Below are 144,179 nucleotides of genomic sequence, written 5' to 3'. Positions count from 1 at the left end.
ATTAAAACCAAGATGGGCAGATTGGTGCGCAGTCTGTGTTACCTCTGCTTGTTTAACACGGGGACATATCACCCTTGAGACTCGTCTACTTTGATAAGGCAACTCTACGTGCAGCACACCAGATTCGTCTAATTTTAGGTGCTCCCATAATTTAACTAGCTTTTCTGCCTGCCATCCCAGGAACCGGCCTGAAGGGGGTTTCTGTTCCCGGACCCCATGATACACATCGCCAATGTGCTCATCCAACTCCTGAGCCTTGGCCAAATCCATTTGCTGTCCCGCTAGATGAGTAGATACTGCATCAATGCGTACTGGCTGCATTTGGGATGCTTCGAGAACAAGGTAGCGTTGGCATTGCTTGCAATCTTGGCAGATCTGCCGACTTAGTCCGTCTGCATTATTATGTTTCAGCCCCTTGCGGTGCTTCAAGGTAAATTCGAATTCCGAGAGTACCTCGAACCATCGGGCTAGCTGACCTGTCGGCGTTGAAGCTCGCAGTAACCATGGCAAGCTGGCATGGTCAGTGCGTATCTCAAATCTCCGTCCATATAGTTGCGGACGGAAATGTTTTAGGGCCTTCACAATAGCCAGTAGCTCCAGCCGTGTCACACAATAGTTCGCTTCTTCCGGTGAGTGCATCTTAGAATAGTATGCAATTACTCTCTCTTGACCACCTTGTTCTTGTGCCAGGACCGCTCCAGAAGCCACTTGGCTTGCGTCCGTATCTAGAATGAATGGTTTCGAGTAGTCCGGATAGGCCAGCACCGGTGCAGTTGTCAGATGATTCTTGAGAGTCTGAAAGGCATGCTGACACTCGTTGTCCCAGCAAAATTCTGCTCGGGTAGAACACAACTGGCTGAGTGGTCGAGATAACTCTGCATAATTTGCAATGAACCTGCGGTAATACCCACAAGTGCCCAGAAAGGCCCTGACATCAGACTTATGCTTGGGCAAGGGCCATTCGCTAACAGCTTCAATTTTGGTCGCATCGGTTTCCACCCCATCAGCGCTCACCACATGCCCCAGGTAATGTACCCTCTCCCCGAAAAGCGTGCATTTAGATGGCTTCAGCTTTAATCCGGCAGCCTGGAGTCTGTGAAAGACCTCTTCTAAGCGTTCTAGGTGAGTGTCAAAATCGGCAGAGAACACAATTATGTCATCTAGGTAAATCAACAGTGTGCGCCAATGCAAGCCCCGTAGAACTGTTTCCATTAATCGTTCGAATGTAGATGGTGCTGAGGTAAGGCCAAAAGGAAGAACTTGCCACTCCCAAAGACCGGATCTAGTAGTAAAAGCGGCAGCTTCCTTGGCAGAACTTCCTAGCTCCACTTGCCAATAGCCACTGGCAAGATCTAGAGTACTGAACCACTTGCTACTACCCAAGGCATCCAAGCTATCATCAATTCTAGGGAGAGGGCATGCATCCTTGGTGGTGAGTTCGTTCAGCTTACGGTAGTCCACACAGAAGCGCCAGCTGCCGTCTTTCTTTTTCACCAACACAACTGGGGAGCTCCAAGCGCCATGGCCCTCCTTGACTAGGCCATGTTCCTTGAGCTCTTGCACTTGCTTTTCTATTTCTGCCTCTTGAACCGGGCCATGCCGATAAGGCCTTTGTTTGATGGGTCGTGCATCTCTAACCAAAGGAATGGTATGCTGGACAACAGCTGTCCTTCCAAGATCATACTTGCCTGTACTAAAAATTGACTGATTTTTCTGCAATAACCCCATTGCCCTTTTTACTTGGTTATCGTCCAACCTATGGCACCATTGTTGAAAAGCATTCTCAAGGTCTTCCGGAAGCGCTCCATTGGTCGGCCCCATGCTTGGGTTATCTTCCACCGCCCCAACTATGGGACAGCTTGCGATGACCTGTCCCGATTTCAGCTCAATTTCCGCATCTGAATAGTTCATTATGCGTATACAGACATCTTGATTTTTCGGTTGATGTATGGATGAGGCCACTACTAGCCCTGGCAGCCCACCAGTGTGCTCTATACACGCTGCCCCATGCCTCCAAACGCGATTCAACCTAGCTTGAACGAGCTTCTCACTACGGGGTGGAATGGATGTAGTGTATTTGGCCTGGACCTTGACCTGCAAGGGCTCTCCGTTGGCAGCGCAGCAATCGATCTTCTGTCCTTGGCAGACCAGCTGATTGTTCTTGAAATCAATCTGGCAGTTAAAGTTCTTGAAGAAGTCAAAACCCAGCAGGATATGGTTATCTATTTCGGCAATGATGAAGTTCGTTACAAATACTTCATTGCCCAACTTCAATGTGACTTTTGTTGTCCCTTCCAATGGAATTCGTTGGCCATCTGCAAGCACACCCTGGCCTTCAACAGGTAGGGGGTGGGTGAAGGAAGACGGGGGTAGCTGTTGTAGGACTCTTTTAGGAATTATGAATCGGGAACAACCACTATCGAGAAGAAGTGTAAATTTTGTCTTTCCTACCTGAGCCCGAACATAATACGATGTGGCCTCGGAAGGTTGACAGAAACTAACTAGTGTGTCACCCCTTAGGTTTGGTTCAGCTTGTCCGGGGCCTATGACTGCTGAACTGATTCGTTTCCCGCCTTCTTTTGTCTGCAGTCATGAGAAATATGTCCTAAACCCTGGCAATTGTAGCAGCGTATGTCCTTGGTGGTTCGAGGCCTCCGGTTAGTCGCCAGTCCATTTAACAGCTTTCGCTGGGAGGTTGCCAACTGTCTTTGTGATTCCACCAATTTCTGGGTTAGTTCCATTTGCATGGAAGCAAATTTATCCAGCATTTCCTTTTGAGAGTTGCGAAACTCTTCAGCCTGCAGCTCTATTTGCTTCTTTAGGTCTTGGACGTCCTCTGTCTCTAACCGGTGGATCCCTACATCGGCAGTTGTCATTGAGCGATATTTATGGATGATATCGACTGCCTCTGCGAGAGAACTTGGTGGTGACAACCGTAATGTCCATGCCAATTGTGGCATTGTTGACACTGCACACAGAACTTCCTGTTTCGCTTGTTGATCCTGTTGATCAGTCGTTAAATTTGGGTACGCCTTTTTCACCAATGTCATTACTTTTTCCCCAAATTTATGAACGCTTTCTTTAGGTTTTAATTTCAACCCCCGCAAAAGAGTATTTGCCATATCTGTAGTGAGTCCATACTGCGATTGTAGCTTATCGTACACTTCCTCGCATGAGTCGCCATTAGTTCCCATTGTAGCAGGGCCCTTTAGGGATAGCCGAAGACGTAGCTTCTTCTCAGCATCACTCCATCTATTATGTTTAGCAATGGCTTCATAGCTAGTGATGAATGTGTCTACATCTTCTGTTCCATCAAATGTGGGTGCGGGGATTGGATGATGTGGTGGGACAGCTGCCTTCATGTGTGGCCGCCCTATTTCTTCCTCATCACCACTGTAATGGTCATGACACCCCCGTTCCATTTCTAGCCTCTTTTTCTCTAACCTTTCCTTTTCTAACCTCTGTCGTCGAGTGCGTGTAGGCATTCTGGGTTCGTCTAGATTGCTCTAGCAGAAATATCCCACTGCTGCCACCAGTGAAGTAAATTCTACTCGACAAGGATAGACAACTCCCAACTCAAGAGCGAGTTCACACAACTTGATTCAATAAACAGACTTGTGGGTGAGCCGATAAACAGACTCGCGGGTGAGCCGATAAACAGATTCGCTGGTGAACCGATAAACAGACTCGCGGGTGAGCCTATTGCATCATACATATGCATGTGTTACTACATAACCGCCAATTCCAAGATCACGGTCTAATGGAATTTATCTAGTTTAATATCTGGTGCATTTAGGATTGCTGGTTACATAGACTTGCTGTGGTTGGATGTGAGTAGCTCTATGGATGTTACTGGTAGCATTATTCTATGATTCGTTGAGCCAAAGAAAGATGTCGTCTTCTAGATAGGTAATATTGAAACTAGAAAAGTTTTGCTAGAAATACTGCTTTTATGTGACAATTTTTTGGTTAAAGATACACTAGATGTGATACTGAGAGGAGGTTGATACTTGTAAGTTGTGCTAGATTCATGATCACAATCTTCAACAATAAAGCTGGTATGTACTTAGTAATTCTATTGTTTTAGCTTACACAAAGCTTTGGTATTTTTGTAGAAGGCTCTCAAAATTACAAACAAACTTGATAATCTAGCCACTGTAATGAGATTGTATAGTCGAAGGGCGTTTGGGAAGGATGCTCATCAGTGGACAAAATGTGTAGTTAAATATCTTACAGACATAGTAGCACATTATAGTAAGATATCACCATTGTGGTTTCACTCTTGTGGAGTGTTACTATCAGGAAGTGTCGTTACACTGAAGTGTCACTATTATGGAGTGTTGCTATTGTAAAGTGTCACTATTACGAAGTGCTACTATTGCGAAGTGTCACTACTATGAATTGTTACTTTTATGGAGTGTCACACTTAAGAAGTGTTACTACTGCGAAATGTCACATTTATGGAGTGTTACTATTTTAAAGCATTTCTATTGCAAAATGTCACTATTGCAAAGTGTGACTACTGTTAAGTGTCACTTTTATGGAACTTCACTATTGCGAGGTATCACTGCTGCTGAGTGTCACAATTACGAAGTGTCACTATTTCATTGTGTCACTTTTTTAAAGTGTCACTATTGGGAAGTGTCACTCTTGTGGAAGATGAAGTTTTAGCTTTTAACAGAAAGCATATGTAGCATAAAGTAGTAGTTGTATGATTGTACTGTGTTTAATCGCAGCTGAATAATTGCAGTGAAAGTTAGATTAAATATTGACTTCATTAGCTGGATATTATAGAGCAACAATCAGTACCAGATGTGACTGGCTTTATGTTATTAAGTGAAAATTCTATATGTAAGCAATTAACACTTTTGCAATTAACACAATTCTTTTTCGATTTTTGCTACTTGAAAATTCTGTTGACTAGTTGAGTGTTTCCTACAGGTGCTTGAACAGAGCCCGACCACTACCCAGGCAGCCATACCTGTTATACTTCATTGTGTTTTACACTATGTAGACATCAGTGCCTTGCCAACACGCAGCATTTCTTCAGATCTCATTGCTACAGTATCTAAGTTTGTTGAGGCAGGAGATTGATTTAATAGATATGTCGTACGAGTTGACTATGTATTCCCCGGGTTTATATTTAATAGGTATTTTACAGAATAACAAGCAAATCATGATAAAGCTTCAACAGTTATTTTTAAGTCCTATGTTGATTGCCTCGAGCGATTGCATGCTTGCACATTTTTATAGCGTAAAAACCTAGAAATACTGACACATTTCGAGATAATTTAATTTTGGCAAAAATTATTTTTTAGTTTATAAATTGCTTTGAGGTAATTTTCTAGCATAAATTTCAAACTGTTTGTTGTTGACAGAATTACAACTTTTTAACACATGTATTTTTTATTTTCTGTTGTTAATATTGCTTTCATGCAGTTACAGAGATATTTTTGAACTACACTGTGTAAGGCTGCTCATATAATATATAAATCAAAGTGTTTGTATCTGTTGTTCGTGCGTCCAGCTCTAGCCATAAAGTTTTAGGAATGAGAAATCCAGTTCGCACTCAATTTGAACTCAAAAATTTCAGGTTTCCAGACAGGCTTGCTAAACCAATAGAATACGTGTCTAACTGGCCATAGCAATGATTAATTGTGAACATACTTATTACACTTGCCAATCTTTAATGTTTATTGGTTAGACTACTTGTGCTTCAGCTAGCACGTTTAAACATCATGATGCAATCTTTGTTTCTAACGCTGGCTCAAGTTATAATAATGGCTCATTACTAAGAGCTTAAGGTACTCCTGTTCATCGAGTAAAGAAGTTTAGCCAATCAGAAAGTGCAAAAAACCTTTTTATCACCCGTGCAACGTCAGGCATTCAACTAGTGATATAATAATGCTAATATGATAAGTTGTATCTCAGACTTTTTAACTGATTATTCTGAATATTATTAATAGAAACGTAATCATCATAGATTCTTCTGTAGCGGAAATTTATCAGCTTTTGACTTGGCTGCTCATTTTAGCTCTTTAATTACTGAATGGTGTAAAATTGACACTGATTGGTGGTCCTTTTGTTTAGGTCTCTTCTGATTGGTTGCTGCAATTAGTTGTATGTCTTGAAAGTCCATTGGTTGAATGATACAACGTAGAGTGAAAATATAAAAAGATACCCTTCCGTAGATGTTCAAATAAAAAAGTATGCCTTTTGTAATGAATTCAAAACCAGGCTAGGTTGCATATTGTAAACTTGTAAGCTGGATACATACTGAGTTATCTAGTATGTCAGCAATGCAATGGAATGTGACCTGCAAGGACCACACTGGAGTGAAGCACATAACATCTTTAAACTGGCTGTGAAAACCCCATCAAGTTTGATACCTGTCAGTGGGCATAGTAGTCAGGGATGCAAGCTGTGCAAGGGTTATTTTCTCTACACACTCATACTTCCTTTGCAGAAGCTGAAGTACACATTAGGAAGGATTTACCTGGTGAGCTAGTTGCATATGATTGCATTGTAACCATAGCAGATAGACTATTACATGTCACTCATGATTGCATTGTAACCATAGCACAGAGACTAGTACATGTCTCTCATGCTTGCATTGTAACCATAGCAGAAAGACTAGTACATTTCGCTCATGCTTGCATTGTAACCATAGCAGAGAAACCGGTACGTGTCAGTCATGCTTGCATTGTAACCATAGCAGAGAAACCGGTACAAATCACTCATGCTTGCATTATAACCATAGCTGAGAGACTAGTACATGTCACTCATGCTTGCATTGTAACTATAGCAGAGAGACTATTACATGTCACTCATGATTGCATTGTAATCATAGTAAAGAGACTAGTACATGTCACTCTTGATTGCATTGCAACCATTACAGAGCGACTAGTACATGTCACTCATGATTGCATTGTAACCATAGCACAGAGACTAGTACATGTCACTCATGATTGCGTTGTAACCATAGCGCAGAGCCTAGTACATGTCTCTCATGCTTGCATTGTAACATAGCAGAGACTACAACATGTCATTCATGCACACTTGAGCATGTACACTCTTTTAAGTGCTGATTTTACTAAAGACATTGGGCTTATTTTGAACAACACACCAAATTGGCGACAGGGCAAACAAAGGCCTCTGGTGCTTCAAGTCACTGTTTAATTTAAAGCATGTGGCGCTGCACTGTCGAAACAATATGACCAAGTGTAGACAACTACTAAAGGTAAGCTGGAGGTGGCTAATTTTAGCAAAGTATTAAAACCAAATTAGAGAGCAGCTCTTGCCTGCTGGTTCAGAACACCTGACCTCCGAACAACAAGTTGGGGTTTCGATTCCTAAAAGGCTACTAGTGGTGACAGGATCAACATCCAACCTTAAATTGCTTTCTGCAACTGGGCATATCTACAGTCTTTGAGGTTTCCTTGCCACTGAATTCAGACATGTCCAGTCAAGCTCACGGAACCATTGTTTCTGCAATGCTGACCCTTAAGAACACTCGCAGCCTCTGCTTGCAGTGAGCTAGGCAGACATACTGTATCTTCAAGGGATTCTTCACACAAAAGCATGTTGTACATTACCACCTTTGGGTTGTAGGGTAAGATAACTATAAAGTTTCAACTTTATTTCCCTACTCTTCAGGATTTTGCTATTATTATACCTCACTTTTTAGGTCGAACTCTGGATTTCACATTTGATGTTTCTTCGACTCCTGTGATTAGTGAACAGTTTCTTGTGTCAGCTAATGAAAAGCATGCTGCCGTGCCCAATCATGTTCCTGGAGATAACAAGTGCAGTGCTGCCCTCAGTAGTCCTAGTTTGTCGAGTGCAAGTAAATGGATGAAAGCCTAGTTGCAAGTCATTTACTATACTAGAGCAACTGAGAAACCATGATATGGACAGCGGGTACAAATATTTCACTTACCACTAAAAAAACATCTTGCTGCTGGCCAGCAGATGAAATAGTTTTGCCACATACAGTCTAAGTGAGTGTTTCTTTTTTCGTCTCCTCACACTTTCCTGTTTTCTGTCTATCACATCTTTGATAGTCTGCATGAGCTCACCACAGAGTTCACTGCAAAGTGCCACTCGAACATGAAAGCACTGACAGCCAAAGATAAGTGTCCTCGACATGCCAGGACAGAAAGACATTCATAGCAAATGTCAATCGAACAAATGTCATTAAAAGAAAAGTTTGTTTCAACTTTACGAAAATCAAACTTATACTTAAGTTTAACAACAAGGTTGAGTCACTCTCAATAAACACTGTCAGTCATGTCAAGCCAAGTCATGTCATCAACAACTATGTTACGGATAGCAAAAACAATCATCTGTCTAAGGCTTCCAGGACCAAGGCAGATCAACTGTCAATCCCATACTACTCACCATCGTATATACAAAAATTGGATGTCCAAAGAGAAAGATTTAACAGCTACTCAAACTATTCGTAATGTTATACATATAACTTTGCAAAACTGTCCTTTAAACAACTGGGTATTTCAATACTTCACTGATATAAAAATATTGCAAAAAAATTTGCAAATTTGCAAAATAGTTTACTGAAGAGCTACTAGCTAATGATTAAGATTAGCTCTCGAATCATCGTTACGATAATCCAAGATTTCCTCCTCGCAATACTTGCACAACACTCACTATAAGTCTCATTGTCAAACTAAACACAAAATAGTAAAATCTTCGATGAATATAAGAGCCAGAAATAGTTGATTGTTACCATCATTCCTCATAAAATAGACCAAAAAGGTGTATTTTTTGTTTTTAAAAAGCATGACATTTGAAAAACAACGCATTCAGGAATAAGAAATTGCATATAAAAAATCTATAAAGAAGCTATAAAGCTATATTGCTTTGCTCTCTATATCTTTTTACAAATTCTTCTCCAGATACTTAATTTACTGTCACTAAATTATAAGCAAGATGTAGGCATTCATAATTAATATAAACATAATATATTTTAATATAATATAATTTAAGATAATGTAATATCACAAGTAATACGGAAATGTACAATAATGTAATATAATTTAATGTAGGAAATTGGAGAACAAAATGAGGTGTACCGTAGTCGAGGTGAAAAGACTTTTGCCTCTCCTGCCTAAATGGTGTGAGATAGAGTTGTCTTACCTTACATCTTGGCTGGCGAGCAGCGCTGTACCCGAAGGTGCTAAGCAACATCCAAACACAATGTAGTTGTGCCGGAGATTTATGTATACATCCCGCTCGTTAGTGATTTTCTTGCTGCCAAGATGGAAGTGATGTAGACTACACTTTATACTGGCAATATATATTACTGTATATATTGGTATATTATCTGGACAAAGATGAAAGAGATATAGACTACTGTATATCCTGGCATATTAGCTGAACAAACATGAAAGTGATATAGAGTACAGTTTATACTGGCGTAATAGCTGAACAAAGATGAAGGTGATATGGAGTACAGTTTATACTAGCGTATTAGATGGAACTAAACCTAAAATAAAACAGTTTTCAAACACTTATACAAATATAAATCTAATCTAATACAAACAGAATGATATGCCTTCACTTCTCATATCACATAATGTCACCAATAATACCACTCAGCCATAAAACCTGAGACTGCATTAAATAAAGGTGATTTGGACAAGCTAGAACTTTATTTAACACGGCCTTAATTGTCTCTTAAATAATGTCGTAAGACATATTCACTTGTAATGAATCACACTCTGCCCGGACTGCCATTGGGCCGTTTCAACTGTCTCTGATAAATCAGTCATTCGCATGACTGCTGTTATGTTCAGCTTCTCTGTGTTAGACCAATTTAGATAAACTTAAACATGCTTTGACGATGAAACTTCAACTAACCATATCATTGCTCGATTGTTATTAGCCCAAGCAACATGTCATAGTACGGGTAGGCTAGTTTTGGCGCGACCACTGTGGCACTGATGCTTCGGCGCCGATATTTCGGCTCTATTTTTATTTTTGGCCTCATACCGCTTAACGCAGAAACAAAAGAATCATTTTAGAATAGTAAACTGAAAAATAAATATTACGTTTATTATAAATACAGTAATTCATTGTAGCCCAATATTTAAAATCCGATTGTCAATGAATTTCCGCAGTTATGTTCCAAGCCTAGCAAATAATCCAAAGTCTCTCCTTCTGCGAACTGCCTAGCAATATTTAAAATATCTTGTTGACAAAATTATGACAAAATTTTGATTAATCGCTTTTGCTCAACATGTTTTTTTCCATATTTGCCAATGGGTAAAAAAATCAGCAAACAAATTTTAAACTAACGAATTTTAAAAGTGATTTTTGCAAGTCAGTAATTAGGTTGGCCAGTAATAGCAATTTGTGGTGTCAAAAGGTCGGGTGCCAAAACGCGTTTGAGAGAATAGTTTGCAGCTAAATTGATGGCACTTCACCGATATAATCAGTCAGGGTATTTGGATGTTTCACTTTACATACTTTTCCAAAAAACTTCTCACTTTGGGCAAGCTTTTGAAAGACGAACTTATCCAAAATCTTAGTAAATTTTTACAGAAAGTATCAATATTGTTCTATCAGTTGTGATCCTTTTTGATGTTTGAGTTGATTTGACTGTCAGGATGTTTCAAGATTAAAATCGATAAAACTTGATCGATTTTAAAACACTCAAAAAAAGTATGAGCCAAAATGACGTCATTAGCTGCACTGCTGCCTGTCTCTCCCATTATTGATATTGACTATTGTGTTCAAGTTGCAGCGTCTCTATTTATCTTTGCCAAAGTGCAACTATAGACATCATGATCACACTTTCAATTGAATCTGAGCATTTTGATTAAGTTTAGTCGATTTTAATCTTGCAACATCCTGGCACACAGATTGCCTCAAACATCAAAAACAATTACGAATGATGGAAAAATACTGACACTTTCTGATAATATCTACTAATACTTTGTGTAAGCTTATCTTTAAGGGACAACTTATGCAGGTATTGATGTATATGCAATTATATTATATTAATTATACAATATATCTAATATCGATGTATATACAATTATATCGCATACATGTTACTGGAATGTAAAAAATATTAGATGTCTAACCAGCCAGCAGTCAGTCAGTATGACAACATCTAGACAGTTAACATCACGATAAAAAAGAAACAGTAAACAACTGACTTGGGGTCAATAAGTGGGAAGAGCGCAGAGAGTCTGGAGAACACAATTGGCCAAGCATTGCTAGCCGCTATGGGAAACTTCGCCTTCACGAAGTCATAGCTCAATATTCCTGTAAAAAGGAAATAACATATAAGAAAATAGCATACGAGTCTAGTTGACACAAGGAGATGTCAGTAAGTGACATGAAACCTGAATCTAGAGAACACATGAAAGTGTCGTCAGTAAGTGACTTGACACCTGAATCTAGTTGACACAAGGTGTCAGTAAATGATATAGCACCTAAATCTAGACTTCCGTAACGGGTTGGCCAACCTCATAATTCTAAAGATTGTTTAGTTTTGAAATATGATGAAAAGGTGAATCTGAGGCATTTTCTGATAAAATACACTATTTTCAACAATGAAACCCCGAAATATTAATGCATTCACTTGTGAAACAACATTAAATATATAATAAAAGTAAACCGCCTATATCAACGTAAATATAAAATTTCTCCTAAACTCTGGTGATAAATATTTTATAATGATATTAACAGGTTTGTAGCTAGTAATATAAGCGGATACCGCTGTCGTTATGTTACAAGTGACAATTAGAAAAGATTTGACACCAAATCAACAACTAATAAACAGTAATCACAATCATACTAGGCTTTGGATCAAGTATCACACTTGATATAACTTAACCTTTATTTGTTGAGAGTACACACTTACCCAATTCTGTGAAACTAACATAAATAAAATATGTTTTTTTCAAAATCTATGAGTGACAAAGATAAAATGAGCTCCTCAGAACTTTTGTAAATTCGAAAAAACCTGATGGACTATTTTTCGAAACCCAGAAAATTTACAGCAAAACTTTTCTAAAATTTAAGATATATACAGTGAGCATTCTACAGCTGTAAAAACTTTGGAGCCGTGCCAAAAACTAATGCAATCCAAGTAGGAAGTTATGCTCAAAGTTTTGCCAATTTTTGTATGAAAGTTTTTATTCCAAATTGCTAATCCTGGCACAGATTACTAGCTTTGAGGTCCTCTAAACAACCAACATTTACTTTCAATATTTGATGGTAACTCTAAAGTACATCCACAGTAGTACCATCTACTTTATGGTGGTGTAATACAAAAAGTGGATGACAATTACGACACCGAGTTTCCACCATTGTCGTCGCAGAACAAAACCCTTAAAACGGAAATGATAGCCCTAAAAAGGGCTGAGGTGGTTGGTGAGACTACTGGCACTCAAAAATCGATTTTGACTGGTAGCCCGAGAGGGTCACTGTCGTCCCCGATAGGATCTACCGATGGGCGAATGGTCTTGGACCCGACTTCATGCTTGTAAAAGCGAATGAGCTGTCAATCAGTGTGTACCCGTAATTGTAGACGTCAGAATGCGCAAGAGTTGATGACGTCTTTTCTAAGCCTATAATCCGGCAGCTTCAAATTGCTAACTCAACGGATCTATATTACGTTCATCGCAATTCAGACAAAATTGAATAGTCATTTATAAGGCGCACGCTTAACACTTGTTCAATGTAGAGTGTATGTATGTGTGATACTAGCAATTTTTTTATGTTAACCATTTATTACCATATTGTTCTAAGATTTGCATGTTACTATACAGACACAAAAAAAAATTATTAATACTCGTATTGCGTGATTAGTTAGTGACAAATGTTATCGTTTTTGTATTCGAAATATGTTATTGTGGAATTGGTTGACCTGATTACTGTGCAGCCAATCAATTTGTGGATTTTTCTTGGGATTGCTATATAACCTGCCAGTTTGATCATTGTTGTTGTGTTAACTGCTTGGTACTGAGAGATATAACACCAATAGAGATACTGCGTTCTTTACAAACAAGCTCTGCTTGAGTTGAAAAGCAAATAGGTATAACATTCTTGTCACTGTTTCTGACTTTAGTATTGTGATATTAGCCAGCGTATCATAGCTGCATTCACTATAAGTGCTATTGACCGAACATCAAGAATTATTGCGCTTGGCTTGCTAGGGTGTAATAGTTGAGAAAAGTCACCATCGAGTCTGTTTATCGGCTCACCATCGAGTCTGTTTATCGGCTCACCATCGAGTCTGTTTATCGGCTCACCATCGAGTCTGTTTATCGGCTCACCATCGAGTCTGTTTATCGGCTCACCATCGAGTCTGTTTATCGGCTCACCATCGAGTCTGTTTATCGGCTCACCATCGAGTCTGTTTATCGGCTCACCATCGAGTCTGTTTATCGGCTCACCATCGAGTCTGTTTATCGGCTCACCATCGAGTCTGTTTATCGGCTCACCATCGAGTCTGTTTATCGGCTCACCATCGAGTCTGTTTATCGGCTCACCATCGAGTCTGTTTATCGGCTCACCATCGAGTCTGTTTATCGGCTCACCCGCGAGTCTGTTTATCGGCTCACCATCGAGTCTGTTTATCGGCTCACCCGCGAGTCTGTTTATCGGCTCACCCGCGAGTCTGTTTATCGGCTCACCTGCGAGTCTGTTTATCGGCTCACTCGCGAGTCTGTTTATCGGCTCACCCACAAGTCTGTTTATTGAATCAAGTTGTGTGAACTCGCTCTTGAGTTGGGAGTTGTCTATCCTTGTCAAGTAGAATTTACTTCACTGGTGGCAGCAGTGGGATATTTCTGCTAGAGCAATCTAGACAAACCCAGAATGCCTACACGCACTCGACGACAGAGGTTAGAAAAGGAAAGGTTAGAGAAAGAGAGGCTAGAAATGGAACGGGGGTGTCATGACCATTACAGTGGTGATGAGGAAGAAATAGGGCGGCCACACATGAAGGCAGCTGTCCCACCACATCATCCAATCCCCGCACCCACATTTGATGGAACAGAAGATGTAGATACATTCATCACTAGCTATGAAGCCATTGCTAAACATAATAGATGGAGTGATGCTGAGAAGAAGCTACGTCTTCGACTATCCCTAAAGGGCCCTGCTACAATGGGAACTAATGGCGACTCATGTGAGGAAGTGTACGATAAGCTACAATCGCAGTATGGACTCACTACAGATATGGCAAATACTCTTTTGCGGGGGTTGAAGTTAAAACCTAAAGAAAGCGTTCATAAATTTGGGGAAAAAGTAATGACATTGGTGAAAAAGGCGTACCCAAATTTAACGACTGATCAACAGGATCAACAAGCGAAACAGTAAGTTCTGTGTGCAGTGTCAACAATGCCACAATTGGCATGGACATTACGGTTGTCACCACCAAGTTCTCTCGCAGAGGCAGTCGATATCATCCATAAATATCGCTCAATGACAACTGCCGATGTAGGGATCCACCGGTTAGAGACAGAGGACGTCCAAGACCTGAAGAAGCAAATAGAGCTGCAGGCTGAAGAGTTTCGCAACTCTCAAAAGGAAATGCTGGATAAATTTGCTTCCATGCAAATGGAACTAACCCAGAAATTGGTGGAATCACAAAGACAGTTGGCAACCTCCTAGCGTGAGCTGTTAAATGGACTGGCGGCTAACCGGAGGCCTCGAACCACCAAGGACATACGCTGCTACAATTGCCAGGGTTTAGGACATATTTCTCGTGACTGCAGACAAAAGAAGGCGGGAAACGAATCAGTTCAGCAGTCATAGGCCCCGGACAAGCTGAACCAAACCTAAGGGGTGACACACTAGTTAGTTTCTGTCAACCTTCCGAGGCCACATCGTATTATGTTCGGGCTCAGGTAGGAAAGACAAAATTTACGCTTCTTCTCGATAGTGGTTGTTCCCGATTCATAATTCCTAAAAGAGTCCTACAACAGCTACCCCCGTCTTCCTTCACCCACCCCCTACCTGTTGAAGGCCAGGGTGTGCTTGCAGATGGCCAACGAATTCCATTGGAAGGGACAACAAAAGTCACATTGAAGTTGGGCAATGAAGTATTTGTAACGAACTTCATCATTGCCGAAATAGATAACCATATCCTGCTGGGTTTTGACTTCTTCAAGAACTTTAACTGCCAGATTGATTTCAAGAACAATCAGCTGGTCTGCCAAGGACAGAAGATCGATTGCTGCGCTGCCAACGGAGAGCCCTTGCAGGTCAAGGTCCAGGCCAAATACACTACATCCATTCCACCCCGTAGTGAGAAGCTCGTTCAAGCTAGGTTGAATCGCGTTTGGAGGCATGGGGCAGCGTGTATAGAGCACACTGGTGGGCTGCCAGGGCTAGTAGTGGCCTCATCCATACATCAACCGAAAACTCAAGATGTCTGTATACGCATAATGAACTATTCAGATGCGGAAATTGAGCTGAAGTCGGGACAGGTCATCGCAAGCGGTTCCATAGTTGGGGCGGTGGAAGATAACCCAAACGTGGGGCCGACCAACGGAACGCTTCCGGAAGACCTTGAGAATGCTTTTCAACAATGGTGCCATAGGTTGGACGATAACCAAGTAAAAAGGGCAATGGGGTTATTGCAGAAAAATCAGTCAATTTTCAGTACAGGCAAGTACGATCTTGGAAGGACAGCTGTTGTCCAGCATACCATTCCTTTGGTTAGAGATGCACGACCCATCAAACAAAGGCCTTATCGGCATGGCCCGGTTCAAGAGGCAGAAATCGAAAAGCAAGTGCAAGAGCTCAAGGAACATGGCCTAGTCAAGGAGGGCCATGGCGCTTGGAGTTCCCCAGTTGTGTTGGTGAAAAAGAAAGACGGCAGCTGGCGCTTCTGTGTGGACTACCGTAAGCTGAACGAACTCACCACCAAGGATGCATGCCCTCTCCCTAGAATTGATGATAGCTTGGATGCCTTGGGTAGTAGCAAGTGGTTCAGTACTCTAGATCTTGCCAGTGGCTATTGGCAAGTGGAGCTAGGAAGTTCTGCCAAGGAAGCTGCCGCTTTTACTACTAGATCCGGTCTTTGGGAGTGGCAAGTTCTTCCTTTTGGCCTTACCTCAGCACCATCTACATTCGAACGATTAATGGAAACAGTTCTACGGGGCTTGCATTGGCGCACACTGTTGATCTACCTAGATGACATAATTGTGTTCTCTGCCGATTTTGACACTCACCTAGAACGCTTAGAAGAGGTCTTTCACAGACTCCAGGCTGCCGGATTAAAGCTGAAGCCATCTAAATGCACGCTTTTCGGGGAGAGGGTACATTACCTGGGGCATGTGGTGAGCGCTGATGGGGTGGAAACCGATGCGACCAAAATTGAAGCTGTTAGCGAATGGCCCTTGCCCAAGCATAAGTCTGATGTCAGGGCCTTTCTGGGCACTTGTGGGTATTACCGCAGGTTCATTGCAAATTATGCAGAGTTATCTCGACCACTCAGCCAGTTGTGTTCTACCCGAGCAGAATTTTGCTGGGACAACGAGTGTCAGCATGCCTTTCAGACTCTCAAGAATCATCTGACAACTGCGCCGGTGCTGGCCTATCCGGACTACTCGAAACCATTCATTCTAGATACGGACGCAAGCCAAGTGGCTTCTGGAGTGGTCCTGGCACAAGAACAAGGTGGTCAAGAGAGAGTAATTGCATACTATTCTAAGATGCACTCACCGGAAGAAGCGAACTATTGTGTGACGCGGCTGGAGCTACTGGCTATTGTGAAGGCCCTAAAACATTTCCGTCCGCAACTATATGGACGGAGATTTGAGATACGCACTGACCATGCCAGCTTGCCATGGTTACTGCGAGCTTCAACGCCGACAGGTCAGCTAGCCCGATGGTTCGAGGTACTCTCGGAATTCGAATTTACCTTGAAGCACCGCAAGGGGCTGAAACATAATAATGCAGACGGACTAAGTCGGCAGATCTGCCAAGATTGCAAGCAATGCCAACGCTACCTTGTTCCCGAAGCATCCCAAATGCAGCCAGTACGCATTGATGCAGTATCCACTCATCTAGCGGGACAGCAAACTGATTTGGCCAAGGCTCAGGAGTTGGATGAGCACATTGGCGATGTGTATCATGGGGTCCGGGAACAGAAACCCCCTTCAGGCCGGTACCTGGGATGGCAGGCAGAAAAGCTAGTTAAATTATGGGAGCACCTAAAATTAGACGAATCTGGTGTGCTGCACGTAGAGTTGCCTTATCAAAGTAGACGAGTCTCAAGGGTGATATGTCCCCGTGTTAAACAAGCAGAGGTAACACAGACTGCGCACCAATCTGCCCATCTTGGTTTTAATAAGACCCTGGCCATAATCCGCCAAAATTGGTTTTGGCCTGGCATGACGAGTTATGTCAGGAAGTGGGTGAATGGATGTGTTGCTTGTCAGAAAGCAAAACCAGCACACCACCGACACTCTGATCTCCAAAACAAGCTGGGGGCCGGAAGACTATGGCAGGTTATTGCGGTAGATTTATGTGGGCCCCTGCCAGAGACTGCCGACGGTAACACCCAGATTTTAGTCCTCGCAGATCATTTCACCAGATGGTACGACGCCATTCCAATCCGTGATGGGCAGGCCTCAACAGTAGCTAAGGTTCTAGATGAGCGAGTGTTTAGCTACTTTGGGATCCCTGAAACAATACACACGGACCAAGGAGCACAGTTTGAGTCAGCTCTATTTAGGGCCTGCTGTGAGTTATGGAACTGCAAGAAAACCCGTTGCGCTCCCTATCATCCCCAGGGAAATTTGATAGTGGAAAGATTGAACCGGACACTGGGAAATTCCTTGAGGGCTATGCTGGCCGAGTCAGAACACCAGGAATGGGATCGCCTAGTGCCCCAAATCATGCGGATCATACGGGCTACGCCACATCGAAGCACTGGAGAGACGCCCAACTCATTGATGCTAGGGCGAAATGTCCGACTGCCGCATGACCTCCTGGTCAACTACCCAACCGGGTTGGATTTTACAGAGGACGAGTATGCTGCACAACTACAAAAAGACATGCAGACCGCATACATAAAACTACGACAGCATCAAAAATGCAAACCTCGGACGGATGACAATGAAGAAGAGCCAAAATTTGTCAAAGGTGATCAAATCTGGCTCAAATCATACTTTAAGACAAAAGGTAGAGGAACAAAACTTCAACCCAAGTATGTTGGGCCTTACCGCATTACAAAATCTCTGCTCTATCAAACGTACAAAATGGAGCGAAACGGAAAATTGTCTGTACAGCACGAAGGCCGGATTAAATTGTACCAGGAAGCTGGTACAAGCGCTCCTCCGGGAGAGAAAGCTCGGGCTCGCAGACCAAGCTTTGTGGGAAGTGCAGAAGAGGTAGCAACTAGTTTTTAGCCCGAACCCCCTGCCGCGGAAACGTCAGTGAAGCCAACCAACCCTGACGTAAAGCAGCGACCTTCTAGGGTAAGAAAGAAGCCAATGCATCTACAAAATTATTGGCTCAACAAAATGCAAACAGACAATGATAAGCTATCAGCCATTCTGGGACAGAATTCTGCCTTAGGAGGGGACAGTGTAATAAAAAAAGTGGATGACAATTACGACACCGAGTTTCCACCATTGTCGTCGCAGAACAAAACCCTTAAAACGGAAATGATAGCCCTAAAGAGGGCTGAGGTGGTTGGTGAGACTACTGGCACTCAAAAATCGATTTTGACTGGTAGCCCGAGAGGGTCACTGTCGTCCCCGATAGGATCTACCGATGGGCGAATGGTCTTGGACCCGACTTCATGCTTGTAAAAGCGAATGAGCTGTCAATCAGTGTGTACCCGTAATTGTAGACGTCAGAATGCGCAAGAGTTGATGACGTCTTTTCTAAGCCTATAATCCGGCAGCTTCAAATTGCTAACTCAACGGATCTATATTACGTTCATCGCAATTCAGACAAAATTGAATAGTCATTTATAAGACGCACGCTTAACACTTGTTCAATGTAGAGTGTATGTATGTGTGATACTAGCAATTTTTTTTATGTTAACCATTTATTACCATATTGTTCTAAGATTTGCATGTTACTATACAGACACAAAAAAAAATTATTAATACTCGTATTGCGTGATTAGTTAGTGACAAATGTTATCGTTTTTGTATTCGAAATATGTTATTGTGGAATTGGTTGACCTGATTACTGTGCAGCCAATCAATTTGTGGATTTTTCTTGGGATTGCTATATAACCTGCCAGTTTGATCATTGTTGTTGTGTTACTGCTTGGTACTGAGAGATATAACACCAATAAAGATACTGCGTTCTTTACAAACAAGCTCTGCTTGAGTTGAAAAGCAAATAGGTATAACATTCTTGTCACTGTTTCTGACTTTAGTATTGTGATATTAGCCAGCGTATCATAGCTGCATTCACTATAAGTGCTATTGACCGAACATCAAGAATTATTGCGCTTGGCTTGCTAGGGTGTAATAGTTGAGAAAAGTCACCATCGAGTCTGTTTATCGGCTCACCATCGAGTCTGTTTATCGGCTCACCATCGAGTCTGTTTATCGGCTCACCATCGAGTCTGTTTATCGGCTCACCATCGAGTCTGTTTATCGGCTCACCATCGAGTCTGTTTATCGGCTCACCATCGAGTCTGTTTATCGGCTCACCATCGAGTCTGTTTATCGGCTCACCATCGATTCTGTTTATCGGCTCACCATCGAGTCTGTTTATCGGCTCACCATCGAGTCTGTTTATCGGCTCACCATCGAGTCTGTTTATCGGCTCACCATCGAGTCTGTTTATCGGCTCACCATCGAGTCTGTTTATCGGCTCACCATCGAGTCTGTTTATCGGCTCACCATCGAGTCTGTTTATCGGCTCACCATTGAGTCTGTTTATCGGCTCACCATCGAGTCTGTTTATCGGCTCACCATCGAGTCTGTTTATCGGCTCACCATCGAGTCTGTTTATCGGCTCACCCGCGAGTCTGTTTATCGGCTCACCCGCGAGTCTGTTTATCGGCTCACCCGCGAGTCTGTTTATCGGCTCACCCGCGAGTCTGTTTATCGGCTCACCCACAAGTCTGTTTATTGAATCAAGTTGTGTGAACTCGCTCTTGAGTTGGGAGTTGTCTATCCTTGTTGAGTAGAATTTACTTCAGTGGTTTAACCAATTCTATGTGGATGTGTAATTCGCAGCACTAAAAAAAATTGTAGGAAAAATTTGGGTTGGGTCTGATGATAACATAACTGCATATGCTGTTACAGCCTTCATTAGACTTGTATGGCTCTCTCTCTTCAAGACAGTACAACTTGGACGTCTATGGCCTAATAGCTTTTCAATGTTCTACACTGTCTTACCTACACGTATGCAATAAAATTTGTAAATTGAAATGATTTTGAGTTGTCACGTTGGAAACTTGCTAAAAAGATTTTGACAAAATTTAAACAATTGTAGTTGGCAAACGAAAAAACACGCATTTTTATTGAATACAAGCTGTTAAATTAATTTTATAATCTACCAGTTTTAAAAGGATGTAGGAAGTTTTCCATTGATAAACTCGTGGTAAAAATACAACTGCATTTTTTTAATTAATTGTATGTTACAAAATTTTTATTATGAAACTTTGTTATAAAATGAATTCCCACCTTTGTTGACTTGCTCCACAAACAGTGTGTTACATTCAGTAAAACAACAGGGCTGTTGTACAAAAATCTACAACTATATATGCCAACATGTAAGCGATTAAGTGAAAAGCAAGTTTGAAGAGGCATTTGTAATGTGGGTAATGCAAACTTCTAATGACACAGACATACCTGCCAACTCTCACGCGTTGGGCGTGAGACTAGCGCAATCGCCCCGAAGGAAAAATGAAAATGCGTGAAAAATGCGTGATATTTTTGCCCCAACTTCCACAATTTTATATATACTATCATTGATACACCAATTGCCCCAAAACCAAATCTCATGCATTGCCCCAGTCTTGGGTTGGCAGGTTTGAATACAGATAACTTCTAAAATTTTGATCAATAAACGAACTGATAAAGATAGAGAGAAGTCCATCTTTATCCGTTCGTTAATGATATGCATTGTCTTAACCATATAAAAGAAACATATTAACCCTGTCCCATATTAACTGTGCGAGTCTAAGTCTGTCTTAGCGTAAGTCTAATTTTAAAAGAATTCGGCCACTATCTTGCAGGTTTGTGCTAGATGCACACCATTAAATATCATGAATGAATATCAGCTTGTTTTCTTTATCAACTTTTTAACGCCGTGCAAACAAATCTAATTAGAATCAATGCTGTCTGGATACCGTCATCAGATTGTCTGCTTTGAAATTTGATTAATTTTTTTATACTTCCATGTGTAATAAGCAGTTTGCAGACACTAATCTTTGCAGTCAGACCCCAGCACTTTATAATATTTAGATATTCTATTTTTTAGAATGTACAGCCTATTTAAATATGTAGTACTTTGCTGTGAGCATTTAGCTAAAATATGGCTGTTCAAGCTGCAAACAGCTTCAGCGAGTTGGTTGAAAAATATCAAAATTGAATTAACGTTTGAACTAGACCATTGAAGTTCACTCAACTTCACTTTTTTATTACTTTACCACAGTGCCAGGCATACTTTGGAGTTGAAACACTTGCTGCTTTTTAGGACAGATATTTTCAATCATTGTGTAATAAATTAACCCTCAGTGAAAGGATGCTATCAGCGCTTCTACCGCATAATTAACCTTTCTGGAGATGGCCTTTTCATGGCATTTTTTCAGTGAAACATCCAGGCGTTAGTTTAATCTCACAGCAGTTAAACTTAATCTCACCCCTAAATTACACAAGATTTAAATCTTGTGAAACTTATGGGTGAGAGATTAAGTCAAACTGATGTGAGATTAAACTAGCTCCAGGGTGATTCACTGAAAAAATCTGTCTGTAACTCGTGATGTCTTTCCGTTTTAGAAAACCGAATATGACAGCACAATTGACCTTATTCGTTTGGTCATATCCGTTTTCAAAAACTGGATATGACCTCACGAATAAGGTCAATTGTGACGCCCTATCCGGCTTTTGAAAATGGAAATGACGTCACGAATAGGTGTAACTGTGACGTCATATCTGGTGTGCTAAAATGGATATTACGTCACAAATAGGTGTAACTGTGGCATCATTTCCATTTTAGAAAACCGGATATGACATCACGATTGACTTTATTCGTTGCAAAAACTTTTACAGAGTTGTTTCTCCTCCATAAATACTAGCTGTCATCTTTTCAAGAAGGGGTTTCTCAAAAAAAGACAATTTTTAGGGAAACCTGTTCTGGCTTTTCATTGAAAAATTATTGTATTATTACTGTTAATAACTGTTGATGCGGATCATTCATAAATCATATCTTACATATCAAGATCTTTGTGCTTTTGCTGGTACCATATAGACATTCATTGACTACATACGTTTGTATTTTATATGCTATCTTTATTTTGAAGTTCAAAAGGCTTCACTAAATAGACCCACCAGTATTTGATATAGAGTACTCTGTCACACCAAAGTTACTTCTAAATATCTTATTTGAAAAAACCTTCTCAGCATAAAGTTACAAATGAAAGTTGAAAGACACCTAAAAATGTATAACAACTCACGCGAACACTTTGGACATTATTGAGCTTTTACATCGTTCGTGGTAAATAAGGAAACTATGTCGGGGTGGTGATGTAAGTGACAAAAAATAGAAAAAGTTAGATAGCATATCGTGTAAAGCTATTCACATATCATTCCAGCATATCATTATTTTCCTTTATATTAAGCTGACCCATTTATATTTCAATAATAATACCTATATTATGCATGAAAAAAAAGATGCCAATTAGAATTTCACTAATAGCTTAAAAGTTCGTGACAATTATTACAATTTCATAATCATATAAATTCAGTTATAAATACACAGAATATTCACACAAAATCTAATATAGAATAAGAACATTACGCTTTGCTCTAAAATTCAAACAAAATCTCAAAGAACATGAGCTAAACACATCACCGGTGATATGAATGGTAAGCCAAGATTGGTAGTTTATATCAGCAGAATGTTTCTCACCAATTGTATACATAATAGTCTTCAATTGTGACAAAGTCTGAGAATTCAACTTATAATCTGTCGGCAACCATGGTTCTGATCATCGCCCTTTTGACTAGGCATCCATTTACCGCCTGATGGAGTGTACTGGTCAGTGCTCGGATCGAAAATGTTTATAACAGATTCTACGGAATGTGGAAGTCATTCTTTTCTGGACACAGCCTTGAGCCATTTATTAAGACAAGACTTGTTTGTGAGAGAAAATCTAAAACAAATTCAGGTATTAGGAAACAATATTTGCACATTGAGCTCGACTTAGGAATGGCAAGAGCCCTTATCCACACGATTTTATCCAACAGTCATTACCAGAAATTTATAATCATATAATAGCATATCTACACCCATGAAATGTCTATTGAGTTTCCGAGCACACACCTATAAAATAGTCAAGCTGCAAGTAATTCAGGTTCATTGTTATTACAGCCAAAAAACTGCACATCATTTTATTATATATTAAAGAGCAGTTCTAGCAAAATAAATTTCTTGCATCTTTTGATTGGTCAGTTACTTTTCTATTAACATACAATCGCTCAAGTGTACTGACAGTTCAGTAGAAACCGCATGAAAGCACTGCCCTTCTTCAGATGACTGGTTGGATATCTCGAAAATAAGAGATACAAGCATGAGACGGCTCAGACGGTTTTCGATGTGGCGGCTAAATCACAAAAAGGCCGTTTACAAGAACAGAATCACTCGGTCTTTCTCGTTATATCCGTTGGAAGTTATAAAAAGGTCAGCTAAAAATTATAGCGAATGCGAATTGTAAAGCGCCAACTCGGAAGAATTAAAAACTACGACGAACACAACATTAGAATTGAGTTTAGTGTAAGACTAAAATGTATTTTAAAGTGTGTGCTTAGTGAGCTAAATTAATTTTAGCTAAATTTAATGTTAGCATCACAAAAGTGCCGAGCGTACCAAGCGTGTCGCTATCTAGCTTCTCTCACAGCTCGTGCAGCGCTGTACACAATAATGTTAAACTTTACGCCCGATCATGGCTAGTAGATAAGTATTTGTTACTTTGTGAGCCAAGGTGGTGAATTATTATTATTAAAAACCTGTTTTTCCATCGTAAATCCTGTTGTTATGTTGTTTTAAAAGGGTTTTGAATAGATTAACATACATGTATTTAAGTATTTCATACAGGAAAAATTCAATTTCATTTTAATGTTTTTTTTCATTTCCATAACATTTCCATAACTAATTTCCATATTATTTCCATAAAATCTCCCTATTTCATTTTCATATTATTTCCATTTCCATAACTCATTTCCATATAATTTCCATAACTCATTTCAATATTAGTTCCATTCCATTTCAATAATTCATTTCCATAATTCATTTCCATATTATTTTCATTTTTATAACATTTCCATAATTCATTTCCGTATTATTTCTATTTCCATTTTTCGCTTACATATTATTTCTATTTCCATAACATTTCTATATTTCTAAAAAAATTTCCATATCTATCTTCATAAAATTATGAAAAATATTTATTTTTATGGAAATGGATATGGAAAAGGAAAAATTTCATAATATGTTTACAAGTTACACAAACATACCTTTATGAACCTTTCACTGGCCATCATGTTCGTCACCAACACATCAACTTGTTAGTTAGAGAGGTTAGAGAAGTTCTCAAGTCTAACCAAATGTTCTTACTCTTGCCCAAAAGTACCCATTCTAATAGCATGTTTCTGTAAGTGTAAAAACCACAAATTAGTTTACATTAAATCCTTACTGTTAAAGTGTTACAGTGATGTTATAAAACTAGTACAGATCATATTCTATTCCAACCATTTTAAAATATAAATGCATAGCGCAGACTAGAACTGATATCAAGAAATCATCTTGTCAGTTAGTTTGTGATATATTAAGAGTTTTGACAGTGCATATTTTATGAGATAATTATAAGTTGCATGATATATACTTAGAGGTTGAGTGCATGGCTTTCACTTTATAAAAAAATCTGACCACAGTTTTAAATGTAAAATGGTACAAACGCATTCTCAGACTTGATAGGAAGTACACTTGATTGTTTCAGTCACACAACTGTGTATGAAATATGTAAGGTTACTGTGTATAAGTAAACATACTGCTTGAACAACTGCTTGAACTTCTCGAGGAATAACAGATTCCATGAGCAGTTGAGACACAGAATTCATTCTTATAGAACAATCTGCAGCACATGTCTCACTCTTCGAGTACTTCTGTAAAAATAAGTTTATATAAATATTGAATATTCAGTGCAAATCGATTAGACCAAATTATAGACTATGAAACCTTATCAAGTTTAAACAGCATGATTATGTCTTAAGGTTGTTGCAAGTTTTGTTTTTAAAACTTTTATCCATCATTTTAAAGATAATTCGTTTCTACATTTAAAAACTTAAACGGTATCTATTTTGTTTGATTGCCTCGAGAGAATATCCTGAGTTTATTGTTGAATGAGTTATTTAACTTTTTTTGCGAAACCTGAAGTTATAGCTTAACAAATTGCACAGCGCAAATAGAGTTTCAGCTGCAACTTGACAAGAAACTTGTGACTGACAGTAAACCCGCTTCAATACTTAAAACTTAGAAAAAAGTCATCAAATATGTGTGGTTAAAAGGTTGTTGGTTTTTGAAAAGTAGGCAACCAGTTTTCTGCATGAGATTAAGTGTTGAAAAGATGAATAAGCATTACTATCATAATCATGGTACTTACTAGAGCTGAGCTACAAGCCGCTCCTCTTAAACTCTGATCACCAAGACTATGAGATTTTCTAGAGACCTGCAAGAAAATGTATGATGTGACTACTATGCTAGACTTATGGATGTTTATAAAATGAACATTTATAGAAACCAGTTGGGATCAAGATGACTATTGAACACTAGCCTGGCTAGTAACAAACTGATAGGCAGACAAATAAACATATTGTCTAAACATTAGCCGCAGATTCAGCCGGCAGTCGAGGCAGTCTTTCAGCACAGCGATCTTATGGCTTGCTTCTTGACTAGTTTGCCAGACACCAGCTCATCCATCTTGATCATCATGTGATTATTTACATAAAGTTTCAGTTCTTTTTGATAGCGAGGCTCAAATGCGGCCTCATCCAATATTCTGTCACAACAGAAATTGATATGGTTGTAAACTTTGAGATTAAACCAAGTGTTTCTGCATCAAAAAAGTTTCTTTAAATGAAAGTACCAAACATTCAAAGACAGATAAAGCTCATTTCACACCAATAGCTTATAAAGTGTGCGTAAGGGCAGTAAATTTAGTTTGTTTGGTATTGCTCAAAAATCAAAATTTTTTTTATGATTCAAACACTGGGCAGTAACCACTCAAAGTCACAAGCATGGATAATCAGCCGCACAAACGGAGCAATACTATGTCATCCTTGAAAATATTTTGCTGTGATCGAGCTGGCAAATCCAGTTACTAAGATGTATCGTGCTTAACAGCTACTTAGTAGTGACAATTAAAAAGTCAATGTTACTTGTAAACAAAACATGACAAAGTAATTTCTGAAAAGTGCAAGGAAAAAAGAGATAAAATTCGGCAAAATTAACGATATACATGTATGCTGCCAAACATTTAAGATTACAAGGATAAGAAGAAATACATAACAGAACCTACCAATGACATGGTTAAACTGGTCTTTATGAACAAAAGAATGTGGTATGATAAAAGTTTGTTAGTTAAAAAAAACCAATTGAATAGACTGGGTGCAATAGAGAATTTTTTTATTCATGAAACAGTTGCTCTGCTCAACAATGGCGCTATTCAAAACTGAAGACTGGCTTTACTTCCTTTGAAATAATCGTTCCAAACAATCGTTTTTCTACTAATCAAAGGGGATGCGTTTCAAATTATACATTAAATAGAGAAGACAATTCTTACTAAAATGCTGTGTTGTTGACTGAGGAAACAACTCTCTAAAAACTTCAAATATTTGCAACAAAGCTTTACATAGATAGGGGTAGACCTACTATATTCTCAGTCTCTGAAAGTTTTCTGCAAACTGCAGCAACTAAAATAAAAAATCTTTTCGGCATAAAGGGGCGTTGTAGTTCGGCCCTAGCTTGTACATAAGTTGTAAACATTTTTGGCTAACGTTTTAAATAATGAAACCTTTAGTGATTGGTTTGGCATAGGCTGATAAACTGTGTACCACAATTTCGTACCTGTAATTCGGCCTATGCCTCAAACGGTCTACGCTTATTACGGAAACCTTCGAATAATTTCGATTAAAAGTAAACAATGCCATAGACTGGTGAAATGAGCACGGGTTTCTTGTGAAATGCGCATTGATAAATAGTTCTACTATCTGTCACACGGCTTTATTGGCGTATCGTAGGCTAGTCTTAACTTTTATTAAATCAAGCTTTTTAAGCGTTTTGTGGCAATTTTCGTCCGAATTAATCTGTCTATTTGTGTATAATCTGATCAGATGGGTAAGTTTTAAGATAATGCCGACGGTTTACAAAGACTTGGTAACATATTTAAATAGGTTTAAATGTGTTTTGTATCGTTATTATACTTTAACGACTTTACAAAACGATGGTTAAATTTATTGATGAGATTTCAAAACAAGAGTTCGTCTCATTGTTGATGAATAATTTTTGTAAGTCGTGTGCACATGCATTTATCATAAAAACTCCCACACTTCGCGTCCAATTGATTGGTCGTGGGATAACATAAATAATATACAAATACTAGTAATTACCACTTATTTATTATTTTGAAGAACAAATTACACACATGTTAAAATAACGGAAATTTTATTAGATTTATTGAAATTCATGTATTTTTGGTGTACAAAAATAAACTTTTAAAACATAAAAGATAAAAATTCAACATAAGAAACAATATTATAATTACCTTGCCAGTTCAAAATTATAGATTATATGCCATTGTTCATAGAAACTCTAAAATGCCGTTATTGTCTTCTCACTAAAATAGTCAAGATTCTCTCTTCTCGTTCAATATCTTTTTTTTTAAGCTTAGCCTTAGATTATCTTCTAATAATGAATTGTGGCCTTAGATTCTCTTCAAATAATGAATCTTAGCCTTATATTCTCCTCTAATAATGATTCGTGGCCTTAGATTCTTCTATAATAATGAATCTTAGCCTTAGATTAACCTTTGGTGACCGTCACGTCAAAAAATTTCATGGAATTATGGTTGGTCACGAATTCTTATTAAAGTATGTCGTATCATAATATTTAATTAAAATATGGTTTTTCGTCAAACCTTATAAGAATCGGTCACATCAAATAATTTTATGAAATTTAGGTGTCACAATTTTCTTTTAAAATAAATTACATCGTCATATTTCACGATTATATGCTGCGCTGTCAAATCTTATGGTAATATGTTATGTTAAAAGTTTCCATGAAGATTTGGGTGGTCATGAACTCTTATTAAATTATTTCAAGTTAGGATACTTTTTCATAAAATGCTTTCATCCGTCCACCAGAACAGACTCACACACAGCTAGAGTTCTATTGACAGGTGTTTTTCATACTGTAAAACAACTCCAACTATCAGATCTACTAAATTTTTTTAACCTGATCAAACTATTCATACACATGTGGTTAGCAGTCATCCATGTCAATGATGAGGGTGAGAACATTGAAAATCTGTAGTGTGTTTTACAGCTATTCTCCAAAGTGTCAGTCTCAAACCACTCTGATTAGAGTTGTTGCCCTATTTGTATACAGAGAACTAATAATGAAATTGAAAAGGTTAGGCAAACTAAAAATCGTAAAACTGACAGTATTAAAAAATTTTCATTGTTGTCGAATCTTATGGTAATCTGTCACTTGAGAAAGATTTCTTTACTCGATGAACAGGAGTACCTTAAGCTCTTAGTAATGAGCCATTATTATAACTTGAGCCAGCGTTAGAAACAAAGATTGCATCATGATGTTTAAACGTGCTAGCTGAAGCACAAGTAGTCTAACCAATAAACATTAAAAATTGGCAAGTGTAATAAGTATGTTCACAATTAATCATCGCTATGGCCAGTTAGACACGTATTCTGTTGGTTTAGCAAGCCTGTCTGGAAACCTGAAATTTCTGAGTTCAAATCGAGTGCGAACTGGATTTCTCATTCCTAAAGCTTTATGGCTAGAGCTGGACGCACGAACGACAGATACAAACACTTAGATTTATATATTATATGAGCAGCTTTACACAGTGTAGTTAAAAAATATCTCTTTAACTGCATGAAAGCAATATTAACAACAGAAAATAAAAATACATGTGTTAAAAAGTTGTAATTCTGTCAACAACAAACAGTTTGAAATTTATGCTAGAAAATTACCTCAAAGCAATTTATAAACTAAAAACTGTTTGCCAAAAGTAAATTATCTCGAAATGTGTCAGTGTTTCTAGGTTTTTACGCTATAAAAATGTGCAAGCATGCAATCGCTCGAGGCAATCAACATAGGACTTAAAAATAACTGTTGAAGCTTTATCATGATTTGCTTGTTATTCTGTAAAATACCTATTAAATATAAACCCGGGGAATACATAGTCAACTCGTACGACATATCTATTAAATCAATCTCCTGCCTCAACAAACTTAGATACTGTAGCAATGAGATCTGAAGAAATGCTGCGTGTTGGCAAGGCACTGATGTCTACATAGTGTAAAACACAATGAAGTATAACAGGTATGGCTGCCTGGGTAGTGGTCGGGCTCTGTTCAAGCACCTGTAGGAAACACTCAACTAGTCAACAGAATTTTCAAGTAGCAAAAATCGAAAAAGAATTGTGTTAATTGCAAAAGTGTTAATTGCTTACATATAGAATTTTCACTTAATAACATAAAGCCAGTCACATCTGGTACTGATTGTTGCTCTATAATATCCAGCTAATGAAGTCAATATTTAATCTAACTTTCACTGCAATTATTCAGCTGCGATTAAACACGGTACAATCATACAACTACTACTTTATGCTACATATGCTTTCTGTTAAAAGCTAAAACTTCATCTTCCACAAGAGTGACACTTTAAAATAGTGACACAATGAAATAGTGACACTTCGTAATTGTGACACTTCGCAGTAGTGATACCTCGCAATAGTGAAATTTCGTAAAATTGACACTTAATAGTAGTCACATTTTGCAATAGTGACATTTTGCAATAGAAACGCTTTAAAATAGTGACACTCCATAAATGTGACATTTCGCAGTAGTAACACTTCTCAAGTGTGACACTCCATAAAAGTAACATTTCGCAGTAGTAACACTTCTCAAGTGTGACACTCCATAAAAGTAACAATTCACAGTAGTGACACTTCGCAATAGTAGCACTTCGTAATAGTGACACTTCAGTGTAACGACACTTCCTGATAGCAACACTCCACAACAGTGAAGCCACAATGGTAATATCTTACAATAATGTGCTACTATGTCTGTAAGATATTTAACTACACATTTCGTCCACTGATGAGCATCCTTCCCAAACGCCCTTCGACTATACAATCTCATTACAGTGGCTAGACTATCAAGTTTGTTTGTAATTTTGAGAGCCATCTACAAAAATACCAAAGCTTTGTGTAAGCTAAAACAATAGAATTACTAAGTACATACCAGCTTTATTGTTGAAGATTGTGATCATGAATCTAGCACAACTTACAAGTATCAACCTCCTCTCAGTATCGCATCTACTGTAGTGTCTCTTTAGCCAAACAATTGTCACATAAAAGCAGTATTTCCGGCAAAAAAATTTTAGTTTCAATATTACCTATCTAGAAAACGACATCTTTCTGTGGCTCAACGAATCATAGAATAATTCTACCAGTAACATCCATAGAGCTACTCACGTCCAACCACAGCAGGTCTATGTAACCAGAAATCCTAAATGCACCAGATATTAAACTAAATAAATTCTATTAGACCGTGATCTTGAAATTGGCGGTTATGTAGTTAAACACATGCATATGTATGATGCAATACAGACTATGTCAAGGAGCTGCAATACTATTGTGTTGTGAATTTGATGCTGGATTATTGGCTATAAAAACACCAGTAAAGTATTTTTCTGTGATCCTTCAAGAACTCAAATGTTAAAAGTGCTATCAATAGCGTGAAGGAGCCCTATGCTTGTATCTATATACCTATGTTTACAGCGAGTGCAGCTATTGCAGGCAGACAATGATAAATCATTGAAAGAAAGATTTAAAAAAAAGTAGAGCGACAAATTTGAAATTTTGGATGGCGAGTTAGACAAAACTTTTAAAAAAAGATTTTGATGAGACAAAGCCTCATTAAAAGATGGTAACAAACTTAATAAAAATTAGCAAAATCAGTTTAATTATATAATTTGGGTTTTATAAATCAAAAAAATTAAGCAGTTAAGCAAGAGTATAAGCAAAGAAAAAAGATAGAACACAATTTTTTAAATTGCAATTTTGGCTTTCAAAGATAGTAGATAGTTTTGATAGTCCTCATAAAATAAATGGATGTTGAAACTCTCTACGCGTAGACATCCAGCTTGAGGTCTTCATTTCATACTTCATCCATAAATACTATTGACAAAATCACCTGTGCAATGTTGTCAGCGGTCTCCAAACCAGTGTCAGTTGGCACTTCTTAATTCTGCACCATATATGGCAACAAGCACAGGACATTCACCGGGAAACCTTGAAACAAACCAACAGAGTATATTATAAGTACAGAAAACATGAAAGATAACATAATAATACAGTGAGCTGCTGCTTTAAAAAATATAGAATAGAATGTGAACTTTTATTTATAATAATCAACTGCAAAAATAATAAAAAATCAACTGAGAATTTTCAATGGCAGCAGTTGAATTTGTCATGCAAGTTTATGGTAATATTTCTTGTTATAAGCATTTACACAATAGCCCACAATGAGGTTAACTAGAGCCAAACACTTTTGCAGCCAAATGAAGTGCTCTAATCATGAGATAGTTTTAGAAAACACCATAAAGTAGAAATCATCTATAAAATAATTTTGTCGCAATGATCACTCTAGATATATTGAAAACAATCTTCAAACAGAAGATATCCATCAAACATCAGATACCTGTTAGCATTTTGCTTAGGATTGATTTCTAAGAATTTTTTAGCGAAGACAACTCCTTCCTCAGCTGTCAGCGTTAGCTCCAGTTTGAGAGATGTAGCAACGAATGCTTCGGTTTCATCTGACTGCGTGTTTGCCGTCTGAACAGAGCGTGCACTTTTTACCTGGGGAATCATCCTGCAAAGTTCAATGGATATTAGTACTGTGAGATACCTAGCTAAAAGTGGTACCATAAATAGAGTTGAACATGCCAGTCGAATAAGGTGAGCATGTGAGATGCCAGTCGAATTAGGTGAGCATATGAGATGCTAGCCGAATAAGGTGAGCATGCGAGATGGCTACATTTAATTGAAGGGTTTTCAATGTATTTCTCAATTTACTAAATTAGGAGTCTTTTCAAAAGTACAAGGGAAATAAAAAAATAACATAGCACACCAACTCAGTGTATTCACACTCAAAACACATTTGACAAATAGAAATAAAATAAATGTCAAAGATAGTTCTGCCTGTGTATTTCACGTTATAGACACTCTCGGAGAGACACACCTGCTCTACAGATAAAATCACACAAAATAAGCCTTCAATGTAACACACCCTTAGGACACTTTTAGTAAATATACATTTGTAGCTTCATAGAAGAATAATAACCAACCTCATCACTTCTTTTATCGATGTACTTTTAGATTTGCATTGTTATTCTACACCAAAAATATCAAGAAATGTGCAGTCTATAATCAAGTTAATAAACTTTTTATTTTAAGCCGCATTTTGTAAGTTGGCATTACATCAATAACTGCCTTCACCTTTATCATTGACAATAGTTGAGAATATCAAACAATCATTGTCTACACTCCATTATCACTCTATGGACACTCTATGGACTCAATCTATGGACACTTAAAAACTTGTAAATCATAGGTCTGGTATGAAGGGCATACACAGCACAGGCTAATGAACCATTTACTATTTGTATGTTCACTCCCTATAACCTTACAAGCAAACGTGATCAATAAACTGAGATAGAAGAAGCCCTTATCACACCAATCATTATATTTTGTGGCTTGGTTTATAGATGCAATCTACAATTTATGACTAGACTTTGGTGGATTAATGCTATTCATTGGGTGATAGATTGATGGCATGATTTGGCTAGTGTTTTAATTACAAATTTTATTTTCTACTGCAATTACAATCAACAAGAGATTAGTTAAGAAATACTTTACAAATATAGAAATAGATAACCCAGCATAGTGGAAAGCAAAAATTCATCACTTCCCTAAAACTTCTGGTATTAGTGAAAGAAACTAAAAATAAAATAAATTTGCTGGATTGAAGGTTCTTAGACGCGCTTTCAAATTCCTCAGGATGCCCTTAGGATGTGGATAGTTATTTGCAGCTTAAAAGTTGACTTGCAACAAAATTCACATTACAGGTACAGTATTTGGTATCAAAATATTCACCATGTTTTATTCTGTTGTGTTGTAGTTGCCAAATACGTGGAAAGATGATCACAAGAATTTAAAAGCTCAAAAATGAAAAGCCGCCATAGATTGGAATCTGTTTATTTCGATTTATATGTGAAAATAAATGTAGTTTTGTCAAATTCTCCTCAAAAGCTTCATTGTTACCAGCAGTGCAGTCAAGCATGAGGTACAATACAATGACGTTACATCATGCTAATGAAGTCTGACAAGGCAACGGGTAGGAATAGCTATTATTGGCCAATCTAAGTTTATATATCTATGGATTCATGCTATCAGCTTAATATTTAAAAAAATCATATATATGTAAAAGAAGATTGCTACATAAAAAAAGAAAATATTATTTATATTAAAAAAATGTCTCTATATGTTGCAAAAACTAAGTTGAAATCAATGAAGTTACCCTTTTAATAGATAAAACATGGTTAACCCACCAAAGTGAGTAACAAATAGACTAAAATTATGTCAGCAAGGAATAGAGGCGACAAATAGTAGTCATAGTTTACTTTAAAAGAGGAAGAAATCGTATGTGACATTCTAAATAGAGTAGAAAATTTTAACTCAATGAAAAGGCAACTCCAAAGAAGTTTTTCAAGACCGACCCGCAATATGATACGCACTGACACAGCAATGTCTCAAATAACATATTTGAATTTATATTTAACCAACATCTCATGACAGTAATAATGTGAAACAAAAAATTATTAATATTGAATGTTATATATTGATATTGTTACTCGTTATTTTTAATACTCTAGACGCTCCTATAACATGAGTTCCAGATAACATAAATAATTTATGCGAAGTTTTCACTTCGTACGACGTAAAAAATTCTGTATAATGTAAAGTGTCAAATCAGGCGAGTTTTCAAATTCGATTCGAATGGTAACCTCTGTTGCCGCATTTGCGAGAGAGAAAACCGACATGCGTATAGCGTTATACCTATTATATAACTTCCATGACATTTTAGTTCATCGTGATAAATCGTCAGATGTGTCGACAGAGAATAGAGTAGCCGCGCAATTGTTTATAAATACTTGAAGGCTATTGATTTGTGCAGGTGTTATAGCGTCGGTCTACCAATCTGAATGTCACGAGTTAGAGTATTGTTGAAAGTTATCTTATATCTTAACCTTGACCCTTGGAGACAGATAAATTAAGAACAAGTAGTATCGCTCTTTTTATAGTAAAACATTTTTTGTTTTGTATTATAGAGACGTATAAAATATTCGCTATTAATTTTACTCTGTGGTATAGACTTTTTTTATAGTAGAAAGATCCTTTTGTTTAGCCTTATTGTAGACATACAACATATTTTTTATTAGCTTTACTCTGCATTATAGACTTGGCTGTTTAGAAAAAATAAGCAAATTGTTGTAAATGAACGTCGAAGATGTGCACTCCATCAGTTTACTGTAAATTTACCACATGGTCTAGAAAACCAGTGAATTTGATCAGAAAAAGGAGACAAGTTGTCGATGCAAACCAATAATACTGCAGTTACAGTACAGCCTACAAACTAACAGAGTTCGGTAAAGTACCTACACATGTATGTACGTACGTACATATGTACGGTACATTCCTAAAAAAAAGTTAGAACAACTTTTTCCTTCTTGCATGGCCAAATGTGTGAGTTTGGAAAGATCTTGGAATGGATTAAGCAAATTACACGTGTTTTACTGTTCATATAGCATAAAATTCTTATAACGTAAATGTTCCTGGAACAGATTATTTATGTTATAGGAGCGTCTACTATATTGATTTAATATTGCAATACGGATGCTGCCAGCCTTCAGGCTAAGTGTTACCTATCAGCTAAGGAGTTACTCAGCAATGTCACTGCTGTGAGAGAAAGCAAAAATGTAAACAACTGAAGCAAAGCGACCTTGAGGTATCTAAGACATCTTTTGAAAAAATCATAGGAGATGCTACCATTAAGGTAGACTCGGCGACAATAAGTTTATTAAAAATTTACATTTTCTATAACATTTTCAACATGCAACCACCCGCTTGCCAACTAAATACTGTGGCATGAATCTAAGGCTAGCACAGAATAGACACTTTATCATCATTATTATTGTTATAAGCAAATGTGCATTGAAAATTACCTTTTACTAAAAATTATTTGTCTTTATAGTATGCCAATTAGTTTCAGATTTATGTAGCCATTCAAACAGGTCGTAGGAAATGCTTTTACGTTATATTTGAACTCCTCTCTGTAGCCTTCAAGCCTTCCTTACAAGCGGCAATGCAAATACGCAAGCTTTTAGGAGATTTAAACCCGAAAGCTTGCAGGATAGTTGCTGCTGCAGCTTGGAGGTGCTTGCAGACCCACAATACTTGTCAGGATGGTAATCCAATCACAATGGTTTATCCATAGAATGTAAACCAGACACACAAGGAAAGACAACTCACCGATGGACTCTTAATAACGTATACACCATGTCCAAGAGTGGCTGGTAGGTTGACTAGGCGATCTCTAACTCTAGCCTGAGAGTGATGGGGTCTGCGCCAATTCCCACAGCTGTCTAAAAAATGTGACACACCATGAAGAACACAGGTAGCTGGAGTGGCAAAAAACTTTTAAAATATTTATCACAATGAAAATAATCGAACAAACCAAAAAAGCTCTTTACTGATAACATTATTTTTTACTGTGAACATTTTTGAGCTAAAAATGTACTTTTGCTTTCATTTACTGAAACACATCATTCAGGTTGTTTATAATTAAAACAGAAAGGACAATTCCAAGTATTTTTCTTTATTACCATTGGTCATTTTTAATGGGGTCTACTGCTCTCTCCATTACACACAAGTCTTGGTAATTGACTAACAAAAAGTACTTGATGTCTATTTGATTGGTTGAAATGAGCAGTCTTCATTGGACAGAGTAGAATTTCCATTGTAATTTCTTCAATCTGAAATCCAATTCATTTGAGATTTGTTAATAGGACTGACAAATTTGTAGTTAATAAAAGGTGACTTTTGAATCGATGTTAAATTGTCAGAAATGATAAAGTGCAGTATGGATGTCAAAGCCTTTATTTTTGTGTTACAATAACAATTGTTTTAAATTTGTTAACTTTTAGACAATCACAAAATTATGTACATGCATTTAATGAGATAACTAAAATGTTGGCTGATATGGGGCTCTATTCCATGACATTAAGCCTTTGAGACTTTTAATCAACTAAGCTAATTGGCCACTTTCCATAGCCAGAGCATAATTACCCCAACAAATGGAAAAGGGCCAATTATAGCTTAGATTAAAAAAGCAATCTATTGGGCATTGTCTCTACCAGAAATATCCGCACTTTCTAATTATTTTAGTGTTAAATGCAATATTTGTACCAGCTGTCCATATCATTGTTTTTCAGTTGCTCTAGTATAGTAAATGACTTGCAACTAGGCTTTCATCCATTTAACTGCACTCGACAAACTAAGACTACTGAGGGCAGCACTGCGCTTGTTATCTCCAGGAACATGTTTGGGCACGGCAGCATGCTTTTCATTAGCTGACACAAGACACTGTTCACCAATCACAGGAGTCGAAGAAACATCAAATGTGAAACCCAGAGTACGACCTAAAAGAGTGAAGTATAATAATAGCAAATTCCTGAAGAGTAGGGAAATAAAGTTGAAACTTTAGAGTTATCTTATCCTACAACCCAAGGTGGTAATGTAAAACATGCTTTTGTGTGAGGAGTCTCTTGAAGATAGAGTATGTCTGCCTAGCTCACTGCAAGCGGAGGCTGCGAGTGTTCTTAAGAGTTAGCATTGCAGAAACAATGGCTCCGTGAGCTTGACTGGACATGTCTGAATTCAGTGGCAAGGAAACCTCAACGACTGTAGATATGCCCGGTTGCAGAGAGCAATTTAAGGTTGGATGTTGATCCTGTCACCACTAGTAGCCTTTTAGGAATTGAAACCCCAACTTGTTGTTCGCAGGTCAGGTGTTCTAAACCAGCAGGCAAGAGCTGCTCTCTAATTTGGTTTTAATACTTTGCTAAAATTAGCCACCTCCAGCTTACCTTTAGTAGTTGTCTACACTTGGTCATATTGTTTCGAAAGAGCAATGCCACATGCTCAAAATTAAACAGCGATTTGAAGCACGAGAGGCCTTTGTTTGCCCTTTCACCTATTTGGTGTGTTATTCAAAATAAGCCCAATGTCTTTAGTAAAATCAGCACTTAAAAGCGTGTACATGCTCAAGTGTGCATGAATGACATGTTCTAGTCTCTGCTATGTCACAATGCATGCATGAGAGACATGTACTAGGCTCTGCGCTATAGTTAAAATGCAATCATGAGTGACATGTACTAGTCTCTGTGCTATGGTTACAATGCAATCATGAGTGACATGTACTAGTCGCTCTGCTATGGTTACAATGCAATCAAGAGTGAAATGTACTAGTCTCTCTGCTATGATTACAATGCAATCATGAGTGACATGTAATAGTCTCTCTGCTATGGTTACAATGCAAGCATGAGAGACATGTACTAGTCTCTCTGCTATGGTTACAATGCAAGCATGAGAGACATGTACTAGTCTCTGTGCTATGGTTACAATGCAATCATGAGTGACATGTACTAGCCTCTCTGCTATGGTTACAATGCAATCAAGAGTGACATGTACTAGTCTATCTGCTATGGTTGCAATGCAATCATGAGTGACATGTACTAGTCTATCTGCTATGGTTACAATGCAATCATATGCAACTAGCTCACCAGGTAAATCCTTCTTAATGTGTACTTTCGGCTTCTGCAAAGGAAGTATGAGTGTGTAGAGAAGATAACCCTTGCACAGCTTGCATCCCTGACTACTATGCCCACTGACAGGTATCAAACTTGATGAGGTTTTCACAGCCAGTTTAAAGATCTTCTGTGCTTCACTCCAGTGTGGTCCCTACAGGTCACATTCCATTGCATTGCTGACATATTAGATAACTCAGTATGCATCCAGCTTACAAGTTTACAATATGCAACCTGATCGGTTGAGATTATCAGGTCACCTATGCCATACTAGCAGTAAAGCAACACTAAGCTATGGTTGAGCAATTGATTTTGAATTCATTACAAAAGGCATACTTTTTTATTTGAACATCTACGGAAGGGTATCTTTTCATATTTTCACTCTACGTTGTATCATTCAACCAATGGATTTTCAAGACATACACCTAATTGCAGCAACCAATCAGAAAAGACTTAAACAAAAGGACCACCAATCAGTGTCAATTTTACATAGTTCAGTGACTAAAGAGCTAAAATGAGCAGCCAAGTCAAAAGCAGGTAAATTTCCGCTACAGAAGAATCTATGATGATTACGTTTCTATTAATAATATTCAGAATATTCAGTTAAAAAGTCTGAGATACAACTTATCATATTAGCATTATTATATCACTAGTTGAATGCCTGACGTTGCACGGGTGATAAAAAGGTTTTTGCACTTTCTGATTGGCTAAATTTCTTTACTCGATGAATTGGAGTACCTTAAGTACTCCTTATAAGTACAGAAAATATGAAAGATAACATAATAATACACTGAACTGCTGCTTTAAAATATCTAAAATAGAATGTGAACTTTTAATTATAATAATCAACTGCAAAAATAAAAAAAAATCAACTGAAAATTTTCAATGGCAGCAGCTGAATTTTTCATGCAAGTTTATGGTAATATTTCTTGTTATAAGCATTTACACAATAGCCCACAATGAGGTTAACTAGAGCCAAACACTTTTGCAGCCCAATGAAGTGCTTTAATTATGAGATAGTTTTAAAAAACACCATAAACTAGAAAGGATCTACAAAATAATTTTGTCGCAATGATCACTCTAGATATATTGAAAACAATCTTCAAACAGAAGATATCCATCAAACATCAGATACCTGTTAGCATTTTGCTTAGGATTGATTTCTGAGAGTTTTTAGCGAAGACAACTCCTTCCTCACCTGTCAGCGTTAGCCCCTGTTTGAGAGATGTAGCAACGGATGCTTCGGTTTCATCTGACTGCGTATTTGCTGTCTAAACAGAGCGTGCACTTTTTACCTGGCGAATCATCCTGCAAAGCTCAATGGATATTAATACTGTAAGATACCTAGCTAAAAGTGGTACCATAAATAGAGTTGAACATGCCAGTCGAATAAGGTGAGCATGTGAGATGCCAGTCGAATAAGGTGAGCATGTGAGATGCCAGTCGAATAAGGTGAGCAAGCGAGGTGGCTACATTTAATTGAAGGGTTTTTAATGTATTTCTCAAATTACTAAATTAAGAGTACTTTCAAAAGTACAAGGGAAATAAAAAAATAACATAGCACACCAACTCAGTGTATTCACACTCAAAACACATTCGACAAAAAGAAATAAAATAAATGTCAAAGATAGTTCTGCTTGTGTATTTCACGTTATAGACACTCTCGGAGAGACACACCTGCTCTACAGATAAAATCACACAAAATAAGCCTTCAATGTAACACACCCTTAGGACACTTTTAGTAAATATACATTTGTAGCTTCATATAAGAATAATAACCAACCTCATCACTTCTTATATAGATGTACTTTTAGATTTGCATTGTTATTCTACACCAAAAATATCAAGAAATGTGCAGTCTATAATCAAGTTAATAAACTTTTTATTTTAAGCCGCATTTTGTAAGTTGGCATTACATCAATAACTGCCTTCACCTTTATCATTGACAATAGTTGAGAATATCAAACAATCATTGTCTACACTACATTATCACTCTATGGACACACTATGGACTCAATCTATGGACACTTAAAAACTTGTAAATCATAGGTCTGGTATGAAGGGCATACACAGCACAGGCTAATGAACCATTTACTATTTGTATGTTCACTCCCTATAACCTTACAGGCTATTTGACTTTACTTAAAGTAGGGGGCATTGGGGCACGACTCGACAGTGAACGGTAGTATCCGCACTCTGCAGTTCGACCATCAGCTCATAGACCAACTGACGTGATTGCTTCCTAGCGAGGTAGAAAATAACTCGTTATGTCTGAAAAGTAACCATGGAGTCCAGTTTTACTAGACACAAAACACTAGAAAGGTTTTGGAATGATCTTCTCTTTATTAGAATTTCCAAAATGGAATATGACCTCAATATACGTAGTTATTGCTGACTTGCAGATTGACAACAAATTACAGACTTTGTGGAAAGAAGCGAATTTGAGTAATCTGCTGTCACATGTCTTCATTACAGTAGAACTGGTTTAATGGCTAGCATAACATTGTTATAAATATATTATATATACATATAAATAATAATATAAATATATAATACAATACGAATATATTATAAATTTATTGGCAATAATTTCATTTCAAATTAAAAAAAATTCCAAATTATGCTATACAACAATAACAATAATAATAAAAACAGGCAAAAGTTAACCAATAAAACCAAGTAAAAGGTTTGACATAGTGTTTAAAGTACCTTTCTCTGCTAAGAGTACGGATATTGGAAGATGTGTTGGGTGGAAGATTGTTAAAACCGCTAGCAATGATAATTTCAGAATAATTGTTAGATGTTGTTGCAATTTGATCATATCACTCAAGTTGCAATGAGTTGAAAATAGGTAAATCTTTACTTTCTAAGATCTGTTTTGCATATTGAAACTGTCGTATGTTGGATTAGATATTCCCACAACACACTGAAATCTGTTCAAAACGTTCCACAGTTCAAAAGACTTAACATAACTCATTAATAAATACTACAGATAATTACAGGCAGCAGTACGTCATTTTGAGATCTAACAAGAGACATGAATAATAAAATGCTAGACAAACTAACCAATAAAAAGGGGTTCTCATTTCAGAGGTAAATGAACGGAGAAAGAATCTTGAGAAACCTATAGAGTTGATAGAGATTTCCAGCCTAACAGATTCTAACATAAAAATGAGTGAAATCAAAATTGACTAAACTATTTTTAGTTTTACATTTTTAATTTTAAAACTTTTCCTATAGTGAATTGTCACACTCAAAAGTTTTTCTAACAACACTGCAATTATTCAAGAAATTCTGAAAACCCCATGTTGGTAAAACCTCTGAGCGTGATAATTGATCAAATTCTATATATTATGTTAGAAAAGAAGAAGTTTGACTGTACCTGGCAGAGGTTTGACTGTATTTGTAAGTATAGGTTTGACTGTACTCATAAATAGAGGTTTGACTGTACTTGCAGATTTAGGTTTTACTGTACTCAGAAATTGAGATTTGACTGTACTTGTAAGTAAAGGTTTTACTGTACTTTTGAGTATAGGTTTGACCTTAATTGTAGGTAAAGATTTTACTGTACTGATAAATAGAGGTTTGATTGTACTTGTAAGTATAGGTTTTACTGTATGTGTAAGAACAAGTTTGACTGTACTTGTAAGTAGAGGTTTGACTGTACTTATAAGTAAAGGTTTGACTGTAATTGTAAGTAGGGGTTTGACTGTACTTGTAAGTTGAAGTATGACTGTGCTTGTAAGTAGAGGTTTTACTGTACTTTAAGTTGAGGAATGACTGTACTTGTAATAAGCTGACCAAATACTTGTTTATCATAAAGCAAATATAGAGTTCTTCCCTTTCATGTTCACCCATGTTGCGCATTGATTAGCAAATTCCTTGTAATACCCTGCTGTAATCTTATCACATTTCAAACATATAAAATACTATGAACGATCAAACCTTCATGTACCATCACTTCACCACAAATTTTTCAACAAATAACATAATATTTTTGGCTCTACAACCAATGTAAATTCATATAAATAAATTTTTACATCACTCAAACAAGCTAATTTCTCGAGTCAAAGTAGAGAGATTGCCAAAATTTAAAAGCAAATGCAAAAAATATAAATTTAATAACGATATATACATGTATATGCTTACTTTAAATTGTACCTAATATAAATTAGAATACATTCTGGCGTGTGTTTCTATTACTACCTTTCTATTTGAATTGAATTATCACAAAACTCACACTTTAAATCGTATGTTTCTAAAACAAGGAAAAAAGAAAAACAATTTTATAGCTAATTATTTTATTTATTTAATTTTTTACAAAAAAATAATTTAGTTTTGTTTACATTTAGCTTTGTACATACAGCAGTTTTATAAGTGTATTCACTGTAATGCTATGAGTAGTTACTGTAAAAGTTATTGCAGGTTTGTGAGCAATCAACAAATTAAATAAACTAGTTCCTTATTGGTCTAGTGTAGTAACTATACGCACAAATATTCTGTAAGTCAATGAGATGTTGATAGGTGCAATCATTAAAATCTGAGTATACCAAACTGAATCGTCGACTAATGATCTCATGACCATTAGATGATCATTGATCCGCTAATACCAGAGATATCAAAGCGTCATTGTTACCAATGACACTTTGATGCCACTGGTAACAAAGTGTCATATTCAATCACCTAAATTGAAAATCCCAAGGGTGAAAGCGTATCTTTAAAATACACCGTATAGGAGGTTACCTTACACTTACATTAGCCACACCCACACAAGCTACTTCCTCCAGAGAACAGGAGGCGGTACTTATGTAGGAAAGAAGTCTGTTAGAAAAGATTGCACTGAGTATGAGCAGGTACTTGAGATAATATGCTAGATTACCAACAAAAGCAGTTCCTAATTCTTGCCACAAGAACTCTAATGCTTCCACATGTTTATCCCCATACTGAAACATAGAACTCAGGGTTAAATATTTACTAGGATTACTAGATATTTCAATATAAGATAAGCAACTACAAGTTGTGGTTAGCTCAGTATGTTTGGTAAGTCATATTATTCATGAATGAATGTTCAAACATAGAATCAAATGCAAACATAATCGTTGCGTTTCCATGTTTCAAATGGGTTCAGAGTTGCTTCCACTCTGAACCATAAAAATGGGAAAATCTGAACCCATTCTACACCATTTTGCTGTGCTAAATTTGGGCAAAGGCATTCGATGTGAGAGTACTGTTTGACATCCTAAAAGCACTCACTTTTAATGGATCTGAATGGATAATACTCAGCTAAGCTCTCCCCGGTGGAGGTAAAAACATTTCAGCACACTTCAGCACACAACCACGCGGGTCTCTGCTACCAAAACATTTTACTACTGCTTACTACCGTCTTTGCTTGACTCTTTTCCTTTACATTAACATTTACATGCTAAGGATGCGTCGCTCTTGAGAGGATGACAAAATAATGGCTTTCCTAATTTTCTTAATATCTGTAATCGACTACAATCAAATTTGAAAATGACCGTGAACTGAAAGCGAGTCTACTTCAACAAGTTTTGTTTTAAGGGATACATCGAGAGTTTTGATATGTCTATATAGTGCAGCTTCAAATCGTTGAAACAGTAGGGTGCGAATTCATCGGCAGCGTACAACTCCAAACCCATTCAAAGCATGAAAACGCAGTGAAAGCGCAAGGTTTCGCTTTAAATATCATTTCAGATTTTATCATGCTTTTAGCTAATACATATATATATATAATTTATATGTGATTTCATCAGTGCAAGATTTTTAGCCGGAGAGTATAAATTATTAATTGCACATGATTAGAATGTCGCTAGAAGGACTCCCTGTTTATTATAAGAAAGGAGATCAAAACTCTCAACAACATTAAAACAAAAATTATCTCAGTTAACAGCGATTCAACTGGTTTTGTTGCTACATGAGAATGACCTTGACAGTGAGGTACATCAGGTTGTTGAGCACCATCTCAGTGGCAGCGGTTGAGCCCCAGCCCTCTCCCTGCAGCAGTGACCTTGCTTCAGTATCAGCAGCACCCTTGTCTGTGAACGGCAACATGTCACTATCCTTTGATGGCTGAGGTAGGAAGGCGCAGTCGGGAATCTGAGGGTTGACTAGTTGCACATTGAGGAGCCATGGAGAAAGATAAGACAACATGTTGTGCCTCACTGAAGGTACGGCTGTATCTATACGTTGACAGACCTCTACAATATTATTATTATTTATATTACTATTGTTGCTTGTTGCTAGTACCTGGCATACCCACGCGCAACGAGAAATTTTCAGGTGTAATAACTATATGTACAATCACTCTTTAAATTATCAAGGTGGTTGAGTGGTGCAGTTGGTAGTGCGCCTGCCTGCATAATAGAAAATCCGAGTTCAATAACTCTGCGAGGCATTCTTTTTCCTAACAGTTTTAGCGTGGCTTCAGACGGAAAGGCGAACACGGCTCTTGTTACAGTAAAGAATATTGCTAGTATTGTGTAGGCTCGCGTGTATTTGAAATTGTATGATTGCAGTCAGGATCATTTTGAGTCAAATTTGATATGGCAATTAAAATTTCTCATAGTGAGGATATGTCTGCAGATGATATTGTCATAAATCATCCATACTAATGAAGAAAGCCTAGTTGCCTAGTTCCTAACGCCTGGTTCCTATATACGCCGCTAGCACCGTCGACAGCACCACAGGGCTCTCAGCGATGAAATGTGTCGGTAGTTGCCGGAAGTCAACACAAGAGTTCGACGCTGTTCCACTTTTGTGAAGAGTCGCGGACAAAACCTCCTCAAAATGAATTGTACAAGTGAAGGTCAGCACTTTCGAGACGGCATGGCTAGTGGCTATTTAATGCGATCACCAGCGATACAGCTTTATGTGACCATTAGCCGCCGAGACTAGCGCTGCAAGCTTTTTTTGCGTGAGATTACCTCCGGGGTCTTGCATTCGATATGGGTACCAGGCTTAAATTTATCCACAACATAATAAACTGGATCTATAACTTTCTCACACGCCAAAGCTGCAGATAGTAGGCATAGATACAAACAATCATCAATGGTAAGAATATCTACAACAGGCTTCCTATTCATTTTCATCACCGAGTCCTCTATGACTGACGAGGGCAATCTCACATCCCCTTGTTTTAAATGAAATAGAAATTGCTCAAAACATAATGAAAAACAGACATATTTTGAATATATGAAAAAAAAATGTCATTGGAAGGTCATTCTAAGAACAGTAACGCTTCACACAGCAGCAGCAATTGTTGGTACTGCAGAATGCTTCATGATAAGGTGTGACTAGTTATATACAAAATCAAATCCCAGATTATCTGCGACAACAAATACACTTTCTTTGTCTTCATGATTGATTTCTGCACCCTCGCATATAACAGTACATAGTATGGAGTGTATACCGTACGTTTCGGACTATTAGCCGTTACTTTGTTGTGATGATTTGAGCCGTGCGGCTGATATAAAACTTCATTTATCACTCAACAAATAGTGCTACAAACTCCAGTTGTGCAAATACCTTTACATCAGTTCTATGTAAAAACAAAACATTGAAGGTGCTCACTCCTATTTTTATAATCAGGAACAGATCTGATTAAAGTTTACCGTACAAAAAACACAACCTACTCTTCAAAGCTGATAGGATCACCATTAGCTATTCTATAAAATATAGATTGTAAATTCTGGCATATAAGTTAACCCTAAGAGAACAGCCAAAATTGGCAAATTTTATAAAAACTTGCATTCAAGCCAACCCTATAAAAGCCAACCCTATAGGTCACACCCCTCATCATGGCAAAAGGTTGCAGAGAAAAATTACAAATTAATGCATACTACGGCCAGCGAAATGTGGCGCGGCACAGTGTTTACTTATGGCCAAGAGCCTCTTGGTGAGGCTTTAGTAAGTTTTTTATAAAACGTTTCTGAATATTGAGTAGTTGATTAACTAACCTATCATATCTGTACATAAAGAAAAGGAACCAATCATCTGCAGGCGTTGAGCCAATGAAAAATATGTTTACAGCCCATGCTGAGCTTAGTTTAGCTTTGCAAAAACATAATTTTGTTATCGTGATTTCTTCTTCGCGATGACCAGCCGTGGCAGACGCATTAAAGCTAGAAACGTTTCACCAACTAGAGATCAATGAACTTTTAACGATTGATAAATAATACTAGTGACGGTTATAATTTGTTTTTAGCAGTAATAATTATGTGGTAAGCTATAGTAATAGTGATAACGGGTCTGATGTTGAGCTGTTTATGATAGTAGCGAAAAAGGAACGTCACCAAAATAACTGAGTATTTATTGTAAGACAAGAGATTACAACTCTCAACATCCTTAAAACAAGAATTATAATGTTGTTATGCAAAAGGTATGCAAAAAAGTATGCAATAAGTATGCAATATTATGCATTAAACATGCAATAAGTATGAAATATCATGCAATATTATGCATTAAGTATGCAATATTATGCAGTAAGTATGCAATGAGTATGCAAAATAAGTAAATAGCAGGCTACTAGCCGCATGATTAGCATGATTCAAGTCGCAGTTGGTGGAATTAAGTTAGAATATTGCCATTTCATTTGAGTGTGATCAGGGTTATACGCGCATTAACTGACCCCTGAGATTAGTAACTTTTTTCCAAATGTTAAACGTTCCAAACTCGGCTTATATGCGAGAATCTACAACACCAAAGTTCGGAGGGTGTTCACTTCTCTTATATGATTGAAGTGTTCTAAGTAGTACTTGTCCAGGTGGTTAGGTTAAACTGGCTTCTAGCTAATTTATTGCTGTATGGCTGCTTACCAGAGAATATCTGTATGGTAAGCTCAGGATTGAGGCGAGACAATTCCTCAGAGAGATAAAGCTGGGTCTTGCAGTGGGCCGTGATGAGCATATCCTCTAAAGATTGGGTTGACTCCTACAGTTATGGATGAAAATCAAATCATTTAATCAAACCATCTTCCTGGTTAGATTTTGCCATGTCACAAGCATGCGACAAAAATCTTTTTTTAAGTCTCTACTATAATAAGAGCTGAGTATGTCTGTTTGTCCAAAGCCATGGTAAGAGTATTAGGAAAACGATTTCACTATACAGAAATTGAACCTAGCCATTTGGGTTCCAAGCCAACCACGCTAACATCTGGGCCATTTGACAACCTTGCTGCATAGTAAAATAATTGTTCATATATCTATTGCACATGATGATATCTCACAGCACACGACACTACCAAAGTTCTAGTCTATATACATAAATCTTAATGTTTGTTTGTCGTCTGTCTGACGTTCGTACGTCCAGTTATAGCGATAAAGTTCTATGAACAAAAATCTACTTCGCTTAGGAATTGAACTCACAATCTACAGTTCTGCTACGCTGTTCTTGCCATAGTATGGAATAATTGTGAACATAGTTATTACAAAAGTTATAATACGCACGTTCACAGTGCTCACAAAAATACTATTCGTCACTGCTAACACGCTTGAAGATCATGAATGCGTGAGAGATCATGGAGTGTAATGAAACAATTACAAGCTGGCTTTTCAGCTCTTATTATAGGAACGATTTAGACTATCTCGATCAAGTTACTAGCTTGAGTTACTCAAATTCTTTGGGTAAAGAAGCTTAGCTAATTGCGACTACATTATCTGCCACTGTTTATAAGCTGCGTTTATTACCCGTGCAAAACTGGGCATTTACCTAATAAACATTAAAGAAATAAACTGAAGTATAATGTAATAAGATAAATATTAAATAGCAATATGGAATTTGTCTAACTTCTTAATGTTAAGCAAGCTGGATAACTCGCCTGATATTAATTTTGATTAATCAATTCTAACGGATGACAGTTTTTATTTATGATAATGCATTCATATACCCATAAACATCACAGACACAAAACTCACAGACACATCCGGTTGACCAAATTGGTATACATGTAACATCTCTACTTTGAACCTATCGTAGTAAAAAAACTGTTGATTTCTCTGTAAACTTCAATTCGTATCCCAAAAGCATTATACTTTGCAGATTTCTGTTCCTATTAAAAATATTTACGAATATCAGACTCATTTTTTGCAACTGAAATTTTAAAGCAGTAGTGTTGCACTTTAGCCTTGGGAAAATTATGGTAAAGGTAGCCACAAACAAAAAAGACCAAATCATATGTGGGAAAGAATAACATAAACATGCTCCACATTCATTTTGGTGTGAAATCTAAATCCATATTTTAAAATAGAACTTTAAAAAATCATTGTCAATTCCCAGATGACATTTAATTAACTCTGAGATATACTTTTTTGTGGACCACCCAAAATGTCCTCATGGACTGCTTTTTGAAAACCACAGAAATAGAGCCAAGGGGAATAAACCTAACGTGTGTGCGGTATCTCTGGAATAAATGAGGTGAACCTGAGGAGTGTGCGACAACAGAAGATCATCAATCAAAAGAAATCTGTTGCATAGAGTTAAGAGGAGTTGCGTCGCCATCTTAGGGATATACACCCGATATTCATCAGTTGTAACATTCATTGCATAGGAAACTACAAGTACAATAGGTATGACATGATCCACAGTTGTAACTTCCATCACGATGGAAGCTACAAGGACAATAGGTAGGACATGATCCACAGTTGTAAAATACATTGCAATGGAAGCTACAGGTACAATAGGTATGACATAATCATCAGTCGTAACTTTCAATGCAATGGAAGCTACGAGTAGATTAGGTATGACATGACCCACAGTTGTAGCTTTCATTGCAATGGAAACTACGAGCACAATAGGTGCGACTTGATCCACATTTGTAGCTTTCATTGGGATGCAGACTACAAGTAGAATAGGTATGACATAATCCACAGCCAAAGAATTCATTGCAATGGAAGGTACTAGTACCATAGGTATGACATGATCTACAGTTATAGCTTTCATTGCGATTGAAGCTACGAGTACATTAGGTGTGACATGACTCACAGTTGTATCTTTCAATGCAATGGAAGCTGCAAGTACAATAAATATGACATGACCAACAGTTGTAACTTTCATTGCATTGGAAGCTACAAATACAATAGGTATGACATGATCCACAGTGGTAACTTTCAATGCAATGGAAGCTACAATTACAATAGGTATGACATGATCCACAGTTGTTACTTACATTTCAGTGGAGGCTAGAAGTACAATAGGTATGACATATTCATCAGTTGTAACTTTCATTGCAATGGTAACTACAAGTACAATAGGTATGACATGATCCACAGTTGTAACTTTCATCGCGATGGAAGCTACAAGTACAATAGGTATGACATGATCCGCAGGTGTTACTTACACTACAGTGGAGGCCAGAAGTACAATAGGTATGACATTATCCACAGTTGCGGCTTTCATTGCAGTAGAAGCTACAAGTACAATAGGTAAGACAAGATAATATGGTTGTAGCTTTCATTGCAATGGAAGCTACGAGTACAATAGGTATGACATATTCATCAGTTGTAACTTTCATTGCAATGGAAACTACAAGTACAATAGGTATGACATGATCCACAGTTGTAACTTTCATCGCGATGGAAGCTACAAGTACAATAGGTATAACATGATCCACAGTTGTTACTTACATTACAGTGGAGGCTAGGAGTACAATAGATATGACTTTATCCACAGTTGCAGCTTGCATCGCAGTAGAAGCTACAAGTACAATATGTATGACATGACCCACAGTTGTAACTTTAATTGCAATAGAAGCTACAATTACAACAGGTATGACATGACCCTATAGGGACATAAGGTCATGTCATACCTATTGACATATTCATCAGTTGCATTCATTGCAATGAAAGCTACTAGTACAATAGGTATGACATGATCTACGGTTATAGCTTTCATTGCAATTGAAGCTACGAGTACATTAGGTGTGACATGACCCACAGTTGTAGCTTTCATTGCGATGGAAGCTACAAGTACAATAGGTATAACATGACCCACAGATGTAACTTTCATGTCAATGGAAGCTACAAGTACAATAGGCATGACATAATCGACAGTTGTAGAATACATTGCAATGGAAGCTACAGGTACAATAGGTGTGACATGACCCACGGTTGTAACTTTCATCGCGATGGAAGCTACAAGTACAATAGGTATGACATGATCAACAGTTGAAACTTTCATCGCGATGGAAGCTACAAGTACAATAGGTATAACATGATCCACAGTTGTTACTTACATTACAGTGGAGGCTAAAAGTACAATAGATATGACTTTATCCACAGTTGCAGCTTTCATCGCAGTAGAAGCTACAAGTACAATATGTATGACATGACCCACAGTTGTAACTTTAATTGCAATAGAAGCTACAATTACAATAGGTATGACATGATCCACAGTTGTTACTTAGCTTGCAGTAGAAACTACAAGTATAACAAGTATGACTTGGTCCATAGTTGCAGCTTTCAATGCAATAAAAGTTACAAGTACAATATGTATGACATGACCCACGGTTGAAACTTTCAGTGCAATAGAAGCTCCAAGTACAATAGGCATGACATATTCATCAGTTGTAACTTTCATTGCAATGGAAACTACAAGTACAATAGGTTTGACATGACCCAAAGTTGTCACCTTCATTACAACGGAAGCTACAAGTAGATTAGGTATGACATGATCCACAGTTGCAGCCTTCATCGCAGGAGAAGCTAGAAGTACAATAGGTATGACATTATCCACAGTTGCAGCTTTCATCGCAGTAGAAGCTACAAGTACAATATGTATGACGTGATCCACAGTTGTAACTTTAATTGCAATAGAAGCTACAATTACAATAGGTATGACATGATCCACAGTTGTTACTTAGCTTGCAGTACAAGCTAGAAGTATAATAAGTATGACTTGGTCCATAGTTGCAGCTTTCAATGCAGTAGAAGTTACAAATACAATATATATGCCATGACCCACAAATGTAACTTTAATTGCAATAGAAGCAAGGATTACAATGGGTATGACATAACCGTCAGTCGTAACTTTCATTGCAATGGAAACTACAAGTACAATAGGTTTGAAATGACCCAAAGTTAACACTTCCATTACAACGGAAGCTACAAGTAGACTAGGTATGACATGATCCATAGTTGTAGCTTTCATCGCAGTAGAAGCTAGAAGTACAATAGGTATGACATTATCCACAGTTGCAGCTTTCATCGCAGTGGAAGCTACAAGTACAATATGTATGACATGACCCACACTTGTAACTTTAATTGCAATAGAAGCTACAATTACAATAGGTATGACATGATCCACAGTTGTTACTTACATTGCAGTGGAGGCTACAAGAACAATAGGTATGACATATTCATCAGTTGTAACTTTCATTGCAATGGAAATTACAAGTACAATAGGTATGACATGATCCACAGTTGTAACTTTCATCGCGATGGAAGCTACAAGTACAGTAGGTATGACATAATCCACAGTTGTTACTTACATTACAGTGGAGGCTAGAAGTACAATAGGTATGACATTATCCACAGTTGCAACTTTCATCGCAGTAGAAGCTAAAGAACAATATGTATGCCATGACCCACAATTGTAACTTTAATTGCAATAGAAGCAAGGAGTACCATGGGTATGACATAATCATCAGTCAGAACTTTCACTGCAATAGAAGCTCCAAGTACAATAGGCATGACATATTCATCAGTTGTAACTTTCATTGCAATGGAAACTACAAGTACAATAGGTTTGACATGACCCAAAGTTGTCACCTTCATTACAACGGAAGCTACAAGTAGATTAGGTATGACATGATCCACAGTTGCAGCCTTCATCGCAGGAGAAGCTAGAAGTACAATAGGTATGACATTATCCACAGTTGCAGCTTTCATCGCAGTAGAAGCTACAAGTACAATATGTATGACGTGATCCACAGTTGTAACTTTAATTGCAATAGAAGCTACAATTACAATAGGTATGACATGATCCACAGTTGTTACTTAGCTTGCAGTACAAGCTAGAAGTATAATAAGTATGACTTGGTCCATAGTTGCAGCTTTCAATGCAGTAGAAGTTACAAATACAATATATATGCCATGACCCACAAATGTAACTTTAATTGCAATAGAAGCAAGGATTACAATGGGTATGACATAACCGTCAGTCGTAACTTTCATTGCAATGGAAACTACAAGTACAATAGGTTTGAAATGACCCAAAGTTAACACTTCCATTACAACGGAAGCTACAAGTAGACTAGGTATGACATGATCCATAGTTGTAGCTTTCATCGCAGTAGAAGCTAGAAGTACAATAGGTATGACATTATCCACAGTTGCAGCTTTCATCGCAGTGGAAGCTACAAGTACAATATGTATGACATGACCCACACTTGTAACTTTAATTGCAATAGAAGCTACAATTACAATAGGTATGACATGATCCACAGTTGTTACTTACATTGCAGTGGAGGCTACAAGAACAATAGGTATGACATATTCATCAGTTGTAACTTTCATTGCAATGGAAATTACAAGTACAATAGGTATGACATGATCCACAGTTGTAACTTTCATCGCGATGGAAGCTACAAGTACAGTAGGTATGACATAATCCACAGTTGTTACTTACATTACAGTGGAGGCTAGAAGTACAATAGGTATGACATTATCCACAGTTGCAACTTTCATCGCAGTAGAAGCTAAAGAACAATATGTATGCCATGACCCACAATTGTAACTTTAATTGCAATAGAAGCAAGGAGTACCATGGGTATGACATAATCATCAGTCAGAACTTTCACTGCAATGGAAGCTACAAGTACAATAGGTATGACATGATCCACAGTTGTTACTTACATTGCAGTGGAAACTAGAAGTACAATAGGTATGACATAGTCCACAGTTGCAGCTTTCATCGCAGTAGAAGCTACAAGAACAATATGTATGCCCTGACCCACAATTGTAACTTTAATTGCAATAGAAGCAAGGAGTACAATGGGTATGACATAATCATAAGTCAGAACTTTCACTGCAATGGAAGCTACAAGTACAATAGGTATGACATGACCCAAAGTTGTCACCTTCATTACATTGGAAGCTACAAGTAGACTATGTATGACATGATCCACAGTTGCAGCTTTCATCGCAGTAAAAGCTAGAAGTACAATTGGTATGACATTTTCAACAGTTGCAGCTTTCATGGCAGTAGAAGCTACAAGTACAATATGTATGAAATGACCCACAGTTGTAACTTTATTTGCAATAGAAGCTACAATTACAATAGGTATGACATGATCCACAGTTGTTACTTACATTGCAGTGGAGGCTAGAAGTACAATAGGTATGACATATTCATCAGTTGTAACATTCATTGCAATGGAAACTACAAGTACAATAGGTATGACATGATCCACAGTTGTAATTTTCATCGCGATGGAAGCTACAAGTACAATAGGTATGACATGATCCACAGTTGTTACTTACATTACAGTGGAGGCTAGAAGTACAATAGGTATGACATTATCCACAGTTGCAGCTTTCATCGCAGTAGAAGCTAGAAGTACAATAGGTATGACATGATCCACAGTTGTTACTTACATTACAGTGGCTGCTAGAAGTACAATGGGTATGCCATTATCCACAGTTGCAGCTTTCATTGCAGTAGAAACTACAAGTACCATAGGTAAGACAAGATCTACGGTTGTAGCTTTCATTGCAATGGAACCTACGAGTACAATAGGTATGACGTGATCCACAGTTGTAACTTTCATCGCGATGGAAGCTACAAGTACCATAGGTATGACATGATCCACAGTTGTTACTTACATTACAGTGGAGGCTAGAAATACAATAGGTATGCCATTATCCACAGTTGCAGCTTTCATTGCAGTAGAAGCTACAAGTACCATAGGTAAGACAAGATCTACGGTTGAAGCTTTCATTGCAATGGAACCTACGAGTACAATAGGTATGACATGATCCACAGTTGTAACTTTCATCGCGATGGAAGCTACAAGTACCATAGGTATGACATGATCCACAGTTGTTACTTACAATGCAGTGGAGGCTAGAAGTACAATAGGTATGACATATTCATCATTTGTAACTTTCATTGCAATGGAAACTACAAGTACAATAGGTATGACATGACCCACAGTTGTAACTTTCATTGCAATGGAAACTACGAGTACAATAGGTATGACATGATCCACAGTTGTAACTTTCATCGCGATGGAAGCTACAAGTACAATAGGTATAATATGATCCACAGTTGTTACTTACATTACAGTGGAGGCTAGAAGTACAATACGTATGACATATTCATCATTTGTAACTTTCATTGCAATTGAAACTACAAGTACAATAGGTATGACATGACCCACAGTTGTAACTTTCATCGCGATGGAAGCTACAAGTACAATAGGTATAACATGATCCACAGTTGTTACTTACATTACAGTGGAGGCTAGAAGTACAATAGGTATGACATTATCCACAGTTGCAGCTTTCATTGCAGTAGAAGCTACAAGTACAATATGTATGACATGACCCACAGTTGTAACTTTAATTGCAATAGAAGCTACAATTACAACAGGTATGACATGATCCACAGTTGTTACTTAGCTTGCAGTAGAAGCTAGAAGTATAATAAGTATGACTTGGTCCATAGTTGCAGCTTTCAATGCAATAGAAGTTACAAGTACAATATGTATGACATGACGCACAGTTGTAACTTTCATGGCAATAGAAGCTCCAAGTACAATAGGCATGACATATTCATCAGTTGTAACTTTCATTGCAATGGAAGCAAAAAGTACAATAGGTTTGACATGACCCAAAGTTGTCACCTTCATGACAACGGAAGCTACAAGTGGACTAGGTATGACATGATCCACAGTTGCAGCCTTCATCGCAGGAGAAGCTAGAAGTACAATAGGTATGACATGATCCACAGTTGTAACTTTCATTGCAATGGAAGGTACAAGTACCATAGGTAAAACAAGATCTACGGTTGTAGCTTTCATTGCAATGAAAGCTACTAGTACAATAGGTATGACATGATCTACGGTTATAGCTTTCATTGCAATTGAAGCTACGAGTACATTAGGTGTGACATGACCCACAGTTTTAGCTTTCATTGCGATGGAAGCTACAAGTACAATAGGTATAACATGACCCACAGATGTAACTTTCATGTCAATGGAAGCTACAAGTACAATAGGCATGACATAATCCACAGTTGTAGAATACATTGCAATGGAAGCTACAGGTACAACAGGTGTGACATGACCCACCGTTGTAACTTTCATCGCGATGGAAGCTACAAGTACAATAGGTATGACATGATCAACAGTTGAAACTTTCATCGCGATGGAAGCTACAAGTACAATAGGTATAACATGATCCACAGTTGTTACTTACATTACAGTGGAGGCTAAAAGTACAATAGATATGACTTTATCCACAGTTGCAGCTTTCATCGCAGTAGAAGCTACAAGTACAATATGTATGACATGACCCACAGTTGTAACTTTAATTGCAATAGAAGCTACAATTACAATAGGTATGACATGATCCACAGTTGTTACTTAGCTTGCAGTAGAAACTAGAAGTATAACAAGTATGACTTGGTCCATAGTTGCAGCTTTCAATGCAATAAAAGTTACAAGTACAATATGTATGACATGACCCACGGTTGTAACTTTCATTGCAATAGAAGCTCCAAGTACAATAGGCATGACATATTCATCAGTTGTAACTTTCATTGCAATGGAAACTACAAGTACAATAGGTTTGACATGACCCAAAGTTGTCACCTTCATTACAACGGAAGCTACAAGTAGATTAGGTATGACATGATCCACAGTTGCAGCCTTCATCGCAGGAGAAGCTAGAAGTACAATAGGTATGACATTATCCACAGTTGCAGCTTTCATCGCAGTAGGAGCTACAAGTACAATATGTATGACATGACCCACAGTTGTAACTTTAATTGCAATAGAAGCTACAATTACAATAGGTATGACATGATCCACAGTTGTTACTTAGCTTGCAGTAGAAACTAGAAGTATAACAAGTATGACTTGGTCCATAGTTGCAGCTTTCAATGCAATAAAAGTTACAAGTACAATATGTATGACATGACCCACGGTTGTAACTTTCATTGCAATAGAAGCTCCAAGTACAATAGGCATGACATATTCATCAGTTGTAACTTTCATTGCAATGGAAACTACAAGTACAATAGGTTTGAAATGACCCAAAGTTAACACTTCCATTACAACGGAAGCTACAAGTAGACTAGGTATGACATGATCCATAGTTGTAGCTTTCATCGCAGTAGAAACTAGAAGTACAATAGGTATGACATTATCCACAGTTGCAGCTTTCATCGCAGTAGAAGCTACAAGTACAATATGTATGACATGACCCACACTTGTAACTTTAATTGCAATAGAAGCTACAATTACAATAGGTATGACATGATCCACAGTTGTTACTTACATTGCAGTGGAGGCTACAAGAACAATAGGTATGACATATTCATCAGTTGTAACTTTCATTGCAATGGAAACTACAAGTACAATAGGTATGACATGATCCACAGTTGTAACTTTCATCGCGATGGAAGCTACAAGTACAATAGGTATGACATAATCCACAGTTGTTACTTACATTACAGTGGAGGCTAGAAGTACAATAGGTATGACATTATCCACAGTTGCAACTTTCATCGCAGTAGAAGCTAGAGAACAATATGTATGCCATGACCGACAATTGTAACTTTAATTGCAATAGAAGCAAGGAGTACCATGGGTATGACATAATCATCAGTCAGAACTTTCACTGCAATGGAAACTACAAGTACAATAGGTATGACATGACCCAAAGTTGTCACCTTCATTACAATGGAAGCTACAAGTAGACTAGGTATGACATGATCCACAGTTGCAGCTTTCGTCGCAGTAGAAGCTAGAAGTACAATAGGTATGACATTATCCACAGTTGCAGCTTTCATCGCAGTAGAAGCTACAAGTACAATATGTATGAAATGACCCACAGTTGGAACTTTAATTGCAATAGAAGCTACAATTACAATAGGTATGACATGATCCACAGATGTTACTTACATTGCAGTGGAGGCTAGAAGTACAATAGGTATGACATATTCATCAGTTGTAACATTCATTGCATAGGAAACTACAAGTACAATAGGTATGATATGATCCACAGTTGTAACTTCCATCGCGATGGAAGCTACAAGGACAATAGGTATGACATGATCCAAAGTTGTAGAATACATTGCAATGGAAGCTACAGGTACAATAGGTATGACATAATCATCAGTCGTAACTTTCAATGCAATGGAAGCTACAAGTAGATTAGGTGCGACTTGATCCACAGTTGTAGCTTTCATTGCGATGGAAACTACGAGCACAATAGGTGCGACTTGATCCACAGTTGTAGCTTTCATTGCGATGCAAACTACAAGTACAATAGGTATGACATAATTCACAGTTGTTACTTACATTACAGTGGAGGCGAGAACTACAATATGTATGACATGATCCACAGTTGAAGCTTTCTTTGCAATGGAAACTACGAGTACAATAGGTGCGACATGATCCACAGTTGTAGATTTCATTGCAATGGAAGCTACGAGTACATTAGGTGTGATATGACCTACAGTTGTAGCTTTCATTGGAATGGAAGCTACAAGTACAATAGGTATAACATGACCCACAGATGTAACTTTCATGTCAATGGAAGCTACAAGCAATTTAATCATGACATAATCCACAGTTGTAGAATACATTGCAATGGAAGTTACAGGTACAATGGGTATGACATGATCCACAGTTGCAGCTTTCATCGCAGTAGAAGCTAGAAGTACAATAGGTATGACATTATCCAAAGTTGCAGCTTTCATCGCAGTAGAAGCTACAAGTACAATATGTATGACATGAACCACAGTTGTAAAACTCATTGCAATGGAAGCAACAAGTACAATAGGTATGACATGATCTACGATTATAGCATTCATTGCAATTGAAGCTACGAGTAGATTAGGTGTGACATGACCCACAGTTGTACTTTTCATTGCAATGGAAGCTACAAGTACTACAGGTATGAAATGATCTACGGTTATATCTTTCATTGCAATTAAAGTAGAAGCTACAAGTACAATAGGTAAGACAAGATCTACGGTTGTAGCTTTCATTGCAATAGAAGCTACAAGTACAATGGGTATGACATGATCCACAGTTGTAACTTTCATCGCGATGGAAGCTACAAGTACAATAGGTATGTCATGATCCACAGTTGTAACTTTCATTACAATGGAAGCTACAAGTACAATACGTATGACATGATCCACAGTTGAAGCTTTCATTGCAATGGAAGCTACAAGTACAATAGGTATGACATGATCCACAGTTGTTACTTATATTACAGTGGAGGCTAGAAGTACAATAGGTAAGACATTATCCACAGTTGCAGTTTTCATTGCAGTAGAAGCTACAAGTACAATAGGTAAGACAAAATCTACGGTTGTAGCTTTCATTGCAATGGAAGCTACAAGTACAATAGGTATGACATGATCCACAGTTGTAACTTTCATCGCGATGGAAGCTACAAGTACAATAGGTATGACATGATCCACAGTTGAAGCTTTCATTGCAATGGAAACTACGAGTACAATAGGTGCGACATGATCCACAGTTGTTACTTAGCTTGCAGTAGAAGCTAGAAGTACAATAGGTAAGACAAGATCTACGGTTGTAGCTTTCATTGCAATGGAAGCTACGAGTACAATAGGTATGGCATGATCAACAGTTGTAACTTTCATCGCAATGGAAGCTATAAGTACAATAGGTATGACATGATCCACAGTTGAAGCTTTCATTGCAATGGAAGCTAGAAGTACAACAGGTATGACATGCTCCACAGTTGTAACTTTCATTGCGATGGAACGTACAAGTACCATAGGTATGACATGATCTACGGTTATAGCTTTCATTGCAATTGAAGCTACGACTACATTAGATGTGACATGACCCACAGTTGTAGCTTTCATTGCGATGGAAGCTACAAGTACAATAGGTATAACATGACCCACAGATGTAACTTTCGTGACAATGGAAGCTACAAGTACAATAGGCATGACATAATCCACAGTTGTCGAATACATTGCAATGGAAGCTACAGGTACAATTGGTGTGACATGACCCACAGATGTAACTTTCATGACAATGGAAGCTACAAGTACAATAGGCATGACATAATCCACAGTTGTCGAATACATTGCAATGGAAACTACAAATACAATAGGTATGACATGATCCACAGTTGTAACTTTCATCGCGATGGAAGCTACAAGTACAATAGGTATGACATGATCCACAGTTGTTACTTACATTACAGTGGCTGCAAGAAGTACAATGGGTATGCCATTATCCACAGTTGCAGCTTTCATTGCAGTAGAAGCTACAAGTACCATAGGTAAGACAAGATCTACGGTTGTAGCTTTCATTGCAATGGAACCTACGAGTACAATAGGTATGACATGATCCACAGTTGTAACTTTCATCGCGATGGATGCTACAAGTACAATAAGTATGACATGATCCACAGTTGAAGCTTTCATTGCAATGGAAGCAACAAGTACAACAGGTATGACATGATCCACAGTCGCAGCTTTCATCGCAGTAGAAACTAGAAGTACAATAGGTATGACATTATCCAAAGTTGCAGCTTTCATCGCAGTAGAAGCTACAAGTACAATATGTATGACATGACCCACAGTTGTAAAACTCATTTCAATGGAAGCAACAAGTACAATAGGTATGACATGATCTACGGTTATAGCATTCATTGCAATTGAAGCTACGAGTAGATTAGGTGTGACATGACCCACAGTTGTACCTTTCATTGCAATGGAAGCTACAAGTACTACAGGTATGAAATGATCTACGGTTATATCTTTCATTGCAATTAAAGCTACGAGTACAATAGGTATGACATGATCCACAGTTGTTACTTACATTACAGTGGAGGCTAGAAGTACAATAGGTATGACATTATCCACAGTTGCAGCTTTCATTGCAGTAGAAGCTACAAGTACAATAGGTAAGACAAGATCTACGGTTGTAGCTTTCGTTGCAATAGAAGCTACAAGTACAATAGGTATGACATGATCCACAGTTGTAACTTTCATCGCGATGGAAGCTACAAGTACCACAGGTATGACATGATCCACAGTTGTAACTTTCATCGCAATGGGAGCTACAAGTACAATAGGTATGACAAAATTCACAGTTATAGAACTCATTGCAATGGAAGCAACAAGTACAATAGGTATGACATTACCCACAGTTGTAACTTTCATTGCGATGGAAGGTACAAGTACAATAGGTATGACATGATCTACGGTTATAGCATTCATTGCATTTAAAGCTACGAGTACATTAGGTGTCACATGACCCACAGTTGTAGCTTTCATTGCAATGGAAGCTACAAGTACAACAGGTATGACATGATCTACGGTTATAGCTTTCATTGCAATTGAAGCTACGAGTACAATAGGTATGACATTATCCACAGTTGCAGCTTTCATTGCAGTAGTAGCTACAAGTACAATAGGTAAGACAAGTTCTACGGTTGTAGCTTTCATTGCAATGGAAGCTACAAGTACAATAGGTATGACATGATCCACAGTTGCCAATTTCATCGCGATGGAAGCTACAGGTACAATAGGTATGACATGATCCACAGTTGTTACTTACAATGCAGTGGAGGCTAGAAGTACAATAGGTATGACATATTCATCATTTGTAACTTTAATTGCAATGGAAATTACAAGTACAATCGGTATGACATGACCCACAGTTGTAACTTTCATCGCGATGGAAGCTACAAGTAATATAGGTATGACATGATCCACAGTTGTTGCTTACATTACAGTGGAGGCTAGAAGTACAATAGGTATGACATTATCCACAGTTGCAGCTTTCATTGCAGTAGAACCTACAAGTACAATAGGTAAGACAAGATCTACGGTTGTAGCTTTTATTGCAATGGAAGCTACAAGTACAACAGGTATGACATGATCCACAGTTGTAACTTTCATTGCGATGGAAGGTACAAGTACCATAGGTATGACATGATCCACAGTTGTTACTTACATTACGGAGGAGACTAGAAGTACAATACATATGACATTTTCATCATTTGTAACTTTCATTGCAATGGAAACTACAAGTACAATAGGTATGACATGACCCACAGTTGTAACTTTAATCGCGATGGAAGCTACAAGTACAATAGGTATGACATGATCCACAGTTGTTACTTACATTACAGTGGAGGCTAGAAGTACAATAGGTATGACATTATCCACAGTTGCAGCTTTCATTGCAGTAGAAGCTACAAGTACAATAGGTAAAACAAGATCTACGGTTGTAGCTTTCATTGCAATGGAAGCTACAAGTACAATAGGTATGACATGATCCACAGTTGTAACTTTCATCGCGATGGAAGCTACAAGTACAATAGGTATGACATGATCCACAGTTGAAGCTTTCATTGCAGTAGAAGCTACAAGTACAATAGGTAAAACAAGATCTACGGTTGTAGCTTTCATTGCAATGGAAGCTACAAGTACAATAGGTATGACATGATCAACAGTTGTAACTTTCATCGCGATGGAAGCTACAAGTACAATAGGTATGACATGATCCACAGTTGAAGCTTTCATTGCAATGGAAACTACGAGTACAATAGGTGCGACATGATCCACAGTGTTTACTTAGCTTGCAGTAGAAGCTAGAAGTACAATAGGTAAGACAAGATCTACGGTTGTAGCTTTCATTGCAATGGAAGCTATGAGTACAATAGGTATGACATGATCCACAGTTGTAACTTTCATCGCGATGGAAGCTACAAGTACAATAGGCATGACATAATCCACAGTTGAAACTTTCATTGCAATGGAAGCTACAAGTACAATAGGTATGACATGATCCACAGTTGTTACTGACATTGCAGTGGAAACTAAAAGTACAATAGGTATGACATGGTCCAAAGTTGCAGCTTTCATCGCAGTAGAAGCTACAAGAACAATATGTATGCCATGACCCACAAATGTAACTTTAAAAGCAATAGACGCAAGGAGTACAATGGGTATGACATAATCATCAGTCGTAACTTTCATTGCCATGGTAACTACAAGTACAATAGGTATGACATGACCCGAAGTTGTCACCTTCATTACAATGGAAGCTACAAGTAGACTAGGTATGACATGATCCACAGTGGCAGCTTTCATTGCAATGGAAACTACGAGAACATTAGGTGCGACTTGATCCACAGTTGTAGCTTTCATTGCGATGCAAACTACAAGTACAATAGGTATGACATAATCCACATCCGTAGAATCTAATGCAATGGAAGGTACTAGTACCATAGGTATGACATGATCTACAGATATAGCTTTCATTGCGATTGAAGCTACGAGTACATTAGGTGTAACATGACCCACAGTTGTAGCTTTCAATGCAATGGAAGCTGCAAGTACAATAGGTATGACATGACCAAAAGTTGTAACTTTCATTGCATTGGAAGCTACAAATACAATAGGCTTGACATGATCCACAGTGGTAATTTTCAATGCAATGGAAGCTCCAAGTACAATAGGTATGACATGACCCACAGTTGTTACTTAGCTTGCAGTAGAAGCTAGAAGTGTAATAAGTATGACATGGTCCATAATTGCAGCTTTCATTGCAGTAGAAGTTACAAGTACAATATGTATGACATGATCCACAGTTGTTACTTACATTACAGTGGAGGCTAGAACTACAATATGTATGACATGACCCACAGTTGTAACTTTCATTGCGATGGAAGGTACAAGGACAATAGGTATGACATGATCTACGGTTATAGCATTCATTGCAATTGAAGTTACGAGTACATTAGGTCTGACATGATCCACAGTTGTTACTTACATTACAGTGGAGGCTAGAAGTACAATAGGTATGACATTATCCACAGTGTCAGCTTTCATCGCAGTAGAAGCTACAAGTACAATATGTATGACGTGACCCACAGTTGTAACTTTAATTGCAATAGAAGCTACAATTACAATAGGTATGACATGATCCACAGTTGTAACTTTCATTGCGATGGAAGGTACAAGTACCATAGGTATGACATGATCTACGGTTATAGCTTTCATTGCAATTGAAGCTACGAGTACATTAGGTGTGACATGACCCACAGTTGTAGCTTTCATTGCGATGGAAGCTACAAGTACAATAGGTATAACATGACCCACAGATGTAACTTTCATGTCAATGGAAGCTACAAGTACAATAGGCATGACATAATCCACAGTTGTAGAATACATTGCAATGGAAGCTAAAGGTACAATAGGTATGACATGACCCACGGTTGTAACTTTCATCGCGATGGAAGCTACAAGTACAATAGGTATGACATGATCAACAGTTGAAACTTTCATTGCAATGGAAGCTACAAGTACAGTAGGTATGACATGATCCACAGTTGTTACTTACATTGCAGTGGAAACAAGAAGTACAATAGGTATGACATGGTCCACAGTTGCAGCTTTCATCGCAGTAGAAGCTACAAGAACAATATGTATGCCATGACCCACAATTGTAACTTTAATTGCAATAGAAGCAAGGAGTACAATGGGTATGACATAATCATCAGTCGTGACTTTCATTGCAGTGGAAACTACAAGTACAATAGGTACGACATGACCCACAGTTGTTACTTAGCTTGCAGTAGAAGCTAGAAGTACAATAAGTATGACATGGTCCACAGTTGCAGCTTTCATTGCAGTAGAAGTTACAAATACAATATGTATGACATGACACCCAGTTGTAACTTTCATTGCAATAGAAGCAAGGAGTACAATAGGTATGACATAATCGTCAGTTGGAACTTTCCGTGCATTGGAAGCTACAAGCACAATAGGTATGACATGACCCACAGTTGCAACTTTCATTGCAATGGAAGCTACAAGTACTATAGCTATGACATGACCCACAGATGTAGAATACTTGCAATGGAAGCTACAGGTACAATAGGTATGTCATGACCTACGGTTGTAACTTTCATTGCGATAGAAGCTACAAGTACAATAGGTATGACATGACCAACAGCTGTAACTTTCATTGCAATGGACGCTACAAGTACAATAGGTATGACATGATTCATAGTTATAACTTTCATTGCAATGGAAGCTACGACTACAATAAGTATGACAAGAACCACAGTAGTACCTTTCATTCCAATGGAAGCTACAAGTACAATAGGTATGACATGATCCACAGTTGTTACTTACATTACAGTGGAGGCTAGAAGTACAATAGGTATGACATTATCCACAGTTGCAGCTTTCATTGCAGTAGAAGCTACAAGTACAATAGGTAAGACAAGATCTACGGTTGTAGCTTTCATTGCAATGGAAGCTACAAGTACAATAGGTATGACATGATCCACAGTTGTAACTTTCATCGCGATGGAAGCTACAAGTACAATAGGTATGACATGATCCACAGTTGAAGCTTTCATTGCGATGGAAACTACGAGTACAATAGGTGCGACATGATCCACAGTTGTTACTTAGCTTGCAGTAGAAGCTAGAAGAACAATAGGTAAGACAAAATCTACGGTTGTAGCTTTCATTGCAATGGAAGCTACGAGTACAATAGGTATGGCATGATCCACAGTTGTAACTTTTATCGCGATGGAAGCTACAAGTACAATAGGTATGACATGATCCACAGTTGAAGCTTTCATTGCAATGGAAGCTACAAGTACAACAGGTATGACATGATCTACAGTTGCAACTTTCATTGCGATGGAAGGTACAAGTACCATAGGTATGACATATTCATCATTTGTAACTTTCATTGCAATGGAAACTATAAGTACAAGAGGTATGACATGATCCACAGTTGTAACTTTCATCGCGATGGAAGCTACAAGTACAATAGGTATGACATGATCCACAGTTGTTACTTACATTACAGTGGAAGCTAGAAGTACAATAGGTATGACATTATCCACAGTTGCAGCTTTCATTGCAGAAGAAGCTACAAGTACAATAGGTAAGACAAGATCTACGGTTGTAGCTTTCATTGCAATGGAAGCTACAAGTACAATAGGTATGACATGATCAACAATTGTAACTTTCATCGCAATGGAAGCTACAAGTACAATAGGTATGACATGATCCACAGTTGAAGCTTTCATTGCAATGGAAACTACGAGTACAATAGGTGCGACATGATCCACAGTTGTTACTTAGCTTGCAGTAGAAGCTAGAAGAACAATAGGTAAGACAAAATCTACGGTTGTAGCTTTCATTGCAATGGAAGCTACGAGTACAATAGGTATGGCATGATCCACAGTTGTAACTTTTATCGCGATGGAAGCTACAAGTACAATAGGTATGACATGATCCACAGTTGAAGCTTTCATTGCAATGGAAGCTACAAGTACAACAGGTATGACATGATCTACAGTTGCAACTTTCATTGCGATGGAAGGTACAAGTACCATAGGTATGACATATTCATCATTTGTAACTTTCATTGCAATGGAAACTATAAGTACAAAAGGTATGACATGATCCACAGTTGTAACTTTCATCGCCATGGAAGCTACAAGTACAATAGGTATGACATGATCCACAGTTGTTACTTACATTACAGTGGAAGCTAGAAGTACAATAGGTATGACATTATCCACAGTTGCAGCTTTCATTGCAGAAGAAGCTACAAGTACAATAGGTAAGACAAGATCTACGGTTGTAGCTTTCATTGCAATGGAAGCTACAAGTACAATAGGTATGACATGATCAACAGTTGTAACTTTCATCGCAATGGAAGCTACAAGTACAATAGGTATGACATGATCCACAGTTGAAGCTTTCATTGCAATGGAAACTACGAGTACGATAGGTGCGACTTGATCCACAGTTGTAGCTTTCATTGCGATGCAAACTACAAGTACAATAGGTATGACATAATTCACAGTTGTTACTTACATTACAGTGGAGGCTAGAACTACAATATGTATGACATGATCCACAGTTGAAGCTTTCTTTGCAATGGAAACTACGAGTACAATAGGTGCGACATGATCCACAGTTGTAGATTTCATTGCAATGGAAGCTACGAGTACATTAGGTGTGATATGACCTACAGTTGTAGCTTTCATTGGAATGGAAGCTACAAGTACAATAGGTATAACATGACCCACAGATGTAACTTTCATGTCAAAGGAAGCTACAAGCAATTTAATCATGACATAATCCACAGTTGTAGAATACATTGCAATGGAAGTTACAGGTACAATGGGTATGACATGATCCACAGTTGCAGCTTTCATCGCAGTAGAAACTAGAAGTACAATAGGTATGACATTATCCAAAGTTGCAGCTTTCATCGCAGTAGAAGCTACAAGTACAATATGTATGACATGAACCACAGTTGTAAAACTCATTGCAATGGAAGCAACAAGTACAATAGGTATGACATGATCTACGGTTATAGCATTCATTGCAATTGAAGCTACGAGTAGATTAGGTGTGACATGACCCACAGTTGTACTTTTCATTGCAATGGAAGCTACAAGTACTACAGGTATGAAATGATCTACGGTTATATCTTTCATTGCAATTAAAGTAGAAGCTACAAGTACAATAGGTAAGACAAGATCTACGGTTGTAGCTTTCATTGCAATAGAAGCTACAAGTACAATGGGTATGACATGATCCACAGTTGTAACTTTCATCGCGATGGAAGCTACAAGTACAATAGGTATGTCATGATCCACAGTTGTAACTTTCATTACAATGGAAGCTACAAGTACAATACGTATGACATGATCCACAGTTGAAGCTTTCATTGCAATGGAAGCTACAAGTACAATAGGTATGACATGATCCACAGTTGTTACTTACATTACAGTGGAGGCTAGAAGTACAATAGGTAAGACATTATCCACAGTTGCAGTTTTCATTGCAGTAGAAGCTACAAGTACAATAGGTAAGACAAAATCTACGGTTGTAGCTTTCATTGCAATGGAAGCTACAAGTACAATAGGTATGACATGATCCACAGTTGTAACTTTCATCGCGATGGAAGCTACAAGTACAATAGGTATGACATGATCCACAGTTGAAGCTTTCATTGCAATGGAAACTACGAGTACAATAGGTGCGACATGATCCACAGTTGTTACTTAGCTTGCAGTAGAAGCTAGAAGTACAATAGGTAAGACAAGATCTACGGTTGTAGCTTTCATTGCAATGGAAGCTACGAGTACAATAGGTATGGCATGATCAACAGTTGTAACTTTCATCGCAATGGAAGCTATAAGTACAATAGGTATGACATGATCCACAGTTGAAGCTTTCATTGCAATGGAAGCTAGAAGTACAACAGGTATGACATGCTCCACAGTTGTAACTTTCATTGCGATGGAACGTACAAGTACCATAGGTATGACATGATCTACGGTTATAGCTTTCATTGCAATTGAAGCTACGACTACATTAGATGTGACATGACCCACAGTTGTAGCTTTCATTGCGATGGAAGCTACAAGTACAATAGGTATAACATGACCCACAGATGTAACTTTCGTGACAATGGAAGCTACAAGTACAATAGGCATGACATAATCCACAGTTGTCGAATACATTGCAATGGAAGCTACAGGTACAATTGGTGTGACATGACCCACAGATGTAACTTTCATGACAATGGAAGCTACAAGTACAATAGGCATGACATAATCCACAGTTGTCGAATACATTGCAATGGAAACTACAAATACAATAGGTATGACATGATCCACAGTTGTAACTTTCATCGCGATGGAAGCTACAAGTACAATAGGTATGACATGATCCACAGTTGTTACTTACATTACAGTGGCTGCAAGAAGTACAATGGGTATGCCATTATCCACAGTTGCAGCTTTCATTGCAGTAGAAACTACAAGTACCATAGGTAAGACAAGATCTACGGTTGTAGCTTTCATTGCAATGGAACCTACGAGTACAATAGGTATGACATGATCCACAGTTGTAACTTTCATCGCGATGGATGCTACAAGTACAATAAGTATGACATGATCCACAGTTGAAGCTTTCATTGCAATGGAAGCAACAAGTACAACAGGTATGACATGATCCACAGTCGCAGCTTTCATCGCAGTAGAAACTAGAAGTACAATAGGTATGACATTATCCAAAGTTGCAGCTTTCATCGCAGTAGAAGCTACAAGTACAATATGTATGACATGACCCACAGTTGTAAAACTCATTGCAATGGAAGCAACAAGTACAATAGGTATGACATGATCTACGGTTATAGCATTCATTGCAATTGAAGCTACGAGTAGATTAGGTATGACATTATCCACAGTTGCAGCTTTCATTGCAGTACAAGCTACAAGTACAATAGGTAAGACAAGATCTACGGTTGTAGCTTTCATTGCAATGGAAGCTACAAGTACAATAGGTATGACATGATCCACAGTTGCAGCTTTCATTGCAGTAGAAGCTACAAGTACAATAGGTAAGACAAAATCTACGGTTGTAGCCTTCATTGCAATGGAAGCTACAAGTACAATAGGTATGACATGATCCACAGTTGTAACTTTCATCGCGATGGAAGCTACAAGTACAATAGGTATGACATTATCCACAGTTGCAGCTTTCATTGCAGTAGAAGCTACAAGTACAATAGGTAAGACAAGATCTACGGTTGTAGCTTTCGTTGCAATAGAAGCTACAAGTACAATAGGTATGACATGATCCACAGTTGTAACTTTCATCGCGATGGAAGCTACAAGTACCACAGGTATGACATGATCCACAGTTGTAACTTTCATCGCAATGGGAGCTACAAGTACAATAGGTATGACAAAATTCACAGTTATAGAACTCATTGCAATGGAAGCAACAAGTACAATAGGTATGACATTACCCACAGTTGTAACTTTCATTGCGATGGAAGGTACAAGTACAATAGGTATGACATGATCTACGGTTATAGCATTCATTGCAATTAAAGCTACGAGTACATTAGGTGTCACATGACCCACAGTTGTAGCTTTCATTGCAATGGAAGCTACAAGTACAACAGGTATGACATGATCTACGGTTATAGCTTTCATTGCAATTGAAGCTACGAGTACAATAGGTATGACATTATCCACAGTTGCAGCTTTCATTGCAGTAGTAGCTACAAGTACAATAGGTAAGACAAGTTCTACGGTTGTAGCTTTCATTGCAATGGAAGCTACAAGTACAATAGGTATGACATGATCCACAGTTGCCAATTTCATCGCGATGGAAGCTACAGGTACAATAGGTATGACATGATCCACAGTTGTTACTTACAATGCAGTGGAGGCTAGAAGTACAATAGGTATGACATATTCATCATTTGTAACTTTAATTGCAATGGAAATTACAAGTACAATCGGTATGACATGACCCACAGTTGTAACTTTCATCGCGATGGAAGCTACAAGTAATATAGGTATGACATGATCCACAGTTGTTGCTTACATTACAGTGGAGGCTAGAAGTACAATAGGTATGACATTATCCACAGTTGCAGCTTTCATTGCAGTAGAACCTACAAGTACAATAGGTAAGACAAGATCTACGGTTGTAGCTTTCATTGCAATGGAAGCTACAAGTACAACAGGTATGACATGATCCACAGTTGTAACTTTCATTGCGATGGAAGGTACAAGTACCATAGGTATGACATGATCCACAGTTGTTACTTACATTACAGAGGAGACTAGAAGTACAATACATATGACATTTTCATCATTTGTAACTTTCATTGCAATGGAAACTACAAGTACAATAGGTATGACATGACCCACAGTTGTAACTTTATTCGCGATGGAAGCTACAAGTACAATAGGTATGACATGATCCACAGTTGTTACTTACATTACAGTGGAGGCTAGAAGTACAATAGGTATGACATTATCCACAGTTGCAGCTTTCATTGCAGTAGAAGCTACAAGTACAATAGGTAAAACAAGATCTACGGTTGTAGCTTTCATTGCAATGGAAGCTACAAGTACAATAGGTATGACATGATCCACAGTTGTAACTTTCATCGCGATGGAAGCTACAAGTACAATAGGTATGACATGATCCACAGTTGAAGCTTTCATTGCAATGGATACTACGAGTACAATAGGTATGACATGATCCACAGTTGTTACTTACATTGCAGTGGAAACAAGAAGTACAATAGGCATGACATTATCCACAGTTGCAGCTTTCATTGCAGAAGAAGCTACAAGTACAATAGGTAAGACAAGATCTACGGTTGTAGCTTTCATTGCAATGGAAGCTACAAGTACAATAGGTATGACATGATCAACAGTTGTAACTTTCATCGCGATGGAAGCTACAAGTACAATAGGTATGACATGATCCACAGTTGAAGCTGTCATTGCAATGGAAACTACGAGTACAATAGGTGCGACATGATCCACAGTTGTTACTTAGCTTGCAGTAGAAGCTAGAAGTACAATAGGTAAGACAAGATCTACGGTTGTAGCTTTCATTGCAATGGAAGCTATGAGTACAATAGGTATGACATGATCCACAGTTGTAACTTTCATCGCGATGGAAGCTACAAGTACAATAGGCATGACATAATCCACAGTTGAAACTTTCATTGCAATGGAAGCTACAAGTACAATAGGTATTACATGATCCACAGTTGTTACTGACATTGCAGTGGAAACTAAAAGTACAATAGGTATGACATGGTCCACAGTTGCAGCTTTCATCGCAGTAGAAGCTACAAGAACAATATGTATGCCATGACCCACAAATGTAACTTTAAAAGCAATAGACGCAAGGAGTACAATGGGTATGACATAAGCATCAGTCGTAACTTTCATTGCCATGGTAACTACAAGTACAATAGGTATGACATGACCCGAAGTTGTCACCTTCATTACAATGGAAGCTACAAGTAGACTAGGTATGACATAATCCACAGTGGCAGCTTTCATTGCAATGGAAACTACGAGAACATTAGGTGCGACTTGATCCACAGTTGTAGCTTTCATTGCGATGCAAACTACAAGTACAATAGGTATGACATAATCCACATCCGTAGAATCTAATGCAATGGAAGGTACTAGTACCATAGGTATGACATGATCTACAGTTATAGCTTTCATTGCGATTGAAGCTACGAGTACATTAGGTGTAACATGACCCACAGTTGTAGCTTTCAATGCAATGGAAGCTGCAAGTACAATAGGTATGACATGACCAAAAGTTGTAACTTTCATTGCATTGGAAGCTACAAATACAATAGGCTTGACATGATCCACAGTGGTAATTTTCAATGCAATGGAAGCTCCAAGTACAATAGGTATGACATTACCCACAGTTGTTACTTAGCTTGCAGTAGAAGCTAGAAGTGTAATAAGTATGACATGGTCCATAATTGCAGCTTTCTTTGCAGTAGAAGTTACAAGTACAATATGTATGACATGATCCACAGTTGTTACTTACATTACAGTGGAGGCTAGAACTACAATATGTATGACATGATCCACAGTTGAAGCTTTCATTGCAATGGAAGCTACGAGTACATTAGGTGTGATATGACCTACAGTTGTAGCTTGCATTGGAATGGAAGCTACAAGTACAATAGGTATAACATGACCCACAGATGTAACTTTCATGTCAATGGAAGCTACAAGCACAATAGGCATGACATAATCCACAGTTGTAGAATACATTGCAATGGAAGTTGCAGGTACATTGGGTATGACATGACCCACGGTTATAACTTTCATCGCGATTGAAGCTACAAGTACAATAGGTATGACTTGATCAACTGTTGAAACTTTCATTGCAATGGAAGCTACAAGTACAATAGGTATGACATGATCCACAGTTGTTACTTACATTGCAGTGGAAACTAAAAGTACAATAGGTATGACATGGTCCACAGTTGCAGCTTTCATCGCAGTAGAAGCTACAAGAACAATATGTATGCCATGACCCACAATTGTAACTTTAAATGCAATAGAAGCAAGGAGTACAATGGGTATGACATATTTATCAGTCGTAACTTTCATTGCAATGGAAACTACAAGTACAATAGGTATGACATGACCCAAAGTTGTCACCTTCATTACAATGGAAGCTACAAGTAGACTAGGTATGACATGATCCACAGTTGCAGCTTTCATCGCAGTAGAAGCTAGAAGTACAATAGGTATGACATTATCCAAAGTAGCAGCTTTCATCGCAGTAGAAGCTACAAGTACAATATGTATGACATGACCCACAGTTGTAAAACTATTGCAATGGAAGCAACAAGTACAATAGGTATAACATGACCCACAGTTGTACCTTTCATTGCAATGGAAGCTACAAGTACTACAGGTATGAAATGATCTACGGTTATATCTTTCATTGCAATTAAAGCTACGAGTACAATAGGTATGACATGATCCACAGTTGTTACTTACATTACAGTGGAAGCTAGAAGTACAATAGGTATAACATTATCCACAGTTGCAGCTTTCATTGCAGTAGAAGCTACAAGTACAATAGGTAAGACAAGATCTACGGTTGTAGCTTTCATTGCAATAGAAACTACAAGTACAATAGGTATGACATGATCCACAGTTGTAACTTTCATCGCGATGGAAGCTACAAGTACAATAGGTATGACATGATCCACAGTTGTAACTTTCATTGCAATGGGAGCTACAAGTACAATAGGTATGACAAAATTCACAGTTGTAGAACTCATTGCAATGGAAGCAACAAGTACAATAGGTATGACATGACCCACAGTTGTAACTTTCATTGCGATGGAAGGTACAAGGACAATAGGTATGACATGATCTACGGTTATAAAATTCATTGCAATTGAAGTTACGAGTACATTAGGTCTGACATGATCCACAGTTGTTACTTACATTACAGTGGAGGCTAGAAGTACAATAGGTATGACATTATCCACAGTTGCAGCTTTCATCGCAGTAGAAGCTACAAGTACAATATGTATGACGTGACCCACAGTTGTAACTTTAATTGCAATAGAAGCTACAATTACAATAGGTATGACATGATCCACAGTTGTAACTTTCATTGCGATGGAAGGTACAAGTACCATAGGTATGACATGATCTACGGTTATAGCTTTCATTGCAATTGAAGCTACGAGTAGATTAGGTGTGACATGACCCACAGTTGTAGCTTTCATTGCGATGGAAGCTACAAGTACAATAGGTATAACATGACCCACAGATGTAACTTTCATGTCAATGGAAGCTACAAGTACAATAGGCATGACATAATCCACAGTTGTAGAATACATTGCAATGGAAGCTAAAGGTACAATAGGTATGACATGACCCACGGTTGTAACTTTCATCGCAATGGAAGCTACAAGTACAATAGGTATGACATGATCAACAGTTGAAACTTTCATTGCAATGGAAGCTACAAGTACAGTAGGTATGACATGATCCACAGTTGTTACTTACATTGCAGTGGAAACAAGAAGTACAATAGGTATGACATGGTCCACAGTTGCAACTTTCATCGCAGTAGAAGCTACAAGAACAATATGTATGCCATGACCCACAATTGTAACTTTAATTGCAATAGAAGCAAGGAGTACAATGGGTATGACATAATCATCAGTCGTGACTTTCATTGCAGTGGAAACTACAAGTACAATAGGTACGACATGACCCACAGTTGTTACTTAGCTTGCAGTAGAAGCTAGAAGTACAATAAGTATGACATGGTCCACAGTTGAAGCTTTCATTGCAGTAGAAGTTACAAATACAATATGTATGACATGACACCCAGTTGTAACTTTCATTGCAATAGAAGCAAGGAGTACAATAGGTATGACATAATCGTCAGTTGGAACTTTCCTTGCATTGGAAGCTACAAGCACAATAGGTATGACATGACCCACAGTTGCAACTTTCATTGCAATGGAAGCTACAAGTACTATAGCTATGACATGACCCACAGATGTAGAATACTTGCAATGGAAGCTACAGGTACAATAGGTATGTCATGACCTACGGTTGTAACTTTCATCGCGATAGAAGCTACAAGTACAATAGGTATGACATGACCAACGGCTATAACTTTCATTGCAATGGACGCTACAAGTACAATAGGTATGACATGATCCATAGTTATAACTTTCATTGCAATGGAAGCTACGACTACAATAAGTATGACAAGAACCACAGTAGTACCTTTCATTCCAATGGAAGCTACAAGTACAATAGGTATGACATGATCCACAGTTGTTACTTACATTACAGTGGAGGCTAGAAGTACAATAGGTATGACATTATCCACAGTTGCAGCTTTCATTGCAGTAGAAGCTACAAGTACAATAGGTAAGACAAGATCTACGGTTGTAGCTTTCATTGCAATGGAAGCTACAAGTACAATAGGTATGACATGATCCACAGTTGTAACTTTCATCGCGATGGAAGCTACAAGTACAATAGGTATGACATGATCCACAGTAGAAGCTTTCATTGCGATGGAAACTACGAGTACAATAGGTGCGACATGATCCACAGTTGTTACTTAGCTTGCAGTAGAAGCTAGAAGAACAATAGGTAAGACAAAATCTACGGTTGTAGCTTTCATTGCAATGGAAGCTACGAGTACAATAGGTATGGCATGATCCACAGTTGTAACTTTTATCGCGATGGAAGCTACAAGTACAATAGGTATGACATGATCCACAGTTGAAGCTTTCATTGCAATGGAAGCTACAAGTACAACAGGTATGACATGATCTACAGTTGCAACTTTCATTGCGATGGAAGGTACAAGTACCATAGGTATGACATATTCATCATTTGTAACTTTCATTGCAATGGAAACTATAAGTACAAGAGGTATGACATGATCCACAGTTGTAACTTTAATCGCGATGGAAGCTACAAGTACAATAGGTATGACATGATCCACAGTTGTTACTTACATTACAGTGGAAGCTAGAAGTACAATAGGTATGACATTATCCACAGTTGCAGCTTTCATTGCAGAAGAAGCTACAAGTACAATAGGTAAGACAAGATCTACGGTTGTAGCTTTCATTGCAATGGAAGCTACAAGTACAATAGGTATCACATGATCAACAGTTGTAACTTTCATCGCAATGGAAGCTACAAGTACAATAGGTATGACATGATCCACAGTTGAAGCTTTCATTGCAATGGAAACTACGAGTACAATAGGTGCGACATGATCCACAGTTGTTACTTAGCTTGCAGTAGAAGCTAGAAGTACATTAGGTAAGACAAGATCTACGGTTGTAGCTTTCATTGCAATGGAAGCTATGAGTACAATAGGTATGACATGATCCACAGTTGTAACTTTCATCGCGATGGAAGCTACAAGTACAATAGGCATGACATAATCCACAGTTGAAACTTTCATTGCAATGGAAGCTACAAGTACAATAGGTATGACATGATCCACAGTTGCAACTTTCATTGCGATGGAAGGTACAAGTACCATAGGTATGACATATTCATCATTTGTAACTTTCATTGCGATGGAAACTATAAGTACAAGAGGTATGACATGATCCACAGTTGTAACTTTCATCGCGATGGAAGCTACAAGTACAATAGGTATGACATGATCCACAGTTGTTACTTACATTACAGTGGAAGCTAGAAGTGCAATAGGTATGACATTATCCACAGTTGCAGCTTTCATTGCAGAAGAAGCTACAAGTACAATAGGTAAGACAAGATCTACAGTTGTAGCTTTATTGCATTGGAAGCTACAAGTGCAATAGGTATGACATGATCAACAGTTGTAACATTCATCGCGATGGAAGCTACAAGTACAATAGGTATGCCATGATCCACAGTTGAAGCTTTCATTGCAATGGAAACTACGAGTACAATAGGTGCGACATGATCCACAGTTGTTACTTAGCTTGCAGTAGAAGCTAGAAGTACAATAGGTAAGACAAGATCTACGGTTGTAGCTTTCATTGCAATGGAAGCTATGAGTACAATAGGTATGACATGATCCACAGTTGTAACTTTCATCGCGATGGAAGCTACAAGTACAATAGGCATGACATAATCCACAGTTGAAACTTTCATTGCAATGGAAGCTACAAGTACAATAGGTATGACATGATCCACAGTTGTTACTGACATTGCAGTGGAAACTAAAAGTACAATAGGTATGACATGGTCCACAGTTGCAGCTTTCATCGCAGTAGAAGCTACAAGAACAATATGTATGCCATGACCCACAAATGTAACTTTAAATGCAATAGACGCAAGGAGTACAATGGGTATGACATAATCATCAGTCGTAACTTTCATTGCCATGGTAACTACAAGTACAATAGGTATGACATGACCCGAAGTTGTCACCTTCATTACAATGGAAGCTACAAGTAGACTAGGTATGACATGATCCACAGTGGCAGCTTTCATTGCAATGGAAACTACGAGAACATTAGGTGCGACTTGATCCACAGTTGTAGCTTTCATTGCGATGCAAACTACAAGTACAATAGGTATGACATAAGCCACATCCGTAGAATCTATTGCAATGGAAGGTACTAGTACCATAGGTATGACATGATCTACAGTTATAGCTTTCATTGCGATTGAAGCTACGAGTACATTAGGTGTAACATGACCCACAGTTGTAGCTTTCAATGCAATGGAAGCTGCAAGTACAATAGGTATGACATGACCAAAAGTTGTAACTTTCATTGCATTGGAAGCTACAAATACAATAGGCTTGACATGATCCACAGTGGTAATTTTCAATGCAATGGAAGCTCCAAGTACAATAGGTATGACATGACCCACAGTTGTTACTTAGCTTGCAGTAGCAGCTAGAAGTGTAATAAGTATGACATGGTCCATAATTGCAGCTTTCAATGCAGTAGAAGTTACAAGTACAATATGTATGACATGATCCACAGTTGTTACTTACATTACAGTGGAGGCTAGAACTACAATATGTATGACATGATCCACAGTTGAAGCTTTCATTGCAATGGAAGCTACGAGTACATTAGGTGTGATATGACCTACAGTTGTAGCGTGCATTGGAATGGAAGCTACAAGTACAATAGGTATAACATGACCCACAGATGTAACTTTCATGTCAATGGAAGCTACAAGCACAATAGGCATGACATAATCCACAGTTGTAGAATACATTGCAATGGAAATTGCAGGTACATTGGGTATGACATGACCCACGGTTATAACTTTCATCGCGATTGAAGCAGCAAGTACAATAGGTATGACTTGATCAACTGTTGAAACTTTCATTGCAATGGAAGCTACAAGTACAATAGGTATGACATGATCAACAGTTGTTACTTACATTGCAGTGGAAACTAAAAGTACAATAGGTATGACATGGTCCACAGTTGCAGCTTTCATCGCAGTAGAAGCTACAAGAACAATATGTATGCCATGACCCACAATTGTAACTTTAAATGCAATAGAAGCAAGGAGTACAATGGGTATGACATATTTATCAGTCGTAACTTTCATTGCAATGGAAACTACAAGTACAATAGGTATGACATGACCCAAAGTTGTCACCTTCATTACAATGGAAGCTACAAGTAGACTAGGTATGACATGATCCACAGTTGCAGCTTTCATCGCAGTAGAAGCAAGAAGTACAATAGGTATGACATTATCCAAAGTAGCAGCTTTCATCGCAGTAGAAGCTACAAGTACAATATGTATGACATGACCCACAGTTGTAAAACTCATTGCAATGGAAGCAACAAGTACAATAGGTATAACATGACCCACAGTTGTACCTTTCATTGCAATGGAAGCTACAAGTACTACAGGTATGAAATGATCTACGGTTATATCTTTCATTGCAATTAAAGCTACGAGTACAATAGGTATGACATGATCCACAGTTGTTACTTACATTACAGTGGAGGCTAGAAGTACAATAGGTATAACATTATCCACAGTTGCAGCTTTCATTGCAGTAGAAGCTACAAGTACAATAGGTAAGACAAGATCTACGGTTGTAGCTTTCATTGCAATAGAAACTACAAGTACAATAGGTATGACATGATCCACAGTTGTAACTTTCATCGCGATGGAAGCTACAAGTACAATAGGTATGACATGATCAACAGTTGTAACTTTCATTGCAATGGGAGCTACAAGTACAATAGGTATGACAAAATTCACAGTTGTAGAACTCATTGCAATGGAAGCAACAAGTACAATAGGTATGACATGACCCACAGTTGTAACTTTCATTGCGATGGAAGGTACAAGGACAATAGGTATGACATGATCTACGGTTATAGCATTCATTGCAATTGAAGTTACGAGTACATTAGGTCTGACATGATCCACAGTTGTTACTTACATTACAGTGGAGGCTAGAAGTACAATAGGTATGACATTATCCACAGTTGCAGCTTTCATCGCAGTAGAAGCTACAAGTACAATATGTATGACGTGACCCACAGTTGTAACTTTAATTGCAATAGAAGCTACAATTACAATAGGTATGACATGATCCACAGTTGTAACTTTCATTGCGATGGAAGGTACAAGTACCATAGGTATGACATGATCTACGGTTATAGCTTTCATTGCAATTGAAGCTACGAGTACATTAGGTGTGACATGACCCACAGTTGTAGCTTTCATTGCGATGGAAGCTACAAGTACAATAGGTATAACATGACCCACAGATGTAACTTTCATGTCAATGGGAGCTACAAGTACAATAGGCATGACATAATCCACAGTTGTAGAATACATTGCAATGGAAGCTACAGGTACAATAGGTATGACATGACCCACAGTTGTAGCTTTCATTGCGATGGAAGCTACAAGTACAATAGGTATAACATGACCCACAGATGTAACTTTCATGTCAATGGAAGCTACAAGTACAATAGGCATGACATAATCCACAGTTGTAGAATACATTGCAATTGAAGCTACGAGTACATTAGGTGTGACATGACCCACAGTTGTAACTTTCATCGCGATGGAAGCTACAAGTACAATAGGTATGACATGATCAACAGTTGAAACTTTCATTGCAATGGAAGCTACAAGTACAGTAGGTATGACATGATCCACAGTTGTTACTTACATTGCAGTGGAAACAAGAAGTACAATAGGTATGACATGGTCCACAGTTGCAGCTTTCATCGCAGTAGAAGCTACAAGAACAATATGTATGCCGTGACCCACAATTGTAACTTTAATTGCAATAGAAGCAAGGAGTACAATGGGTATGACATAATCATCAGTCGTGACTTTCATTGCAGTGGAAACTACAAGTACAATAGGTATGACATGACCCACAGTTGTTACTTAGCTTGCAGTAGAAGCTAGAAGTACAATAAGTATGACATGGTCCACAGTTGCAGCTTTCATTGCAGTAGAAGTTACAAATACAATATGTATGACATGACACCCAGTTGTAACTTTCATTGCAATAGAAGCAAGGAGTACAATAGGTATGACATAATCGTCCGTTGGAACTTTCCTTGCATTGGAAGCTACAAGCACAATAGGTATGACATGACCCACAGTTGCAACTTTCATTGCAATGGAAGCTACAAGTACTATAGCTATGACATGACCCACAGATGTAGAATACATTGCAATGGAAGCTACAGGTGCAATAGGTATGTCATGACCTACGGTTGTAACTTTCATCGCGATAGAAGCTACAAGTACAGTAGGTACGACATGACCAACAGCTGTAACTTTCATTGCAATGGACGCTACAAGTACAATAGGTATGACATGATCCATAGTTCTAACTTTCATTGCAATGGAAGCTACGACTACAATAAGTATGACAAGAACCACAGTAGTACCTTTCATTCCAATCGAAGCTACAAGTACAATAGGTATGACATGATCCACAGTTGTTACTTACATTACAGTGGAGGCTAGAAGTACAATAGGTATGACATTATCCACAGTTGCAGCTTTCATTGCAGTAGAAGCTACAAGTACAATAGGTAAGACAAGATCTACGGTTGTAGCTTTCATTGCAATGGAAGCTACAAGTACAATAGGTATGACATGATCCACAGTTGAAACTTTCATCGCGATGGAAGCTACAAGTACAATAGGTATGACATGATCCATAGTTGAAGCTTTCATTGCGATGGAAACTACGAGTACAATAGGTGCGACATGATCCACAGTTGTTACTTAGCTTGCAGTAGAAGCTAGAAGAACAATAGGTAAGACAAAATCTGCGGTTGTAGCTTTCATTGCAATGGAAGCTACGAGTACAATAGGTATGGCATGATCCACAGTTGTAACTTTTATCGCGATGGAAGCTACAAGTACAATAGGTATGACATGATCCACAGTTGAAGCTTTCATTGCAATGGAAGCTACATGTACAACAGGTATGACATGATCTACAGTTGCAACTTTCATTGCGATGGAAGGTACAAGTACCATAGGTATGACATATTCATCATTTGTAACTTTCATTGCAATGGAAACTATAAGTACAAGAGGTATGACATGATCCACAGTTGTAACTTTCATCGCGATGGAAGCTACAAGTACAATAGGTATGACATGATCCACAGTTGTTACTTACATTACAGTGGAAGCTAGAAGTACAATAGGTATGACATTATCCACAGTTGCAGCTTTCATTGCAGAAGAAGCTACAAGTACAATAGGTAAGACAAGATCTACAGTTGTAGCTTTATTGCATTGGAAGCTACAAGTGCAATAGGTATGACATGATCAACAGTTGTAACATTCATCGCGATGGAAGCTACAAGTACAATAGGTATGACATGATCCACAGTTGAAGCTTTCATTGCAATGGAAACTACGAGTACAATAGGTGCGACATGATCCACAGTTGTTACTTAGCTTGCAGTAGAAGCTAGAAGTACAATAGGTAAGACAAGATCTACGGTTGTAGCTTTCATTGCAATGGAAGCTATGAGTACAATAGGTATGACATGATCCACAGTTGTAACTTTCATCGCGATGGAAGCTACAAGTACAATAGGCATGACATAATCCACAGTTGTAGAATATATTGCAATGGAAGTTACAGGTACAATAGGTATGACATGACCCACGGTTGTAACTTTCATCGCCATGGAAGCTACAAGTACAATAGGTATGACCTGATCAACAGTTGAAACTTTCATTGCAATGGAAGCTACAAGTACAATAGGTATGACATGATCCACAGTTGTTACTTACATTGCAGTGGAAACTAAAAGTACAATAGGTATGACATGGTCCACAGTTGCAACTTTCATCGCAGTAGAAGCTACAAGAACAATATGTATGCCATGACCCACAATTGTAACTTTAAATGCAATAGAAGCAAGGAGTACAATGGGTATGACATAATTATAGGTCGTAACTTTCATTGCAATGGAAACTACAAGTACAATAGGTATGACATGACCCAAAGTTGTCACCTTCATTACAATGGAAGCTACAAGTAGACTAGGTATGACATGATCCACAGTTGCAGCTTTCATCGCAGTAGAAGCTAGAAGTACAATAGGTATGACATTATCCAAAGTAGCAGCTTTCATCGCAGTAGAAGCTACAAGAACAATATGTATGACATGACCCACAGTTGTAAAACTCATTGCAATGGAAGCAACAAGTACAATAGGTATAACTTGACCCACAGTTGTACCTTTCATTGCAATGGAAGCTACAAGTACTACAGGTATGAATTGATCTACGGTTATATCTTTCATTGCAATTAAAGCTACGAGTACAATAGGTATGACATGATCCACAGTTGTTACTTACATTACAGTGGAGGCTAGAAGTACAATAGGTATGACATTATCCACAGTTGCAGCTTTCATTGCAGTAGAAGCTACAAGTACAATATGTATGACGTGACCCACAGTTGTAACTTTAATTGCAATAGAAGCTACAATTACAATAGGTATGACATGATCCACAGTTGTAACTTTCATTGCGATGGAAGGTACAAGTACCATAGGTATGACATGATCTACGGTTATAGCTTTCATTGCAATTGAAGCTACGAGTACATTAGGTGTGACATGACCCACAGTTGTAGCTTTCATTGCGATGGAAGCTACAAGTACAATAGGTATAACATGACCCACAGATGTAACTTTCATGTCAATGGAAGCTACAAGTACAATAGGCATGACATAATCCACAGTTGTAGAATACATTGCAATGGAAGCTACAGGTACAATAGGTATGACATGACCCACAGTTGTAGCTTTCATTGCGATGGAAGCTACAAGTACAATAGGTATAACATGACCAACAGATGTAACTTTCATGTCAATGGAAGCTACAAGTACAATAGGCATGACATAATCCACAGTTGTAGAATACATTGCAATTGAAGCTACGAGTACATTAGGTGTGACATGACCCACAGTTGTAACTTTCATCGCGATGGAAGCTACAAGTACAATAGGTATGACATGATCAACAGTTGAAACTTTCATTGCAATGGAAGCTACAAGTACAGTAGGTATGACATGATCCACAGTTGTTACTTACATTGCAGTGGAAACAAGAAGTACAATAGGTATGACATGGTCCACAGTTGCAGTTTCATCGCAGTAGAAGCTACAAGAACAATATGTATGCCGTGACCCACAATTGTAACTTTAATTGCAATAGAAGCAAGGAGTACAATGGGTATGACATAATCATCAGTCGTGACTTTCATTGCAGTGGAAACTACAAGTACAATAGGTATGACATGACCCACAGTTGTTACTTAGCTTGCAGTAGAAGCTAGAAGTACAATAAGTATGACATGGTCCACAGTTGCAGCTTTCATTGCAGTAGAAGTTACAAATACAATATGTATGACATGACACCCAGTTGTAACTTTCATTGCAATAGAAGCAAGGAGTACAATAGGTATGACATAATCGTCCGTTGGAACTTTCCTTGCATTGGAAGCTACAAGCACAATAGGTATGACATGACCCACAGTTGCAACTTTCATTGCAATGGAAGCTACAAGTACTATAGCTATGACATGACCCACAGATGTAGAATACATTGCAATGGAAGCTACAGGTGCAATAGGTATGTCATGACCTACGGTTGTAACTTTCATCGCGATAGAAGCTACAAGTACAGTAGGTATGACATGACCAACAGCTGTAACTTTCATTGCAATGGACGCTACAAGTACAATAGGTATGACATGATCCATAGCTCTAACTTTCATTGCAATGGAAGCTACGACTACAATAAGTATGACAAGAACCACAGTAGTACCTTTCATTCCAATGGAAGCTACAAGTACAATAGGTATGACATCATCCACAGTTGTTACTTACATTACAGTGGAGGCTAGAAGTACAATAGGTATGACATTATCCACAGTTGCAGCTTTCATTGCAGTAGAAGCTACAAGTACAATAGGTAAGACAAGATCTACGGTTGTAGCTTTCATTGCAATGGAAGCTACAAGTACAATAGGTATGACATGATCCACAGTTGTAACTTTCATCGCGATGGAAGCTACAAGTACAATAGGTATGACATGATCCATAGTTGAAGCTTTCATTGCGATGGAAACTACGAGTACAATAGGTGCGACATGATCCACAGTTGTTACTTAGCTTGCAGTAGAAGCTAGAAGAACAATAGGTAAGACAAAATCTGCGGTTGTAGCTTTCATTGCAATGGAAGCTACGAGTACAATAGGTATGGCATGATCCACAGTTGTAACTTTTATCGCGATGGAAGCTACAAGTACAATAGGTATGACATGATCCACAGTTGAAGCTTTCATTGCAATGGAAGCTACATGTACAACAGGTATGACATGATCTACAGTTGCAACTTTCATTGCGATGGAAGGTACAAGTACCATAGGTATGACATATTCATCATTTGTAACTTTCATTGCAATGGAAACTATAAGTACAAGAGGTATGACATGATCCACAGTTGTAACTTTCATCGCGATGGAAGCTACAAGTACAATAGGTATGACATGATCCACAGTTGTTACTTACATTACAGTGGAAGCTAGAAGTGCAATAGGTATGACATTATCCACAGTTGCAGCTTTCATTGCAGAAGAAGCTACAAGTACAATAGGTAAGACAAGATCTACAGTTGTAGCTTTATTGCATTGGAAGCTACAAGTGCAATAGGTATGACATGATCAACAGTTGTAACATTCATCGCGATGGAAGCTACAAGTACAATAGGTATGCCATGATCCACAGTTGAAGCTTTCATTGCAATGGAAACTACGAGTACAATAGGTGCGACATGATCCACAGTTGTTACTTAGCTTGCAGTAGAAGCTAGAAGTACAATAGGTAAGACAAGATCTACGGTTGTAGCTTTCATTGCAATGGAAGCTATGAGTACAATAGGTATGACATGATCCACAGTTGTAACTTTCATCGCGATGGAAGCTACAAGTACAATAGGCATGACATAATCCACAGTTGAAACTTTCATTGCAATGGAAGCTACAAGTACAATAGGTATGACATGATCCACAGTTGTTACTGACATTGCAGTGGAAACTAAAAGTACAATAGGTATGACATGGTCCACAGTTGCAGCTTTCATCGCAGTAGAAGCTACAAGAACAATATGTATGCCATGACCCACAAATGTAACTTTAAATGCAATAGACGCAAGGAGTACAATGGGTATGACATAATCATCAGTCGTAACTTTCATTGCCATGGTAACTACAAGTACAATAGGTATGACATGACCCGAAGTTGTCACCTTCATTACAATGGAAGCTACAAGTAGACTAGGTATGACATGATCCACAGTGGCAGCTTTCATTGCAATGGAAACTACGAGAACATTAGGTGCGACTTGATCCACAGTTGTAGCTTTCATTGCGATGCAAACTACAAGTACAATAGGTATGACATAAGCCACATCCGTAGAATCTATTGCAATGGAAGGTACTAGTACCATAGGTATGACATGATCTACAGTTATAGCTTTCATTGCGATTGAAGCTACGAGTACATTAGGTGTAACATGACCCACAGTTGTAGCTTTCAATGCAATGGAAGCTGCAAGTACAATAGGTATGACATGACCAAAAGTTGTAACTTTCATTGCATTGGAAGCTACAAATACAATAGGCTTGACATGATCCACAGTGGTAATTTTCAATGCAATGGAAGCTCCAAGTACAATAGGTATGACATGACCCACAGTTGTTACTTAGCTTGCAGTAGCAGCTAGAAGTGTAATAAGTATGACATGGTCCATAATTGCAGCTTTCAATGCAGTAGAAGTTACAAGTACAATATGTATGACATGATCCACAGTTGTTACTTACATTACAGTGGAGGCTAGAACTACAATATGTATGACATGATCCACAGTTGAAGCTTTCATTGCAATGGAAGCTACGAGTACATTAGGTGTGATATGACCTACAGTTGTAGCGTGCATTGGAATGGAAGCTACAAGTACAATAGGTATAACATGACCCACAGATGTAACTTTCATGTCAATGGAAGCTACAAGCACAATAGGCATGACATAATCCACAGTTGTAGAATACATTGCAATGGAAATTGCAGGTACATTGGGTATGACATGACCCACGGTTATAACTTTCATCGCGATTGAAGCTACAAGTACAATAGGTATGACTTGATCAACTGTTGAAACTTTCATTGCAATGGAAGCTACAAGTACAATAGGTATGACATGATCAACAGTTGTTACTTACATTGCAGTGGAAACTAAAAGTACAATAGGTATGACATGGTCCACAGTTGCAGCTTTCATCGCAGTAGAAGCTACAAGAACAATATGTATGCCATGACCCACAATTGTAACTTTAAATGCAATAGAAGCAAGGAGTACAATGGGTATGACATATTTATCAGTCGTAACTTTCATTGCAATGGAAACTACAAGTACAATAGGTATGACATGACCCAAAGTTGTCACCTTCATTACAATGGAAGCTACAAGTAGACTAGGTATGACATGATCCACAGTTGCAGCTTTCATCGCAGTAGAAGCTAGAAGTACAATAGGTATGACATTATCCAAAGTAGCAGCTTTCATCGCAGTAGAAGCTACAAGTACAATATGTATGACATGACCCACAGTTGTAAAACTCATTGCAATGGAAGCAACAAGTACAATAGGTATAACATGACCCACAGTTGTACCTTTCATTGCAATGGAAGCTACAAGTACTACAGGTATGAAATGATCTACGGTTATATCTTTCATTGCAATTAAAGCTACGAGTACAATAGGTATGACATGATCCACAGTTGTTACTTACATTACAGTGGAGGCTAGAAGTACAATAGGTATAACATTATCCACAGTTGCAGCTTTCATTGCAGTAGAAGCTACAAGTACAATAGGTAAGACAAGATCTACGGTTGTAGCTTTCATTGCAATAGAAACTACAAGTACAATAGGTATGACATGATCCACAGTTGTAACTTTCATCGCGATGGAAGCTACAAGTACAATAGGTATGACATGATCAACAGTTGTAACTTTCATTGCAATGGGAGCTACAAGTACAATAGGTATGACAAAATTCACAGTTGTAGAACTCATTGCAATGGAAGCAACAAGTACAATAGGTATGACATGACCCACAGTTGTAACTTTCATTGCGATGGAAGGTACAAGGACAATAGGTATGACATGATCTACGGTTATAGCATTCATTGCAATTGAAGTTACGAGTACATTAGGTCTGACATGATCCACAGTTGTTACTTACATTACAGTGGAGGCTAGAAGTACAATAGGTATGACATTATCCACAGTTGCAGCTTTCATCGCAGTAGAAGCTACAAGTACAATATGTATGACGTGACCCACAGTTGTAACTTTAATTGCAATAGAAGCTACAATTACAATAGGTATGACATGATCCACAGTTGTAACTTTCATTGCGATGGAAGGTACAAGTACCATAGGTATGACATGATCTACGGTTATAGCTTTCATTGCAATTGAAGCTACGAGTACATTAGGTGTGACATGACCCACAGTTGTAGCTTTCATTGCGATGGAAGCTACAAGTACAATAGGTATAACATGACCCACAGATGTAACTTTCATGTCAATGGGAGCTACAAGTACAATAGGCATGACATAATCCACAGTTGTAGAATACATTGCAATGGAAGCTACAGGTACAATAGGTATGACATGACCCACAGTTGTAGCTTTCATTGCGATGGAAGCTACAAGTACAATAGGTATAACATGACCCACAGATGTAACTTTCATGTCAATGGAAGCTACAAGTACAATAGGCATGACATAATCCACAGTTGTAGAATACATTGCAATTGAAGCTACGAGTACATTAGGTGTGACATGACCCACAGTTGTAACTTTCATCGCGATGGAAGCTACAAGTACAATAGGTATGACATGATCAACAGTTGAAACTTTCATTGCAATGGAAGCTACAAGTACAGTAGGTATGACATGATCCACAGTTGTTACTTACATTGCAGTGGAAACAAGAAGTACAATAGGTATGACATGGTCCACAGTTGCAGCTTTCATCGCAGTAGAAGCTACAAGAACAATATGTATGCCGTGACCCACAATTGTAACTTTAATTGCAATAGAAGCAAGGAGTACAATGGGTATGACATAATCATCAGTCGTGACTTTCATTGCAGTGGAAACTACAAGTACAATAGGTATGACATGACCCACAGTTGTTACTTAGCTTGCAGTAGAAGCTAGAAGTACAATAAGTATGACATGGTCCACAGTTGCAGCTTTCATTGCAGTAGAAGTTACAAATACAATATGTATGACATGACACCCAGTTGTAACTTTCATTGCAATAGAAGCAAGGAGTACAATAGGTATGACATAATCGTCCGTTGGAACTTTCCTTGCATTGGAAGCTACAAGCACAATAGGTATGACATGACCCACAGTTGCAACTTTCATTGCAATGGAAGCTACAAGTACTATAGCTATGACATGACCCACAGATGTAGAATACATTGCAATGGAAGCTACAGGTGCAATAGGTATGTCATGACCTACGGTTGTAACTTTCATCGCGATAGAAGCTACAAGTACAGTAGGTACGACATGACCAACAGCTGTAACTTTCATTGCAATGGACGCTACAAGTACAATAGGTATGACATGATCCATAGTTCTAACTTTCATTGCAATGGAAGCTACGACTACAATAAGTATGACAAGAACCACAGTAGTACCTTTCATTCCAATCGAAGCTACAAGTACAATAGGTATGACATGATCCACAGTTGTTACTTACATTACAGTGGAGGCTAGAAGTACAATAGGTATGACATTATCCACAGTTGCAGCTTTCATTGCAGTAGAAGCTACAAGTACAATAGGTAAGACAAGATCTACGGTTGTAGCTTTCATTGCAATGGAAGCTACAAGTACAATAGGTATGACATGATCCACAGTTGAAACTTTCATCGCGATGGAAGCTACAAGTACAATAGGTATGACATGATCCATAGTTGAAGCTTTCATTGCGATGGAAACTACGAGTACAATAGGTGCGACATGATCCACAGTTGTTACTTAGCTTGCAGTAGAAGCTAGAAGAACAATAGGTAAGACAAAATCTGCGGTTGTAGCTTTCATTGCAATGGAAGCTACGAGTACAATAGGTATGGCATGATCCACAGTTGTAACTTTTATCGCGATGGAAGCTACAAGTACAATAGGTATGACATGATCCACAGTTGAAGCTTTCATTGCAATGGAAGCTACATGTACAACAGGTATGACATGATCTACAGTTGCAACTTTCATTGCGATGGAAGGTACAAGTACCATAGGTATGACATATTCATCATTTGTAACTTTCATTGCAATGGAAACTATAAGTACAAGAGGTATGACATGATCCACAGTTGTAACTTTCATCGCGATGGAAGCTACAAGTACAATAGGTATGACATGATCCACAGTTGTTACTTACATTACAGTGGAAGCTAGAAGTACAATAGGTATGACATTATCCACAGTTGCAGCTTTCATTGCAGAAGAAGCTACAAGTACAATAGGTAAGACAAGATCTACAGTTGTAGCTTTATTGCATTGGAAGCTACAAGTGCAATAGGTATGACATGATCAACAGTTGTAACATTCATCGCGATGGAAGCTACAAGTACAATAGGTATGACATGATCCACAGTTGAAGCTTTCATTGCAATGGAAACTACGAGTACAATAGGTGCGACATGATCCACAGTTGTTACTTAGCTTGCAGTAGAAGCTAGAAGTACAATAGGTAAGACAAGATCTACGGTTGTAGCTTTCATTGCAATGGAAGCTATGAGTACAATAGGTATGACATGATCCACAGTTGTAACTTTCATCGCGATGGAAGCTACAAGTACAATAGGCATGACATAATCCACAGTTGTAGAATATATTGCAATGGAAGTTACAGGTACAATAGGTATGACATGACCCACGGTTGTAACTTTCATCGCCATGGAAGCTACAAGTACAATAGGTATGACCTGATCAACAGTTGAAACTTTCATTGCAATGGAAGCTACAAGTACAATAGGTATGACATGATCCACAGTTGTTACTTACATTGCAGTGGAAACTAAAAGTACAATAGGTATGACATGGTCCACAGTTGCAACTTTCATCGCAGTAGAAGCTACAAGAACAATATGTATGCCATGACCCACAATTGTAACTTTAAATGCAATAGAAGCAAGGAGTACAATGGGTATGACATAATTATAGGTCGTAACTTTCATTGCAATGGAAACTACAAGTACAATAGGTATGACATGACCCAAAGTTGTCACCTTCATTACAATGGAAGCTACAAGTAGACTAGGTATGACATGATCCACAGTTGCAGCTTTCATCGCAGTAGAAGCTAGAAGTACAATAGGTATGACATTATCCAAAGTAGCAGCTTTCATCGCAGTAGAAGCTACAAGAACAATATGTATGACATGACCCACAGTTGTAAAACTCATTGCAATGGAAGCAACAAGTACAATAGGTATAACTTGACCCACAGTTGTACCTTTCATTGCAATGGAAGCTACAAGTACTACAGGTATGAATTGATCTACGGTTATATCTTTCATTGCAATTAAAGCTACGAGTACAATAGGTATGACATGATCCACAGTTGTTACTTACATTACAGTGGAGGCTAGAAGTACAATAGGTATGACATTATCCACAGTTGCAGCTTTCATTGCAGTAGAAGCTACAAGTACAATATGTATGACGTGACCCACAGTTGTAACTTTAATTGCAATAGAAGCTACAATTACAATAGGTATGACATGATCCACAGTTGTAACTTTCATTGCGATGGAAGGTACAAGTACCATAGGTATGACATGATCTACGGTTATAGCTTTCATTGCAATTGAAGCTACGAGTACATTAGGTGTGACATGACCCACAGTTGTAGCTTTCATTGCGATGGAAGCTACAAGTACAATAGGTATAACATGACCCACAGATGTAACTTTCATGTCAATGGAAGCTACAAGTACAATAGGCATGACATAATCCACAGTTGTAGAATACATTGCAATGGAAGCTACAGGTACAATAGGTATGACATGACCCACAGTTGTAGCTTTCATTGCGATGGAAGCTACAAGTACAATAGGTATAACATGACCAACAGATGTAACTTTCATGTCAATGGAAGCTACAAGTACAATAGGCATGACATAATCCACAGTTGTAGAATACATTGCAATTGAAGCTACGAGTACATTAGGTGTGACATGACCCACAGTTGTAACTTTCATCGCGATGGAAGCTACAAGTACAATAGGTATGACATGATCAACAGTTGAAACTTTCATTGCAATGGAAGCTACAAGTACAGTAGGTATGACATGATCCACAGTTGTTACTTACATTGCAGTGGAAACAAGAAGTACAATAGGTATGACATGGTCCACAGTTGCAGTTTCATCGCAGTAGAAGCTACAAGAACAATATGTATGCCGTGACCCACAATTGTAACTTTAATTGCAATAGAAGCAAGGAGTACAATGGGTATGACATAATCATCAGTCGTGACTTTCATTGCAGTGGAAACTACAAGTACAATAGGTATGACATGACCCACAGTTGTTACTTAGCTTGCAGTAGAAGCTAGAAGTACAATAAGTATGACATGGTCCACAGTTGCAGCTTTCATTGCAGTAGAAGTTACAAATACAATATGTATGACATGACACCCAGTTGTAACTTTCATTGCAATAGAAGCAAGGAGTACAATAGGTATGACATAATCGTCCGTTGGAACTTTCCTTGCATTGGAAGCTACAAGCACAATAGGTATGACATGACCCACAGTTGCAACTTTCATTGCAATGGAAGCTACAAGTACTATAGCTATGACATGACCCACAGATGTAGAATACATTGCAATGGAAGCTACAGGTGCAATAGGTATGTCATGACCTACGGTTGTAACTTTCATCGCGATAGAAGCTACAAGTACAGTAGGTATGACATGACCAACAGCTGTAACTTTCATTGCAATGGACGCTACAAGTACAATAGGTATGACATGATCCATAGCTCTAACTTTCATTGCAATGGAAGCTACGACTACAATAAGTATGACAAGAACCACAGTAGTACCTTTCATTCCAATGGAAGCTACAAGTACAATAGGTATGACATGATCCACAGTTGTTACTTACATTACAGTGGAGGCTAGAAGTACAATAGGTATGACATTATCCACAGTTGCAGCTTTCATTGCAGTAGAAGCTACAAGTACAATAGGTAAGACAAGATCTACGGTTGTAGCTTTCATTGCAATGGAAGCTACAAGTACAATAGGTATGACATGATCCACAGTTGTAACTTTCATCGCGATGGAAGCTACAAGTACAATAGGTATGACATGATCCATAGTTGAAGCTTTCATTGCGATGGAAACTACGAGTACAATAGGTGCGACATGATCCACAGTTGTTACTTAGCTTGCAGTAGAAGCTAGAAGAACAATAGGTAAGACAAAATCTGCGGTTGTAGCTTTCATTGCAATGGAAGCTACGAGTACAATAGGTATGGCATGATCCACAGTTGTAACTTTTATCGCGATGGAAGCTACAAGTACAATAGGTATGACATGATCCACAGTTGAAGCTTTCATTGCAATGGAAGCTACACGTACAACAGGTATGACATGATCTACAGTTGCAACTTTCATTGCGATGGAAGGTACAAGTACCATAGGTATGACATATTCATCATTTGTAACTTTCATTGCAATGGAAACTATAAGTACAAGAGGTATGACATGATCCACAGTTGTAACTTTCATCGCGATGGAAGCTACAAGTACAATAGGTATGACATGATCCACAGTTGTTACTTACATTACAGTGGAAGCTAGAAGTGCAATAGGTATGACATTATCCACAGTTGCAGCTTTCATTGCAGAAGAAGCTACAAGTACAATAGGTAAGACAAGATCTACAGTTGTAGCTTTATTGCATTGGAAGCTACAAGTGCAATAGGTATGACATGATCAACAGTTGTAACATTCATCGCGATGGAAGCTACAAGTACAATAGGTATGACATGATCCACAGTTGAAGCTTTCATTGCAATGGAAACTACGAGTACCATAGGTGCGACATGATCCACAGTTGTTACTTAGCTTGCAGTAGAAGCTAGAAGTACAATAGGTAAGACAAGATCTACGGTTGTAGCTTTCATTGCAATGGAAGCTATGAGTACAATAGGTATGACATGATCCACAGTTGTAACTTTCATCGCGATGGAAGCTACAAGTACAATAGGCATGACATAATCCACAGTTGTAGAATATATTGCAATGGAAGTTACAGGTACAATAGGTATGACATGACCCACGGTTGTAACTTTCATCGCCATGGAAGCTACAAGTACAATAGGTATGACCTGATCAACAGTTGAAACTTTCATTGCAATGGAAGCTACAAGTACAATAGGTATGACATGATCCACAGTTGTTACTGACATTGCAGTGGAAACTAAAAGTACAATAGGTATGACATGGTCAACAGTTGCAGCTTTCATCGCAGTAGAAGCTACAAGAACAATATGTATGCCATGACCCACAAATGTAACTTTAAATGCAATAGACGCAAGGAGTACAATGGGTATGACATAATCATCAGTCGTAACTTTCATTGCCATGGTAACTACAAGTACAATAGGTATGACATGACCCGAAGTTGTCACCTTCATTACAATGGAAGCTACAAGTAGACTAGGTATGACATGATTCACAGTGGCAGCTTTCATTGCAATGGAAACTACGAGAACATTAGGTGCGACTTGATCCACAGTTGTAGCTTTCATTGTGATGCAAACTACAAGTACAATAGGTATGACATAATCCACATCCGTAGAATCTATTGCAATGGAAGGTACTAGTACCATAGGTATGACATGATCTACAGTTATAGCTTTCATTGCGATTGAAGCTACGAGTACATTAGGTGTAACATGACCCACAGTTGTAGCTTTCAATGCAATGGAAGCTGCAAGTACAATAGGTATGACATGACCAAAAGTTGTAACTTTCATTGCATTGGAAGCTACAAATACAATAGGCATGACATGATCCACAGTGGTAATTTTCAATGCAATGGAAGCTCCAAGTACAATAGGTATGACATGACCCACAGTTGTTAGTTAGCTTGCAGTAGAAGCTAGAAGTGTAATAAGTATGACATGGTCCATAATTGCAGCTTTCATTGCAGTAGAAGTTACAAGTACAATATGTATGACATGATCCACAGTTGTTACTTACATTACAGTGGAGGCTAGAACTACAATATGTATGACATGATCCACAGTTGAAGCTTTCATTGCAATGGAAGCTACGAGTACATTAGGTGTGATATGACCTACAGTTGTAGCTTTCATTGGAATGGAAGCTACAAGTACAATAGGTATAACATGACCCACAGATGTAACTTTCATGTCAATGGAAGCTACAAGCACAATAGGCATGACATAATCCACAGTTGTAGAATACATTGCAATGGAAGTTACAGGTACAATGGGTATGACATGACCCACGGTTATAACTTTCATCGCGATTGAAGCTACAAGTACAATAGGTATGACATGATCCACAGTTGAAACTTTCATTGCAATGGAAGCTACAAGTACAATAGGTATGACATGATCCACAGTTGTTACTTACATTGCAGTGGAAACTAAAAGTACAATAGGTATGACATGGTCCACAGTTGCAGCTTTCATCGCAGTAGAAGCTACAAGAACAATATGTATGCCATGACCCACAATTGTAACTTTAAATGCAATAGAAGCAAGGAGTACAATGGGTATGACATAATTATCAGTCGTAACTTTCATTCCAATGGAAACTACAAGTACAATAGGTATAACATGACCCACAGATGTAACTTTCATGTCAAAGGAAGCTACAAGCACAATAGGCATGACATAATCCACAGTTGTAGAATACATTGCAATGGAAGTTACAGGTACAATGGGTATGACATGACCCACGGTTATAACTTTCATCGCGATTGAAGCTACAAGTACAATAGGTATGACATGATCAACTGTTGAAACTTTCATTGCAATGGAAGCTACAAGTACAATAGGTATGACATGATCCACAGTTGTTACTTACATTGCAGTGGAAACTAAAAGTACAATAGGTATGACATGGTCCACAGTTGCAACTTTCATCGCAGTAGAAGCTACAAGAACAATATGTATGCCATGACCCACAATTGTAACTTTAAATGCAATAGAAGCAAGGAGTACAATGGAAATGACATAATTATAGGTCGTAACTTTCATTGCAATGGAAACTACAAGTACAATAGGTATGACATGACCCAAAGTTGTCACCTTCATTACAATGGAAGCTACAAGTAGACTAGGTATGACATGATCCACAGTTGCAGCTTTCATCGCAGTAGAAGCTAGAAGTACAATAGGTATGACATTATCCAAAGTAGCAGCTTTCATCGCAGTAGAAGCTACAAGAACAATATGTATGACATGACCCACAGTTGTAAAACTCATTGCAATGGAAGCAACAAGTACAATAGGTATAACTTGACCCACAATTGTACCTTTCATTGCAATGGAAGCTACAAGTACTACAGGTATGAATTGATCTACGGTTATATCTTTCATTGCAATTAAAGCTACGAGTACAATAGATATGACATGATCCACAGTTGTTACTTACATTACAGTGGAGGCTAGAAGTACAATAGGTATGACATTATCCACAGTTGCAGCTTTCATTGCAGTAGAAGCTACAAGTACAATAGGTAAGACAAGATCTACGGTTGTAGCTTTCATTGCAATAGAAACTACAAGTACAATAGGTATGACATGATCCACAGTTGTAACTTTCATCGCGATGGAAACTACAAGTACAATAGGTATGACATGATCCACAGTTGTAACTTTCATTGCAATGGGAGCTACAAGTACAATAGGTATGACATATTCATCATTTGTAACTTTCATTGCAATGGAAACTATAAGTACAAGAGGTATGACATGATCAACAGTTGTAACTTTCATCGCGATGGAAGCTACAAGTACAATAGGTATGACATGATCCACAGTTGTTACTTACATTACAGTGGAAGCTAGAAGTACAATAGGTATGACATTATCCACAGTTGCAGCTTTCATTGCAGAAGAAGCTACAAGTACAATAGGTAAGACAAGATCTACGGTTGTAGCTTTCATTGCAATGGAAGCTACAAGTACAATAGGTATGACATGATCAACAGTTGTAACTTTCATCGCGATGGAAGCTACAAGTACAATAGGTATGACATGATCCACAGTTGAAGCTTTCATTGCAATGGAAACTACGAGTACAATAGGTGCGACATGATCCACAGTTGTTACTTAGCTTGCAGTAGAAGCTAGAAGTACAATAGGTAAGACAAGATCTACGGTTGTATCTTTCATTGCAATGGAAGCTATGAGTACAATAGGTATGACATGATCCACAGTTGTAACTTTCATCGCGATGGAAGCTACAAGTACAATAGGCATGACATAATCCACAGTTGTAGAATACATTGCAATGGAAGTTACAGGTACAATAGGTATGACATGACCCACCGTTGTAACTTTCATCGCGATAGAAGCTACAAGTACAATAGGTATGACCTGATCAACAGTTGAAACTTTCATTGCAATGGAAGCTACAAGTACAATAGGTATGACATGATCCACAGTTGTTAATGACATTGCAGTGGAAACTAAAAGTACAATAGGTATGACATGGTCCACAGTTGCAGCTTTCATCGCAGTAGAAGCTACAAGAACAATATGTATGCCATGACCCACAAATGTAACTTTAAATGCAATAGACGCAAGGAGTACAATGGGTATGACATAATCATCAGTCGTAACTTTCATTGCCATGGTAACTACAAGTACAATAGGTATGAGATGACCCGAAGTTGTCACCTTCATTACAATGGAAGCTACAAGTAGACTAGGTATGACATGATCCACAGTGGCAGCTTTCATTGCAATGGAATCTACGAGAACATTAGGTGCGACTTGATCCACAGTTGTAGCTTTCATTGCGATGCAAACTACAAGTACAATAGGTATGACATGACCCGAAGTTGTCACCTTCATTACAATGGAAGCTACAAGTAGACTAGGTATGACATGATCCACAGTGGCAGCTTTCATTGCAATGGAATCTACGAGAACATTAGGTGCGACTTGATCCACAGTTGTAGCTTTCATTGCGATGCAAACTACAAGTACAATATGTATGACATGACCCACAGTTGTAAAACTCATTGCAATGGAAGCAACAAGTACAATAGGTATGACATGACCCTAAGTTGTCACCTTGTTACAATGGAAGCTACAAGTAGACTAGGTATGACATGATCCACAGTTGCAGCTTTCATCGCAGTAGAAACTAGAAGTACAATAGGTATGACATTATCCAAAGTAGCAGCTTTCATCGCAGTAGAAGCTACAAGTACAATATGTATGACATGACCCACAGTTGTAAAACTCATTGCAATGGAAGCAACAAGTACAATAGGTATAACATGACCCACAGTTGTACCTTTCATTGCAATGGAAGCTACAAGTACTACAGGTATGAAATGATCTACGGTTATATCTTTCATTGCAATTAAAGCTACGAGTACAATAGGTATGACATGATCCACAGTTGTTACTTACATTACAGTGGAGGCTAGAAGTACAATAGGTATAACATTATCCACAGTTGCAGCTTTCATTGCAGTAGAAGCTACAAGTACAATAGGTAAGACAAGATCTACGGTTGTAGCTTTCATTGCAATAGAAACTACAAGTACAATAGGTATGACATGATCCACAGTTGTAACTTTCATCGCGATGGAAGCTACAAGTACAATAGGTATGACATGATCCACAGTTGTAACTTTCATTGCAATGGGAGCTACAAGTACAATAGGTATGACAAAATTCACAGTTGTAGAACTCAATGCAATGGAAGCAACAAGTACAATAGGTATGACATGACCCACAGTTGTAACTTTCATTGCGATGGAAGGTACAAGGACAATAGGTATGACATGATCTACGGTTATAGCATTCATTGCAATTGAAGCTACGAGTACATTGGGTCTGACATGATCCACAGTTGTTACTTACATTACAGTGGAGGCTAGAAGTACAATAGGTATGACATTATCCACAGTTGCAGCTTTCATCGCAGTAGAAGCTACAAGTACAATATGTATGACGTGACCCACAGTTGTAACTTTAATTGCAATAGAAGCTACAATTACAGTAGGTATGACATGTTCCACAGTTGTAACTTTCATTGCGATGGAAGGTACAAGTACCATAGGTATGACATGATCTACGGTTATAGCTTTCATTGCAATTGAAGCTACGAGTACATTAGGTGTGACATGACCCACAGTTGTAGTTTTCATCGCGATGGAAGCTACAAGTACAATAGGTATGACATGATCAACAGTTGAAACCTTCATTGCAATGTAAGCTACAAGTACAGTAGGTATGACATGATCCACAGTTGTTACTTACATTGCAGTGGAAACAAGAAGTACAATAGGTATGACATGGTCCACAGTTGCAGCTTTCATCGCAGTAGAAGCTACAAGAACAATATGTATGCCATGACCCACAATTGTAACTTTAATTGCAATAGAAGCAAGGAGTACAATGGGTATGACATAATCATCAGTCGTGACTTTCATTGCAGTGGAAACTACAAGTACAATAGGTATGACATGACCCACAGTTGTTACTTAGCTTGCAGTAGAAGCTAGAAGTACAATAAGTATGACATGGTCCACAGTTGCAGCTTTCATTGCAGTAGAAGTTACAAATACAATATGTATGACATGACACACAGTTGTAACTTTCATTGCAATAGAAGCAAGGAGTACAATAGGTATGACATAATCGTCAGTTGGAACTTTCCTTGCAGTGGAAGCTACAAGCACAATAGGTATGACATGACCCACAGTTGCAACTTTCATTGCAATGGAAGCTACAAGTACTATAGCTATGACATGACCCACAGATGTAGAATACATTGCAATGGAAGCTACAGGTACAATAGGTATGTCATGACCTACGGTTGTAACTTTCATCGCGATAGAAGCTCCAAGTACAATAGGTATGACATGACCAACAGCTGTAACTTTCATTGCAATGGACGCTACAAGTACAATAGGTATGACATGATCCATAGTTATAACTTTCATTGCAATGGAAGCTACGACTACAATAAGTATGACAAGAACCACAGTAGTACCTTTCATTCCAATGGAAGCTACAAGTACAATAGGTATGACATGATCCACAGTTGTTACTTACATTACAGTGGAGGCTAGAAGTACAATAGGTATGACATTATCCAAAGTTGCAGCTTTCATTGCAGTAGAAGCTACAAGTACAATAGGTAAGAAAAGATCTACGGTTGTAGCTTTCATTGCAATGGAAGCTACAAGTACAATAGGTATGACATGATCCACAGTTGTAACTTTCATCGCGATGGAAGCTACAAGTACAATAGGTATGACATGATCCACAGTTGAAGCTTTCATTGCAATGGAAACTACGAGTACAATAGGTGCGACATGATCCACAGTTGTTACTTAGCTTGCAGTAGAAGCTAGAAGTACAATAAGTAACACAAAATCTACGGTTGTAGCTTTCATCGCAATGGAAGCTACGAGTACAATAGGTATGGCATGATCCACAGTTGTAACTTTTATCGCGATGGAAGCTACAAGTACAATAGGTATGACATGATCCACAGTTGAAACTTTCATTGCAATGGAAGCTACAAGTACAACAGGTATGACATGATCCACAGTTGTAACTTTCTATGCGATGGAAGGTACAAGTACCATTCGTATGACATATTCATCATTTGTAACTTTCATTGCAATGGAAACTATAAGTACAAGAGGTATGACATGATCCACAGTTGTAACTTTCATCGCGATGGAAGCTACAAGTACAATAGGTATGACATGATCCACAGTTGTTACTTACTCTACAGTGGAAGCTAGAAGTACAATAGGTATGACATTATCCACAGTTGCAGCTTTCATTGCAGAAGAAGCTACAAGTACAATAGGTAAGACAAGATCTACGGTTGTAGCTTTCATTGCAATGGAAGCTACAAGTACAATAGGTATGACATGATCAACAGTTGTAACTTTCATCGCGATGGAAGCTACAAGTACAATAGGTATGACATGATCCACAGTTGAAGCTTTCATTGCAATGGAAACTACGAGGACAATAGGTGCGACATGATCCACAGTTGTTACTTAGCTTGCAGTAGAAGCTAGAAGTACAATAGGTAAGACAAGATCTACGGTTGTAGCTTTCATTGCAATGGAAGCTATGAGTACAATAGGTATGACATGATCCACAGTTGTAACTTTCATCGCGATGGAAGCTACAAGTACAATAGGCATGACATAATCCACAGTTGTAGAATACATTGCAATGGAAGTTACAGATACAATAGGTATGACATGACCCACGGTTGTAACTTTCATCGCGATAGAAGCTACAAGTACAATAGGTATGACCTGATCAACAGTTGAAACTTTCATTGCAATGGAAGCTACAAGTACAATAGGTATGACATGATCCACAGTTGTTACTGATGTTGCAGTGGAAACTAAAAGTACAATAGGTATGACATAGTCCACAGTTGCAGCTTTCATCGCAGTAGAAGCTACAAGAACAATATGTATGCCATGACCCACAAATGCAACTTTAAATGCAATAGACGCAAGGAGTACAATGGGTATGACATAATCATCAGTCGTAACTTTCATTGCCATGGTAACTACAAGTACAATAGGTATGACATGACCCGAAGTTGTCACCTTCATTACAAGGGAAGCTACAAGTAGACTAGGTATGACATGATCTACAGTGGCAGCTTTCATTGCAATGGAAACTACGAGAACAATAGGTGCGACTTGATCCACAGTTGTAGCTTTCATTGCGATGAAAACTACAAGTACAATAGGTATGACATAATCCACATCCGTAGAATCTATTGCAATGGAAGGTACTAGTACCATAGGTATGACATGATCTACAGTTATAGCTTTCATTGCGATTGAAGCTACGAGTACATTAGGTGTAACATGACCCACAGTTGTTGCTTTCAATGCAATGGAAGCTGCAAGTACAATAGGTATGACATGACCAAAAGTTGTAACTTTCATTGCATTGGAAGCTACAAATACAATAGGCATGACATGATCCACAGTGGTAATTTTAAATGCAATGGAAGCTCCAAGTACAATAGGTATGACATGACCCACAGTTGTTACTTAGCTTGCAGTAGAAGCTAGAAGTATAATAAGTATGACATGGTCCATAATTGCAGCTTTCATTGCAGTAGAAGTTACAAGTACAATATGTATGACATGATCCACAGTTGTTACTTACATTACGGTGGAGGCTAGAACTACAATATGTATGACATGATCCACAGTTGAAGCTTTCATTGCAATGGAAGCTACGAGTACATTAGGTGTGATATGACCTACAGTTGTAGCTTTCATTGGAATGGAAGCTACAAGTACAATAGGTATAACATGACCCACAGATGTAACTTTAATGTCAATGGAAGCTACAAGCACAATAGGCATGACATAATCCACAGTTGTAGAATACATTGCAATGGAAGTTACAGGTACAATGGGTATGACATGACCCACGGTTATAACTTTCATCGCGATGGAAGCTACAAGTACAATAGGTATGACATGATCAACTGTTGAAACTTTCATTGCAATGGAAACTACAAATACAATAGGTATGACATTATCCACAGTTGCAGCTTTCATCGCAGTAGAAGCTAGAAGTACAATAGGTATGACATGATCCACAGGGTTAACTTTCATCGCGATGGAAGCTACAAGTACAATAAGTATGACATGATCCACAGTTGAAGCTTTCATTGCAATGGAAGCTACAAGTACAACAGGTATGACATGATCCACAGTTGTAACTTTCATTGCGATGGAAGGTACAAGTACCATAGGTATGACATGATCCACAGTTCTTACTTACATTACAGTGGAAGCTATAAATACAATAGGTATGACATTATCCACAGTTGCAGCTTTCATTGCAGTAGAAGCTATAAGTACAATAGGTAAGACAAGTTCTACGGTTGTAACTTTCATTGCAATGGAAGCTACAAGTACAATAGGTATGACATGATCCACAGTTGAAGCTTTCATTGCAATGGAAGCCACAAGTAGAATAGGTATGACATGATCCACAGTTGTTACTTACATTACAGTGGAGGCTAGAAGTACCATAGGTAAGACATTATCCACAGTTGCAGCTTTCATTGCAGTAGAAGCTACAAGTACAATAGGTAAGACAAGATCTACGGTTGTAGCTTTCATTGCAATGGAAGCTACAAGCACAATAGGTATGACATGATCCACAGTTGTAACTTTCATCGCGATGGAAGCTACAAGTACAATAGGTACGACATGATCCACAGTTGAAGCTTTCATTGCAATGGAAACTACGAGTACAATAGGTGCGACATGATCCACAGTTGTTACTTAGCTTGCAAAAAAAGCTAGAAGTACAATAGGTAAGACAAGATCTACGGTTGTAGCTTTCATTGCAATGGAAGCTACGAGTACAATAGGTATGGCATGATCCACAGTTGTAACTTTCATCGCAATGGAAGCTATAAGTACAATAGGTATGACATGATCCACAGTTGAAGCTTTCATTGCAATGGAAGCTACAAGTACAACAGGTATGACATGATCCTCAGTTGAAACTTTCATTGCGATGGAAAGTACAAGTACCATAGGTATGACATGATCTACGGTTATAGCTTTCATTGCAATTGAAGCTACGAGTACATTAGATGTGACATGACCCAAAGTTGTAGCTTTCATTGCGATGTAAGCTACAAGTACAATAGGTATAACATGACCCACAGATGTAACTTTCATGACAATGGAAGCTACAAGTACAATAGGCATGACATAATCCACAGTTGTCGAATACATTGTAATGGAAGCTACAGGTACAATTGGTGTGACATGACCCACGGTTGTAACTTTCATCGCGATGGAAGCTACAAGTACAAAAGGTATGACATGATCAACAGTTGAAACTTTCATTGCAATGGAAGCTACAAGTACAATAGGTATGACATGATCCTCAGTTGTTACTTACATTGCAGTGGAAACTAGAAGTACAATAGGTATGACATAGTCCACAGTTGCAACTTTCATCGCAGTAGAAGCTACAAGAACAATATGTATGCCCTGACCCACAATTGTAACTTTAATTGCAATAGAAGCAAGGAGTACAATGGGTATGACATAATCATCAGTCAGAACTTTCATTGCAATGGAAACTACAAGTACAATAGGTATGACATGACCCAAAGTTGTCACATTCATTACATTGGAAGCTACAAGTAGACTAGGTATGACATGATCGACAGTTGCAGCTTTCATCGCAGTAGAAGCTAGAAGTACAATTGGTATGACATTTTCAACAGTTGCAGCTTTCATGGCAGTAGAAGCTACAAGTACAATATGTATGAAATGACCCACAGTTGTAACTTTATTTGCAATAGAAGCTACAATTACAATAGGTATGACATGATCCGCAGTTGTTACTTACATTGCAGTGGAGGCTAGAAGTACAATAGGTATGACATATTCATCAGTTGTAACATTCATCGCAATGGAAACTACAAGTACAATAGGTATGACATGATCCACAGTTGTAACTTTCATCGCGATGGAAGCTACAAGTACAATAGGTATGACATGATCCACAGTTGTTACTTACATTACAGTGGAGGCTAGAAGTACAATAGGTATGACATTATCCACGGTTGCAGCTTTAATCGCAGTATAAGCTACAAGTACAATATGTATGAAATGACCCACAGTTGTAACTTTAATTGCAATAGAAACTACAATTACAATAGGTACGACATGATCCACAGTTGTTACTTACATTACAGTGGCTGCTAGAAGTACAATGGGTATGCCATTATCCACAGTTGCAGCTTTCATTGCAGTAGAAGCTACAAGTACCATAGGTAAGACAAGATCTACGGTTGTAGCTTTCATTGCAATAGAAACTACAAGTACAATAGGTATGACATGATCCACAGTTGTAACTTTCATCGCGATGGAAACTACAAGTACAATAGGTATGACATGATCCACAGTTGTAACTTTCATTGCAATGGGAGCTACAAGTACAATAGGTATGACATATTCATCATTTGTAACTTTCATTGCAATGGAAACTATAAGTACAAGAGGTATGACATGATCAACAGTTGTAACTTTCATCGCGATGGAAGCTACAAGTACAATAGGTATGACATGATCCACAGTTGTTACTTACATTACAGTGGAAGCTAGAAGTACAATAGGTATGACATTATCCACAGTTGCAGCTTTCATTGCAGAAGAAGCTACAAGTACAATAGGTAAGACAAGATCTACGGTTGTAGCTTTCATTGCAATGGAAGCTACAAGTACAATAGGTATGACATGATCAACAGTTGTAACTTTCATCGCGATGGAAGCTACAAGTACAATAGGTATGACATGATCCACAGTTGAAGCTTTCATTGCAATGGAAACTACGAGTACAATAGGTGCGACATGATCCACAGTTGTTACTTAGCTTGCAGTAGAAGCTAGAAGTACAATAGGTAAGACAAGATCTACGGTTGTATCTTTCATTGCAATGGAAGCTATGAGTACAATAGGTATGACATGATCCACAGTTGTAACTTTCATCGCGATGGAAGCTACAAGTACAATAGGCATGACATAATCCACAGTTGTAGAATACATTGCAATGGAAGTTACAGGTACAATAGGTATGACATGACCCACCGTTGTAACTTTCATCGCGATAGAAGCTACAAGTACAATAGGTATGACCTGATCAACAGTTGAAACTTTCATTGCAATGGAAGCTACAAGTACAATAGGTATGACATGATCCACAGTTGTTAATGACATTGCAGTGGAAACTAAAAGTACAATAGGTATGACATGGTCCACAGTTGCAGCTTTCATCGCAGTAGAAGCTACAAGAACAATATGTATGCCATGACCCACAAATGTAACTTTAAATGCAATAGACGCAAGGAGTACAATGGGTATGACATAATCATCAGTCGTAACTTTCATTGCCATGGTAACTACAAGTACAATAGGTATGAGATGACCCGAAGTTGTCACCTTCATTACAATGGAAGCTACAAGTAGACTAGGTATGACATGATCCACAGTGGCAGCTTTCATTGCAATGGAATCTACGAGAACATTAGGTGCGACTTGATCCACAGTTGTAGCTTTCATTGCGATGCAAACTACAAGTACAATAGGTATGACATGACCCGAAGTTGTCACCTTCATTACAATGGAAGCTACAAGTAGACTAGGTATGACATGATCCACAGTGGCAGCTTTCATTGCAATGGAATCTACGAGAACATTAGGTGCGACTTGATCCACAGTTGTAGCTTTCATTGCGATGCAAACTACAAGTACAATATGTATGACATGACCCACAGTTGTAAAACTCATTGCAATGGAAGCAACAAGTACAATAGGTATGACATGACCCTAAGTTGTCACCTTGTTACAATGGAAGCTACAAGTAGACTAGGTATGACATGATCCACAGTTGCAGCTTTCATCGCAGTAGAAACTAGAAGTACAATAGGTATGACATTATCCAAAGTAGCAGCTTTCATCGCAGTAGAAGCTACAAGTACAATATGTATGACATGACCCACAGTTGTAAAACTCATTGCAATGGAAGCAACAAGTACAATAGGTATAACATGACCCACAGTTGTACCTTTCATTGCAATGGAAGCTACAAGTACTACAGGTATGAAATGATCTACGGTTATATCTTTCATTGCAATTAAAGCTACGAGTACAATAGGTATGACATGATCCACAGTTGTTACTTACATTACAGTGGAGGCTAGAAGTACAATAGGTATAACATTATCCACAGTTGCAGCTTTCATTGCAGTAGAAGCTACAAGTACAATAGGTAAGACAAGATCTACGGTTGTAGCTTTCATTGCAATAGAAACTACAAGTACAATAGGTATGACATGATCCACAGTTGTAACTTTCATCGCGATGGAAGCTACAAGTACAATAGGTATGACATGATCCACAGTTGTAACTTTCATTGCAATGGGAGCTACAAGTACAATAGGTATGACAAAATTCACAGTTGTAGAACTCAATGCAATGGAAGCAACAAGTACAATAGGTATGACATGACCCACAGTTGTAACTTTCATTGCGATGGAAGGTACAAGGACAATAGGTATGACATGATCTACGGTTATAGCATTCATTGCAATTGAAGCTACGAGTACATTGGGTCTGACATGATCCACAGTTGTTACTTACATTACAGTGGAGGCTAGAAGTACAATAGGTATGACATTATCCACAGTTGCAGCTTTCATCGCAGTAGAAGCTACAAGTACAATATGTATGACGTGACCCACAGTTGTAACTTTAATTGCAATAGAAGCTACAATTACAGTAGGTATGACATGTTCCACAGTTGTAACTTTCATTGCGATGGAAGGTACAAGTACCATAGGTATGACATGATCTACGGTTATAGCTTTCATTGCAATTGAAGCTACGAGTACATTAGGTGTGACATGACCCACAGTTGTAGTTTTCATCGCGATGGAAGCTACAAGTACAATAGGTATGACATGATCAACAGTTGAAACCTTCATTGCAATGTAAGCTACAAGTACAGTAGGTATGACATGATCCACAGTTGTTACTTACATTGCAGTGGAAACAAGAAGTACAATAGGTATGACATGGTCCACAGTTGCAGCTTTCATCGCAGTAGAAGCTACAAGAACAATATGTATGCCATGACCCACAATTGTAACTTTAATTGCAATAGAAGCAAGGAGTACAATGGGTATGACATAATCATCAGTCGTGACTTTCATTGCAGTGGAAACTACAAGTACAATAGGTATGACATGACCCACAGTTGTTACTTAGCTTGCAGTAGAAGCTAGAAGTACAATAAGTATGACATGGTCCACAGTTGCAGCTTTCATTGCAGTAGAAGTTACAAATACAATATGTATGACATGACACACAGTTGTAACTTTCATTGCAATAGAAGCAAGGAGTACAATAGGTATGACATAATCGTCAGTTGGAACTTTCCTTGCAGTGGAAGCTACAAGCACAATAGGTATGACATGACCCACAGTTGCAACTTTCATTGCAATGGAAGCTACAAGTACTATAGCTATGACATGACCCACAGATGTAGAATACATTGCAATGGAAGCTACAGGTACAATAGGTATGTCATGACCTACGGTTGTAACTTTCATCGCGATAGAAGCTCCAAGTACAATAGGTATGACATGACCAACAGCTGTAACTTTCATTGCAATGGACGCTACAAGTACAATAGGTATGACATGATCCATAGTTATAACTTTCATTGCAATGGAAGCTACGACTACAATAAGTATGACAAGAACCACAGTAGTACCTTTCATTCCAATGGAAGCTACAAGTACAATAGGTATGACATGATCCACAGTTGTTACTTACATTACAGTGGAGGCTAGAAGTACAATAGGTATGACATTATCCAAAGTTGCAGCTTTCATTGCAGTAGAAGCTACAAGTACAATAGGTAAGAAAAGATCTACGGTTGTAGCTTTCATTGCAATGGAAGCTACAAGTACAATAGGTATGACATGATCCACAGTTGTAACTTTCATCGCGATGGAAGCTACAAGTACAATAGGTATGACATGATCCACAGTTGAAGCTTTCATTGCAATGGAAACTACGAGTACAATAGGTGCGACATGATCCACAGTTGTTACTTAGCTTGCAGTAGAAGCTAGAAGTACAATAAGTAACACAAAATCTACGGTTGTAGCTTTCATCGCAATGGAAGCTACGAGTACAATAGGTATGGCATGATCCACAGTTGTAACTTTTATCGCGATGGAAGCTACAAGTACAATAGGTATGACATGATCCACAGTTGAAACTTTCATTGCAATGGAAGCTACAAGTACAACAGGTATGACATGATCCACAGTTGTAACTTTCTATGCGATGGAAGGTACAAGTACCATTCGTATGACATATTCATCATTTGTAACTTTCATTGCAATGGAAACTATAAGTACAAGAGGTATGACATGATCCACAGTTGTAACTTTCATCGCGATGGAAGCTACAAGTACAATAGGTATGACATGATCCACAGTTGTTACTTACTCTACAGTGGAAGCTAGAAGTACAATAGGTATGACATTATCCACAGTTGCAGCTTTCATTGCAGAAGAAGCTACAAGTACAATAGGTAAGACAAGATCTACGGTTGTAGCTTTCATTGCAATGGAAGCTACAAGTACAATAGGTATGACATGATCAACAGTTGTAACTTTCATCGCGATGGAAGCTACAAGTACAATAGGTATGACATGATCCACAGTTGAAGCTTTCATTGCAATGGAAACTACGAGGACAATAGGTGCGACATGATCCACAGTTGTTACTTAGCTTGCAGTAGAAGCTAGAAGTACAATAGGTAAGACAAGATCTACGGTTGTAGCTTTCATTGCAATGGAAGCTATGAGTACAATAGGTATGACATGATCCACAGTTGTAACTTTCATCGCGATGGAAGCTACAAGTACAATAGGCATGACATAATCCACAGTTGTAGAATACATTGCAATGGAAGTTACAGATACAATAGGTATGACATGACCCACGGTTGTAACTTTCATCGCGATAGAAGCTACAAGTACAATAGGTATGACCTGATCAACAGTTGAAACTTTCATTGCAATGGAAGCTACAAGTACAATAGGTATGACATGATCCACAGTTGTTACTGATGTTGCAGTGGAAACTAAAAGTACAATAGGTATGACATAGTCCACAGTTGCAGCTTTCATCGCAGTAGAAGCTACAAGAACAATATGTATGCCATGACCCACAAATGCAACTTTAAATGCAATAGACGCAAGGAGTACAATGGGTATGACATAATCATCAGTCGTAACTTTCATTGCCATGGTAACTACAAGTACAATAGGTATGACATGACCCGAAGTTGTCACCTTCATTACAAGGGAAGCTACAAGTAGACTAGGTATGACATGATCTACAGTGGCAGCTTTCATTGCAATGGAAACTACGAGAACAATAGGTGCGACTTGATCCACAGTTGTAGCTTTCATTGCGATGAAAACTACAAGTACAATAGGTATGACATAATCCACATCCGTAGAATCTATTGCAATGGAAGGTACTAGTACCATAGGTATGACATGATCTACAGTTATAGCTTTCATTGCGATTGAAGCTACGAGTACATTAGGTGTAACATGACCCACAGTTGTTGCTTTCAATGCAATGGAAGCTGCAAGTACAATAGGTATGACATGACCAAAAGTTGTAACTTTCATTGCATTGGAAGCTACAAATACAATAGGCATGACATGATCCACAGTGGTAATTTTAAATGCAATGGAAGCTCCAAGTACAATAGGTATGACATGACCCACAGTTGTTACTTAGCTTGCAGTAGAAGCTAGAAGTATAATAAGTATGACATGGTCCATAATTGCAGCTTTCATTGCAGTAGAAGTTACAAGTACAATATGTATGACATGATCCACAGTTGTTACTTACATTACGGTGGAGGCTAGAACTACAATATGTATGACATGATCCACAGTTGAAGCTTTCATTGCAATGGAAGCTACGAGTACATTAGGTGTGATATGACCTACAGTTGTAGCTTTCATTGGAATGGAAGCTACAAGTACAATAGGTATAACATGACCCACAGATGTAACTTTAATGTCAATGGAAGCTACAAGCACAATAGGCATGACATAATCCACAGTTGTAGAATACATTGCAATGGAAGTTACAGGTACAATGGGTATGACATGACCCACGGTTATAACTTTCATCGCGATGGAAGCTACAAGTACAATAGGTATGACATGATCAACTGTTGAAACTTTCATTGCAATGGAAACTACAAATACAATAGGTATGACATTATCCACAGTTGCAGCTTTCATCGCAGTAGAAGCTAGAAGTACAATAGGTATGACATGATCCACAGGGTTAACTTTCATCGCGATGGAAGCTACAAGTACAATAAGTATGACATGATCCACAGTTGAAGCTTTCATTGCAATGGAAGCTACAAGTACAACAGGTATGACATGATCCACAGTTGTAACTTTCATTGCGATGGAAGGTACAAGTACCATAGGTATGACATGATCCACAGTTCTTACTTACATTACAGTGGAAGCTATAAATACAATAGGTATGACATTATCCACAGTTGCAGCTTTCATTGCAGTAGAAGCTATAAGTACAATAGGTAAGACAAGTTCTACGGTTGTAACTTTCATTGCAATGGAAGCTACAAGTACAATAGGTATGACATGATCCACAGTTGAAGCTTTCATTGCAATGGAAGCCACAAGTAGAATAGGTATGACATGATCCACAGTTGTTACTTACATTACAGTGGAGGCTAGAAGTACCATAGGTAAGACATTATCCACAGTTGCAGCTTTCATTGCAGTAGAAGCTACAAGTACAATAGGTAAGACAAGATCTACGGTTGTAGCTTTCATTGCAATGGAAGCTACAAGCACAATAGGTATGACATGATCCACAGTTGTAACTTTCATCGCGATGGAAGCTACAAGTACAATAGGTACGACATGATCCACAGTTGAAGCTTTCATTGCAATGGAAACTACGAGTACAATAGGTGCGACATGATCCACAGTTGTTACTTAGCTTGCAAAAAAAGCTAGAAGTACAATAGGTAAGACAAGATCTACGGTTGTAGCTTTCATTGCAATGGAAGCTACGAGTACAATAGGTATGGCATGATCCACAGTTGTAACTTTCATCGCAATGGAAGCTATAAGTACAATAGGTATGACATGATCCACAGTTGAAGCTTTCATTGCAATGGAAGCTACAAGTACAACAGGTATGACATGATCCTCAGTTGAAACTTTCATTGCGATGGAAAGTACAAGTACCATAGGTATGACATGATCTACGGTTATAGCTTTCATTGCAATTGAAGCTACGAGTACATTAGATGTGACATGACCCAAAGTTGTAGCTTTCATTGCGATGTAAGCTACAAGTACAATAGGTATAACATGACCCACAGATGTAACTTTCATGACAATGGAAGCTACAAGTACAATAGGCATGACATAATCCACAGTTGTCGAATACATTGTAATGGAAGCTACAGGTACAATTGGTGTGACATGACCCACGGTTGTAACTTTCATCGCGATGGAAGCTACAAGTACAAAAGGTATGACATGATCAACAGTTGAAACTTTCATTGCAATGGAAGCTACAAGTACAATAGGTATGACATGATCCTCAGTTGTTACTTACATTGCAGTGGAAACTAGAAGTACAATAGGTATGACATAGTCCACAGTTGCAACTTTCATCGCAGTAGAAGCTACAAGAACAATATGTATGCCCTGACCCACAATTGTAACTTTAATTGCAATAGAAGCAAGGAGTACAATGGGTATGACATAATCATCAGTCAGAACTTTCATTGCAATGGAAACTACAAGTACAATAGGTATGACATGACCCAAAGTTGTCACATTCATTACATTGGAAGCTACAAGTAGACTAGGTATGACATGATCGACAGTTGCAGCTTTCATCGCAGTAGAAGCTAGAAGTACAATTGGTATGACATTTTCAACAGTTGCAGCTTTCATGGCAGTAGAAGCTACAAGTACAATATGTATGAAATGACCCACAGTTGTAACTTTATTTGCAATAGAAGCTACAATTACAATAGGTATGACATGATCCGCAGTTGTTACTTACATTGCAGTGGAGGCTAGAAGTACAATAGGTATGACATATTCATCAGTTGTAACATTCATCGCAATGGAAACTACAAGTACAATAGGTATGACATGATCCACAGTTGTAACTTTCATCGCGATGGAAGCTACAAGTACAATAGGTATGACATGATCCACAGTTGTTACTTACATTACAGTGGAGGCTAGAAGTACAATAGGTATGACATTATCCACGGTTGCAGCTTTAATCGCAGTATAAGCTACAAGTACAATATGTATGAAATGACCCACAGTTGTAACTTTAATTGCAATAGAAACTACAATTACAATAGGTACGACATGATCCACAGTTGTTACTTACATTACAGTGGCTGCTAGAAGTACAATGGGTATGCCATTATCCACAGTTGCAGCTTTCATTGCAGTAGAAGCTACAAGTACCATAGGTAAGACAAGATCTACGGTTGTAGCTTTCATTGCAATAGAAACTACAAGTACAATAGGTATGACATGATCCACAGTTGTAACTTTCATCGCGATGGAAGCTACAAGTACAATAGGTATGACATGATCCACAGTTGTAACTTTCATCGCGATGGAAGCTACAAGTACAATAGGTATGACATGATCCACAGTTGTAACTTTCATCGCGATGGAAGCTACAAGTACAATAGGTATGACATGACCCACAGTTGTAACTTTCATTGCGATGGAAGGTACAAGGACAATAGGTATGACATGATCTACGGTTATAGCATTCATTGCAATTGAAGCTACGAGTACATTGGGTCTGACATGATCCACAGTTGTTACTTATATTACAGTGGAGGCTAGAAGTACAATAGGTATGACATTATCCACAGTTGCAGCTTTCATCGCAGTAGAAGCTACAAGTACAATATGTATGACGTGACCCACAGTTGTAACTTTAATTGCAATAGAAGCTACAATTACAATAGGTATGACATGATCCACAGTTGTAACTTTCATTGCGATGGAAGGTACAAGTACCATAGGTATGACATGATCTACGGTTATAGCTTTCATTGCAATTGAAGCTACGAGTACATTAGGTGTGACATGACCCACAGTTGTAGCTTTCATCGCGATGGAAGCTACAAGTACAATAGGTATGACATGATCAACAGTTGAAACTTTCATTGCAATGTAAGCTACAAGTACAGTAGGTATGACATGATCCACAGTTGTTACTTACATTGCAGTGGAAACAAGAAGTACAATAGGTATGACATGGTCCACAGTTGCAGCTTTCATCGCAGTAGAAGCTACAAGAACAATATGTATGCCATGACCCACAATTGTAACTTTAATTGCAATAGAAGCAAGGAGTACAATGGGTATGACATAATCATCAGTCGTGACTTTCATTGCAGTGGAAACTACAAGTACAATAGGTATGACATGACCCACAGTTGTTACTTAGCTTGCAGTAGAAGCTAGAAGTACAATAAGTATGACATGGTCCACAGTTGCAGCTTTCATTGCAGTAGAAGTTACAAATACAATATGTATGACATGACACACAGTTGTAACTTTCATTGCAATAGAAGCAAGGAGTACAATAGGTATGACATAATCGTCAGTTGGAACTTTCCTTGCAGTGGAAGCTACAAGCACAATAGGTATGACATGACCCACAGTTGCAACTTTCATTGCAATGGAAGCTACAAGTACTATAGCTATGACATGACCCACAGATGTAGAATACATTGCAATGGAAGCTACAGGTACAATAGGTATGTCATGACCTACGGTTGTAACTTTCATCGCGATAGAAGCTACAAGTACAATAGGTATGACATGACCAACAGCTGTAACTTTCATTGCAATGGACGCTACAAGTACAATAGGTATGACAAGATCTACGGTTGTAGCTTTCATTGCAATGGAAGCTACAAGCACAATAGGTATGACATGATCCGCAGTTGTTACTTACATTACAGTGGAGGCTAGAAGTACAATAGGTATGACATTATCCACGGTTGCAGCTTTAATCGCAGTAGAAGCTACAAATACAATATGTATGAAATGACCCACAGTTGTAACTTTAATTGCAATAGAAGCTACAATTACAATAGGTATGACATGCTCCACAGTTGTTACTTACATTGCAGTGGAGGCTAGAAGTACAATAGGTATGACATATTCATCAGTTGTAACATTCATCGCAATGGAAACTACAAGTACAATAGGTATGACATGATCCACAGTTGTAACTTTCATCGCGATGGAAGCTACAAGAGCAATATGTATGCCATGACCCACAATTGTAACTTTAAATGCAATAGAAGCAAGGAGTACAATGGGTATGACATAATCATCAGTCGTAACTTTCATTGCAATGGAAACTACAAGTACATTAGGTATGACATGACCCAAAGTTGTCACCTTCATTACAATGGAAGCTACAACTAGACTAGGTATGACATGATCCACAGTTGCAGCTTTCTTCGCAGTAGAAGCTGGAAGTACAATAGGTATGACATTATCCACAGTTGCAGCTTTCATCGCAGTAGAAGCCACAAGAACAATATGTATGCCCTGACCCACAATTGTAACTTTATTTGCAATAGAAGCAAGGAGTACAATGGGTATGACATAATCATCAGTCAGAACTTTCATTGCAATGGAAACTACAAGTACAATAGGTATGACATGACCCACAGTTGCAGCTTTCATCGCAGTAGAAGCTAGAAGTACAATTGGTATGACAATTTCAACAGTTGCAGCTTTCATCGCGATAGAAGCTACAAGTACAATAGGTATGACATGACCAACAGCTGTAACTTTCATTGCAATGGACGCTACAAGTACAATAGGTATGACAAGATCTACGGTTGTAGCTTTCATTGCAATGGAAGCTACAAGCACAATAGGTATGACATGATCCGCAGTTGTTACTTACATTACAGTGGAGGCTAGAAGTACAATAGGTATGACATTATCCACGGTTGCAGCTTTAATCGCAGTAGAAGCTACAAATACAATATGTATGAAATGACCCACAGTTGTAACTTTAATTGCAATAGAAGCTACAATTACAATAGGTATGACATGCTCCACAGTTGTTACTTACATTGCAGTGGAGGCTAGAAGTACAATAGGTATGACATATTCATCAGTTGTAACATTCATCGCAATGGAAACTACAAGTACAATAGGTATGACATGATCCACAGTTGTAACTTTCATCGCGATGGAAGCTACAAGAGCAATATGTATGCCATGACCCACAATTGTAACTTTAAATGCAATAGAAGCAAGGAGTACAATGGGTATGACATAATCATCAGTCGTAACTTTCATTGCAATGGAAACTACAAGTACATTAGGTATGACATGACCCAAAGTTGTCACCTTCATTACAATGGAAGCTACAACTAGACTAGGTATGACATGATCCACAGTTGCAGCTTTCTTCGCAGTAGAAGCTGGAAGTACAATAGGTATGACATTATCCACAGTTGCAGCTTTCATCGCAGTAGAAGCCACAAGAACAATATGTATGCCCTGACCCACAATTGTAACTTTATTTGCAATAGAAGCAAGGAGTACAATGGGTATGACATAATCATCAGTCAGAACTTTCATTGCAATGGAAACTACAAGTACAATAGGTATGACATGACCCACAGTTGCAGCTTTCATCGCAGTAGAAGCTAGAAGTACAATTGGTATGACAATTTCAACAGTTGCAGCTTTCATGGCAGTAGAAGCTACAAGTACAATAGGCATGACATAATCCACAGTTGTCGAATACATTGCAATGGAAGCTACAGGTACAATAGGTATGACATGACCCACATTTGTAACTTTCATCGTGATGGAAGCTACAAGTAGACTAGGTATGACATGATCCACAGTTGCAGCCTTCATCGCAGGAAAAGCTAGAAGTACAATAGCTATGACATCATCCACAGTTGCAGCCTTCATCGCAGGAGAAGCTAGAAGTACAATAGCTATGACATCATCCACAGTTGCAGCTTTCATCGCAGTAGAAGCTACAAGTACAATATGTATGACATGACCCACAGTTGTAACTTTAATTGCAATAGAAGCTACAATTACAATAGGTATGACATGATCCACAGTTGTTACTTAGCTTGCAGTACAAGCTAGAAGTATAATAAGTATGACTTGGTCCACAGTTGCAGCTTTCAAAACAGTAGAAGTTACAAGTACAATATATATGCCATGACCCACAATTGTAACTTTAATTGCAATAGAAGCAAGGATTACAATGGGTATGACATAATCATCAGTCGTAACTTTCATTGCAATGGAAACTACAAGTACAATAGGTTTGAAATGACCCAAAGTTGTCACTTCCATTACAACGGAAGCTACAAGTAGACTAGGTATGACATGATCCACAGTTGCAGCTTTCATCGCAGTAGAAGTTAGAAGTACAATAGGTATGACATTATCCACAGTTGCAGCTTTCATCGCAGTAGAAGCTACAAGTACAATATGTATGACATGACCCACAGTTGGAACTTTAATTGCAATAGAAGCTACAATTACAATAGGTATGACATGATCCACAGTTGTTACTTACATTGCAGTGGAAGCAAGAAGAACAATAGGTATGACATATTCATCAGTTGTAACTTTCATTGCAATGGAAACTACAAGTACAATAGGTATGACATGATCCACAGTTGTAACTTTCATCGCGATGGAAGCTACAAGTACAATAGGTATGACATAATCCACAGTTGTTACTTACATTACAGTGGAGGCAAGAAGTACAATAGGTATGACATTATCCACAGTTGCAGCTTTCATTTCAGTAGAAGCTACAAGTACAATAGGTAAGACAAGATCTACGGTTGTAGAACTCATTGCAATGGAAGCTACAGGTACAATAGGTATGACATGACCCACGGTTGTAACTTTCATCGCGATGGAAGCTACAAGTACAATAGGTATGACCTGATCAACAGTTGAAACTTTCATTGCAATGGAAGCTACAAGTACAATAGGTATTACATGATCCACAGTTGTTACTGACATTGCAGTGGAAACTAAAAGTACAATAGGTATGACATGGTCCACAGTTGCAGCTTTCATCGCAGTAGAAGCTACAAGAACAATATGTTTGCCATGACCCACAAATGTAACTTTAAATGCAATAGAAGCAAGGAGTACAATGGGTATGACATAATCATCAGTCGTAACTTTCATTGCCATGGTAACTACAAGTACAATAGGTATGACATGACCCGAAGTTGTCACCTTCATTACAATGGAAGCTACAAGTAGACTAGGTATGACATGATCCACAGTGGCAGCTTTCTTTGCAATGGAAACTACGAGCACAATAGGTGCGACTTGATCCACAGTTGTAGCTTTCATTGCGATGCAAACTACAAGTACAATAGGTATGACATAATCCACAGTTGTTACTTACATTACAGTGGAGGCTAGAACTACAATATGTATGACATGATACACAGTTGAAGCTTTCTTTGCAATGGAAACTACGAGTACAATAGGTGCGACATGATCCACAGTTGTAGATTTCATTGCAATGGAAGCTACATATACAATAGGTATAACATGACCCACAGATGTAACTTTCATGTCAATGGAAGCTACAAGCACAATAGGCTTGACATAATCCACAGTTGTAGAATACATTGCAGTAGAAGCTACACGTACAATAGGTAAGACAAGATCTACGGTTGTAGCTTTCATTGCAATAGAAGCTACAAGTACAATAGGTATGACATGATCCACAGTTGTAATTTTCATCGCGATGGAAGCTACAAGTACAATAGGTATGACATGATCCACAGTTGTAACTTTCATTGCAATGGGAGCTACAAGTACAATAGGTATGACAAAATTCACAGTTGTAGAACTCATTGCAATGGAAGCAACAAGTACAATAGGTATGACATGACCCACAGTTGTAACTTTCATTGCGATGGAAGGTACAAGTACAATAGGTATGACATGATCTACGGTTATAGCATTCATTGCAAATAAAGCTACGAGTACATTAGGTGTGACAGGACCCACAGTTGTAGCTTTCATTGCAATGGAAGCTACAAGTACAACAGGTATGACATGATCTACGGTTATAGCTTTCATTGCAATTGAAGCTACGAGTACAATAGGTATGACATCATCCACAGTTGTTACTTACATTACAGTGGAGGCTAGAAGTACAATAGGTATGATATTATCCACAGTTGCAGCTTTCATTGCAGTAGAAGCTACAAGTACAATAGGTAAGACAAGTTCTACGGTTGTAGCTTTCATTGCAATGGAAGCTACAAGTACAATAGGTATACCATGATCCACAGTTGCAGCTTTCATTGCAGTAGTAGCTACAAGTACAATAGGTAAGACAAGTTCTACGGTTGCATCTTTCATTGCAATGGAAGCTACAAGTACAATAGGTATGACATGATCCACAGTTGTTACTTACATTACAGTGGAGGACAGAAGTACAATAGGTATGACATTATCCACAGTTGCAACTTTCATTGCAGTAGAAGCTACAAGTACAATAGGTAAGACAAGTTCTACGGTTGTAGCTTTCATTGCAATGGAATCTACAAGTACAATAGGTATGACATGATCCACAGTTGCAAATTTCATCGCGATGGAAGCTACAGGTACAATAGGTATGACATGATCCACAGTTGTTACTTACATTACAGTGGAGGCTAGAAGTACAATAGGTATGACATTATCCACAGTTGCAGCTTTCATTGCAGTAGAAGCTACAAGTACAATAGGTAAGACAAGATCTACGGTTGTAGCTTTCATTGCAATGGAAGCTACAAGTACAATAGGTATGACATGATCCACAGTTGTAACTTTCATCGCGATGGAAGCTACAAGTACAATAGGTATGACATGATCCACAGTTGAAGCTTTCATTGCAATGGAAACTACGAGTACAATAGGTATGGCAAGATCCACAGTTGTAACTTTCATCGCAATGGAAGCTATAAGTACAATAGGTATGACATGATCCACAGTTGAAGCTTTCATTGCAATGGAAGCTACAAGTACAACAGGTATGACATGATCCACAGTTGTAACTTTCATTGCGATGGAAGGTACAAGTACAATAGGTATGACATGATCTACGGTTATAGCTTTCATTGCAATTGAAGCTACGAGTACATTAGGTGTGACATCACCCACAGTTGTAGCTTTCATTGCGATGGAAGCTACAAGTACAATAGGTAAAACATGACCCACAGATGTAACTTTCATGACAATGGAAGCTACAAGTACAATAGGCATGACATAATCCACAGTTGTCAAATACATTGCAATGTAAGCTACAGGTACAATAGGTATGACATGACCCACAGTTGTAACTTTCATCGCGATGGAAGCTACAAGTACAATAGGTATGACATGATCCACAGTTGTTACTTACATTACAGTGGAGGCTAGAAGTAATATAGGTATGACATGATCCACAGTTGTTACTTACATTACAGTGGAGGCTAGAAGTACAATAGGTATGACATTATCCACAGTTGCAGCTTTCATTGCAGTAGAAGCTACAAGTACAATAGGTAAGACAAGATCTACGGTTGTAGCTTTCATTGATATGGAAGCTACAAGTACAATAGCTATGACATGATCCACAGTTGTAACTTTCATCGCGATGGAAGCTACAAGTACAATAGGTATGACATGATCCACAGTTGAAGCTTTCATTGCAATGGAAACTACGAGTACAATAGGTATGGCATGATCCACAGTTGTAACTTTCATCGCAATGGAAGCTATAAGTACAATAGGTATGACATGATCCACAGTTGAAGCTTTCATTGCAATGGAAGCTACAAGTACAACAGGTATGACATGATCCACAGTTGTAACTTTCATTGCGATGGAAGGTACAAGTACAATAGGTATGACATGATCTACGGTTATAGCTTTCATTGCAATTGAAGCTACGAGTACATTAGGTGTGACATGACCCACAGTTGTAGCTTTCATTGCGATGGAAGCTACAAGTACAATAGGTATAACATGACCCACAGATGTAACTTTCATGACAATGGAAGCTACAAGTACAATAGGCATGACATAATCCACAGTTGTCAAATACATTGCAATGGAAGCTACAGGTACAATAGGTATGACATGACCCACAGTTGTAACTTTCATCGCGATGGAAGCTACAAGTACAATAGGTATGACATGATCCACAGTTGTTACTTACATTACAGTGGAGGCTAGAAGTACAATAGGTATGACATGATCCACAGTTGTTACTAACATTACAGTGGAGGCTAGAAGTACAATAGGTATGACATTATCCACAGTTGCAGCTTTCATTGCAGTAGAAGCTACGAGTACCATAGGTAAGACAAGATCTACGGTTGTAGCTTTCATTGCAATGGAAGCTACAAGTACAATAGGTATGACATGATCCACAGTTGTAACTTTCATCGCGATGGAAGCTACAAGTACAATAGGCATGACATAATCCACAGTTGTCGAATACATTGCAATGGAAGCTACAGGTACAATAGGTATGACATGACCCACAGTTGTAACTTTCATCGTGATGGAAGCTAGAAGTACAATAGGTATGACATTATCCACAGTTGCAGCTTTCATCGCAGTAGAAGCTAGAAGTACAATAGGTATGACATTATCCACGGTTGCAGCTTTCATCGCAGTAGAAGCTACAAGTACAGTATGTATGAAACGACCCACAGTTGTAACTTTAATTGCAATAGAAGCTACAATTACAATAGGTATGACATGATCCACAGTTGTTACTTACATAGCAGTGGAGGCTAGAAGTACAATAGGTATGACATAATCATCAGTTGTAACATTCATTGCAATGGAAACTACAAGTACAATAGGTATGACATGATCCACAGTTGTAACTTTCATTGCGATGGAAGCTACAAGAACAATAGGTATAACATGATCCACCGTTGTTACTTACATTACAGTGGAGGCTAGAAGTACAATACGTATGACATATTCATCATTTGGAACTTTCATTGCAATGGAAACTACAAGTACAATAGGTATGACATGACCCACAGTTGTAACTTTCATCGCGATGGAAGCTACAAGTACAATAGGTATGACATGATCCACAGTTGTTACTTACATTACAGTGGAGGCTAGAAGTACAATAGGTATGCCATTATCCACAGTTGCAGCTTTCATTGCAGTAGAAGCTACAAGTACCATAGGTAAGACAAGATCTACGGTTGTAGCTTTCATTGCAATGGAAGCTACAAGTACAATAGGTATGACATGATCCACAGTTGTAACTTTCATCGCGATGGAAGCTACAAGTACAATAGGTATGACATTATCCACAGTTGCAGCTTTCATCGCAGTAGAAGCTAGAAGTACAATAGGTATGACATTATCCACGGTTGCAGCTTTCATCGCAGTAGAAGCTACAAGTACCATATGTATGACATGACCCACAGTTGTAACTTTAATTGCAATAGAAGCTACAAGTACAATAGGTATGACATGCTCCACAGTTGTTACTTACATTGCAGTGGATGCTAGAAGTACAATAGGTATGACATATTCATCAGTTGTAACATTCATTGCAATGGAAACTACAAGTACAATATGTATGACATGATCCACAGTTGTAACTTTCATCGCGATGGAAGCTACAAGTACAATAGGTATGACATGATCCACAGTTGTTACTTACATTACAGTGGAGGCTAGAAGTACAATAGGTATGACATTATCCACAGTTGCAGCTTTCATTGCAGTAGAACCTACAAGTACAATAGGTAAGACAAGATCTACGGTTGTAGCTTTCATTGCAATGGAAGCTACAAGTACAACAGGTATGACATGATCCACAGTTGTAACTTTCATTGCGATGGAAGGTACAAGTACCATAGGTATGACATGATCCACAGTTGTTACTTACATTGGGATGCAAACTACAAGTAGAATAGGTATGACATAATCCAACGCCGTAGAATTCATTGCAATGGAAGGTACTAGTACCATAGGTATGACATGATCTACAGTTATAGCCTTCATTGCGATTGAAGCTACGAGTACATTAGGCGTGACATGACTCACAGTTGTAGCTTTCAATGCAATCGAAGCTGCAAGTACAATAGGTATGACATGACCAACAGTTGTAACTTTAATTGCATTGGAAGCTACAAATACAATAGGTATGACATGATCCACAGCGGTAACTTTCAATGCAATGGAAGCTACAATTACAATAGGTATGACATGATCCACAGTTGTTACTTACATTTCAGTGGAGGCTAGAAGTACAATATGTATGACATATTCATCAGTTGTAACTTTCATTGCAATGGTAACTACAAGTACAATAGGTATGACATGATCCACAGTTGTAACTTTCATCGCGATGGAAGCTACAAGTACAATAGGGATGACATGATCCACAGTTGTTACTCACATTACAGTGGAGGCCAGAAGTACAATAGGTATGACATTATCCACAGTTACAGCCTTCATTGCAGTAGAAGCTACAAGTACAATAGGTAAGACAAGATCTACGGTTGTAGCTTTCATTGCAATGGAAGCTACAAGTACAATAGGTATGACATGATCCACAGTTGTAACTTTCATCGCGATGGAAGCTACAAGTACAATAGGTATGACATGATCCACAGTTGAAGCTTTCATTGCAATGGAAACTACGAGTACAATATGTGCGACATGATCCACAGTTGTTACTTAGCTTGCAGTAGAAGCTAGAAGTACAATAGGTAAGACAAGATCTACGGTTGTAGCTTTCATTGCAATTTAAGCTACGAGTACATTAGGTGAGACATGACCCACAGTTGTAACTTTCATTGCGATGGAAGGTACAAGTACAACAGGTATGACATGATCTACGGTTATAGCATTCATTGCAATTTAAGCTGCGAGTACATTAGGTGAGACTTGACCCACAGTTGTAGCTTTCATTGCAATGGAAGCTACAAGTACAACAGGTATGACATGAACTACGGTTAAAGCTTTCATTGCAATTGAAGCTACGAGTACATTAGGTGTGACATGAGCCACGGTTGTAGCTTTCATTGCGATGGAAGCTACAAGTACAATAGGTATAACATGACCCACAGATGTAACTTTCATGACAATGGAAGCTACAAGTACAATAGGCATGACATAATCCACAGTTGTAGAATACATTGCAATGGAAGCTACAGGTACAATAGGTATGACATGACCAACAGTTGTAACTTTCATCGCGATGGAAGCTACAAGTACAATAGGTATGACATGATCCACAGTTGTTACTTACATTACAGTGCAGGCTAGAAGTACAATAGGTATGACATTATCCACAGTTGCAGCTTTCATCGCAGTAGAAGCTAGAAGTACAATAGGTATGACATTATCCATGGTTGCAGCTTTCATCGCAGTAGAAGCTACAAGTACAATATGTATGAAATGACCCACAGTTGTAACTTTAATTGCAATAGAAGCTACAATTACAATAGGTATGACATGATCCACAGTTGTTACTTACATAGCAGTGGAGGCTAGAAGTACAATAGGTATGACATAATCATCAGTTGTAACATTCATTGCAATGGAAACTACAAGTACAATAGGTATGACATGATCCACAGTTGTAACTTTCATCGCGATGGAAGCTACAAGAACAATAGGTATAACATGATCCACAGTTGTTACTTACATTACAGTGGAGGCTAGAAGTACAATACGTATGACATATTCATCATTTGTAACTTTCATTGCGATGGAAACTACAAGTACAATAGGTATGACATGACCCACAGTTGTAACTTTCATCGCGATGGAATCTACAAGTACAATAGGTATGACATGATCCACAGTTGTTACTTACATTACAGTGGAGGCTAGAAGTACAATAGGTATGCCATTATCCACAGTTGTAGCTTTCATTGCAGTAGAAGCTACAAGTACCATAGGTAAGACAAGATCTACGGTTGTAGCTTTCATTGCAATGGAAGCTACAAGTACAATAGGTATGACATGATCCACAGTTGTAACTTTCATCGCGATGGAAGCTACAAGTACAATAGGTATGACATTATCCACAGTTGCAGCTTTCATCGCAGTAGAAGCTAGAAGTACAATAGGTATGACATTATCCACGGTTGCAGCTTTCATCGCAGTAGAAGCTACAAGTACCATATGTATGACATGACCCACAGTTGTAACTTTAATTGCAATAGAAGCTACAAGTACAATAGGTATGACAGGCTCCACAGTTGTTACTTACATTGCAGTGGAGGCTAGAAGTACAATAGGTATGACATATTCATCAGTTGTAACATTCATTGCAATGGAAACTACAAGTACAATATGTATGACATGATCCACAGTTGTAACTTTCATCGCGATGGAAGCTACAAGTACAATAGGTATGACATGATCAACAGTTGAAACTTTCATTGCAATGGAAGCTACAAGTACAATAATTATGACATGATCCACAGTTGTTACTTACATTGCAGTGGAAACTAGAAGTACAATAGGTATGACATAGTCCACAGTTGCAGCTTTCATCGCAGTAGAAGTTACAAGAACAATATGTATGCCCTGACCCACAATTGTAACTTTAATTGCAATAGAAGCAAGGAGTACAATGGGTATGACATAATCATGAGTCAGAACTTTCATTGCAATGGAAACTACAAGTACAATAGGTATGACATGACCCAAAGTTGTCACCTTCATTACATTGGAGACTACAAGTAGACTAGGTATGACATGATCCACAGTTGCAGCTTTCATCGCAGTAGAAGCTAGAAGTACAATTGGCATGACATTTTCAACAGTTGCAGCTTTCATGGCAGTAGAAGCTACAAGTACAATATGTATGAAATGACCCACAGTTGTAGCTTTCATTGCAATGGAAACTACAAGTACAAGAGGTATGACATGATCCACAGTTGTAACTTTCATCGCGATGGAAGCTACAAGAATAATAGGTATAACATGATCCACAGTTGTTACTTACATTACAGTGGAGGCAAGAAGTACAATAAGTATGACATATTCATCATTTGTAACTTTCATTGCAATGGAAACTACAAGTACAATAGGTATGACATGACCCACAGTTGTAACTTTCATCGCGATGGAAGCTACAAGTACAATAGGTATGACATGATCCACAGTTGTTACTTACATTACAGTGGAGGCTAGAAGTACAATAGGTATGACATTATCCACAGTTGCAGCTTTCATTGCAGTAGAAGCTACAAGTACAATAGGTAAGACAAGATCTACGGTTGTAGCTTTCATTGCAATGGAAGCTACAAGTACAATAGGTATGACATGATACACAGTTGTAACTTTCATCACGATGGAAGCTACAAGTACAATAGGTATGACATGATCCACAGTTGAAGCTTTCATTGCAATGGAAACTACGAGTACAATATGTGCGACATGATCCACAGTTGTTACTTAGCTTGCAGTAGAAGCTAGAAGTACAATAGGTAAGACAAGATCTACGGTTGTAGCTTTCATTGCAATTGAAGCTACGAAAACATTAAGTGTGACATGACCCACAGTTGTAACTTTCATTGCGATGGAAGGTACAAGTACAATAGGTATGACATGATCTACGGTTATAGCATTCATTGCAATTTAAGCTACGAGTACATTAGGTGTGACATGACCCACAGTTGTAGCTTTCATTGCAATGGAAGCTACAAGTACAACAGGTATGACATGATCTACGGTTAAAGCTTTCATTGCAATTGAAGCTACGAGTACATTAGGTGTGACATGAGCCGCAGTTGTAGCTTTCATTGCGATGGAAGCTACAAGTACAATAGGTATAACATGACCCACAGATGTAACTTTCATGACAATGGAAGCTACAAGTACAATAGGCATGACATAATCCACAGTTGTAGAATACATTGCAATGGAAGCTACAGGTACAATAGGTGTGACATGACCCACGGTTGTAACTTTCATCGCGATGGAAGCTACAAGTACAATAGGTATGACATGATCCACAGTTGTTACTTACATTGCAGTGGAAACTAGAAGTACAATAGGTATGACATGGTCCACAGTTGCAGCTTTCATCGCAGTAGAAGCTACAAGAAGTATATGTATGCCCTGACCCACAATTGTAACTTTAATTGCAATAGAAGCAAGGAGTACAATGGGTATGACATAATCATCAGTCAGAACTTTCATTGCAATGGAAACTACAAGTACATTAGGTATGACATGACCAACAGTTGCAGCTTTCATCGCAGTAGAAGCTAGAAGTACAATTGGTATGACATTTACAACAGTTGCAGCTTTCATGGCAGTAGAAGCTACAAGTACAATATGTATGAAATGACCCACAGTTGTAACTTTAATTGCAATAGAAGCTACAATTACAATAGGTATGACATGATCCACAGTTGTTACTTACATAGCAGTGGAGGCTAGAAGTACAATAGGTATGACATATTCATCAGTTGTAACATTCATTGCAATGGAAACTACCAGTACAATAAAAATGACATGATCCACAGTTGTAACTTTCATCGCGATGGAAGCTACAAGTACAATAGGTATGACATGATCCACAGTTGTTGCTTACATTACAGTGGAGGCTAAAAGTACAATATGTATGACATTATCCACAGTTGCAGCTTTCATTGCAGTAGAACCTACAAGTACAATAGGTAAGACAAGATCTACGGTTGTAGATTTCATTGCAATGGAAGCTACAAGTACAACAGGTATGACGTGATCCACAGTTGTAACTTTCATTGCGATGGAAGGTACAAGTACCATAGGTATGACATGATCCACAGCTGTTACTTACATTGGGATGCAAACTACAAGTAGAATAGGTATGACATAATCCAACGCCGTAGAATTCATTGCAATGGAAGGTACTAGTACCTTAGGTATGACATGATCTACAGTTATAGCCTTCATTGCGATTGAAGCTACGACTACATTAGGCGTGACATGACTCACAGTTGTAGCTTTCAATGCAATCGAAGCTGCAAGTACAATAGGTATGACATGACCAACAGTTGTAACTTTAATTGCATTGGAAGCTACAAATACAATAGGTATGACATGATCCACAGCGGTAACTTTCAATGCAATGGAAGCTACAATTACAATAGGTATGACATGATCCACAGTTGTTACTTACATTTCAGTGGAGGCTAGAAGTACAATAGGTATGACATATTCATCAGTTGTAACTTTCATTGCAATGGTAACTACAAGTACAATAGGTATGACATGATCCACAGTTGTAACTTTCATCGCGATGGAAGCTACAAGTACAATAGGGATGACATGATCCACAGTTGTTACTCACATTACAGTGGAGGCCAGAAGTACAATAGGTATGACATTATCCACAGTTACAGCTTTCATTGCAGTAGAAGCTACAAGTACAATAGGTAAGATAAGATCTACGGTTGTAGCTTTCATTGCAATGGAAGCTACAAGTACAATAGGTATGACATGATCCACAGTTGTAACTTTCATCGCGATGGAAGCTACAAGTACAATAGGTATGACATGATCCACAGTTGAAGCTTTCATTGCAATGGAAACTACGAGTACAATATGTGCGACATGATCCACAGTTGTTACTTAGCTTGCAGTAGAAGCTAGAAGTACAATAGGTAAGACAAGATCTACGGTTGTAGCTTTCATTGCAATTGAAGCTACGAAAACATTAGGTGTGACATGACCCACAGTTGTAACTTTCATTGCGATGGAAGGTACAAGTACAATAGGTATGACATGATCTACGGTTATAGCATTCATTGCAATTTAAGCTACGAGTACATTAGGTGAGACATGACCCACAGTTGTAGCTTTCATTGCAATGGAAGCTACAAGTACAACAGGTATGACATGAACTATGGTTAAAGCTTTCATTGCAATTGAAGCTACGAGTACATTAGGTGTGACATGAGCCACGGTTGTAGCTTTCATTGCGATGGAAGCTACAAGTACAATAGGTATAACATGACCCACAGATGTAACTTTCATGACAATGGAAGCTACAAGTACAATAGGCATGACATAATCCACAGTTGTAGAATACATTGCAATGGAAGCTACAGGTACAATAGGTGTGACATGACCCACGGTTGTAACTTTCATCGCGATGGAAGCTACAAGTACAATAGGTATGACATGATCAACAGCTGAAACTTTCATTTCAATGGAAGCTACAAGTACAATAGGTATAACATGATCCACAGTTGTTACTTACATTGCAGTGGAAACTAGAAGTACAATAGGTATGACATGGTCCACAGTTGCAGCTTTCATCGCAGTAGAAGCTACAAGAAGTATATGTATGCCCTGACCCACAATTGTAACTTTAATTGCAATAGAAGCAAGGAGTACAATGGGTATGAGATTATCATCAGTCAGAACTTTCATTGCAATGGAAACTACAAGTACATTAGGTATGACATGACCAACAGTTGCAGCTTTCATCGCAGTAGAAGCTAGAAGTACAATTGGTATGACATTTTCAACAGTTGCAGCTTTCATGGCAGTAGAAGCTACAAGTACAATATGTATGAAATGACCCACAGTTGTAACTTTAATTGCAATAGAAGCTACAATTACAATAGGTATGACATGATCCACAGTTGTTACTCACATAGCAGTGGAGGCTAGAAGTACAATAGGTATGACATATTCAGCAGTTGTAACATTCATTGCAATGGAAACTACCAGTACAATAAAAATGACATGATCCACAGTTGTAACTTTCATCGCGATGGAAGCTACAAGTACAATAGGTATGACATGATCCACAGTTGTAACTTTCATCGCGATGGAAGCTACAAGTACAATAGGTATGACATTATCCACAGTTGTTACTTACATTACAGTGGAGGCTAGAAGTACAATAGGTATGACATTATCCACAGTTGCAGCTTTCATCGCAGTAAAAGCTAGAAGTACAATAGGTATGACATTATCCACGGTTGCAGCTTTCATCGCAGTAGAAGCTACAAGTACAATATGTATGAAATGACCCACAGTTGTAACTTTAATTGCAATAGAAGCTACAATTACAATAGGTATGACATGATCCACAGTTGTTGCTTACATAGCAGTGGAGGCTAGAAGTACAATAGGTATGACAAATTCATCAGTTGTAACATTCATTGCAATGGAAACTACAAGTACAATAAGTATGACATGATCCACAGTTGTAACTTTCATCGCGATGGAAGCTACAAGTACAATAGGTTTGACATGATCCACAGTTGTTACTTACACTACAGTGGAGGCTAGAAGTACAATGGGTATGCCATTATCCACAGTTGCAGCTTTCATTGCAGTAGAAGCTACAAGTACCATAGGCAAGACAAGATCTACGGTTGTAGCTTTCATTGCAATGGAACCTACGAGTACAATAGGTATGACATGATCCACAGTTGTAACCTTCATCGCGTTGGAAGCTACAAGTACAATAAGTAGGACATGATCCACAGTTGAAGCTTTCATTGCAATGGAAGCTACAAGTACAACAGGTATGACATGATCCACAGTTGTAACTTTCATTGCGATGGGAGGTACAAGTACCATAGGTATGACATGATCTACGGTTATAGCTTTCATTGCAATTGAAGCTACGAGTACATTAGGTGTGACATGACCCACAGTTGTAACTTTCATCGCGATGGAAGCTAGAAGTACAATAGGTATGACATGATCCACAGTTGAAGCTTTCATTGCAATGGAAACTACGAGTACAATAGGTGCGACATGATCAACAGTTGTAACTTTCATTGCGATGGAAGGTACAAGTACCATAGGTATGACATGATCTACGGTTATAGCTTTCATTGCAATTGAAGCTACGAGTACAATAGGTATGACATGATCCACAGTTGTTACTTACATTTCAGTGGAGGCTAAAAGTACAATAGGTATGACATATTCATCAGTTGTAACTTCCATTGCAGTGGTAACTACAAGTACAATAGGTATGACATGATCCACAGTAGTAACTTTCATCGCGATGGAAGCTACAAGTACAATAGGTATGACATGATCCACAGTTGTAACTTTCATCGCGATGGAAGCTACAAGTACAATAAGGATGACATGATCCACAGTTGAAGCTTTCATTGCAATGGAAGTTACAAGTACAACAGGTATGACATGACCCAAAATTGTCATCTTCATTACATTGGAAGCTACAAGTAGACTAGGTATGACATGATCCACAGTTGCAGCTTTCATCGCAGTAGAAGCTAGAAGTACAATTGGTATGACATTTTCAACAGTTGCAGCTTTTATGGCAGTAGAAGCTACAAGTACAATATGTATGAAATGACCCACAGTTGTAACTTTATTTGCAATAGAAGCTGCAATTACAATAGGTATGACATGATCCACAGTTGTTACTTACATTGCAGTGGAGGCTAGAAGTACAATAGGTATGACATATTCATCAGTTGTAACATTCATTGCAATGGAAACTACAAGTACAATAGGTATGACATGATCCACAGTTGTAATTTTCATCGCGATGGAAGCTACAAGTACAATAGGTGAAACATGATCCACAGTTGTTACTTACATTACAGTGGAGGCTAGAAGTACAATAGGTATGACATTATCCACAGTTGCAGCTTTCATCGCGGTAAAAGCTAGAAGTACAATAGGTATGAAATGACCCACAGTTGTAACTTTATTTGCAATAGAAGCTGCAATTACAATAGGTATGACATGATCCACAGTTGTTACTTACATTGCAGTGGAGGCTAGAAGTACAATAGGTATGACATATTCATCAGTTGTAACATTCATTGCAATGGAAACTACAAGTACAATAGGTATGACATGATCCACAGTTGTAATTTTCATCGCGATGGAAGCTACAAATACAATAGGTGAAACATGATCCACAGTTGTTACTTACATTACAGTGGAGGCTAGAAGTACAATAGGTATGACATTATCCACAGTTGCAGCTTTCATCGCGGTAAAAGCAAGAAGTACAATAGGTATGACATGATCCACAGTTGTTACTTACATTACAGTGGCTGCTAGAAGTACAATGGGTATGCCATTATCCACAGTTGCAGCTTTCATTGCAGTAGAAGCTACAAGTACAATAGGTAAGACAAGATCTACGGTTGTAGCTTTCATTGCAATGGAAGCTACAAGTACAATAGGTATGACATGATCCACAGTTGTAACTTTCATCGCGATGGAAGCTACGAGTACATTAGGTGTGACATGACCCACAGTTGTAGCTTTCAATGCAATGGAAGCTGCAAGTACAATAGGTATGACATGACCAACAGTTGTAACTTTCATTGCATTGGAAGCTACAAATACAATAGGTATGACATGATCCACAGTGGTAACTTTCAATGCAATGGAAGCTACAATTACAATAGGTATGACATGATCCACAGTTGTTACTTACATTTCAGTGGAGGCTAGAAGTACAATAGGTATGACATATTCATCAGTTGTAACATTTATTGCAATGGAAACTACAAGTACAATATGTAAGACAAGTCCTACGGTTGTAGCTTTCATTGCAATGGAAGCTACAAGTACAATAGGTATGACATGATCTACGGTTATAGCTTTCATTGCAATTGAAGCTACGAGTACATTAGGTGTGACATGACCCACAGTTGTAGCTTTCATTGCGATGGAAGCTACAAGTACAATAGGTAAAACATGACCCACAGATGTAACTTTCATGACAATGGAAGCTACAAGTACAATAGGCATGACATAATCCACAGTTGTCAAATACATTGCAATGGAAGCTACAGGTACAATAGGTATGACATGACCCACAGTTGTAACTTTCATCGCGATGGAAGCTACAAGTACAATAGGTATGACATTATCCACAGTTGTTACTTACATTACAGTGGAGGCTAGAAGTACAATAGGTATGACATTATCCACAGTTGCAGCTTTCATCGCAGTAAAAGCTAGAAGTACAATAGGTATGACATTATCCACGGTTGCAGCTTTCATCGCAGTAGAAGCTACAAGTACAATATGTATGAAATGACCCACAGTTGTAACTTTAATTGCAATAGAAGCTACAATTACAATAGGTATGACATGATCCACAGTTGTTGCTTACATAGCAGTGGAGGCTAGAAGTACAATAGGTATGACAAATTCAGCAGTTGTAACATTCATTGCAATGGAAACTACAAGTACAATAAGTATGACATGATCCACAGTTGTAACTTTCATCGCGATGGAAGCTACAAGTACAATAGGTTTGACATGATCCACAGTTGTTACTTACACTACAGTGGAGGCTAGAAGTACAATGGGTATGCCATTATCCACAGTTGCAGCTTTCATTGCAGTAGAAGCTACAAGTACCATAGGCAAGACAAGATCTACGGTTGTAGCTTTCATTGCAATGGAACCTACGAGTACAATAGGTATGACATGATCCACAGTTGTAACCTTCATCGCGTTGGAAGCTACAAGTACAATAAGTAGGACATGATCCACAGTTGAAGCTTTCATTGCAATGGAAGCTACAAGTACAACAGGTATGACATGATCCACAGTTGTAACTTTCATTGCGATGGGAGGTACAAGTACCATAGGTATGACATGATCTACGGTTATAGCTTTCATTGCAATTGAAGCTACGAGTACATTAGGTGTGACATGACCCACAGTTGTAACTTTCATCGCGATGGAAGCTAGAAGTACAATAGGTATGACATGATCCACAGTTGAAGCTTTCATTGCAATGGAAACTACGAGTACAATAGGTGCGACATGATCAACAGTTGTAACTTTCATTGCGATGGAAGGTACAAGTACCATAGGTATGACATGATCTACGGTTATAGCTTTCATTGCAATTGAAGCTACGAGTACAATAGGTATGACATGATCCACAGTTGTTACTTACATTTCAGTGGAGGCTAAAAGTACAATAGGTATGACATATTCATCAGTTGTAACTTCCATTGCAGTGGTAACTACAAGTACAATAGGTATGACATGATCCACAGTAGTAACTTTCATCGCGATGGAAGCTACAAGTACAATAGGTATGACATGATCCACAGTTGTAACTTTCATCGCGATGGAAGCTACAAGTACAATAAGGATGACATGATCCACAGTTGAAGCTTTCATTGCAATGGAAGTTACAAGTACAACAGGTATGACATGACCCAAAATTGTCATCTTCATTACATTGGAAGCTACAAGTAGACTAGGTATGACATGATCCACAGTTGCAGCTTTCATCGCAGTAGAAGCTAGAAGTACAATTGGTATGACATTTTCAACAGTTGCAGCTTTTATGGCAGTAGAAGCTACAAGTACAATATGTATGAAATGACCCACAGTTGTAACTTTATTTGCAATAGAAGCTGCAATTACAATAGGTATGACATGATCCACAGTTGTTACTTACATTGCAGTGGAGGCTAGAAGTACAATAAGGATGACATGATCCACAGTTGAAGCTTTCATTGCAATGGAAGTTACAAGTACAACAGGTATGACATGACCCAAAATTGTCATCTTCATTACATTGGAAGCTACAAGTAGACTAGGTATGACATTATCCACAGTTGCAGCTTTCATCGCGGTAAAAGCTAGAAGTACAATAGGTATGAAATGACCCACAGTTGTAACTTTATTTGCAATAGAAGCTGCAATTACAATAGGTATGACATGATCCACAGTTGTAACTTTCATCGCGATGGAAGCTACAAGTACAATAAGGATGACATGATCCACAGTTGAAGCTTTCATTGCAATGGAAGTTACAAGTACAACAGGTATGACATGACCCAAAATTGTCATCTTCATTACATTGGAAGCTACAAGTAGACTAGGTATGACATTATCCACAGTTGCAGCTTTCATCGCGGTAAAAGCTAGAAGTACAATAGGTATGAAATGACCCACAGTTGTAACTTTATTTGCAATAGAAGCTGCAATTACAATAGGTATGACATGATCCACAGTTGTAACTTTAATTGCAATAGAAGCTACAATTACAATAGGTATGACATGATCCACAGTTGTTACTTACATTGCAGTGGAGGCTAGAAGTACAATAGGTATGACATATTCATCAGTTGTAACATTCATTGCAATGGAAACTACAAGTACAATAGGTATGATATGATCCACAGTTGTAATTTTCATCGCGATGGAAGCTACAAATACAATAGGTGAAACATGATCCACAGTTGTTACTTACATTACAGTGGAGGCTAGAAGTACAATAGGTATGACATTATCCACAGTTGCAGCTTTCATCGCGGTAAAAGCAAGAAGTACAATAGGTATGACATGATCGACAGTTGTTACTTACATTACAGTGGCTGCTAGAAGTACAATGGGTATGCCATTATCCACAGTTGCAGCTTTCATTGCAGTAGAAGCTACAAGTACAATAGGTAAGACAAGATCTACGGTTGTAGCTTTCATTGCAATGGAAGCTACAAGTACAATAGGTATGACATGATCCACAGTTGTAACTTTCATCGCGATGGAAGCTACGAGTACATTAGGTGTGACATGACCCACAGTTGTAGCTTTCAATGCAATGGAAGCTGCAAGTACAATAGGTATGACATGACCAACAGTTGTAACTTTCATTGCATTGGAAGCTACAAATACAATAGGTATGACATGATCCACAGTGGTAACTTTCAATGCAATGGAAGCTACAATTACAATAGGTATGACATGATCCACAGTTGTTACTTACATTTCAGTGGAGGCTAGAAGTACAATAGGTATGACATATTCATCAGTTGTAACATTTATTGCAATGGAAACTACAAGTACAATATGTAAGACAAGTCCTACGGTTGTAGCTTTCATTGCAATGGAAGCTACAAGTACAATAGGTATGACATGATCTACGGTTATAGCTTTCATTGCAATTGAAGCTACGAGTACATTAGGTGTGACATGACCCACAGTTGTAGCTTTCATTGCGATGGAAGCTACAAGTACAATAGGTAAAACATGACCCACAGATGTAACTTTCATGACAATGGAAGCTACAAGTACAATAGGCATGACATAATCCACAGTTGTCAAATACATTGCAATGGAAGCTACAGGTACAATAGGTATGACATGACCCACAGTTGTAACTTTCATCGCGATGGAAGCTACAAGTACAATAGGTATGACATGATCCACAGTTGTTACTTACATTACAGGGGAGGCTAGAAGTACAATAGGTATGACATGATCCACAGTTGTTACTTACATTACAGTGGAGGCTAGAAGTACAATAGGTATGACATTATCCACAGTTGCAGCTTTCATTGCAGTAGAAGCTACAAGTACAATAGGTAAGACAAGATCTACGGTTGTAGCTTTCATTGATATGGAAGCTACAAGTACAATAGGTATGACATGATCCACAGTTGTAACTTTCATCGCGATGGAAGCTACAAGTACAATAGGTATGACATGATCCACAGTTGAAGCTTTCATTGCAATGGAAACTACGAGTACAATAGGTATGGCATGATCCACAGTTGTAACTTTCATCGCAATGGAAGCTATAAGTACAAGAGGTATGACATGATCCACAGTTGAAGCTTTCATTGCAATGGAAGCTACAAGTACAACAGGTATGACATGATCCACAGTTGTAACTTTCATTGCGATGGCAGGTACAAGTACAATAGGTATGACATGATCTACGGTTATAGCTTTCATTGCAATTGAAGCTACGAGTACATTAGGTGTGACATGACCCACAGTTGTAGCTTTCATTGCGATGGAAGCTACAAGTACAATAGGTATAACATGACCCACAGATGTAACTTTCATGACAATGGAAGCTACAAGTACAATAGGCATGACATAATCCACAGTTGTCAAATACATTGCAATGGAAGCTACAGGTACAATAGGTATGACATGACCCACAGTTGTAACTTTCATCGCGATGGAAGCTACAAGTACAATAGGTATGACATGATCCACAGTTGTTACTTACATTACAGTGGAGGCTAGAAGTACAATAGGTATGACATGATCCACAGTTGTTACTAACATTACAGTGGAGGCTAGAAGTACAATAGGTATGACATTATCCACAGTTGCAGCTTTCATTGCAGTAGAAGCTACGAGTACCATAGGTAAGACAAGATCTACGGTTGTAGCTTTCATTGCAATAGAAGCTACAAGTACAATAGGTATGACATGATCCACAGTTGTAACTTTCATCGCGATGGAAGCTACAAGTACAATAGGCATGACATAATCCACAGTTGTCGAATACATTGCAATGGAAGCTACAGGTACAATAGGTATGACATGACCCACAGTTGTAACTTTCATCGCGATGGAAGCTACAAGTACAATAGGTATGACATGATCCACAGTTGTTACTTACATTACAGTGCAGGCTAGAAGTACAATAGGTATGACATTATCCACAGTTGCAGCTTTCATCGCAGTAGAAGCTAGAAGTACAATAGGTATGACATTATCCACGGTTGCAGCTTTCATCGCAGTAGAAGCTACAAGTACAATATGTATGAAATGACCCACAGTTGTAACTTTAATTGCAATAGAAGCTACAATTACAATAGGTATGACATGATCCACAGTTGTTACTTACATAGCAGTGGAGGCTAGAAGTACAATAGGTATGACATAATCATCAGTTGTAACATTCATTGCAATGGAAACTACAAGTACAATAGGTATGACATGATCCACAGTTGTAACTTTCATCGCGATGGAAGCTACAAGAACAATAGGTATAACATGATCCACAGTTGTTACTTACATTACAGTGGAGGCTAGAAGTACAATACGTATGACATATTCATCATTTGTAACTTTCATTGCGATGGAAACTACAAGTACAATAGGTATGACATGACCCACAGTTGTAACTTTCATCGCGATGGAAGCTACAAGTACAATAGGTATGACATGATCCACAGTTGTTACTTACATTACAGTGGAGGCTAGAAGTACAATAGGTATGCCATTATCCACAGTTGTAGCTTTCATTGCAGTAGAAGCTACAAGTACCATAGGTAAGACAAGATCTACGGTTGTAGCTTTCATTGCAATGGAAGCTACAAGTACAATAGGTATGACATGATCCACAGTTGTAACTTTCATCGCGATGGAAGCTACAAGTACAATAGGTATGACATTATCCACGGTTGCAGCTTTCATCGCAGTAGAAGCTACAAGTACCATATGTATGACATGACCCACAGTTGTAACTTTAATTGCAATAGAAGCTAGAAGTACAATAGGTATGACATGATCCACAGTTGTTACTTACATTGCAGTGGAGGCTAGAAGTACAATAGGTATGACATATTCATCAGTTGTAACATTCATTGCAATGGAAACAACAAGTACAATATGTATGACATGATCCACAGTTGTAACTTTCATCGCGATGGAAGCTACAAGTACAATAGGTATGACATGATCAACAGTTGAAACTTTCATTGCAATGGAAGCTACAAGTACAATAATTATGACATGATCCACAGTTGTTACTTACATTGCAGTGGAAACTAGAAGTACAATAGGTATGACATAGTCCACAGTTGCAGCTTTCATCGCAGTAGAAGTTACAAGAACAATATGTATGCCCTGACCGACAATTGTAACTTTAATTGCAATAGAAGCAAGGAGTACAATGGGTATGACATAATCATGAGTCAGAACATTCATTGCAATGGAAACTACAAGTACAATAGGTATGACATGACCCAAAGTTGTCACCTTCATTACATTGGAAGCTACAAGTAGACTAGGTATGACATGATCCACAGTTGCAGCTTTCATCGCAGTAGAAGCTAGAAGTACAATTGGCATGACATTTTCAACAGTTGCAGCTTTCATGGCAGTAGAAGCTACAAGTACAATATGTATGAAATGACCCACAGTTGTAACTTTATTTGCAATAGAAGCTACAATTACAATAGGTATGACATGATCCACAGTTGTAACTTTCATCGCGATGGAAGCTACAAGAACAATAGGTATAACATGATCCACAGTTGTTACTTACATTACAGTGGAGGCTAGAAGTACAATAAGTATGACATATTCATCATTTGTAACTTTCATTGCAATGGAAACTACAAGTACAATAGGTATGACATGACCCACAGTTGTAACTTTCATCGCGATGGAAGCTACAAGTACAATAGGTATGACATGATCCACAGTTGAAGCTTTCATTGCAATGGAAACTACGAGTACAATATGTGCGACATGATCCACAGTTGTTACTTAGCTTGCAGTAGAAGCTAGAAGTACAATAGGTAAGACAAGATCTACGGTTGTAGCTTTCATTGCAATGGAAGCTACAAGTACAATAGGTATGACATGATCCACAGTTGTAACTTTCATCGCGATGGAAGCTACAAGTACAATAGGTATGACATGATCCACAGTTGAAGCTTTCATTGCAATGGAAACTACGAGTACAATATGTGCGACATGATCCACAGTTGTTACTTAGCTTGCAGTAGAAGCTAGAAGTACAATAGGTAAGACAAGATCTACGGTTGTAGCTTTCATTGCAATTGAAGCTACGAAAACATTAGGTGTGACATGACCCACAGTTGTAACTTTCATTGCGATGGAAGGTACAAGTACAATAGGTATGACATGATCTACGGTTATAGCATTCATTGCAATTTAAGCTACGAGTACATTAGGTGTGACATGACCCACAGTTGTAGCTTTCATTGCAATGGAAGCTACAAGTACAACAGGTATGACATGATCTACGGTTAAAGCTTTCATTGCAATTGAAGCTACGAGTACATTAGGTGTGACATGAGCCGCAGTTGTAGCTTTCATTGCGATGGAAGCTACAAGTACAATAGGTATAACATGTCCCACAGATGTAACTTTCATGACAATGGAAGCTACAAGTACAATAGGCATGACATAATCCACAGTTGTAGAATACATTGCAATGGAAGCTACAGGTACAATAGGTGTGACATGACCCACGGTTGGAACTTTCATCGCGATGGAAGCTACAAGTACAATAGGTATGACATGATCAACAGTTGAAACTTTCATTGCAATGGAAGCTACAAGTACAATAGGTATGACATGATCCACAGTTGTTACTTACATTGCAGTGGAAACTAGAAGTACAATAGGTATGACATGGTCCACAGTTGCAGCTTTCATCGCAGTAGAAGCTACAAGAAGTATATGTATGCCCTGACCCACAATTGTAACTTTAATTGCAATAGAAGCAAGGAGTACAATGGGTATGACATAATCATCAGTCAGAACTTTCATTGCAATGGAAACTACAAGTACATTAGGTATGACATGACCAACAGTTGCAGCTTTCATCGCAGTAGAAGCTAGAAGTACAATTGGTATGACATTTTCAACAGTTGCAGCTTTCATGGCAGTAGAAGCTACAAGTACAATAAGTATGAAATGACCCACAGTTGTAACTTTAATTGCAATAGAAGCTACAATTACAATAGGTATGACATGATCCACAGTTGTTACTTACATAGCAGTGGATGCTAGAAGTACAATAGGTATGACATATTCATCAGTTGTAACATTCATTGCAATGGAAACTACCAGTACAATAAAAATGACATGATCCACAGTTGTAACTTTCATCGCGATGGAAGCTACAAGTACAATAGGTATGACATGATCCACAGTTGTTGCTTACATTACAGTGGAGGCTAAAAGTACAATATGTATGACATTATCCACAGTTGCAGCTTTCATTGCAGTAGAACCTACAAGCACAATAGGTAAGACAAGATCTACGGTTGTAGCTTTCATTGCAATGGAAGCTACAAGTACAACAGGTATGACGTGATCCACAGTTGTAACTTTCATTGCGATGGAAGGTACAAGTACCATAGGTATGACATGATCCACAGTTGTTACTTACATTGGGATGCAAACTACAAGTAGAATAGGTATGACATAATCCAACGCCGTAGAATTCATTGCAATGGAAGGTACTAGTACCATAGGTATGACATGATCTACAGTTATAGCCTTCATTGCGATTGAAGCTACGACTACATTAGGCGTGACATGACTCACAGTTGTAGCTTTCAATGCAATCGAAGCTGCAAGTACAATAGGTATGACATGACCAACAGTTGTAACTTTAATTGCATTGGAAGCTACAAATACAATAGGTATGACATGATCCACAGCGGTAACTTTCAATGCAATGGAAGCTACAATTACAATAGGTATGACATGATCCACAGTTGTTACTTACATTTCAGTGGAGGCTAGAAGTACAATAGGTATGACATATTCATCAGTTGTAACTTTCATTGCAATGGTAACTACAAGTACAATAGGTATGACATGATCCACAGTTGTAACTTTCATCGCGATGGAAGCTACAAGTACAATAGGGATGACATGATCCACAGTTGTTACTCACATAACAGTGGAGGCCAGAAGTACAATAGGTATGACATTATCCACAGTTACAGCTTTCATTGCAGTAGAAGCTACAAGTACAATAGGTCAGATAAGATCTACGGTTGTAGCTTTCATTGCAATGGAAGCTACAAGTACAATAGGTATGACATGATCCACAGTTGTAACTTTCATCGCGATGGAAGCTACAAGTACAATAGGTATGACATGATCCACAGTTGAAGCTTTCATTGCAATGGAAACTACGAGTACAATATGTGCGACATGATCCACAGTTGTTACTTAGCTTGCAGTAGAAGCTAGAAGTACAATAGGTAAGACAAGATCTACGGGTGTAGCTTTCATTGCAATTGAAGCTACGAAAACATTAGGTGTGACATGACCCACAGTTGTAACTTTCATTGCGATGGAAGGTACAAGTACAATAGGTATGACATGATCTACGGTTATAGCATTCATTGCAATTTAAGCTACGAGTACATTAGGTGAGACATGACCCACAGTTGTAGCTTTCATTGCAATGGAAGCTACAAGTACAACAGGTATGACATGAACTACGGTTAAAGCTTTCATTGCAATTGAAGCTACGAGTACATTAGGTGTGACATGAGCCACGGTTGTAGCTTTCATTGCGATGGAAGCTACAAGTACAATAGGTATAACATGACCCACAGATGTAACTTTCATGACAATGGAAGCTACAAGTACAATAGGCATGACATAATCCACAGTTGTAGAATACATTGCAACGGAAGCTACAGGTACAATAGGTGTGACATGACCCACGGTTGTAACTTTCATCGCGATGGAAGCTACAAGTACAATAGGTATGACATGATCAACAGTTGAAACTTTCATTGCAATGGAAGCTACAAGTACAATAGGTATAACATGATCCACAGTTGTTACTTACATTGCAGTGGAAACTAGAAGTACAATAGGTATGACATGGTCCACAGTTGCAGCTTTCATCGCAGTAGAAGCTACAAGAAGTATATGTATGCCCTGACCCACAATTGTAACTTTAATTGCAATAGAAGCAAGGAGTACAATGGGTATGAGATTATCATCAGTCAGAACTTTCATTGCAATGGAAACTACCAGTACATTAGGTATGACATGACCAACAGTTGCAGCTTTCATCGCAGTAGAAGCTAGAAGTACAATTGGTATGACATTTTCAACAGTTGCAGCTTTCATGGCAGTAGAAGCTACAAGTACAATATGTATGATATGACCCACAGTTGTAACTTTAATTGCAATAGAAGCTACAATTACAATAGGTATGACATGATCCACAGTTGTTACTCACATAGCAGTGAAGGCTAGAAGTACAATAGGTATGACATATTCAGCAGTTGTAACATTCATTGCAATGGAAACTACCAGTACAATAAAAATGACATGATCCACAGTTGTAACTTTCATCGCGATGGAAGCTACAAGTACAATAGGTATGACATGATCCACAGTTGTAACTTTCATCGCGATGGAAGCTACAAGTACAATAGGTATGACATTATCCACAGTTGTTACTTACATTACAGTGGAGGCTAGAAGTACAATAGGTATGACATTATCCACAGTTGCAGCTTTCATCGCAGTAGAAGCTAGAAGTACAATAGGTATGACATTATCCACGGTTGGAGCTTTCATCGCAGTAGAAGCTACAAGTACAATATGTATGAAATGACCCACAGTTGTAACTTTAATTGCAATAGAAGCTACAATTACAATAGGTATGACATGATCCACAGTTGTTGCTTACATAGCAGTGGAGGCTAGAAGTACAATAGGTATGACATATTCATCAGTTGTAACATTCATTGCAATGGAAACTACAAGTACAATAAGTATGACTTGATCCACAGTTGTAACTTTCATCGCGATGGAAGCTACAAGTACAATAGGTATGACATGATCCACAGTTGTTACTTACACTACAGTGGAGGCTAGAAGTACAATGGGTATGCCATTATCCACAGTTGCAGCTTTCATTGCAGTAGAAGCTACAAGTACCATAGGCAAAACAAGATCTACGGTTGTAGCTTTCATTGCAATGGAACCTACGAGTACAATAGGTATGACATGATCCACAGTTGTAACCTTCATCGCGTTGGAAGCTACAAGTACAATAAGTAGGACATGATCCACAGTTGAAGCTTTCATTGCAATGGAAGCTACAAGTACAACAGGTATGACATGATCCACAGTTGTAACTTTCATTGCGATGGGAGGTACAAGTACCATAGGTATGACATGATCTACGGTTATAGCTTTCATTGCAATTGAAGCTACGAGTACATTAGGTGTGACATGACCCACAGTTGTAACTTTCATCGCGATGGAAGCTAGAAGTACAATAGGTATGACATGATCCACAGTTGAAGCTTTCATTGCAATAGAAACTACGAGTACAATAGGTGCGACATGATCCACAGTTGTAACTTTCATTGCGATGGAAGGTACAAGTACCATAGGTATGACATGATCTACGGTTATAGCTTTCATTGCAATTGAAGCTACGAGTACAATAGGTATGACATGATCCACAGTTGTTACTTACATTTCAGTGGAGGCTAAAAGTACAATAGGTATGACATATTCATCAGTTGTAACTTCCATTGCAGTGGTAACTACAAGTACAATAGGTATGACATGATCCATAGTAGTAACTTTCATCGCGATGGAAGCTACAAGTACAATAGGTATGACATGATCCACAGTTGTAACTTTCATCGCGATGGAAGCTACAAGTACAATAAGTATGACATGATCCACAGTTGAAGCTTTCATTGCAATGGAAGCTACAAGTACAACAGGTATGACATGACCCAAAATTGTCACCTTCATTACATTGGAAGCTACAAGTAGACTAGGTATGACATGATCCACAGTTGCAGCTTTCATCGCAGTAGAAGCTAGAAGTACAATTGGTATGACATTTTCAACAGTTGCAGCTTTTATGGCAGTAGAAGCTACAAGTACAATATGTATGAAATGACCCACAGTTGTAACTTCATTTGCAATAGAAGCTACAATTACAATAGGTATGACATGATCCACAGTTGTTACTTACATTGCAGTGGAGGCTAGAAGTACAATAGGTATGACATATTCATCAGTTGTAACATTCATTGCAATGGAAACTACAAGTACAATAGGTATGACATGATCCACAGTTGTAATTTTCATCGCGATGGAAGCTACAAGTACAATAGGTGAAACATGATCCACAGTTGTTACTTACATTACAGTGGAGGCTAGAAGTACAATAAGTATGACATTATCCACAGTTGCAGCTTTCATCGCGGTAAAAGCTAGAAGTACAATAGGTATGACATGATCCACAGTTGTTACTTACATTACAGTGGCTGCTAGAAGTACAATGGGTATGCCATTATCCACAGTTGCAGCTTTCATTGCAGTAGAAGCTACAAGTACAATAGGTAAGACAAGATCTACGGTTGTAGCTTTCATTGCAATGGAAGCTACAAGTACAATAGGTATGACATGATCCACAGTTGTAACTTTCATCGCGATGGAAGCTACAAGTACAATAGGTATGACATGATCCACAGTTGAAACTTTCATTGCAATGGAAACTACGAGTACAATAGGTATGGCATGAT

This window comes from Watersipora subatra, chromosome 4, assembly GCF_963576615.1.
Source record: "Watersipora subatra chromosome 4, tzWatSuba1.1, whole genome shotgun sequence".
Classification (NCBI taxonomy): domain Eukaryota; kingdom Metazoa; phylum Bryozoa; class Gymnolaemata; order Cheilostomatida; family Watersiporidae; genus Watersipora; species Watersipora subatra.
Note: the sequence above shows the minus strand (reverse complement) of the source record.